Source organism: Pelmatolapia mariae, linkage group LG5 (assembly GCF_036321145.2).
Source record: "Pelmatolapia mariae isolate MD_Pm_ZW linkage group LG5, Pm_UMD_F_2, whole genome shotgun sequence".
Classification (NCBI taxonomy): domain Eukaryota; kingdom Metazoa; phylum Chordata; class Actinopteri; order Cichliformes; family Cichlidae; genus Pelmatolapia; species Pelmatolapia mariae.
The window spans coordinates 38296440-38440618 of NC_086231.1; the positions used below are offsets into that span (position 1 = coordinate 38296440).

The window sequence follows — 144179 nt, forward strand, 5'->3', positions numbered from 1 at the left end:
GGAGTAAAGAAGAGAGGCAGGATTTCACAAGCCCTGTGGGCATGGGGTCAAGATGACATGTGGCAGGCTTTGATTTACATATGAACTCAGAAATATCGGATAAATCAGGAAGATGAAAAGTGGAAAATGGCTCAAAAAGGAGAAAAGGTTCTGGAGAGGGCGTAGACACAACATTTGATCTGAGTTGCTGGTGGATGTTATTGATTTTTGTAGTCCAGAACAGCATCAAGGAGTTGCAGGTTTCAGAGGAATAGAAGTGTGGTGGTAAAGCGTTGGGGGGTTGAATTCGTTTGTTGAGAAGTGAAAACAGAGTCCTTACATTACCCTCATAAGAACTGATAATACCAGAGTAGAAGCTTTGTTTGGCCTTGTTGATGGAGTCTTTATACTGAAGTACATGGTATTTATAGATTTCTGAATCAACCGTTAAACCAGATTTTGTCACGGCGAGTGAGATGAGCCGTGTGGAAATAATAAAGGAGGATCCAATCACAGGCAGTAGTGAAGGTGTGAAGGTGGTTTATTGAACACAAAAATAAAAATGGACCAACGGCAAATGGAGAAAGAACTAAACTATACTGGCAACAACTAACTACTTGAACATGAACCAAAACACGAACCTGAACATGAAGGAAGATAGAAGATGGTATATGATGGTGACAGCAGGGAGAACACATGAAAGGAACATGGTAGATACACAGACGGACCAGCGACTACAATGACAGAAGACACGACTTAAATACACTCAGAGAAACACAGGGAGATTACACACAGGTGGTGGACACAGCTGGGAGTAATTAACGAGACGAGACAAGGGAGGTAAAACTGAACACACTCACATGAGACGCAGACTTTCACAATAAAACAGGAAACAAGAAAACACTACACAAGGACGCAGACTCACCACTGAGAGACAGACTGAATATAACACATGGAACCTAAATGCTAAACATGAGACACAAATCCTGAAATACGAATAAACAGAAACATGGAACTCTAATAATAATAATAATAATAATAATACTCATAGCACCCAAAACCACAACAATCATTCAAAAATAAACCAAACATCAGAACTCAAAATACTGGGTCGAAACTGACCCAGAACCGTGATAGATTTCTTATATTTACGCTCTAGCTGCCGAGCTTTGGCGTTCAAAGCTCGGAGGTCAGAGGTAAACCAGGGAGCAGAGCGAGCGAAGGAAACAGAGTGAGTTTTTACAGGAGCCAGAGAATCAAGGACAGTGCGTAGACAATTATTATAATATAACAACAAATCATCAGGAGTAGAATAGAAGTCCGGAATCTGAACATTGTCCAATCTGGTAGTGAGAATGTCCATATCAATGTTCTTGATGTTGCGGAAGGAGATGAGACGGGTTGGCTTGGTAGAAGCGCAGTAGAGAGTGAGGTTAAATGAAAGGAGGAAGTGGTCAGTAGCAGAAAGATTTGAGGGAGTAAGACCAGAACAGCAGACCAAGTCCAGGGTGTGTCCTTTAGAGTGAGTGGGAAAGTCGATAAATTGTTTAAATCCAAAGCCCTCGAGACAGGAGGAAAAGTCTCTGGTGAGCAGAAGGTCATTATTATCCATATGAATGTTGAAATCTCCCACCAAGATAACATTTGGGGAGAGAGATGAAAGATGGGTTAGTAGATTAGCAAAGTCACTGAGAAAGACAGGGTTTGGGGGGGTGGTATACAGTAGCTATGATGGTGGGAATGGGTCCAGTCAGCTCACATGCAAGGACCTCTAGAGAACTAAAGGTGTCAAAATTTACGAAAGATGATTGCGAGACCACCCCCCCGACCTGAGCAGCGGGGTTTAGAAAAGTAAACAAACCCCAGAGGAGTAGATTCGTTTAGCTGAGAAAAGTCATCAGGTTGTTGCCAGGTTTCAGTTAAGCAGAAAAGGTCAAAGTTACAGTCAGATAGGAGGTCTTGGATGAGAGGTCCTTTATTTGTCAGTGAACGGATGTTTAGAAGACCGAAGTTGAGTGGAGTATTTTCTTTTTTGCTAATCGCAGTGGGCGCTCTGGGCAGGTGGGCTAGAGATTGGTGGTTGACAGCCCGATCAGGGTTCCTGCGAGGGCGGCGAGTAGCAGACCAAAACGATTTAGTTCCATTGGAGTTATGGAAAATCCTGCGGGACCCGTGATGGATGTATCTCCGGCGAGGCTGGAAAGTGATGTCCGGGTGGTAGTGGAGCTCCGCCAGCGACGGGAGCGACAGCTGCCCGAGAAGGCGCAGGAGCTCAGCGGCTGTATAGCGGAGCAGTCCAGCCGTAGGATGGTAGACGAGCATCAGGAGAATCCAGAATAGTGCCGACCAGCTCAGGAACATCTTGGCCCACATCTTCGGTTATGTGGAGGAAAAGGAGCCGAGCCGGCCGGAGCAATGAACAGGTAGGCTAAAATAGCTCAAATAATAATGGATTGGATTTATATAGCGCTTTTCAAGGCACCCAAAGCACTTTACAATGCCACTATTCGTTCACTCTCACATTCACACACTGGTGGAGGCAGCTACAGTTGTACATTCAGCAGCAGCACATTCAGCTGAAATAGCAGATGTTGAGGACAAGCATTGCAAATCAATCCCTGGCAGAGATTGATCTGGTCCTGAGTGTGAATATCCCTGTTCATTCAAATCTGAATCCAAATAATCGAAAATGTACCGGTGAGTAGCGGCAGCCAGGCGCACCAGCGTTCACTCAAGCCGGAAGTAGAATGGGGGGGAGTGCTGGTGGCGCGAGTGCACGCGGACCTAAAACAATAGAGAGCGGCTACATGACTGTGCATGAAACGCGGGTCCGGGAGCGCGCCAGCCGTGTGAGAGAGACGCAGGCTTCTCCGCCATTTGTGACTCCGCCGTGAGGAGAGTTCGGAATCTCCGCCATTTGGGGCATTAGGAGAGTGTCCGATGGTTGAATTCTCCGCCATATGGGGCGTTTGAGAGCTTTCAACAGAGCGCGCTAGCTGTGCGTGTAGACACAAGCAATAGGCCTATTCTGTATGTGTGTGAACGTGCGTGTGTGAGTGAGTGCGGACCAAACGTGGTTTCTGTGTGTGTGGCTGAAAGTTGTTTTGTAATGGGGAATAAACTGAGTAAGTCTGCCTTGAAAGGGGATGAAATACTTTGAAACGTATTCACTGGGCAGCACATAGTATGTAGATCATTGAAGAAAGAAATGAATTTGTGCACAAAGCAGATGGAACAGTGAGTGTGAATGTGCCTATCGTCACTGTGTGTGTGCGCCCCAGAGGAGTGTGAAAGTGTGTGTGAGAATTGTCTCCAACTGGGGAAGAGGTGATTCTGCAGGTCACCAACTACCCCAGTGGACACAAAAGAAAGAAAATAGTTGTGTTGTTGATGAAAACAAGCAACAATAATATGAAGAGTGTTTGGTGTTTCTCAGCCTGAAACAACTACAATCTCACTTTCTGTTTTTAAGAAAGGAGAGTTCAGAACCAGAGAGAGAGAGATGTGTGTTGTTTAAGCAGTGATGAGAATAATGAAAATGTCTCAGTGTGTTACAGGTGAGAAGCAGACCTGGATCAATTTTCCACATGCAGCAGTTGGAGGAAAATTATAGGTTAAACACCATTAGGAAACACTCAGGCCGAGCTTTTGGCTGAATTGTGTTTACAGCTTAACTCCTATGTGTTCCTCATCCTGAAAAGCAAGCTCCACGGAAGCTAACCTCTGCCTGAAGACAAGGAGTGCAGTTCCAGAAGCACAGGCATGAATATCACCAGTTGACAGCAGCCCAAGAGACAACAGCAGAGTCCTGAGCAGAAAAGACCCAGCAAGCAGCAGCAGCAGTGTGCAAATAGCATTAGAGAAGAAGAGAAAACCCATCACCTGACTGAATGGAGATGCGTTTCCAGCAAGCTGCAACTTCACTGTGTGTGAAGAGGACTTTTGAGGAGACTGTCTGAGTGACATTTGCCACGTTTGGAGTGAAATGGCAAGATGAGACAGTGGAAAACACAGGACAAAGCTGAAGAGAACTGACGGCCATTGGACTGCAAAGTGGGAGGAAGCAGGTGAGAACACAGAGGAAGGTTGTTATTTGGTGTGGGAAATGAAATTTGGGTTAGCAATCCTGGGAAAGAGGAAAATGACTGCTTTAAGGGGGAAAATTGAAAAGGAGTCTGGACCACAAAATGAGAAAGGTACACAAAAACACACACAAACAGAAAATGTATTAACCCTACTAACACCTATATACACATACAATGAAACTCATGAAGACCAGACAGCATCTTAAGCATGCGATTCTGTTTGTCATCTTGTCCAAGTCACTAGTAAGATGAAAGTGATACAGAGACTAGTGGACTAATATTATAGTAGGAAAGATGATTGCACATTAGTGTTATTGCACATGTGTGGATGTGTGTGTTTAATCAGTTGAAGTCTTTGTTGTGGAGTCTGACAGCAGTGGGGAGGAAAGACCTGCGAAATCTCTCCGTCCCACACCGTGGGTGCTGCAGCCACTGAAGGAGCTGCTCATTGCTGTCACAGTCTCATGCATGGGGTGGGAGATGTTGTCCAACAGGGATGACAGCTTAGCCACCATTCTCCTGTCACTCACCACCTCCACTGGGTCCAGAGGGCATCCTAGAACAGAGCTGGCCCTTCGGATCAGCCTGTTCAGTCTCTTCCTGTCCCCAGCAGAGATGCTGCCGCCCCAGCAGACCACACCGTAAAAGATGGCTGAGGCCACCACAGAGTCATAGAAGGTCTTCAGGAGTGGGCCCTCCACTCCAAACGACCTGAGTCTCCGCAGCAGGTACAGCCTGCTCTGCCCTTTCCTGTAGAGGGCGTCTGAGTTATGAGTCCAGTCCAGTTTGTTGTTCAGATGAACACCAAGGTGCCTGTAGCTGTCCACAGTCTCAATGTCCATACCTTGGATGTTCAGTGGTTGCAGTGGAGGATGTTTGTGCCTGCGGAAGTCTACCACCAGCTCCTTTGTTTTACTGGCATTGATCTGGAGGTAGTTCAGCTGGCACCAGTCCACAAAGTCCTGAGTCAGTCCTCTGTACTCCTTGTCGTCCCCATCAGTGATGAGGCCGACTATAGCAGAGTCATCAGAGAACTTCTGCAGGAAGCACTGGGTGGAGTTGTGGGAGAAGTCTGCAGTGTAGATGGTGAAGAGGAACGGAGCCAGAACCGTTCCCTGTGGGGCCCCCGTACTGCAGACGACCCTGTCCGACACACAGCCCTGAGTCCTCACATACTGTGGTCGGTCGGTGAGGTAGTCCAAAATCCAGGTAGTGAGGTGATTTGCCCACCTCACATCCCTCCCAGGCAGAGAGTTCAGATGTTTGTGGCCCGAGATGGTTCTGAGGCCTCTCCAGACTTCACCAACGTTATTTTGCTGAAGCTGGTTCTCCATCTTCTGCCTGTAGCTATCCTTCCCATTCCTTATCAGTCCCCTCAGCTCTCTGCACCCTTTTCAACTCCTCTTTGTCTTTGGATTTGAAGGCCCTCCTCTTCTGCTTGAGGACAGCTTTAATTTCCGGGGTAATCCAAGGTTTGTTGTTGGAGAAACACCGTACAGTCCTGGTAGGTACGGTGTTATCCACACAGAAATTAATATAGTCCGTAATGCATGTAGTAAGGCTGTCGATGTCCTCTCCGTGGTCGTCACAGATCACCTCCCACACAGTCGACTCAAAACAATCCTTAAGAGCCTCCTCGCTCTCCTGCGACCATCTCTGTACTGTGCGGGTGGCTGGTGGCTCCCTGCGCACTAAGGGCTCATACACAGGGAGCCACCAGGTTGTGATCAGATCTGCCCAGGGGAGGGAGAGGTGATGAACTGTATGCCTCTTCAGCATTGGCATACAGTAAGTCCAGTGTTTTATTGTCTCTGGTTGGGCAGGTCACATACTGGGTGAAGGTGGGCAGTGTGGAGTCCAGTGAGGCATGATTAAAGTCCCCTGATATTATGAGGAGGGCTCTCGGAGATTGTGTTTGCAGTCTGCTGACCACTGAGTGGAGAGTGTCACAGGCTGCATCCACGTTGGCCGAGGGGGGGACATACGCTGTTATCGCGATAACATGCGAGAATTCCCGGGGCAGGTAGTACGGACGCATGCTAACGGCTAACAGCTCAATGTCTCTGCTGCAGAGTTGTCCTTTTACAGTGATGTGCCCAGGGTTACACCATCTTATGACACTATCTGTAAAGTACAAACACCTGAACAAATCTTGCCCTTTTCAATTTTTTTCCTTATAGAACGAGTTGGAGTTACAATAGCAGGAAGCTCAGACAAAATTACCTCTTGAGTGTTCTTGTTCTGCTGCTGTGGAAGCATCTTTAGCTGGTACAAAACTTATGTCTTTTCCACAGGAACAGCGAAATTTTGTCAAGTTCTCAAACTGGAAGCCACAGAATGGACAATACATCTTAACCTGAAAAACATGAGTTGTATGATTTTAGCAATTTATTTTACATAATGCAAAAAAGCAGTCAAATAAAACATTGTGTTGGTTTCAACAGATGACGGATTTTTAGGCTAACACTTAACATCTAATAGCAAAGACACAGTGTTGGGAAGGTTACTTTTAAAATGTATTCCATTACAGATTACAGATTACATGCACCAACATGTATTTTGTAACGTATTCTGTTACGTTACTCAATGAGAGTAACGTATTCTGAATACTTTGGATTACTTAATATATTATCATGCTGTTTACAACTACATGAATGTACTATTGCTGTGTGATTTGACTCTTCCGGCGCCCCCCGTGTGCGGCAGCCTGTTACAGCAGCTCTGCTCATTCCGAGTTTCTTTCTTTCTTATCTTTTCTTCTCGTAATTTTTCTATAACTAACGTATTAGTAATTAGACTCTGCAACCATGTTCTACCGTTTTGTGCTAGTTCTGGTCGTTTTTCTTAGTTTTTTTCTACTTTTTTCACCCGTGTGTGGGGACCCAGAGCAGGGATCCTTTGTTTACAGTAAGGATCAGCTGTTAGCGCTGCGTCCCACAGCAGTACTGCCGGCGGACAGACCCGACATTCCCAGCGAGCTGAGGAGGAAAAGAAGGGGGGTGCTGGGAAGGAGTGCCGTCGCCCGAGAAGGAGACGTTATCGACCATCTCTTCCTTCTGTAATTATTGGAAATGTACGGTCTTTGGACAATAAATTGGATGAGCTCACGTCGCTAACCTGGTCACAGAGGGAGTACCGGCAATGTAGCATCATGATGCTAACGGAGTCGTGGCTAACACCGCTAACTCCGGACACGAGTGTGACACTACCGGGATTCCAGCTGCTTCGAGCGGACAGGACAAGAGACAGCGGTAAGAGGAAAGGAGGGGGACTGGCAGTGTTTGTGAATGACAGATGGTGTAACCCTGGGCACATCACTGTAAAAGAACAACTCTGCAGCAGAGACATTGAGCTGTTAGCCGTTAGCATGCGTCCGTACTACCTGCCCCGGGAATTCTCGCATGTTATCGCGATAACAGCGTATGTCCCCCCCTCGGCCAACGCGGATGCAGCCTGTGACACTCTCCACTCAGTGGTCAGCAGACTGCAAACACAATCTCCGAGAGCCCTCCTCATAATATCAGGGGACTTTAATCATGCCTCACTGGACTCCACACTGCCCACCTTCACCCAGTATGTGACCTGCCCAACCAGAGACAATAAAACACTGGACTTACTGTATGCCAATGCTGAAGAGGCATACAGTTCATCACCTCTCCCTCCCCTGGGCAGATCTGATCACAACCTGGTGCACCTTGTCCCTGTGTATGAGCCCTTAGTGCGCAGGGAGCCACCAGCCACCCGCACAGTACAGAGATGGTCGCAGGAGAGCGAGGAGGCTCTTAAGGATTGTTTTGAGTCGACTGTGTGGGAGGTGATCTGTGACGACCACGGAGAGGACATCGACAGCCTTACTACATGCATTACGGACTATATTAATTTCTGTGTGGATAACACCGTACCTACCAGGACTGTACGGTGTTTCTCCAACAACAAACCTTGGATTACCCCGGAAATTAAAGCTGTCCCCAAGCAGAAGAGGAGGGCCTTCAAATCCAAAGACAAAGAGGAGTTGAAAAGGGTGCAGAGAGAGTTGAGGGGACTGATAAGGAATGGGAAGGATAGCTACAGGCAGAAGATGGAGAACCAGCTTCAGCAAAATAACGTTGGTGAAGTCTGGAGAGGCCTCAGAACCATCTCGGGCCACAAACATCAGAACTCTCTGCCTGGGAGGGATGTGAGGTGGGCAAATGAACTGAATCATTTCTTCAACAGATTTGATTCAGCCATGAGGCAGTCTCCAACATCGGCTGCAGACTCAACCACCCCCACTGCTGCTGTTCCACCTCTGACACCTCAGACACTTCACACCTCCTCTATTCACCCTGCTCACTCCTCCCCACCCCCAACAACAGCATCCAATACACAATCAACACAAGGCTCCAGCCTGTCTCTCTCAACCACCCAGGTTAGGAGGGAACTGAGGAGGATTAATGGCAAGAAGGCAGCGGGTCCAGATGGCATCAGCTCGAGGGTCGTCAGGTCCTGCGCGGACCAACTGTGTGGTGTGATGGAGCACCTCTTCAACCTGAGCCTGAGGCTGGGAAGAGTCCCACAGCTCTGGAAAACCTCCTGTGTAGTACCAGTGCCAAAGACTTCACGCCCCAAGGACCTCAACAGCTACAGGCCGGTGGCTCTGACATCCCACCTGATGAAGACCCTGGAGCGGCTGGTCCTGGCTCAGCTTCGGCGCCTTGTGAGCTCATCACTGGACCCACTTCAGTTTGCCTACCAGCCTGGCATTGGAGCGGATGATGCCGTCATTCACCTCCTACATCGCTCCCTCGCTCACCTGGAGACCGCTGGGAGCACTGTGAGAATCATGTTCTTTGATTTCTCCAGTGCCTTCAACACTATTCTTCCCTCGGTTCTGAAGGACAAGCTGGAGAACTCTGGAGTGGACCATCACCTCACTACCTGGATTTTGGACTACCTCACCGACCGAACACAGTATGTGAGGACTCAGGGCTGTGTGTCGGACAGGGTCGTCTGCAGTACGGGGGCCCCACAGGGAACGGTTCTGGCTCCGTTCCTCTTCACCATCTACACTGCAGACTTCTCCCACAACTCCACCCAGTGCTTCCTGCAGAAGTTCTCTGATGACTCTGCTATAGTCGGCCTCATCACTGATGGGGACGACAAGGAGTACAGAGGACTGACTCAGGACTTTGTGGACTGGTGCCAGCTGAACTACCTCCAGATCAATGCCAGTAAAACCAAGGAGCTGGTGGTAGACTTCCGCAGGCACAAACATCCTCCACTGCAACCACTGAACATCCAAGGTATGGACATTGAGACTGTGGACAGCTACAGGTACCTTGGTGTTCATCTGAACAACAAACTGGACTGGACTCATAACTCAGACGCCCTCTACAGGAAAGGGCAGAGCAGGCTGTACCTGCTGCGGAGACTCAGGTCGTTTGGAGTGGAGGGCCCACTCCTGAAGACCTTCTATGACTCTGTGGTGGCCTCAGCCATCTTTTATGGTGTGGTCTGCTGGGGTGGCAGCATCTCTGCTGGGGACAGGAAGAGACTGAACAGGCTGATCCGAAGGGCCAGCTCTGTTCTAGGATGCCCTCTGGACCCAGTGGAGGTGGTGAGTGACAGGAGAATGGTGGCTAAGCTGTCATCCCTGCTGGACAACATCTCCCACCCCATGCAGGAGACTGTGACAGCAATGAGCAGCTCCTTCAGTGGGAGACTGCAGCACCCACGGTGTGGGACGGAGAGATTTCGCAGGTCTTTCCTCCCCACTGCTGTCAGACTGCACAACAAAGACTTTAACTGATCATACACACACATCCACACATGTGCAATAACACAAATGTGCAATAATCTTTCTGGCACCGTTGTATTTTTCACTCTGTTGTATATAGCATTTGTATTCTATTTTTATCCTATTGTATATTTTATTCTATTTTATTCTACTGTATATAGTATTCTATTTTTATTCTATTCTGTACAGTTGTGTACTGTATTTATTCTTATTTTATTTTATTTTATTCTAATTGTCCTTCATAACTTTTGCACTGTCCACTTCCTGCTGTGACAAAACAAATTTCCCACGTGTGGGACTAATAAAGGTTATCTTATCTTATCTTATCTTATTACTATTACTGAAGGTTACTCACCATACCAATACCAACTAGATGTTAAAATCTTAATATAAATGAGTAACAGTAGGTGGACATTAGGTAAGGCTGCACTTTTTGCAGCGATCTCGTATAGAAAACTATTCGTATATAAAACAGGTCCGCGGCTCTGAACCGTAGTAAAGGGACCTCTGGCTAATACGTCGGGTTCGTGTCGGGCTCGTAGCTGAAAACTAGCTTTACTTTGTTGTCTGGGTCAACTTTGCTAGCAGAGACAGAGAGAGGCGTTGAAAGGCTGCTCCAACAGAACTTATTGTTTCAGAGGAAAACACGAACACAGTGTACAGTCGAGTCCCGTTTCTGCTCGGTGACAGCTCGTACTTTTCCTTTTTCTCCCTTCCTCGCTCACAGACACATAACGGGTATGGCAGTCCATTCTCCCTGCAGCACGGACTACACTGCCCATCAGGCTACATTCTTTAAGGTGAAGACTGTAACACTCTGCCTATTGCCTTCATATTAAATCATTTTTTAAATAATAATTATTGAAAATATTTCTTCACGTCATTATGCGGGACGCAAGTAGAGCTGACATGGGCCACGAGACTGAGACACAGGCTTTAGAGCCTCTTAATGCGTGTTTTGTTTGGGTTTCCACCGGCGTGGAATTACCAAAGGCATAGCCTAACATATGAAACAGGAAAAGATCGCTGTGTAATCCATTTATTTCATCAAAGTAACAGTATTCTAAATACCACCTTTTTAAACGGTAACTGTAACAGAATACAGTTACTCATATTTTGTATTTTAAATACGTGACGGCGGTACATGTACTCTGTTACTCCCCAACACTGCAAACATATCTGTAGTATTATAAGAATCATGTTACAACACATTTACCTCTCCTCCACTTCTTTGAAGTGTCTCCCAGTTCCTTGGTTTGTGCAACTGGTCCGTCGGGTTATTGTCTCCCCAGAAACATTTCCATTGTGTTTTGTGTGCTTTTGCAGCGTTTTTCTTTTTGCAGGTGTTTTCTGAAGTTGCAGTCCGTTTGGCCTCTCAGGGCTACCATACTTACTTCACTCGAGCACGATATGAATAATTTAATCTACCCTCTCTGCATATCATGTAGTTTCTACACTACATAGCTACACTTAACTTTAAAGCATGACACAAGATGCTTACATAAATCCAAGAGATGGCCAATCCCTTTTTTTTCAGTGTAGCAGTTTCCACCCTGTTGGCAGCAACCCTGGAGGGTGTCATGGTTAACCCAGGCCCAGATCAAACTGGTATGAACGCTGATTCTTGGTGATCTGTATGTTTGATTGGGCAAAGATGTTATGCTGAATGTCCTCGATGCCCTCCTCGTTTATCCAGGCTTAGGACCTGTGCTAGGAGCACGCTGGCTTATGACCCCTGTGTCTGGGTGAAGGCCTTTCTTAGAGCCAAATATGGAGTAATGCTTGGCTTTTATCTGTAGGCAAATAACCTGCCTAATTACATAACCTATCCAGGTGATGATAACCACCAACAACCGCCATTTGAATATGAAATCATCATGGGATGAAGGTGAACAATTAGTAAACCAACACGTTGAATAAACGAACACAAGCTAATATATGCTAATTAAGTTTTTAAGAGCATGTATGATGGGCACACTCTGAGCTATTTGATGGCATTTTTGACAATAACATGTTAAACTGCAGCATAGGTGCATTGTGCTTTTTATGGATTTTTGCATTTCTTACACATTTTGTACACATCTAACGTTTAAATTCAAACAAAAATGTGTTACACATTTAACAAGGAACTGTATGTGTCATGTGTAACACACCCATTCTGTGAGTATAGGTGGGTTATCTGAATCTGCCTTCAGAAGGCCACTCGGGTGGCAGCTCCAGCTCAGGGGTGAAAGCACCGCTCAGATTTCTTAGCAGGCTTTCAGCTGTCCTTAACATCAGAAGTATTGATCGTGCTGCTCTGACCAACACACTGGCTCAGTGAAGTGTTAGGGGAGAGCTCAGTCTGCTTGGGACTTAGCTTTACTGTAAAACATGGAGACTGGTTGATTAGGCTAATCAATGTAGGGTGCCAGTAGCTGTGCTGAGAGTGAGGAAAGGAAAAAACTATACAAAAGGGCTTTTTCTTCTGCTGTACAGGCATAAAATAACATAACATGGCAGACTTATACATATACAGGTAAGCTATCTCAGTATCCCAGGAATGCTATCTATCTGTCTATCTGTCTATCTATCTATCTATCTATCTATCTATCTATCTATCTATCTATCTATCTATCTATCTATCTATCTATCTATCTATCTGTCTATCTATCTATCTATCTATCTGCATCTGACATTGGTTGTGTGCTGTGTGAACCTAATATGTTGTTACTTTATGAGGGATGTACATGTGTTTTTATGAATATCTGGTTGATATTATGTCTCTCTCCACTAAAATGAAGCTATCATGAAAAACACAGACTGTTGATTTCTTTGTAAATGAACACAGTATGTGTTGAATCCAGTGTTGTGAAGTGCTGAGGCCAGCAGCTGGGACCATGAACCCATTGTGAAAGCGTCTGGTGAGGTCATAGACCAAGTGAGCAATCTCTGCAAAGATTTCCACACAATCGGACGTATCTTTGCAACCAGAAGAGTTCAGCCTGTTGGCAGTAGAAATAATACTGGATTAAGGCACCAACATGGCTTTAAATTTCAGACTTAGAACCGTATTTTTTAACCATCTAGCTGTAAAAACATATGACAGCGGTTCTATTGTGGAATGAATAAATATTTTTTCTTATTGACTTGTTATCTATATTACTGCTAATAATTAGCCATTCTGTTTGGACAGCAACTAATAGAAGCTTAAACAATATTACTCATTACATTTTAATAGAAATGTTTAATACATAACTACTAAATGCTAACCTCTTTAAACGTTTGTTGCCAAAAGCCAGATAGAGGGGGTGGTGTCATACATGTGTGTATGCATGACATCACCCCCTGTATCGACATACAGTTCTAGGGCTTGTTCGGGGGCTTCCTTTCTCCCCCTCATCCCCGGGGAAACGGGGTGTGGTGGGAGGATGGGCGCTAACACCTGCCGCCGCTCTGCTTCATTGGTAGGCGGCCTAGCGCCGCAACAAAAGGAAAAGAAAAATGCCGCCTTTGTATCTGACAGATGGCGAAGCTGCGTCAAGCTCACAGACGGAGAGCGCGAATAGTACCGGAAGTAGTTTGAATTTGGCTTCAAAATAAGAGTTTTGGCCAACCGTTTGACGCCATTATTTTTGCTGTACTTGCTTTAAATGCGAGGCTCATAGTGGCTCTAAATCAAATACAGCACGCATGAAGACAAAAGTCAACAGCTTCATTTTGATATTTTTGTTCTAATTTATATATTTCAACAATATATTTCACAAAGTTTGATGAAATATATAAATATGCATATTTTATTTTTGCCTTGTCATCGCCTTGTCTCCACCCTGTGTCCTGTTGTACGTTTGGTGTCACGTTTCACACTAAATTAAAAAATAAAATACATTAACTAATAAATAACGTAGGTCAAACGCACCAGTATTACTGAGGCGCAGCTTTTAACTGTTTAACTGTACGTTTGTGCTTGTCTGAAATATGATATATATATATATATATATATATATATATATATATATATATATATATATATATATATGTATATATATATATATATATATATTTAGTTTATTTATGAGATTTATCAGACAAGACAATATCCCCATTTCCCCAGCGGAGGTGACAATGTTGTTTACTTTTTTTTTTTTTTTTTTAGCTTGAATTCATTAGTATCAAACACAAGGAGTTCAGCTGTTACAACCTGCCTCATTGCTGTGGTTAGTTATAACACAGCTTAGGGTAAGTTGTAACGTATGAGTGAAGACTCAGAAATTGAGACCCCATCACAAAATATGAACCTTAACAACTGTATTGCACATTGACCAGCAATGAAACATTTTCTTCACCTAGACTATAAAGCACTCCCTTCTGGCTTTCACATCATGGCCAACTATTGCTAAAAGAAGAACAGTGGTAATGCTTTTCTTACTGTCTTGGTATGCTGAAAAAATTAGCAGGAGAAGAAAAACATATTCAGCTGTCATGATGCAGGTAGTTGGTGTTAGTAGCACCTGTGCTTATGTACTATTAGATGTCAAATTGACATCAAGTGAAATGATTCTGTTATGAAAAATACGTATTTTATGTTCTTTGGCAGTAAATATGTATGTAATTATTCAAATGAATTTTAATTGAAGTTGTTATCCCAGCTTAGTAGATCAAACCTATCTGCTGTGGGGGACCGGAAGTGTTGCTGCCGTATTTCTGCAGACTTGACAGTAGCGAGAAGTGACCAGAAGGTGATCGAAAGAAAGGCAAGACATCGCGAGGAGGAAGAAATTAGAGCAGGAGTAAGACTGGGAGGGCTGGAGGCTGGCCCATCATCGCAGTACTAACATTTGATAACGTAGAAGAGGAGAGCAGACGGACGGGAGACAGGGAGGACTGAGGACACAGAGCAGCATCACTTCGCCTCCTGCGCACGATCCGCGGCTGCGTCTCAGTGCCAAAGAGAAAGTGTCCGCATCTCGGCGAGGTAAATACAGCGACTCTACTTTCTCTGTAGCACACGAAGCACTGGCAGCAGCACTGACACCACACGTTGACAAAATATGCTTCTGACATTTGATCTGGTGGTGTTCAGACATCTGTCACATGTATTGTTCCTTTACAGTGACTCAAACGCACACGCCTCATAACGCAAACATTTAATGTGGTGTGCGTTAGTTAGCTGCATTTCAACCGGAAATCTCTGTCTGTATAAAATAATGAAGCGTCCTGCATTAACTGAGGGCTGAATCAGATAAGATTTGTTTTTTATTTTCTGTATATGTCAGAGATCATTTTCTTATTGTTGCTGGTTTGGGGTTACATCCATACAGGACACATATTCATATAGTTAATATTCAGTCATTCAGTTTGGGAAAGAGCTTTCATGCGGCTTACCCTCCTGGTTTTTACTGAGCTTCATTGGGGACACTGAAGCAGCTCGATCTTTAGGTTCCAAACAGAGTGAGTAGGGTGGGCAAGAGAGGAGCACAGAAAAACAACCCAGTAATCTCCCAAAATCCCATCCAAGAAAATTGTTGCTCCCAGGTTCTCTAATGATGGTCAGTCATTACATCGCGCTCTTCCCACCACTATAAAGTCATCTGCTAAGAATCTGGATTTTTGAACAGCATTTGAAATTTGAATCTCATGAAACATTACAAAAATCACTTTGCACATATATGTATCAAACCTCCTTAGGCCACCATAGGCTGCTTACACAGCACGCCTATTCTTTCATCTCTTCACCGGCTGCAAGTGAAATTCATTTTAAAATGTAGTTAATAACATGAATCCCTACATGACCGGGCTCCCACATATATAGCAAAGCTACTGAGACCTTCCTCCAGCATTCAGTTCCTCTGATCATCTGCTCTGAGTCTTTTTTAACTGTTTGATGCTCTTGTTTTAAAAAGAGGCAGCCACACTTTGGAATAAGTTTCTTCAGCCAATCAAGTTGGCCGAATCTGTGCTTGATTTTAAAGGCCTGCTGAAAACTTGTTTTATACCTTACCTTAATCTTTCAGCTGTAATTTATGGCTGTAAGTTCACAAACTAAAGTGTCTAAGGAAGTATTTATCTGGTACTCAGTGTCAGGTGTACGCCTGTACAGTGGAGCATGTATGTATATCTTACATGTGTTTTATTACTGTGGCACTTTATACTATGCTGATGTGTAAAAAATATAAATTTATCATCATGTTCTTGTTGTTCATGAAATTACTGTTTATAATAAGATAGCTAACACGGCTATTTCCAAACACCAAACAAATGAATAATTATTAAACACATATTAATAAACAGAGGCCGTCTGAATAATCAGGATGTAGCCATATGAGGTATGTGAGAATGGTAATTATAAATATAAGAAAATAAATGAAAATAATCAGTAATGATTTTGAATGAGAGAAATGCAGTAACATCATGAACAGGAGGTATCAGTCATTATTGTCCATTAGTCCGTTAACTCTTGGACAATAATGAGAGTTTTTTTCAGTCATTCACATTTTCTGTGAATTAACAAAAAGCTTATATTTTACAATTACAGGACAGAACTATTAGAACTGTAAGTTTGCACCTTTATCTTGTAGTTTCATTGGTCAGGTCCATGTGAGATCAGCATGGATGTGATGTTTATGTGTAAAATGAGTTGTTCTTGAAGAAAGGTTCACAGCTGGAGTCCTGAAAGATAAACCATGGCCAAGTAACTACGACCTAAAAATCTTTTCTCTGCTCATCCTGCTGTGTTAGAATGAGGCCTTGATGAAACTGGTCGACTTTGTACTGAGTCTCTGTTTCCACGTTTTTAATTCTTCGGGCACGACCGGGAGACTGTTGTGCTGCAGGCCTGGGCATAAACTCTAACTAATTCAAGACCAGTAGTAGACAAAAGCATTAGCACAGAACTGGTTAGTTGAGAATTTATAGGATTTATGTGATTTGATCTTATGAGTCATATTATTTGGTTTAGATATTTGCTTTGTCCCTGCTAAATTGTTTAAATCCTACCTGCATTTAATCTTTTCCTTTTTAATCCTGTGAACTAGTAAAGATTAAACCTGTGTATGCATATGGCATCTTTTAATGGTTCTTGGTTGTTCTAATTCTTAAAACAGATCTCCAGGACTTATTTTCCTGACCGCTAAAGTATGACCTAGCCATTTTATCAAGTGCAAGGATCAGGGGAGAGCGTGGCTGTTGGTTGCAGCTAACTGTGAGGGCTGCTAGTTGGTCGCATCATGTGAGGATGTTAGGATGTAGTCAGTTACAGCTAGGCTGTCCCGTACAGTTACCCCTGTACAGGACGTCTGCAGCTATTAACCTAACAGAAACTAACACATCTGCAATAAGACTGACCATCCCATGACTGTCGGCGAACTGTGAACTTGCTGACCCTTGTGGTCCACAAATACTTAACGTAGACATAATGTTGCTGTTCTGGGGTCAGTTTGAGGTCAGCTACAGCAAATAAACACTTATAAAATGTATTACGTAGATGTCTTAACTAGTGCTGTCAGCGTTAATCTCGTTAAAATGACGCGGATCGCCCTGTGCATGGGGCTGCACAGGGCTAACACATTAACGAGCTAACCGCACTAACGCATTGACGCCGTGCAGCCCCACGCACCGGGTGATCCTCGCTAACTCCCTTACGGAGATTTGCTGCGTTAATGCGTTTATGGCGTTAACGTCATTTTAACGAGATTAATGCTGACAGCACTAGTCTTAACATTAGTTTTACTAATAATGTATGGATTTCATTTTAAAATGCAGTAAACTGTGAACCACTTGCAACTCTCCTTCGGCGCTCTGCACATCTCTGATAAATCGCTACAGTCATTCTAAGGCCAAATCTAACCCTATCAGACAGTTGGCCCAGATTATCATTAGCATTACAACAGATTCTTTAGACGACCATTTAAATGGGTCCCTGATCCCACACGTAAGGCCAACAACTTCCAAACCCTGCTCAAATATCACCACCTGTGTCTGGCTGTGATTTTACTCTCATCACTTCTTAATGATGAAATAAGAGCTTCCCATCTGTAGATAACCAGCAACCCCATCTCTGCCTGTCTGTTAAAACTGTGTTAGTGAATGCCATTGATTAATAAAATCAATCACAGGCGAATGAAGTCGAGAACGAGGGGATGTAGGAGTTTCCATATTTGACAGTTTGTTTTACTAAAGACAGCCACTGTACTGGTATCTATACACTGCAAAAAACGATTTTCAAGAAAGTAAAAAAACCCTTGTTTATGGACATTTTTTCTTATTTTTTGTCTAAAAAGAAAATATATTCTTAACAAGCAAGTTTTGCACAAGAAAATAAATCTTATTCTAGGAAAATATGTCTAACTTTTCCTTAAAAGGATTTTTCAGCTCATCTTGAGCTTTATTTACCAGTTACAAGGTATGAAAATGGTTTGGTTGAAATTCCAGAATAAAAACAAGATTATTTTTCTCATTTCAAGAGTAAGGCCACTTAAACAGCTGCTCAGTTTAAGAAATGTATTTATTGACACTAAAGTGTAATATAATTGCTGTCAAGTTTGACACAACATGCAGTACATGAACAAAAGCTGGAACTAAAAGCACATGATAAACATGAAATACAGGCCCATTTGAAAAACAGAAACAGCATAACTCATTCACTTTAGGCCGGGTCAAATAGATTAATAGATCAGCATCAGACAAGTATCAGTACACATATCTTCACTATGGCAATGCTACAATCGCATTCAACTGTCAGATTTGATAGAAAAATCAACAACAAAACTGTCCAAAACAATAACCTGATAATACAGTTCATGCATGGAAAGCAGTGTACCTTTTATAAAACATCTGTTGAACTCATGTGTAGTCCAATTACATCACACAGGTAATATTTCATGACTGCATATGTCATATCTTTGTGTGTGAAACTGTAATATGGAGTGAAATCTATAAGATTATCAGCAGATATCAGTTCCGTTGCTTGTGCCATGTTTGGAATCTCTATCTTATATGACATGTAATCTCTGTCATAACAAATGGTATTGTGCTGCTGGAATTCAAAACAGTACAATGATGAATTGATCACATAGATATTTTTCACAAGCCCAAATATAGGTAAACCACTAGAACCAACAGTCGAGGTATCATTGTTGGTCTGGGATAGAACAAGGGGCCTTTGCAAGATATGGGCGCCATCATTGAAGCCAGAGTACAATGTGATATTACTGTCAAAAGTACCAAAATGTTGCTGGCACACACTGTCTGGATCATGCTGTATTGTGTTTTGCTCAATCACTGCATCTTCTCCTGAGTTCAGTCTGGTGTCTACAGCCGCATCCATTGTTGGCTGGCTTGTTGGTTGGTTTTCGACCACTGGATCAGTCCTGTAGGCCCACATGTTACTCAGACTTCTGTTCACCGCTGATGAGGGTTCCCTCCTAGAACTGCAATTGAGATTAATTGATTAGTTAAAGACATTAATTACAAGCTACACTGATAATTTCTAAATAATTCTATTCTGCAATTGATAATTTACTCTAAAATATGTATGTTTTCAGACTGAGTTTAATAAATTGTTACTAATTTAATGCTGATTGATATTTGGCAGCTTAACTGTACTTTAAAAGCTTTAAAAATCCTCAAAAACCTAAACCTGGAAAGCCAAACTAAAGAACACAGGAAACATGGAAAATGTTGCAAAAACCTTACAACCTGGAGCAAGAAGCATGAGACATGAAAACCTGAGGGAGGGAACACAGATGACACAGAGGAGAAAATGCAGACGATCCGACAAAGAACAGAGGGAAGCACACACTAAATATACACACACACACAGGGAAATGAGGAATTGGCACACAGGTACGAAACACAGCTGACACTAATCAGATGAGAAGAGACCAGGGGGAAGCGCAACAGAATACACTGATGCAGGGCATGGGACTATCAAAGTAAAACAGGAATAAACATGAACATCAAACCAGGGACACTCGACTCAAGACAAGGGAGGCACGGAGAACACCTAAACACTGGAAATAATTAACAAATAACCAGGAAACTAACTGAAACAACGAATATTAATAAACACAAACAACCAAGAAGACTCTGGACCATGCCCATCGGTTTATTTAAAACAAAAGTTTAAAAAAATTAAAAATGCTGTTTTCTCTATTAGGAGAAATTAAACACTCAGAAAATTCTTTATAAATAGATAGCATTGTTGTGGATCATAAGGAATTAGCATTAACATAGCTACTGTTAAGCTGTAAAAAGAAGTAGGAATCTAACATGAATACTTTATATGATTATTTACAAAGATATCAAAGTATATAGTCAGTCTCACCTTACAGGTTTTTGTGTCCTAGTTGATCCACTGCATCGTCCATTGCCAAGGTGGTCAGAGTGTGTTCGACGAATGTGATACCAAAATGAATTGTAAACACGATATTCTTTGACACATCCATCTATGCCACAAACTACCCGGAAATCTGGACTATGGCTATGTGCAGAATTAATATGACTCAGTAAGGATTTGAGGGTCAGACCCACAAAAACGAAGCAGATAACACAGCGCCAAATCATTTTGTTTTACTGGTCTGTGAACCGTTTTTCCCATAAAGCCAAGATGACCAGGATTATTCCATTAAGGGGTAGGAATGGCTATCCTAATTCGGTGCCTTATAACAGCTGTAGTAAGTAATAGTACCCACATGTCAGTATTTACTGAATATAATCTAACTAAATAGTCAAATCTTTAAATATATATAATTTTATAGATAAAAAGAGCGAACTAAACCATTTCTGTACACAACCCCATACTCCTGAGTTGGTACAGTCCAGCTTCGCGCCTCAAATTTGGATTGCAGGATTAGTAATATTTTGGGGCCCGGGATACAGTGGTACAGTGTGAAGAAATTAAGGCAAGCTATGGAGAAACTGGACGAAATAACAATTGCCACCCTGAAAGGTATGTGACTGTTTTGTTTTTTCTGTTTTTGTGTTCTGCTATGTTGCATGTTAAGTCGCTAGCATGGCAGGCTATACCCGGTTGTTAGCTTAGCTTGTGCGGTTAGCTTAGTTGTATTAGCATATTTAAATATGTTAGTGCTATTAGTTTCAGTGTCTGTGAATTTATTCAACAAGTGTGCAAAGTGCCATAATTTAATGCCAGTTTTACAGAAATTGTGGGAGTTTCAAATTTCCATTAGTGAAGTTATTTCATTATATACTTTAGCACAGGAAGTAAAAAAAAAGACATTTATATGTATACACGTATATAATTGATGTATCGCAAATATAATACTTTTTCCAGTCAATGGGAGGAAGGTAATTTAGAACCTGTGGAGCAGTCAGGAGGGAAGATAATGGAATAGAGTATTGGTTTTAAATGGTAAATATTAAATTATGTTTCTTATGTATCCTGTGTGTTACCCAAGCAAAGCTGTCAGCTGGCTTGCACATGAGGATAATGCAATGTAGTGATAATTGGATACTCCTATTGCAGAAGCAAATGTTGGAGAAGACCTGCTCTCATCACTTTCACGAGATGACATCAAAGATCTGTTTCCTGGTCCTGAACATTTCCTCAGGCGTTGGGCTCTATGGCTTGCAGTGCACAAATGTGAAGAAGTAAGTTCTGTCCTATCGCTGTGTGACAAAACTGAGAACACACCAGTTTGTTTTATGCAGTTTCAAGTAATTCCACCAATACTCACTTAACAGATAGACAGTAGAATCTTCTTTAGTTTTGATTTAAATCAAGTGGCCTACACATTTATTAAATGTACATATTTTTTATTGTTCAACACTTTACTGATATTTTGTTGTACTTTCTTTCATGTTTAGAGATCTAAAGTTCTTGTGCAATTTTATGTGAAATTAGTCCTATGTACACTGTATTTTAGAACAAGACTGCTGCTGAAAAAACGCTAACAACTACTGGAGATGGTGACTTCTCCAGAGAGGAACCCAGCACTTCTAAGTTTGTGACTATGTCCAACCCAGAGTACATAGTCTTCACAGACAGTGAACTTGAGCAAGCTCGACGTTCCTACTTTGAAAAGAAGCGGCTGGGGACAGAGTGTGCCGAACCTTTGTCAAAGGAACTCTTTTGTCGACTTGTAAGAAACACCATGACAAACATGATTTCGATAGCAAGAGCAGCTGAGGACTCCAGATACCCCAGCAAACATGAGGTTGATGCCATGGCAAAGCGATTGATGGAGTACTACCCAATGCTTAAAGAAACGTGTGGTGAGTGGGTAAGTAGCATTTGCTCAATACCACTCTGTGTTAATCATGAGTGATGTATCTTATCATCTTTTAATTTTTACCGTTTGCACCTGTTAGGAGCATGTTGCTAAAAAGCTAATGAAGAGACTCTCCAATGTCAAAAGTCCAAGGAAGGGCAAAAAACCTCCCGCGAAGAAGCCAAGAAAGGATGGGAATGAAAGTGTTGCAAAAAGTGACAGCAGTGGGGAGTCCAGTGCATCAACTATTATTCTAGATAAATCACCAGTTAGATCCATGGGCACCCCAGTGCACCACCAGGATGGCAGTGATGAAGAATGTAAGTATAATATAATGCACCCTCTTATTACACCCTGAGTGTAAATGTGGTTTGGACGATACTTTTTTTTTTTTCTTAAAAAAGCCTTATAAAGCCTTACTGTGGCAATAAATGATTTACACACCTCTGCTCTGTGTGTTTAGCTGGTTCAGCTGACTTCTTTGACAGCCAAAAAACCCAGGCAAGACACTACAAGAAATATTCTTAAAGTTCAGATCCCCATAACATGTTGATGTTAATAAAACCTACAAAAAAAATTGATCTATTTTAAACTGTAATGCAACTCAAAAATTGTGTTTCTTACGGTCTTGTTCTAATCCTCTTTTTTTCTGTCATGTAGACTTCAGAAGACCCTGAAGGCTACCTGCGTCAGCGACCCCTGGCTTGTCCAGTTCTGCTTGTCTCTGAAGGCAACTGCATGATAGCTGTTGGAACCACACCGGTGAGCACCTTTGACTGGAAGGATCTGCTCTATCTGATGGCATATTACTATGCCCTCCACCTCACATATCCAAAGTGCATTTCCACGCTGCTGTCTGTCTTGCAAACTGAAATACTCAAAGACTCCATCCATGACCGAGATTCAACCCCCTCTTACAGGAAGGCGCTTGGTGAGTGGAAGTCATTCATTGAGTGAGTCTCTCAGATGACAGACATCCATCTGCCTTGTTTATCAGACTCAGTGTTAGTCAGTGAGGTTGTTTTTTTTTCTCTAGAAAAGTTGTTCAAATGTAAAACACATGTTTGTTTGTGTGGTCATTAAACTTGTTCTTCTAAAACGTTATGTAATATAGGATTTGAAATGGTGATTGTTTTAAGCTTCAGCAAAATTTATTTTTGATACCAGCCATGAGTGTGTTATACTGTTATTATTCATGTTAAGAGTATCTGGAATATGCACTTCTTATATTGGCCATGTTACACAGTACCCTGCTGAAATGTAGGTAATTTTAGACATGATTCTCCTGGAACAGACCTCAGTGAGTTACTGACCCATTGCTGTGTCAATAAAAGCGCAAAGACTAAGAGTGCTTTTGCTGTCTTAATTTAAGATGAATTCCCTTATTTTTAGTAGCTTTTTGAAGACATGGTGTCTTATTCTCAGGAATTTCTGCTGATTATTGTTCTCAGAGTCGAAACATAATTCTTATACTTAGCTCAATCAAGAAAGAAACAATTCAGTTTTAAGAAAATTTTTCCTATAGTAAGTTTTTTTTTTATGTGAAAAATCTAAATTAAGGTGTAGAATCTTAAAGTAAGCAAATAATTCTTGAAAACAGCTTGTTCAAGAAAGCATAATACTCATTTTAGGTACAGATTTTCTAAATATCAAAGTGTCTTTCCTTATAATAAGTCACATTTTCTTCAATTAAGCATACATTTTAGATAATTTTGTCTAGTTAAAAGGCATATGGCAGTTAGATTAATTTGCTAGTTTTAAGAATTCTAGTCAAGCAACTTTTGCTTACCCCACTGGCAGATTTTTTTGCTCAAAACAAGAAATTTTGTCAGATTTAAGAATATTTGGCTTGTTTCAAGTATAGCTGTTTTTGCAGTGTAGAGACCAGTTTGTGCTGATATTTGCTGTTTGAAACATTGCATTGCTGTTTTATTTGACTTGCATTATAGTAATAACTATGATGTGACACTGCACCTGTTGGGCACATCCTGCATGATATTTACAGTTTTGCTCTTGAAGTTGGTTGCAAGTAAGGTGCTATGCAAAAAACCTCCTTGTGATTCCTTTGGTTGCTAGCAGATTGCTACAGTTGTCTGTAGTTTTCCATATTTGTCTGCAAATACTTGTAAACAATGGTAAAACTTCAAAAAGCACCATGCACTTATTAAAGCCATAACAAACTGCTTCTTAAAGTTAAAAATCCATCACGGTGGTGAAGCTTTTCTCATGTGTATATTTTCACTCCAGTTTTTGTTTAAAAAATTATATTTAAACTACAAGTTGGAATTTATAAAGTTTTGTTTTGAGCTGGGGAATATTGCTGTGGAATATTGCTACACAGCACTATTCATGTGTCATTCCAATACCAAGTAAATTCATTACTTGGTATTGGTACTTGGTACTTGGCCACAGATGCTCAATAGAATTTAAGTCTGGGGACATGGTTGGCCAGTCAAGTACTTTTACCCTCAGTTTAGCAAGGCGCTGGTCTTTATGGAGGTGTGATTGGGGTTGTTATCATGTTGGAATACTGTCCTGTGGCCCAGTTTCTGAAGGGAGGGGATCATGCTCTGCTTCAGTATGTCACATTCATGGTTCCCTCAATTAACTGTAGCTCCCCAGTGCCAGCAGCAATCATACATCTATTTTCAAAAGACAACCTCTGGATATGACGCTGAGCACATGCACTCAACTTCTTTGGTGGATCAGGTTTGTTCTGAGTGGAACCTGTCCTGTTAAACTGCTGGATGGTCTTGGCCACCGTGCTGCAGCTCAGTTTCAGGGTGTTGGCCATCTTTATGTAGAGTAACAATTCTTTTTTTCAGACTTCTTTGCTATGATGTGCCATGTTAGACATCTAGTGACCAGTATGAGAGCGTGAGAGCAGTAACACCAAATCTAACACACCTGCTCCCCACTCACACCTGAGACCTTGTAACACTGACGTGTCACATGACACCAGAGAGGGAAAATGGCTAACTGGGCACAATTTGACATTTTCACTCAGGGGTGTACTGACTTTTGTTGCCAGTGGTTTAGACATTAATGGCTGTATGTTGAGTTATTTTGAGGTTACATCAAATTTACAGTGTTATACAAGCTGCACACTGACTACTTTACATTGTACCAAAGTGTCACATCTTCAGTGATGTCCCTTGAAAGGATACATTAAAATATTTACAAAAATCTGAGAGGTGTACTCACTCTTATGAGATAGTGTATATACTGATGTGCATATTGACTCCTCCTCTAAAGCTCCCCTCACTCATCTGGGAGGCCTCTTGACTGAGTGCTGAGGAGATGTACTGTATGATTAAACTATATGGAAAGATCATCAGGTAAACAAGCGGGTTCTCATGTAATGCTGCCATCATAATGAGATTGTGACGAATAACACAATTTAGACGCTAAAGTTAGTAATGATATTTGTAGAATTGGGTGCGTCTAAAAAGAGCACCTGTAATTGTTGGAGACATAAGGTCATAAGGTCTCCTCAATACCTACATTTTTTGTTTGAAATGTCTTAAAAACCTCCATAACACAACACTAGAATCAAGCCCATATAGCCATCATCTGCCGTAATCACTCATCCATGTTGTCCAATATTTTCATCACTCAATAAGGCAGAAAACGGTGCCACCACATTTTTGTAATGACACTAAACATGACATGACACTGTACATTCCCGTAGCCGTTGTTTAGGAAGGAGGAGCCAGGGGTTGAACCACCAGCCTTTCGATCAGTAGGTGACCTGCCCTACCTCCTGAGCTACAGCCACCCCACTGTGCTTCCTTTATTGCTTCCTGTAGCATAGAATAAACTGGACCATCTTTTAGGAAAAGTGAGGGAGAAAAAAATGTGTCCCACAATTCATTGCGATGGATATTTATGCAATCACTCATAACATTAACATGATAAGCAATGTTGAACAGATTGTGTAAATGTTAATTGAAGCTAGGGCTGCAATCATTCATACTTTGAATAATTGGATTTTAAAATATTCTCTACACAACTTTTTTTATTTCGATGCTTCTGTAGTGCACGGCTCTGTAGTGTGCAATTTTACCAATGCAAATGCGAACATGAGTGTTTCACCCACATTTGCGACTAATGTCCACACTAATACATTTTTGTTTGAAAACGCATCTTTTTCTCTCCGTTTTGGCCATTTTTGGCCAAGGAAAACTGAGTGTTTTGAAAACACTCTCCAAAGTGGATACATTTGAAAACACCATTTTTGCATCGCAATGTGGACTGCGAAAAACGGAGACTTTTGTTTGACACATTTTAGTCATATGATGCAGTCATGTGACCAATTCAACTAAGATGGCGGACGGCATTGTACAGCAGTTGTTTTGTTTGCTCTCAATTTTGACAGCCCTATTAAAGATTAATATCAGTTTGTACTTGCTCCAGATAGCTCACTCACTTTTGCAGCTTTGCACTCTTGGAACCAGTATCTGTTACACACTGTAAAGCGCAAAGAGGCGGAGCCGTCACTGTGATGGTGAGCTCAGGCTGAGTGAAGGAAAATAAGTTTCTAGCCTCCAAAACAGCAGCACAGTTCTTGTGATCACCATTAAAACTTTACAAAAATCAAAGCACCTGATCGACAAGCTCTGACGTGAAGAAAAGTGAACTTTGTAGCTGCTACATTCACCACCATTTGTTTTACAAAGCCAACAATCTGCAGTAAGCCTCCAGAAGGTGTTTAAAATATGCAGAAGAACTGTTAACTCTGAGAGCAGAATGGTTAAAATATACAGCTTACTGAAGGCTGAGGGCAGCTGTCCTATTTTACATGGACACAGACAGGGGTGAGTCTAAAGGGGGGCATGGGGTGTACTAGACCACATTCATTTTAAGGTTTTCATTCATTCATTCATTTCATTAATTTTTCAGATTAAAAATGAAATTATATAAAATACTATCTCAGTTTCTTTGACATTTGTTAATATAAATATTAAAGCTTTTTTCACAAGCAAATAATAATGTAATTTTTATTTAATTATTTAAACATTTTAGAAAATATTTTCTTAAAAAACTTCTTTAAAAACCTGAAAATCAGTATTAGCATCAGCCCCAGAAGCCAGTACTGGTTAATGTTGTCATCTTGGTTTAATTCTGACGTTGGGAAGAGATTTTATATTGAAATAAAATTTTGTAATGTAGTCAATCTTCAACAGATGCTTTATCCATTTTTATTCACACATGATGGTTTTGTCATGGCCTGAAAAACTTCATGCTGTCCTAAGGTCTAAGCATGTGCATATCAAACATTGTCTGTCTGTGAAGGTTCTCAGTCATCCAGGTCATCGTAGTCTAAGGAGCTTGGAAAGAAAAGCGTCTGGACTAGGGATGGGTACCGGTATCTGAAAAGCAGTGCACATGGTGCTTTATTTTGGTGCTTTTTTTTTTTTTCCGAGATGTCACACACTTTGGATTCTAGCCAATCATTTTACGTTTCCAAGGATAGTTGGGCCCAGGTACGTACGTTCTTTTAGAGCAGAGCTACAGATTAAAAATGCCCAAGGCGAAGCGGTCAAAAGTCTGGCTGTACTTCACAGTGAAAGATGCAAACTCAGCAGCCTGCAACAAGTGCTTTAAGGTGATACTGCGCAAAGGAGGTAACATCTCGAATCTGATGAAACACCTGGCGACGCATAGCATTTTTTTAAAAGCCGAGAAATGCACCGTATTTGATAGCTTGCTGCGAGACCTCACATCGAGCACATCTACTGTGGGTGTGGTGCCTGTTATCGGACCCGGAGTTAGCAACATCCCCCAAGAACCCGAAGAGGAGAGTCCTGGCCCCTAGCCCTGCCAGTGTAGCAGAAATGATGACGGATGATGATGGCAGCAGCAGCCGTTCTTCTCTGCGTGAGCAGCTTCAAGTACAAGTTCAAGTATTTATTTATTGTCATTGTCAAGAACAATGAAATTGTGTTTGGAGCTTCTACAACAAATAATAATAAATACTAAATTCCCCTTAGACCCAAGTGTGACTATTTAACCCAGTGTGACTTCAGTGCAATGAGACGATCCTTAGCAAAAACATGAGAATATGACAGGTAATGTTCATGGGACATTCAGACAAAGACCTGAGAAATATGACAAAGTGCAACAGTGCAACCCGTTCAATTATTGTACTGTGAGATATGATAAATGTCTATTTTTCAGACCAGTTCACTGCTATTAATAAGTTGGATATGGTTATTGTCCGTGAGAGGGGGGGGGCAGAGAGGGGGAAGGGGGGGGGGGCATTGTTCAGGAGCCTCACAGCCTGTGGATACAGGCTGTTGGCCAATCTGGACGTTCTGGCCTGTATGGACCTGTATCTTCTCCCTGAGGGCAGCAGGTGGAAAAGGTGGTGCACAGGGTGATGTTGGTCCCGCAGGATACTGTGCACCCTCCTCAGACAGCGAGTGGGGAAGATGTTGCTAATCTCTGGCAGAATCGTTCCAATAATTCTGCCAGCTTCTTTCACCACCCGCTGGAGTGCTTGCTGGTCGGCCTTGGTGCAGCTGGGGAACCACACTAAAAGTCCGTACGTCAGAACGCTGCTGATGGCACAGTTGTAGAAGTTCAACATCAGAGGTCTGGGAATGTGTGCGCTCCGCAGTCTCCTCAGGTAGTAGAGGCGCTGTTGGGCCTTCCGTACAGCTGAGGTGATGTGGTTGCCCCAGGACAAGTCCTCAGTCACAGTTACCCCCAAGAATTTAAAACTGCTCACCCTCTCCACCGCCTCACTGCCAATGAAGAGAGGCAGGTAGTTGTTGTGACCTTTCCTCTGGAAATCTACAATAATCTCCTTGGTCTTTTTGGTGTTTAAGACCAAGTTATTGTCGCGGCACCATGACTCTAGTTGTTGCACCTCTGTCCTGTAGTTTGTCTCATCGTTGTTGGATATGAGTCCGAGCACTGTGGTGTCGTCGGCAAACTTAACAATGAGATTAGACGCGCAGGAGGAAATACAGTCATGAGTGAAGAGAGTGTATAGCAGAGGGCTCAGAACACACCCCTGAGGGGCACCGGTGTTGACCACAAGGGTGGAAGAGGTGTTCTTACCCACTCTGACGCTCTGTCTACGGTTAGTGAGGAAGTCCACAATCCAGTTGCACAGGGAGGAATTGAGTCCCAGTTGATGGAGTTTGGGACGGAGTTTGTATGGCCGGATGGTATTAAAAGCCGAGCTGTAGTCTACAAAGAGGAGCCGTGCATAGGTGTTCTTGTGCTCCAGGTGCTCCAGTAGTGTGTCCAGCACTGTGGCAATCGCGTCCTCAGTTGACCGGTTCTCCCTGTATGCAAACTGGTGCGGGTCCAGAGGTGGTGGAAGGGCAGCTCTGATGTGTTTAATGACCAGTCTCTCCAGGCATTTGGCGGGAATGGGGGTGAGTGCCACAGGTCTGAAATCGTTCAGACATGTGACATTTGACTGTTTGGGGATGGGAACGATGGTTGCTGCTTTGAAACAGGACGGTACCAGTGAACAGGACAGCGAGGTGTTATATATAGAGGTGAAGACGTCCGCCAGGTCCGCAGCACAGTCCTTTAGCACCCGGCCCAGCACTCCATCTGGTCCGGCCGCCTTCCTGGTGTTAATGCTGCGGAACACCCGCCTCAGCTCATGAGCGCTCAGGACTGGAACAGGGTCGGTTGAGGGGAGTGGGGGCAGGACAGGGTCGGTGTTATCCCTATCAAAACGGGCATAAAAGAGGTTTAGGTCCTCAGCCAGAGTAGGACTGTCGGCTGAGGGTGGTGGTGTTCTCCTCTTGTAGTCCGTAATAGCCCTGATGCCCTCCCAGACCTGTCTTGGGTTTGTGATGTTCTCAAACCTGGCCTCGATGCGCCTCCTGTGCTGCTGCTTGGCAGTCTTGATGCCTCTTCTCAGGTTAGCCCTGGCAGCACTGTATGCCTCCAGGTCCCCGGAATGGAAAGCGTTGTTCCTCGTTCGGATAAGTTGTTGAACTCCGTGTGTCATCCAGGGTGGATTATTAGGGAACACACGGAGTCGTTTCCAGGTTGTTACATTGTCCACACAGAAACAGATGTAGTCCAAGACAGTGGAGGTGTAACTGTCCAATGCGACACGATTGTCAGTGTCCTGTTCCTTGAATACTTCCCAGTCTGTGCGGTAGAAACAGTCCTGGAGCATCGGAATAGCATCCTGCGGCCATGTTCTCATGGTTTTGGTTGTAATCCCAGTGCTCTTGATCTTTGGTGTGTATATTGGGTGTAGCAGAAGAGAGAGATGGTCTGACAGACCCAGGTGGGGATAGGCCTGGCCTCTGTATGCGTTAGCCATGTTGGTGTACACCTGGTCCAAAGTTCTATCTCCTCTGGTAGCACACTTCACATTTCGGTGGAAATTGTGAAGTACAGATTTCAGGTCCGTGTGGTTAAAATCCCCAGCCACAATAAAGACACTGTCCGGGTGTGCTACCAGGCTGTTATTGATGCTGCTGCTCAATTGTGCTAACGCTAACTTAGCATTAGCATCTGGTGGAATGTAAACAGCGCAGATGTAAACGGCAGAAAATTCCCGAGGGAGATAGAATGGACGGCACTTTAACACCAACAGTTCTGCCTCTGTACTGCTTGTTGTTGTTGAAAGTCCGTCGAGTGGCGATCTGCAGTCGTATTTCATCCAGTTTGTAACGAATTGAGCGAGCATTGGAGAGGAATATGGTCGGGAGTGGTGGTTTGAACGGACTAGCCTTTAGCCGTGCCCACAGGCCTCCCCGCCTGCCTCTCTTCTGCCTCCGCTCGCAGCGTCTCCTCCTGCGGCTCGCTGTTACGGGTAGCCCCGGGGGTTGCTTGACGATCTCCGGGGGGATGAGATACTCGGATGTTAGTTGAAGATCTCCACGGCTTAGTTGTAATAGTTGTAGTAGATCATCTCTGTTGTACTGAAGTAAACCCAGACTGTGTGAAATGATACACAGTGCCACCAAAAGTGCAAAAATGTAGGAGCTCCGGGCCGCTGCGTCTGTGCGCGCCGCCATCTCTAATGTTGTTCGTGTGTAATTTACGTTGAGTAGGCTAACCACGTTATTAAATTAATGTATGTAAGGTGAACTAGCAAACACCGTCGTAGTTACATGCAGCTGTCTTCTTGTTTGATGGCAGATACTCCCTTCACCCTGGTCAAAAAGGCTAAAATGACCAAAGAAAAAGTGGAAAACAGCTAAACATGAGAGGTTTTTGGACGAAGTTTGTGTTTTTTCCATTGTTTAAGCACTGCTTCCAGCCAAGAGTGATACCATATATGCCCTATAGCTGCAGAAAAGGCTAACATTGTTATCTTTTTACAAAAAAACAGCTAAACATGAGAGGTTTTTGGACAAAGTTTGTGTTCTCCATACTTTAAGCAGCAGTTCGAGCACCGTTTAAGCACCGGCACCGTTTCAAAAGTACCGGTTTGGCACTGGTATCGGATAAAACCTAAATACAGTGTCTTGCAAAAGTATTCGGCCCCCTTGAACTTTTCCACATTTTGTCACATTACAGCCACAAACATGAATCAATTTTATTGGAATTCCACGTGAAAGACCAATACAAAGTGGTGTACACGTGAGAATTGCAACGAAAATCATACATGATTCCAAACATTTGTTACAAATAAATAACTGCAAAGTGGGGTGTGCGTAATTATTCAGCCCCCTTTGGTCTGAGTGCAGTCAGTTGCCCATAGACATTGCCTGATGAGTGCTAATGACTAAATAGAGTGCACCTGTGTGTAATCTCATGTCAGTACAAATACAGCTGCTCTGTGACGGCCTCAGAGGTTGTCTAAGAGAATATTGGGAGCAACAACACAATGAAGTCCAAAGAACACACCAGACAGGTCAGGGAAAAAGTTATTGAGAAATTGAAAGCAGGCTTAGGCTACAAAAAGATTTCCCAAGCCTTGAACATCCCACGGAGCACTGTTCAAGCCATCATTCAGAAATGGAAGGAGTATGGCACAACTGTAAACCTACCAATAGGGGTGCAACGATACTCGTATCGATATTGAACCGTTCGATACAGTGCTTTCGGTTCGGTACGCATGTGTATCGAACAATACAAAATTTTTAATTTATTTTATCAACTTTTCTTCTGACGATGCTGTCTGTGTTGAGAGCTCAGTGGATCTGCGTTCGACTACTCCGCCTAGGCTGCACTGTCGAGTGCAGATCCACTGAGCGCAGCGCAAGCTAGCAAGACAGAAGCTAAGCTCGTTGCAACATGGCAAATTGAACCTCCCCCACCCTCATTCAGATCTGGCCTTTGGAACTATTTTGGTCTTCATGTGAAGTATGACCCTGAAGGTAAGCGCGTCATGGACAAAAGTAAAACAGTATGTCGGATGTGCCACGCAATGCTCAATTACATGGGTGGGAACTACTGCGTTAGCGCAGTTTGCTCGTTAACGTGTTGACGCCGTCCAGCCCCATGCACGGGGCGATCAGCGGTAACTCGTTAACGGAGATTTGCCGTGTTGTGGCGTTAACGTCATTTCAGATTAACGCTGACAGCACTAGTGGGAACACAATGAATATGACTGCACATTTACTCCGACATCATCCTAGTGCAAAGACAAGTGGAAGCAGACAAAAACAACAAGCACGCATGCTACAGACTTTACCCGAGTCATTTAGACAGCCGTTAGCACATGATTCTCCTTATGGGGACCTGATATGTTTAATATGCTGCTGAGAGTATACCCCAGAAGAAGCGTATAGTATAGCTTTTATTTTGGAAAGAGCCATTTCTCTGTAATAAACTCTCTTTTCCAAAGATGAGGGATTTCTCCATGAGATATTTATTTTTTTATTACTTTGTCGTTTCAGCAACATTAAATTTAAAAACTGTACTTTTGAGTTAAAATATATATTTATAATTTTAATAAATGACAAATTAAAAAAGCATGAACATTTTTTTGTATCGAAAAAATATCGAACCGTGACACCAAAGTATCGAACCGAACCGAACCGTGAATTTTGTGTATCGTTGCACCCCTACCTACCAAGACAAGGCCGTCCACCTAAACTCACAGGCCGAACAAGGAGAGGGCTGATCAGAAATGCAGCCAAGAGGCCCATGGTGACTCTGGACGAGCTGCAGAGATCTACAGCTCAGGTGGGGGAATCTGTCCATAGGACAACTATTAGTCGTGCACTGCACAAAGTTGGCCTTTATGGAAGAGTGGCAAGAAGAAAGCCATTGTTAACAGAAAACCATAAGAAGTCCCGTTTGCAGTTTGCCACAAGCCATGTGGGGGACACAGCAAACATGTGGAAGAAGGTGCTCTGGTCAGATGAGACCAAAATGCAAAACGCTATGTGTGGCGGAAAACTAACACTGCACATCACTCTGAACACACCATCCCCACTGTCAAATATGGTGGTGGCAGCATCATGCTCTGGGGGTGCTTCTCTTCAGCAGGGACAGGGAAGCTGGTCAGAGTTGATGGGAAGATGGATGGAGCCACATACAGGGCAATCTTGGAAGAAAACCTCTTGGAGTCTGCAAAAGACTTGAGACTGGGACGGAGGTTCACCTTTCAGCAGGACAACGACCCTAAACATAAAGCCAGGGCAACAATGGAATGGTTTAAAACAAAACATATCCATGTGTTAGAATGGCCCAGTCAATGTCCAGATCTAAATCCAATCGAGAATCTGTGGCAAGATCTGAAAACTGCTGTTCACGAACGCTGTCCATCTAATCTGACTGAGCTGGAGCTGTTTTGCAAAGAAGAATGGGCAAAGATTTCAGTCTGTAGATGTGCAAAGCTGGTAGAGACATACCCTAAAAGACTGGCAGCTGTAATTGCAGCAAAAGGTGGTTCTACAAAGTATTGACTCAGGGGGCTGAATAATTACGCACACCCCACTTTGCAGTTATTTATTTGTAAAAAATGTTTGGAATCATGTATGATTTTCGTTCCACTTCTCACGTGTACACCACTTTGTATTGGTCTTTCACGTGGAATTCCAATAAAATTGATTCATGTTTGTGGCTGTGATGTGACAAAATGTGGAAAAGTTCAAGGGGGCCGAATACTTTTGCAAGAGACTGTAATACCCATCCCTAGTCTGGACTTCTTTAAGTTGCTTGAAGACGTTTCACCATCCGAGAAGCTTCTTCAGTTCTAAGGTCACATGGTGGAGAGTCCCAGATTTAAACCCCGTGGGAGTAACCCCCCAAAGAGGGACAATGGACCCCCTAATGATCCTCTACCTACTCACATGAGCCAAGGTGTGAAAACGGGTGTGGGTCACAATCAGCCAGGGTTTCGGGTGAGCTCATTGTGAAACCTGGCCCCATCCTATCATGTGATTTCCTGAGGTCAGATGGCCCAGGGTGTGAGTGGACGTTAAGGCGTCTGGGAAGGGATCTCAAAACTGGATTATAGATGGCAGAGAGTTGGTGTCGTAAACCACCGCCTCTGTTCAAAGATGGTCGCTAACAATGGACATAAATGGCTTCTTTCACTCCTCTTTCAAACCATCTCTCTTCTCTGTCCAGCATGTGAACATTGGCATCCTCGAAAGAGTGACCTTTGACCTTTAGATGCAGATGGACTACTGAGTCTTATCCCGTGGAGGTGGCTCTTCTATGTTGTGCCATACACTTGTGAAGTGGCTGTTTGGTCTCTCCAATGTAGAGGTCTGGGCATTCCTCGCTGCACTGTACAGCATACACCACGTTGTTAAGTCTGTGTTTTGGAGTTTTGTCTTTCGGGTGAACCAGTTTCTGTCTGAGTGTGCTGCTGGGTCTGAAGTACACTGGGATGTCGTGCTTGGAGAAAACTCTCCTGAGTTTCTCTGATACACCGGCTACATAGGGGATGACAATGTTGTTGCGTCTGTCTTTCTTATCCTCCCTCGCTGGTGTCTGATCTTCTTTTCTGTGCCTCTTTGCTGACTTTATAAACACCCAGTTAGGATAACCGCATGTTTTGAGTGCTTCCTTTACGTGTGTGTGTTCCTTCTTTTTTCCCTCAGGCTTAGAGGGAACATGTTCTGCCCGGTGGTGTAGGGTCCTGATTACTCCAAGTTTGTGTTCCAGAGGGTGATGGGAGTCAAAAAGGAGGTACTAGTCCGTGTGTGTGGGCTTCCGGTAAACTTCGATGTTGAGGTTGCCATTCTCTTCAATGTGCACAGCGCAGTCCAGGAAAGGCAAACAGTTATCCTTCGTGTCTTCCCTGGTGAACTTGATGTTTTTATCCACGGCGTTAATGTGCGCAGTGAAGGATTCCACTTCTTGTGTCTTGATTTTGACCCAGGTGTCGTCTACATATCTGTACCAGTGGCTGGGTACTCTTTCTTTGAAAGAGCCAAGAGCCTTTCTTGCCACTTCCTCCATGTAAAGGTTGGCTACAATAGGTGACACGGGGGAGCCCATGGCACAGCCATGTTTGTGTCTGTAGAAACCTTCGTTGTATTTGAAATAATTAGAGGTGAGGCAGAGGTCTAACAGTGTGCAGGTCTGATCGGGTGTGAAGTTGGTCCTGTCTTCCAAGGAGCTGTCTTCTTGTAGTCGTTTTCTGACGGTCTCCACTGCCTCCGTGGTGGGTATGCAAGTGAAGAGAGAGACTACATCAAAGGACACCATGGTTTCATCTGGATCCAGGGTAAGTTTCTGGACCTTGTCGGTGAAGTCGGTGGAGTTCTTGATGTGGTGTGGGCTGTTCCCCACAAGTGTTGCTAGGATGGTAGCAAGGTGTTTTGAAATGTTATAAGTGGCTGAGTTTATGCTACTGACTATGGGTCTGAGTGGGATACCTTCCTTGTGGATCTTAGGAAGTCCGTAAATGCAGGGTATAGCATCCCCTGGATAAAGGCGGTGATATGTAAGGCGGTCAATGATTCTGTCCTTTTCAAGGTGTTGAAGGCAAGCTGTAACTTTCTTTCCTTTTTTCTTTTTGTAGCTGCTTGTGGCATCGCGCTTTAAGGCTTCGTAGGTATTGTTGTCACTGAGGAGAGTAGTGATCTTTGTGTGGCAATCTGTTGTGTTTAGGACCACGGTGCACCTTCCTTTGTCAGCTGGTAATATAGTGATGTTGTGGTCTTTGCTCAGGGAAGCGACGGCCTTCTTTTCTTGTATTGTGAGATTAGACGGAGGGACTTTTGCACTGGAGAGGGTGGCTGAGACTTTCACCCTGATTTGCTCTGCTTCTGTCTGTGATAATTTATTAATCCGTATGGTGGTTTCTGTGGCTGTGATGAGGTCCACTATGGGCAACTGTTGTGGAGAAATGGCAAAATTGAGTCCTTTGGCTAATACTTTCTTTTCAGGTTCAGTGAGATTCCGGTCTGAAAAGTTCTTTACCCATTTCTCCTGACTGTCCTCAGGTGTGTGTTCTTCTCTGAGTTGTGTGGGTTCAGACTGAGGAGTGTGGGTTTTTGAAAGCAAGGTGTGAAATTTCCTGCGTTGTCTTTCTTTTTCTTTAGAGTGTTGGGCCCGCTGGGCCTTGTCCACAAACTTGTAAACCTCTTCTAAGATAGGAGAGGGTAGAAGGGTTTTCGGTTCCTGCAGAGTCTGGCTAATCTTGCTCTGGAGGGCATCTATAGTGAAATGGACCTGTCTTATCCTTTCACTTAGCAGCTGATTTTGTGCTCTCTGAAGAATCAAATCTGCTCTGTATCCCCTGACAGTGGATCCAAGGCGCAGGCTTTTAGGAACAACTCTGCTTTGTCTGCATCTCAGGTTAAAATGAAGATGGTTCCTATAATCCGCTAGTTTCCTTGATTCCTTTTCATACTCCCACACCAGGTGAAGGGTGTTCCTGCCAAAATGTACGGCAATATGTCTGTGAACGTTCTCAGTCATCATAGTCTAAGGAGCTTTCAAAGAAAAGCGTCTGGACTTCTTTAAGTTGCTTGAAGACGTTTCACCATCCGAGAAGCTTCTTCAGTTCTAAGATCACATGGTGGAGAGTCCCAGATTTAAACCCCATGGGAGTAACCCCCCAAAGAGGGACAAAAGGACCCCCTGATGATCCTCTACCTAATCACACGAGCCAAGATATGAAACACACACACAGCCAGGGTTTCGGGTGAGCTCATTGTACAGGCATCAACAAAAACTTTGGGGACTATTTATAAAATGAAGATGAACATCGTGTTGAATTCAGTAAGATCTGAAACTGTCAAGTTGACCTAAGGTTGTAAGAGTAGCATTAGCCTTGGTTTCCTGGAGGGCTGTCTTCAGTATCCAAACAAATCCAGTCCACTTCCAATTCCATACCTGGGGCATTCTCCAATCTTCCCCCTTTGTACTGGATCACAGTTATTAACTACGCACTGCCTTCTTCCATTTCATGTTGATATTTGAACTTTCCACAATGTTGCACCATGATTGTTTTCTTTCTGCATAACAGTTACCATGGTAGTTACTCTAGAGTGCTGAATAACTGCTTGACCTGCCTGTTGGACTAAAATTATGCTTCATTTTATGCTTTGTTTTCTGGTTAGTCCGCATAGGATAAATTTTGTGTCCCTTTAAAGGCTTTAATGCATTCATCCATTTATTCATCTGTCCAGAACCACCTCAACTTTTGAGTAGTGGCTCTACTCTGAGCCCCTCCCAGATGGCCAGACTCCTCACCTTATCTCTAAGGGAGAGGCCAGCCACCTTTTAGAGAAAGCTCATTTCTGTCGCTTGTATCCGCGATCTTGTTCTTCCGATTACTATCCACATCTCTTAACCATAGGTAAGGGGACGTAGATCGACCGGTAAATTGAAAGCTTTGCTTCTGCACTCAGCTCTCTCTTCACCGTGTGTGGAGGTGACCCTACGTATATCTGGGCCGTACCTCTCAACCTCACACACTAACTCAGGCTCCTATCCCTCCAGAGAGGTTACATTCCATGTCCCAGTCGCTAGTCTTTGTAGCCGGGGATCGGTCCACCAGGGCCTCTGCTCCTGGCTGCTGCCCGACACACATTGCACCTGACCCTGACGGCGCCTATAGGAGGACGGGCCCATAGCCCTTTTTAGACTGTGCCTGACTAGGCCCCATGTACTAAGGCCCACCAGACGCTTGCCCTCGGGCACCCACCCCAGGCCTGGCTCAAAGGCAGAGCCCTGGTAACCCCGGGCAGAATAAACTGTTCGTCATAGGGGTACTAAACAGAATAAGTAAGCTTAAAAAGATGTGCTTTAAGACTGGTTTTAAAGATGGGTAGAGAGTCAGAATGTGGTGTGACAGAGTTCCAAAGATGAATCAGAATCAGAAGAATCAGAAAGGCTTTTGTTTCCAAATGTTGAGCAGGTTTACAACATTAGGAAATTGCTGCAGTACTTAGTGCAAAACATACTGTAAGACAACACTTAAATTAAATTAAATTAAAAGTGCTAAGCAGATAGATATATACATGAATGCAGGTGATGATCAGTGCAGAAATGCAACAGATGCAGAGAACACAGTATAGGGTCATGTGTTTGTGGTGGGAACAGTCATATGGTTATTGTTCATGAGTCCAACAGCAGAGGGGAAGAAACTGTTCTTATGGTGAGAGGTTCTGGTGCGGATGGACCGGAGCCTCCTGCCTGAGGGGAGCTGGTCAAACAGACTGTGTCCAGGGTGAGAAGGGTCAGCTGTGATCCGAGCTGCACGCCCCAGTGTCCGGGAGGTGTACAGGTCCTGCAGAGATGGGAGTCTGCAGCCAATCACCTTCTCAGCAGAGCGCACAACACGCTGCAGTCTCTGTTTGTCCCTGATGGTGGCTCCAGCGTACCACACGGTGATGGAGGAGGTGAGGATGGACTCGATGATTGCAGTGTAGAATTGCATCATGGTCCGTGTTGGCAGGTTGAATTTCTTCAGCTGCCTCAAGAAGTACATCCTCTGCTGGGCTTTCTTTATGACGGAGGTGATACACACCTACTGGCACCAGGGAGTCCAGCAGTTCACTTAAACAAAAGGCTCTTACACTCAAACAGATATAGGTGTGTTTACTATACCATATATCAGAAAGAGAAGATACAACCTCTCTCATGACCCTAGGAGGTGTGTGATCTATGCCAGAACACTCTGAAAGAGGAGTGAACATACTCCCCTCTTCACAGTACACAGGGTTGTTGCAGACTTCCTAGGATGAGACATCCTTTCAATCTACAAACAATTATATACTTCTAAGCATATATGAGTACATATTTCTAAGCATAAATGACAATCAACAATATAAACCTAACATTTCCACCCTGTTTGACATTTATGCTAGAAAGTTCCCAGTTACGAACACCTTATGTTTGACAGTTTCAGTGCAGGCATTTTTATACTCAGCATCTGTTAATCACCCCAAATTACTGTAGAAGTACACAGTTGACAAATGTGTTAGCAGTTATCTTGTTCCTCATTGATCCCATATGATGGTAAACTGCAAACACAGGAATTAACATTTTCAAAATCATTCCAGCTTTGCGGTGCTTCTCCTCCAGGTGTGTAAATCACACATCTCTCTGCAGAGTGGTTTGAGTTCTGCAGGGCTTCATAAATGTCTCTTCCAGTTGTTGATCCATCATTGTTCATATGGCCAGAGTCCAAATGTATGCAGACATGGGTATACAAACATACTAGTTGGTTTTGTTGTTTGTCAATGTGGCTTTCAGCTGTCTTCAAAGCTGCAGGCCTCGTCAGCACTCCTGTTTCATGGCCTCTCTCACCCCTTCTGACTTCAGGCATTCTTCCTATGGGGGTGTACTTTTGATTCCTCGATTGTCCTTTCATCTCTGCAGAACATCTTTTTTTGGAAAGGGTATTGAATCCGGTTCAACATTTCAGCAGTCTTGTAGAAGTGGTCATGATGCAAATGACAACAACAATGACACAAAGGAAGACCCTTTTCAGAGTGTCAACGTATGCATAGCACAGTGACACAGCATTAGGTGATGTTCATAGGAAATTGCTGTCATCACCACCATAGCTTCTGGATTCTGTGCTTCTCACAGAATCCTGATGCCATCCTTGAACTCCCTCTGCGCTGTCGATTGGAGCTTGGCACGCTCCCCTCATCCTTCAGATGCCCGTCTGTTGTCCACAATCTCCTCTTGATGACCTCTGGAAAGCCTCGTGGCACAGCTCTCATTCCAACGCAGCTTTATGGTCATTGCTGTGGTTCTGAAATCGTCTCATGATGACTAGTAGGGCCCCAAACAGCACGACCTTCGACCTCAACCACTGCCTGGGCTGTCAGCTATGCCTGGAATGGTCCCTACTTCTCACTGGGCCCTGAAGATTTCTGATCAGCACCCAGTTTCAATCTCAGTCAGGAGATTCCAACCTTTGGGATGATTTCTTCCAGCAATACTCTGGCTGCTGCAGCCTTATCTTCTTACTAGAAGGAAAAACTGTACATAACCCGTTAATCCCTCCTTTTGACACATGGACACTCACATGAGTCAACTCATCAACACTAGGACAATAACAAAAGAAAAAGATTAGTTAGATCATTTCCCAGGCAACATCAGGGCTTCTTCTCTGGAGTAGCTCCACTCCGGACCTGCAACCCTGTAATAAAAGATGTCATTGTGTTTTGCACGTTAAGTCCGTTTAACTCCTACTCTGCCTGGAGCCTGCATCCACACCATCATCGCCTGGAAAACAAGATCTGTAAGTTAAATCAAACTTCACACTTGCAAGCAATTGTAGATCATAAGAGTAATAAAGTATTCAGCAACACAGAGACAAGTATCATGTGCAGGTTTTCTCAAATCATTAAACCACTACTATTGCCATAATGTGCCCCAAATTTATTTATTATTTATTCCACATTACTGTAATCAGTGACTTTCCTTAAGTAATGTCACTCACTCATTTTATCACTATGAGCTCAACAGTAGTCAGATAATGGGCCCAACCTTAAAAAATGTCCTCTAATCACTGCACTTCTGCTGTAACATCACTTGTCTGTCTGTGCTGAATCCTTCACAAGCACTCTTAGAGGGAAACAAACATTAGCAAAACATATGAAGCATCCTGGAGGTCAGTCCTGGATCAACAGAGTCCAGAGGTGCTGCAAAAAGGTCATAAACTTAACCATCCACAGCAGTGAAAAGGAGTGACACTGGTTTCAACACAGTATGTGTCTCACATTGCATACACATTCTCACAGTAATATTCACATTTTCTCAACAACACAGTGTAATAGCATAACCAACGTATAACCTGTAAACACAGTTTCCTTCACACACAAACCCAATAATCCTGTGAAAAAACATTAACCAGTGGTGTGTCCTGCTGTAAATCACACGATCAAATCACATGATTAACCCTCTGCTGTAGAAAAAGTAATGTAAATGTTAGCGCTGCACTACGGTGGCCCCTAGAGACAAAGCACGTACAAACTCCAAAACACTTGCAAACTCCAAAACACTTGCAAACTCCAAAACTCCAAAGCACTTGCACACTCCAAAACACTTGCAAACTCCAAAACACTTGCAAACTCCAAAGCACTTGCAAACTCCAAAACACTTGCAAACTCCAAAGCACTTGCAAACTCCAAAGCACTTGCAAACTTCAAAACACTTGCAAACTCCAAAGCACTTGCAAACTCCAAAACATTTGTCTAAGGAGCTTGGAAAGAAAAGCGTCTGGACTTCTTAAAGTTGCTTGAAGACGTTTCACCTCTCATCCGAGAAGCTTCTTCAGTTCTAAGGTCAAATGGCCGAGAGTCCCAGATTTAAACCCAGTGGGAGTATCCCCCCAAAGAGGGACAAAGGACCCCCTGGTGATCCTCTAATCACATGAGCCAAGGTGTGAAAGCGGGTGTGGGACCTAATCAGCCAGGGTTTCGGGTGAGCTCATTGTTAAACCTGGCCCAAAACATTTGCAAACTCCAAAGCACTTGCAAACTCCAAAGCACTTGCAAACTCCAAAGCACTTGCAAACTCCAAAACACTTGCAAACCCCAAAACACAATGGAAGTGCTCCAGGACGCTAGGGGCAGTGTTGAGCTTTTGTTACCTAGTAACTACACAAGCCATGAAGTACCAATGACCGGATTTGGGCTGTAGGCCGCATTTTAAGGCCGATTACGTCACAGCGACACGACGAAGGCTGTCCCAATTCAAAGGCTGCTCCAAATGCGCCCTCAAATGCGTCCTTAATTTCCCTGAATTTTAAGGATGGGTCGGTGTAGCCTTCATGGCCCAACATACCCCAGATTTCATAGCGCGGCGGTGGTGTGGATAATTTTGCCGAAAAATGGCGGAAGCGGAGCGGCCGAAGAGTAAACTTTCAGAAGTAAGTACTGAATATTATGTCACTTATTTATGCGCAAATGTTTTTATAATGAAGAACATTAAAACATTACTGTTGGACACATGTCGGGAAAGTTATGTGACATTAGCTTGGTTTTAAAGCCTTTACTTAAAAATATTCGCCATTCAATGGTCGACCTTAGTCTTACAGAGATGTGATGATTTCATGGATAATTAAAGTCAGTCATATATCCACAAACACAACAAGCTGAAAGTCAGTGATGCTGCTCGGTTTGCAGTCCTGAATATCACGGCACAAGCAGGATTCACTGCACTGTTAATGTCAGCTATGTTTTATTGTTGCCTCTGTTTGGTGGTGTCGAGCCAAACGGACTTTAACGTGTCTTTGAACGAGCTGACGGTTCACTCGTTAAGCTGAAAGAAAGTTGCTTTAATCACAGGAGTCACACATGTGTCCACTGGACCATCTGGGAACTCTTCTTGTTTAGCACTCGTAATAACACAAACGCTAAATCTTCCTTCTCTGTGTTGTTTTGTAGCAGTGTATACACCTGAGACTGTCACCTGTCTGTCTGTCCTGCACTCTCTCTCTGTTTCTTTCTCTCTGATTGTAGAATAAAAGTATGAACATGTGTTTATAAGTTACACTTGTGTTTGAATCCTGCAGCTTATCACACATTTGATTTCCTTGTGTGACAACTGCAAGTGTCCAGAGTGAGGACAGACTGAGGGACCCACTGCTGCACATCATTTGTGAGGCTTTGCACCCCTGATGATCCACCAGGGCGAACTCAGCCGTGTGTGAGGAAGAGGAGGAGGAAGAGCCAGCAGCAGCTGACAGATGGAGAGAATAGACAGACTGTTCCCTGTTTGTGAAGGACTGGTAGAAAAGTTTAACATAACTAATGTCTGTCCTGAATCAGTCTTATTAGGTAATGTTCAAATAATGTTATCATCCCAGTGTTTTCAGTGTGGGAGAAAGTACTCAGGGCCTTCAAGTTACACACTATGAAAGGCAGCAACAAGTTTAATGTTCAGAAACCTAAAGTATGTATCAGCAGCAGAATGGAGCTAAAAATAAATGTTTGTTTCAGTTCTATGAAGCTTTGAGTATTTTGGATTAGTAGCACTGCTGTGTTTGTTGCATCATATTGCTGTAATTGTTTGTATGCTTTATATATTCTGAGGTAAGTTGATCTATAGTGTTACATCATATTCTATAAGGATGTTATGTGTTTGTAGACTTTCTGCCCAGTTTGACCCATTTAGCAGAAGTCAGCCTGTTTAAGGCTCTGATATCTATTCTGTATGACTTAAAGCAGTAATGACATGGTCTGATTTTGTCACCCAATAAAGGAATATTTCATATATCAGTCTACTCTTCATTTTATCAGAAACACAGCTCGTACATTTTATTTTTATAAATATATGTAAGCAATGAGCCAAATTTAGTAATGCCAACATACTGAAGGAACAACATTTGTCTCTTATATATGATACACCTATGTATATATATATATATATATATATATATATATATATATATATGTATGTATATGCACTGTCAAAGATACTTGTCTTTGAGTGAAGATTTAAGGTGATAAGACATATAAATAACTGCAACTTGAATCTGTAAGCTCAGTATTTAACACAGAGTTCATGTTAACTGCCGTAATAACTAATAATGATTAATATAATAACTATAATGTTGGCCATATAATATTTACATTACCAAAGTGATATGACTTTAGTCTCATGAACAACATTAGCAAATTGTTATTTACTAACTAATCATAAATGACTGTTCAGTACAGAAATGAAGCCCAAAAATCATGTTTTACTGTCCTGTGGTCTCAGCCTCAGATACTTATCAAATCACACAAAGCTCTTGTAGAAACAAAAAAACAAATGAACAAAATGTGTTCTCTTTCATTTCTGTCAAACCAAGTTGTATGACACGTTTCCAGCGGTTAGTATCATGGTTGCTAGGCAACCTGGGAAGCACGTCGGTCATTGGTACTTTATGGCTTGCGTAGTTACTAGGTAACAAAAGCTCAACACTGCCCCTAGCGTCCTGGAGCACTTCCGTTGTGTTTTGGGGTTTGTAAGTGTTTTGGAGTTTGCAAGTGTTTTGGAGTTTGCAAGTGCTTTGGAGTTTGCAAGTGTTTTGGAGTTTGCAAGTGCTTTGGAGTTTGCAAGGGCTTTGGAGTTTGCAAGTGTTTTGAAGTTTGCAAGTGCTTTGGAGTTTGCAAGTGTTTTGGATTTTGCAAGTGCTTTGGAGTTTGCAAGTGCTTTGGAGTTTGCAAGTGCTTTGGAGTTTGCAAGTGCTTTGGAGTTTGCAAGTGTTTTGGATTTTGCAAGTGCTTTGGAGTTTGCAAGTGTTTTGGAGTTTGCAAGTGTTTTGGAGTTTGTACGTGCTTTGTCTCTAGGGGCCACCGTACTGCACAGGTGTATACACACTTTCTCACAGTGACCTCTGCATTGTGAGCAATACAAAGTCATGAATAACACACCGCTGATAAATTCACAGACACAGAAAGTGGCAATTAAAAGGTTAGGTCGGCACGGCCCAACGCTCATGCAACCTAGGATGTTGCTGCATCTTTCTGCTCCCGTAAAAACAGAGAAACACACTTAGATACATCCACCCTTTTGTCATGTCCGGGTGGAGGTGCAACCTCACATGTTGATGTTAAGTCAGTCAAGTCAGTCAGCTTCCGTCAGTCCAGTCAAGTCCCCATTTTTTCATTCATTGCTGATAGTAGAATCTCTCGTCGCATTAAGCTTCTCACCATCAGCAATAGGGCTTTGGAGCGTGATGTCACGGGAGCGGGGCCACGCCCCCTCCCGCCATGACAGTAGGCCAAGGAAAGCACACGGAAGCGTCAGCTATGGTTCGTACGTGCTGTGTTGCAACGTTAGATCACACGATAGGGAAGGCAAGAAGCTGGAAAATTGGCTCTCTTTTCATCGTTTCCCCTCCTGGAGGCAACGGGAGGGATCTCATGTATCCGATATTACTAAACGAAGACGTCAGGCTTGGATTGCAGCGGTCAGACAAGCGGATATCGAGTTCTCTCCCATCCCCAATTTTTTGTTGGTTTGCTCGCGGCATTTTCTTTCCGGTGAGTTCTAAATAAATTCATATCTCTCTTAATAGGCTTTTAGTGTTATTTTGAATGCGCTGAGGTCATAGATAATTAGATAAAACATCCTAATGTGTGACGCTGCAGAACCACGTCATGTTGACGGAGTAGCGTATTATTTGGCATTATTGCAGGCAAACCAGCATATGAAATATGAAACAGAAAAGAAAAGTATGTTTATTTTTTTATTCAAGATCTGTTCACATGTACTTAGCAAGTACATACACATGAAATGCAAACTATTTACATGGCAACGCACAGCTGGCAACCTCTGGCTGTATCTTGGTCATATGGTCAACGTACTCACAACGTGGAGGCTTAAAAACGGCCAAATCTTGTACCCAACCGTTTGTGAATTAGATGTGCGCCTCCAGGGATTTATAATTCCGAAAATGATTCGCCGTGTATGCGCTGACTCCACAGACAAGGTACGCGACGATATCGGGATAGGACAACGGCGGTAGGCTGTCTGGGTTTCTGCTCCACTGCCTTTTTTCATACGGGTCCACATTACCGATGCACGCTATTTTTTTCCATGTACCGTTTCTTGGCGTCTGGGCGCAGTCGGTCGCGATACAGCCCTTTGTCTTTTGCGTTGATTTTAAGCGTGGTTCTGGCAGTCCTGTTTCCAACACAGTGTGTTTGTTTTGATTTGTGGCCTTCTGACATGGCGCCGCGATCCCACAATGCACTGCGGCGTGACGTAAACTCCAAAGCCCTATATGATGTCATTTCAAAAAGAAAAAGAATTTAGATCGGATTACCTCGCTGAATCCTTTTAGACAGGGACTCACTTTCTGATTGTCCCAAACAGGTGGCTTTCTCCAGAACCCATTTTAATGTGGAAAAGCTCACTTGCAATGGTTTTCCCAACGTGTCGTATAGCGCTTTCGTTCTAATCGTGCAGATCTGCTCAAATGACAAAGATTATCAAACAAAACTATCAGTGCACTATGAAAGTAACAAAATAAAACGGAAAAAGGGCCTTGTTAAGTCATGACACATGTTTATCGTCTCAGGAGGGTAAATCATACCAAACCTAATTGGCAGGTTCAACTTTGCAACAAAAGACAAATCATATGCCAGATTAATCCCACAACATTCATCCATCAGCCACACACCTCACAATGTAACTCGATCGTGAGTTACATTGTGAGGCTCAAGAGTTGGCAGTTCATCTTGTAATCAGAAGGTTGCCGGTTCGAGCCCCGGCTCCAACAGTCTCAGTCGTTGTGTCCTTGGGCAAGACACTTCACCCGTTGCCTACTGGTGGTGGTCAGAGGGCCTGGTGGCACCAGTGTCCGGCAGCCTCACCTCTGTCAGTGCGCCCCAGGGCGGCTGTGGCTACAATGTAGCTGCCATCACCAGTGTGTGAATGTGTGTGTGACTGAATGTAGTGTAAAGCACTTTGGGGTCCTTAGGGACTAAGTAAAGCGCTATACAAATACAGGCCATTTACCATTCAGTTTTACTACAGCAAAAGAGACAAAAAAAAGGGGAAAAATAGAAATTGGATGAATAATGAGGTGATAAAATAAATACATTCAAACATTTTTTTAAATTAAATGAATAAATAAATAACTGTTATAAAATGTAAATAAAAGCCAAATGCACATATAGCCTTATAATCTGTGAGTGAATCTGAAAGTTGCTTCAGCAGTAAACCTTTTTCATTGGCAGAAGCAGAAGTCACTCTTTATATTTGAGACAACAAACAGTCACAACAGGTAACTCCATTTTTATGTTCACCTGAGACACGATCAGATCCAGTCTGGGTGGAAATGTGTCTAAATTTAGAGATGTTGCACAAATGGAAGAAAGCAGTCTTACATATTTGTTTGCACTGAAGGACATATCCTGGTCAAAAATGACTCCAAGGTTCCTCACAGTGTTACTGGAGGCCAAGGTAATGCCATCCAGAGTAAGAATCTGGTTAGATACCATATTTCTAAGATTTTCAGGGCCGAGTACAATAACCTCAGTTTGATCTGAATTAAGAAGCAGAAAGTTAGCGGCCATCCAGGTCTTTATGTCTTTAAGACATTCTTGCTATTTTAAAGATTAGACTTAAGCTTTCCTTTTTACTAAAGCATATAGTTACTTCCGGTTGCGCCGTAAGATGGCTGCACCGACGAGAGCTCCCAGTCATCGCAGCAAAAATGTTATTATTTATTTTATACTGCTTTCTATTTCTGTGCGCACAGCGCGATCATACACTCGGTATGACAGGCAAACGCTTTTGGAGCTACGTTCGTCAGCCAGTTCGGACTTTACAGCGGGTTTCGACTCCGTGGACGCTCTGCTGCCTGGGATCCTTTGTTTACTTGCGCGACGTCGAGGGAAAACAAAGAGGGGGAAACGCGCCGGAGTTTTGTGCCGAACGCGACAGAGAAACAGCAAGCCACCTCTCCCCAGCATCCTGCTCGCGAATCTCCAGTCTCTTGACAACAAACTTGACGAGCTGCGTGCACGGATTAAACACCAACAAGACATCAGGAACTGCTGCGTTCTGGCCTTCACAGAGACATGGCTGGAGCCCAGCGTCCCCGACTGCGCCATCACGCCGGATGGATTCACTGTTTACCGGGGAGATCGAACGAAGGACTCAGGCAAGAAAAGGGGAGGAGGGGTGTGCTTTATGGTTAACTCTTTGTGGGCTAGAGATGTGTGTATCTTAAAAACTTACTGCTCTCAGAGCCTCGAGCTACTGACCATTAAAGTCAGGCCTTTTTACCTCCCGAGGGAGTTCAGTTCAGTTCTCCTTTCAGCTGTTTACATTCCCCCACATGCTGATAAAGCTATGGCTATGGACGAACTGTATGACATCATTACTGGACTCGAGAAAACCCACCTCTTTACCCTGGCCTTTGACACCGCGTGAGATGTTGGTTTTTATTTTTATTTCAGTTGTTTTTAGGTGATTCGATGCTGTTTTATCTTGTTTTTATTTTGGCTGTTTTAATTTTATTTATTATGTGTTTTATTTATTTATCTTTGCTGTTTTCTGTTATTTTATTGTTTTAATGTATTTTCCGTACAGCACTTTGTTCCTGTGCTGGGTATTTTAAAGTGCTTTATAAATAAAACTGGATTGGATTGGATCGAGAACAAAAATCCAGAAGCTGCCTTTATTGTGCTGGGAGACTTCAACAGAGCCAACATGAAGAAGGTTCTCCCCAAATACTATCAGCACATCTCCTTCCCCACAAGAGGTGATCAAACACTGGACCACTGTTACACTCCATTCAAAGAGTGCTACAAACCCCTCCCCTGCCCAGCTTTTGGTAAGGCAGACCATTGTTCCATTCTGCTGCTGCCTGCATACAGACAAAGACTAAAACAGGAAAAACCAGCTTCCAGGGTCATCTACAAATGGGACAGTGAGGCTGAGGAGGTCCTACAGGACTGCGTTGAGACAACTGACTGGCAGATATTTGTGGATGCAGCTGATGGCAACGTCAATGAACTCACAGACTCTGTCATTGGATATATTGGAAAGTGCATGGATGATACCATCACAAAAACCACTGTCCGCACATATCCAAATCAGAAACCCTGGGTAAATAAAGACGTTTGTGCCAAGCTAAAAGTGCGGACCTCTGCCTTTAACTCCGGGGATGCTGATCCATATAAAGCAGCCAGGTATGACCTCCAAAAGTCCATAAAAAAGGCCAGAAAGGACTACAGGGACAAAATGGAGTCCAGCTACCACAGCTTTGACACCAGGCGACTGTGGAATGGACTGCGCTGCATCACTGACTACAAGAAGGACAACACTGTCAGTGTTCAGCCCACTGCATCTCTCGCAGACGAGCTTAACAACTTCTATGCTCGTTTTGACGCAGACAACAAAGAGCAGATCCTCTACCCTCAGGAGGACAGTGAGGCTGTAACTTTAACTCTGAAAACAGAAGCTGTGAGATGGACTTTTAAAAAGGTCAATCCTCACAAAGCTCCAGGACCGGACGGCATCCCAGGCCGGCTACTCAGAGTGTGTGCAGACGAGCTGGCAGAGGTGTTCACCAACATCTTCAACCTCTCCCTGAGGCAGTCAGTGGTCCCCACGTCCCTCAAAGCATCCACCATCATTCCTGTTCCCAAAAAATCAGTGGTCTCCTGTCTGAATGACTACCGTCCTGTTGCACTGACATCCGTCATCATGAAGTGCCTGCAGCCGCTGGTCAAAGGTCACATCTGCTCCTCCCTCCCTGACACACTGGACCCTCTTCAGTTTGCCTATCGGACAAACAGAGCCACAGAGGATGCCATCGCCCTGGCAACGCACACCACCCTCACTCACCTGGAGAAAGGGAATACATATGCAAGGATGCTCTTCATCGACTACAGCTCGGCATTTAACACCATCATCCCCTCAAAACTTGCCACGAAGCTCGTCGACCTTGGGCTGGGAACACCAATCTGCAGATGGATTCTAAACTTCCTCACAAACAGGCCCCAGGTGGTGAGAGTTGGTAAGCACACCTCCTCATCACTCATCCTAAACACAGGTACGCCACATGGTTGTGTGCTTAGCCCCCTCCTTTATTCCCTGTTCACACACGACTGTGTTGCTAAACACGAGTCCAACATCATCATCAAGTTTGCGGATGACACAACCATCATAGGCCTCATCACAGACAACGATGAGACGGCCTACAGAGAGGAGGTGATGGCACTGTACGAGTGGTGTCTGGAAAATAACCTGACTCTCAACATCAGCAAAACTAGAGAAATGATAGTGGACTACCGGAAACGACCAGTCAGTGAACACCAGCCCATCCACATCAATGGTGTCAAGGTCGAAAGGGTCAGCAGCTTCAAATTCCTTGGAGTCAACATCACCGAGGACTTCTCCTGGACCCTTCACACAGACACTGCTATCAGGAAAGCTCGCCAGCGGCTTTATTTCCTGAGGAGGCTGAGGAAGTTTGGCATGAACGCCAACATCACCTCAAACTTCTACAGGTGTGCAATCGAGAGCTTGCTGACGAGCTGCATTACAGTTTGGTACGGAAGCTGCTCTGCCAGCAGCCGTAAATCACTCCAGAGGGTGGTGAAGGCAGCAGAGCACATCACTGGCATGAGGCTTCCTGCCATTCAGGACATTTATCTTCAGCGGTGCCTCCGTAAATCACACAGCATCATCAAGGACCACAGCCACCCAGCACATCAGCTGTTCTCCTTGTTACCATCTGGCAGACGTTACAGGAGTCTGTCTGCTCGGACTACAAGACTTAAAAACAGTTTTTACCACCAAGCCATACGACACCTCAACCACAACACTTAAACACACACAGCACAGTCCACAGGACGCACTCAGAAGCTACCTGCAGCTTCACAAGTACTCTGTTTAATCTGCACTGGTCACTCCACTTTATTGATATTTATATTGAAAAAGTGCAATACTGTAATAATTTACTACCACTAAAAAACTTTGTACTGTTCAGTTTGTACTGCTGCTCATTCCTGTGCAATATCCCATCTGCCCCCCCCCCCCCCCCCGGTCATATTCCTTTTCAAGATTTCCTTTATTTAATCACTAGTGTACATATATTTATATATACATATATATTTAGTCATCTTTTGTCTTTTACTACGTCTCTCTAATATTTTACTCTTACTATTTTTGTATTTATTTTTATTTTATTTTGTTTTATTTTGTTTTTTTCTTCTACTGTACCATGCTGTTGAGTGACTGTCTTCTGCTCGTCAAACACATTTCATTGCAATGTTGACCCTGTGCTAACTTGCATATGACAAATAAAACTGAAACTGAGTTAGGGCTCGATCAGGTGGTCCTGATTCCACCTTTAGTTATACTGCAATAGCTGTAGGCTGCTGGGGGACTCCCATGATGCACTGAGCATCTCTCACCCCTTTTCAACCACCATGTGTCCAGATACTACTCTCCACTTAGTTATTATTAATCTCTGGGACAGTATGTCCTGTCTCCGTCCCCTCAACCCCAACCAGTCACAGCAGATGGCCCCGCCCCTCCCTGAGCCTGGTTCTGCCAGGTTTTTTCCTGTTAAAAAGGAGTTTTTCCTTCCCACTGTCGCCAAGGTTCTTCTCTGTTTCTCTGTATTACTTTAGGGTCATTACTTTACAATAATAAGTGACTGTTTTTTATTTGGCGCTATATATATAAAATTGAATTGAAATGAGTTGATTATGGAAAAACTGTTATTTTTACAGAACAACACTCTAGTTCAGCTCAGGCAGGTAGTTCCTCCCAATCACGCCCCTCCACGTTTTGCTGCCATTGTCCATGTGAGCATTGAAGTCTCCAAGCAGGACAGCAGAGCTACCATATGGAGCACCCTCGAGCACACCACCCAGTGACTCCAAGCTGTGCACTCTGTAGTGTCATTTGGCACATAAACACAAACAATAGTTCGGACCAAATCCTTAACCCAAAGACACGGGAACACAACTTGTCCGTCTACTACCAAAACCCCCAGTGTATAGGCACTGAGAGGATACCATGATACCTACCCCTGCTTGCTGCCTCTCACCGAGGGGAACTCGAGACAGAAACAGCCCCTCGCCATGATACTGGCTCTAGAACCTGAGCTGTGCTTTGAGGTCAGCCCAACTAAATTTAGTCAGTATTTCTTATTAACTCACGCGCTGGGTCAAGCTCCTAACCCAACAGAAAGGTGGGACTAAACATGGCACTCTGCACTATTGCCATTTTGGCAATTTGGGCTCATCTGTTCCAAGGACATTGTGCCAGTATAGTGGTTTGTTCAGATGCAACCTTTCAAACTTATGCCATGCTGCCATTTTACTTTTGGAGATAAGCTGCTCCCTCCTGCAAACCTTTCCAAACAAGCTATACTTGTTTAGTATTTTTTTATTCTGACAAAGTTTAAAATTTAACATGGCAACTGTAGAGTCTTACTTGGCTAAGATGTAGTTGTTTGGATTTTGTAGTGTTTCTGAGCAATGCACAGCATGACCTTGGGATACATTTGCTGGGACATCCACTCCTGGGAAGATGGACTGCTGATGGGAAGCTCTCTTGAATTTTTGACACTGATGAATAATCCTGCTGACTATGAACGATGGACTTCAAATTGTTTGGTCTTGTAACAGTGCCATTAAGCTCACCGCATTGCTTGTGTCGCCAGCTGAATTTGACATCACATCATGTGTTGCATTAACCACATTGATGGGGAGCAACAGTTGATCACTCTGATATGCAGTTGCAGCACTTGTTTCTTCCTCACTGATAAAACTAAGAAAAAAACACACTATGCCAGATTGTCCAGAAAATGGAAAGGTTTAATGGACACCATAACGAGATAATCTCCTAACAATCTAAGAAAGATCTTGATCCGTAATTGTGAAATCGGCTGCTTGTTACAAGCTGAAGACAAGTCTCTTGATACTCACTGAAAGCAGCTTTCATTTAGACCCTTGGGTTGTTTTTCTAAGTCTAAAATATCAAAAGAAATTAATAAAAAAATGACCTTTTTGTTTTGGTTGTGATGTAACATTCCCAAAGCAAAGGGATACACACACTGCACTTTTAGTCCAGCAGAGACGTAGACAGTAATTTTATAGTGTGGGCTCAGGACAAATCCATACACATGCATAAGACATGATCTGAGGACAAAACACAGTTAAACTCACAGAAATTTGAGCTGACTGCAAAAGAATCCTCACATATTTTTTCAAAAGGGCAACTTTAATCCAAAGTCCTTAACAGGGCGATCAATGGAATCGGCCATGTACTGTAATAACTTGAACGAGAATCTCCTTCCCTCACCCAGAAAACTGAAGATTAGTCAAATATCAACCAAAAATGTATCAAGTGACTATCAGTCAAGTCCTCCTAATGAGTTCTCCTTACTGAAGTGAATGTTGTTTTAGTGTTGGATGAAGGGATCAAACATATGGCTGTTACCTGGGAGACTGAAGTTTCTGTTCTTTGCCAAACCAAGTTAAACAACGCTACCTGGTTAGAAGAAGAAGCATTTTCTCATCTGCCTTCACACGTGTATTCAATTCAGTTGTGTTTATATATCACCAGCCCACAATAACAGTTGTGTCAAGCTGCTTTGTATTGTGAGGTTAAGACCCTACAATATCAACTCGAGTAATGTCCCATTTCCATCCCATAGGCTTTAATGTGATGTTGGCCCACCCTTTGCAGCTATAATTCAATTCAATTCAATTCAATTTTATTTATATAGCGCCAAATCACAACAAAAGTCGCCTCAAGGCGCTTTATATTGTACAGTAGATAGCACAATATTAAATACAGAGAAAAACCCAACAATCATATCATATGACCCCCTATGAGCAAGCACTTTGGCGACAGTGGGAAGGAAAAACTCCCTTTTAACAGGAAGAAACCTCCGGCAGAACCAGGCTCAGGGAGAGGCGGGGCCATCTGCTGCGACCGGTTGGGGTGAAAGAAGGAAAACAGGATAAAGACATGCTGTGGAAGAGAGACAGAGATTAATAACAGATATGATTCGATGCAGAGAGGTCTATTAACACATAGTGAGTGAGAAGGTGAAAAGGAAAAACTCGATGCATCATGGGAATCCCCGGCAGCCTACATCTATTGCAGCATAACTAAGGGAGGATTCAGGGTCACCTGGTCCAGCCCTAACTATATGCTTTAGCAAAAAGGAAAGCTTTAAGCCTAATCTTGAAAGTAGAGATAGTGTCTGTCTCCCGAATCCAAACTGGAAGCTGGTTCCACAGAAGAGGGGCCTGAAAACTGAAGGCTCTCCCTCCCATTCTACTTTTAAATACCCTAGGGACAACAAGTAGGCCTGCAGAGCGAGAGCGAAGTGCTCTAATAGGGTGATATGGTACTACAAGGTCATTAAGATAAGATGGGGCCTGATTATTTAAGACCTTGTAAGTGAGGAGCAGGATTTTGAATTCAATTCTGGATTTAACAGGAAGCCAATGAAGGGAAGCCAAAACAGGAGAAATATGCTCTCTCTTCCTAGTCCCTGTCAGGACTCTTGCTGCAGCATTTTGGATTAGCTGAAGACTTTTCAGCGAGTTTTTAGGACATCCTGATAATAAAGAATTACAGTAGTCCAGCCTGGAAGTAATGAAGGCATGAACTAGTTTTTCAGCATCACTCTGAGACAGGATATTTCTAATTTTAGAGATGTTGCGCAAATGGAAGAAAGCAGTCTTACATATTTGTTTAATATGTGCCTTGAAGGACATGTCCTTCAAGGCACATCTTCAAACCTTGTTAAACCTTGTTAAGATGTTAACCATCTTAACATCTTCAAACCTTCTAGAAAGGCGTTACACAATGTTTGGAGTATATTTATGGGAATTTCTGATTTTTTCACAACTGCGTTTGTGTGGTTAGACACTAATGTTGGACACGGAGGCCAAAGTTTCACTATCAGGTTGTGGTCAGGTCAGGGTTCTTTAACACCAAACTCACACATCTGTGTCTTTATGGACCTTGCGTTGTGCACTGATGCGCAGTCATGTTGGAAGAAGAAAGGGCTATCCCCAAACTGTTCCCACAAAGTTGGGACCATAATATTGTACAAAATGTATTAGTATGCTGAAGCGTTAAGAGTTCCCTTCACTGGAACTAAGGGTTCAAACTCAGCTCCTGAAAAATAATCCAACACTACAGGTCCCCATCCACGGCCATGCACGGCCATGAAAACGGTGTTGGTCTTTCAGTGTGCTTGGTTTATATGAATGGAGTGTACGGTCTAGTTTCATCTGATCTATGTTTGATCCTTAAGATCAGACTTCAAGTTTTACCTAGTCACCTATTTTGAAATGGATGCCATTGGTGTATCTACTGGTAGGCTAACAGGTAGAATTGGCAACCACAGGTATTATTTTATGTCTTTTATCTGTAGAGTTTTCAATTTCTCTGTGTGTCTGCATCGGATCTCCTCAAGATATTAAGACATCCTGTGACAGTCCAAAGGTGAACTTGTGAGGTTAATTTGTGACTGTAAAGAGACCTGAATGGTTTTCTGTCTCTATATCTTGGCCCTGTGATGGACTGGTGACCTGTCCAGAGCGTACCCTGCTTTTCGCCTCGTAACAGCTGGGATATCCCCCCCCGACTGTCAAGAAAATGGATGGAATTTCCTGTTGGTGCTTTCATTAAAGCAGTCTTGTTATCTTTTTAGCATAAATTGTATACCTACATGTCCTGTCTGAATGGTTTTCCTTCTGCTTCAGATCTGTTTACGGTCCAAATGTGGCTCTTGGTCTGTCTCCTGACCCTCAGCTCAGTGGCCCTGATGACTGCTGTTGGTAAGTTCCACTTTTCAAGATTTTAAATATTTTATCTAGTCTAGGTAACAGAAACGTCTTTTGGGGGTTCCACTTACTATTTCCTAATTAAATACACACAAAAAAAGAATCTTTTATTAGAGATTTTATCATTTGTGAGCACAGAAAAAAGTAAAGCTGCCTTTAATTTGTAAATGGGAGACGCCCCCTAGGGTGGCGGACAATGACCGAGCTAAGATCCTGTGGGACTTCCTGATACAGATGGAATGGTGATGGCTAACCAACCGGACATAGCGGTGGGAGACAAGCAGAGGAAGACGGCCGTAGTGATAGATGTAGTGATACCAAATGACAGCAACATCAGGAAGAGAAGCTGGAGAATGTTTTAGATGTTATATATATATCTATATCTATTCTGGAGGGTGAAGGTAACAGTGGTCCCAGTGGTAATTGGAGCACTCGGTGCGGTGACTCCCAAACTAGGCGAGTGGCTCCAGCAGATCCCGGGAACAGCATTGTGTATATATATATATATATATATATATATATATATATATATATATATATATACATACATGTATATATACATATATATATATATATATATATATATATATATATATATATATATATACATACATGTATATATATATATATATATATATATATGCATGCAACAAACATAAAAGTGTTTATATTATATTATGTTATCATTGTTATTTTGGTTCCAGGTGGAGATGTGTGTGTGGCAGGTCATGACAGCGGGCCAGTGTTTGAAGAACAGCCGAGCAGTTTAATTTACCCTGAAGGCCTGACTGAAGGCAAAGTGACCCTGAGCTGTCAGGCCAGAGCAAATCCAGCTGCTGCTTATAGGTGAGTCTTACACACTCATTTCCGGTGGAGCCCACATTTTATAAAATGAGTTGGTCTTCACACTTTGTTTTAGGGTACTTACTTTGATTCCTATATTAAATTGCTGTCTTATTTTGGTTTAGAATGGGGTGAATAATCTTTTGATCCCCTGGTGAATTTGTACAGTGGGGAAAATAAGTACTGAACACGTCACCAATTTTCTAAGTAAATATATTTCTAAAAGTGCTTTTGATATGACATTCTCATCAGATATCAGTAACAACACATCCAGTCCACACGTGTAAAGAAATCAAGCCACGGATGTCCATGCAGTGCCTTGTGACCTCCAAACATGGTTCATATTATTGCATTCAAAAACTTGATCTTGAAGTTTTGGTCTCATCTAACCAGACTCTAGTCAACCAACATTTCACAGGCTTGTCTAAATGTTGTTCAGCAAACTTTAAACACACTTCAACATGCTTTTTCTTTCAGCAATGTAGTCTGGAGTGGTGAGTGTGCATATGGCACTTAAGTGCATTACTTATTGTTTTCTTTAAAACAGTTGTACCTGCTGATTCCTGTAGCTCTCCACAGGTTGTCTTTGGCTCTGGGACAACCCTTGTAAAAATTCTTTTCACTCTTCTTTTTGCAGGGAGCACCTGGTCATGGCCAGTTTATGTCAAAATGATGTTCTTTCCATTTGTGGACTAACCACTGCCATCAGTATGTTTTGCAACAATAAGGTTGCAAAGACCTTGTGAGAGCTCATTGGTTTTACCCATCACAAGCTGTTTATTGTGTGCATTGATAATGAGACACCTTTTTATAGGCCGTCAGTTTGGACTGAACTAGCTGATATTAATTTGTACCAGTTGTAACAGTAATGTGTCTCTAAACTCTTAGATCAAAATGTGCTTCACCCACATTTGATGCAAAAGAGCTCACTGCTTTGGACCAGTAGGTTCGGCTGCGTACAGGAGAGGCAAACTGAATGAGACTCAGGCAACTGTGAGTTTTGTAAACGCTGGCTTGTGTATTTTTACTCATTCAGAAAACAAAAGAAAGAAAATTAATAACAAACATACAAAAACTTTTCAAATGAAAGTATCCCTTTTTGGTACCAGTATTTTTCTTCAGCGACAACCCTGTGGTACAATCACAGTAATCACTTAAAAAAAAACCTTACCTGGGTGCATCCTTCTAAGTGTATAATCAGAGTTCAAGTTCAAGATAAACCACAATTTCAATGAGCAAAATCCAAATAGCAACGTTCATCTGCAACTTCATAGACTTTGTTAGCTGATTGCAACAACCATTGAGTTGGAAAAATAGATCCAACCGCCCACACCCACTTCTCTTCCTGTTCGTGGGGATGTATAGAGTCTGTGAAAAGTCCTTAAAATAAACCGTCCAAGGGGGTTTGTGTGAAGAAGGGGAACAGTAATATCAAAGTGGCGTGCTTTTTTGTTGCAGCTGGCCTACCACACTCTGCCGTGCAGCACAGAACAAAGTCAGTTGGTCCGTCAACGGGGTTGGCTCGCCATCGATTACAGGATCCGTTGCAATGCATCGATAGGAAGGACACAAAGGAAAAACCTGACCTGTCAACGACAGTGTCATAGGACATTAAGTTCCCATATAATCACAGATCACAATTTGCTATCACCTAAGATGTACTGTTTGTAACGTTACCCATGTTACAAATTGAAAATAAACAGTAAAACACAGAATAATCTGTGCAACAGTTTCAAATGCTTTTTTTTTCAATAAGCAAAAGAAAGTTTTCCGTAAAACATTGTAAACAATTTCCTAATAAATACTAGAACATTTTGCTTACAATGAACTCATGAAAAGTGCAGATAAACCATGAACAATTAAAACACTTTGCTCACCGATCTCAAAAAAGAATGGCGCAGGAGCACCAGATGGTGCAGGAACAATGAAATGGCGTTGTCTAATTCCCGACCTTCCTCGACCAAACAATGTAAAAGGAACCAAACTAGTTACTCGTCTTACCAGTACACATGCAATAAAACAATTTTTCATAAGCAGCAAGTGCTAACTCTTCCGTTTATATCACTTTTTCCCGTACCTTGTTTCAGTGAATCTCCATCTCTTTTTCCTCGCTAGCGTAGTCATGGGGGATTCGTGAGAGAGGAGGACAAGCCTGTGCTCTCTCAGCCGGAGATGGCGTGCGGGGCACTGCACCACGTTGCAGCAGCTCATTGGCTAAGAGCAACCCACGTTTACTTCAGAACTCCTAACTCTTTCACTGCTGAACCTATGGCTTATTCACTATAAATCGAGTATAACTGCTAAGATTAATAGGGTTTTTTTACGTTTTGGTACATTTTATCCAAGCCATACTTAAATATGGGTTACACAAGTGTCGGGATTGACTGATCATGCTGAATCTGTGATTTTGGATTCATCCTACCATGCAAATGGACTTGGACACAGTAGCCGATCTCTTACAGAACCTATGATATCTTCGGGTGGATTGGCCCGCTGAGGCCAGACTCAGACTCTGAATTTCAGTTATTAGTTTTAATACATTTAATATGTTTTCGAGTGTTAAGTCATTTCAGCCTCATTTTGACTCTAATATTTACATTTTCTCCAAGATCCAGTTGTTAGACACATTTTTGTGTTTCTGTCCTTTTATAATGATAACTGAGCGACTGGAAAATTGCAAAATAGCCAACTAATGTAAAGCTGCCTGTGACAAAGTGGGCGAGAACACCACTTGTTTATATTCTTAGTTAACATTCTTGTATTGATTTAGCCATATCTCATATGTATTCTGTAATAGGCAAGCATTAGTGATGGCCCGCTTGAAGCTGACGCTGCGGCGCGTGTGTCAAAATGAAGCACTGTGTGGAGGCTTGATTCTTTTAGCCAGAGTCACGTGATCAGTAACGTCCGAAGCTTCATTTAGAACGTAACTGATTCAGTGGTTTATAGGGAAGTGAATCATTCGCGGGATTTGTGGAGTGTTTTGATGGTGACAGATAGCAAACCACTGATTATTCTATTGAAAGATATGGAGCCAGCGAGGAAGAGAGGAGGTTCTGTCGTGTGGGAGTATTTTGGGTTGATTTTGGTCAGTTTTGGTTGGGTTTTCCAGCTTTGTGTTCTTGTTGTTTGTTTTTGTTTAGTGCGTGTTTATTTGATCTGAAAACGTGAAAAACTTAACATGTTAAAAATCTGCTTTTCATAATATAAATATCATTATATAACTTTAGAAACACATCCATTTGACTCTTTTCATTTAACGTAATAAAAATATATTTTATTTTAAAAATAATCTTAAACTGTTATTCTACAAAATGTGCAGCAATTTAATTTGTTTATTTTTTCTGGCTGATAGTCTGTGGGACCCAGGAAGACCGTATACCTGCATCTCTACAGAGTCTGTGCACTCCAGCCTCTTCTGTTCTGTGTGAGAGGATTTTCTTTAAAGGAGAAATTATCTCAGCCATCGCACGAAGGAACAAATTCTCTTTTTAAATAAAAATTAAAAAGGGTTACCTTAAATGGATCATGTTTTTAATTTACAAGTACATATGCATTATCTCTTTCCAGTTCACAATCAATCCTACCCCAGAGGTCAAAAATATGTATAAGAAAATTGGCCTAATATAATATTATTTATAAACATACCTGTCCAGCTGTCCAGTGATTAATTGCATAAGTACATGGAGGCAGGACCTCACAGCAGAAGCATACTCCTTAATGTGTTGTACATTATTATATGTATTTTCACTTATTGTATTAACCAACATCAAGAAGTCAGAAGTAAAGAAAGACCACACCATGGTGCATGTTTAAACAAGGGAAGTTTATTGATCACAGTTATTTATTAAATAAATAAACAAAAAAAACATGTTCAAAGCAACACAACGGCGGCCCAGTGTCAAACAGAACTCCACTCTGCAGCGTACGCAGTCATAATGAAGCAGCTCCTTTTATTTTGTAGATTCAAGCTGCTCTTCATATATTTGGCCACCAGATGTCACCAGAGAGGACTGTGTTGAAAAGCTTCGAGTAATGAACCGTGTTTCAATACATGTTTCAATACTTCAGAAAGCTTCATTTGGCCATCACTAGCAAACATTTGCCATCCCGAGTTTGGTTATGTTTTCCACTTTTACAGATTATATAATGTAACATCTTGGTTTAAATTGATTCTGACAAGTTTGTTACGTTAACATGTTTTTTGTTTTTTTTCATTTCAACTGTTAATTGGTTTAGTTTGAACTCACCTTACCTACCTGTGTTCCAGGAAAAAAAGGAGGAAATGTAGTTTTACTTCCTGTATTTATAGCTTCCTGGTTAATCTGAGGTCACAGGTGAAGAGAATCTTTGTAATTTAATAAAGCTGATTTTAGACTGTGTTTATAGAGAAATGGATTTGTAGTAATGTGTATTGTGTCTGAGTCTAGAAATGTTTGTCTTACCTTTCTAATGGAATAGTCCAGGGTGAGATTGTTTGGTTAAGTGGACTATTTAAGCAGATGAACGCAGGTGTTTGGGGGAAAAGAACCAGGTCAGTGTAGCTGTGTAGATTTTGACCTTAATTTCCATTGAGTTAAGTTCAGTTATGTTTATTTGAACTGAGTTAACTATGGAGTTGAGTTTCTTATTCATTCTTGTAAATATTGTTTGGTCACAAAATGGTGAATAAATCACTCGCTACACTGGACAGCATCTGTCTCCTGCCATTCTTTAGCTGCTAAGGTCAAGTCCTTCTGGAAATGTATCTGCTGCTTTATGAGTGAGGACATCGATGGGAGAGTCAGTCAGCAGGATGGGAGGAGTTAGAGAGAAACTTAGGGTTTGTTTGAGAAAACCTGGCCGTGAGTATGTTAGTATCACAGACCCCAGTGACTGACTCAGAGTTGAAGTGAACTTCTTTTCTGCAACAGGAAGCCAGAGTTCCACCATCTCAGGTGTTAGCTAAACCTGCCCAGCCATATCTGTGACTGACTGTGCTCCACACAGCTAATCTGTGAGAGCTAGAATTTTTTTTAACTCAGTTACATCCAAATCAGTTTGGATCTTTAAAGTCAAATGTTTCTTTTTCACTCCATTAAAATGAAACTACCATAAAATTTGAAAGACTTTTCATTTTTTATACTACAGGATAAAAAAAGCCTGAATCAAATGATTATTTCCCTGCCATTTATCCTGCAGGTGGCTTGTGAATGGGACTGCGGTTCCACTGAATTTGGACCGATACACCCTGGTGGCTGGTACCCTGGTGATCAGCGGCCCCGACCCCATCCGGGATACAGGCTCTTACCAGTGTCTAGCTATCAACCGTTGTGGCACCATCATTAGCAGAGCAGCCAACCTCAAGTTTGGTTGTAAGTAATAAAGACCTTTCAGTCATTTTCCTTGTTTGAGCTGCCTGCTTTAAAAACATGGCAGAAAAGGCACCAGACAAAAACACAAGTTTACATTCTTTCTCTGCTTCTGGATCAGAGCTCACTGGTTTTAGGACTTTTCTCTGTTTTTTGTTTTCAGCATTTATTACTTATTTGTCTGCATTTGCTTGTTCTTCAGACCTCCATGACTTCCCTCCAGATGGCAGAAGTCCTCAAACAATAAATGAAGGTCAAGGAACGTTCTTGGCCTGCCAACCTCCTCCACATTACCCAGGTACCTCTCTGTTTCATTGTTCTGGGAAATGATAATTTATTATATATATTCTTAGAGAGCCACAGAATAGTCCTGTGTGTGGCTGGAACATTAGTTTTTACTTTTGCATAATTTTCCTTGACTAAGAAAAAAGAGTCCTGCTGCAGCTAGCCACTTCACCACTAGTGCCCAGGGCCAAAAGGTGATTAACAGGTCAGAGGGGCAGAATATGAAAGTAAATATGAAATGAAATCTCTCACTGATACATTGTGACTGTTATGATTGTGACTTTTTATAGTGAAATCTGAGCACTGACAGAATGAAATGACTAAAGTAATTGACGTCGATTCTTTTCTTCTCTAGCGCTGTCTTACCGCTGGTTTCTCAACGATTTTCCTAACTTCATCAGGAAGGATGATGGGCGCTGGTTTGTGTCACAGGTCACTGGGAATCTTTACCTGGCTAAAGCTGAACCTAATGACACAGCAAACTACTTCTGCTTCACAACGATCAACATGGAAGTTAGCACAAAGAGCACGTTCAGCAAGGCCAACCAGCTCACGGTAGTCCCTGATGGTATGAAAGACCTACAGCTGCATCACTTGTCTCTTAGCATCCACATGTTGTTCTGCTGTCTGTAGTTGGGCATAAATTAATATAAAAACATAGGATAACAGGGTGTTATTGTTCACTGACAGCCCAGTGCAACGTCCACTTTTAAGTTGTGGCATTAGCTTGCCTGTTATAAATTTACTAAAGGCTGAAGCAAAGTCGATTCAGAGACAGCTGCTGACTTTCTCCTTCTCATTAGTAACCCTACTGCTCAGCCCATGGAATACTGGCCCAAGCCTTCTACTAAGGATCTCATTTAGACTGAAAGAATTTGGAATTTTACAACACTAAAAAGAGGTTATGGCACAGAAAGCAAATTAAGTGATAATCTAATCTAAGAAGATTTGCTTTTTCATTCCAGCCAATCCCAGGAAGTCAGCTCCAACCATTAAAGTGCGCTTCCTAGCAGATACCTATGCCCTGGCTGGACACACCGCCCAGTTAGAGTGCTTTGCTTATGGAAAGTAAGTGTCCATCACAGAAATTGCTGTGTGATGCTTCTTTACTTTTTGCATAATGTGTCTTATATTATGATGCTGTTCAGCTGTAGTAATACATGTCCAGGCATTTTTACATCCTCATACCTCAAACTTGTAATTATCACTCTCTGATCTCTGCACTGCGTTTTATTGACCTCTTACTTCCATCTCTCAACTCTCGCTTTGCTTTTCATCCTAAAGTCCAGCTCCAAAAGTGCGGTGGAGGAAGGTGGATGGTTTAATGCCATCCAAGGCAGGCCCCACTGTGGAGGGTCCCACCCTGACCCTTCCTGAACTCTCCTTTGACGATGAGGGCATTTATGAGTGTGAAGCCTACAACTCAGAAGGAAGGGACACGTACCAGGGACGCATTAATGTCCAAGGTGACTAAAGGGTCTTCATTGTGCAGCAAAGCATGTGTCATTTCATTTTTAATGCACTCGTGTTCATTTTATAGCTCATGTGTATTTGTTTTTTCTTGACTTTCTTCTCGTCCAGCTCAACCAGAGTGGTTGCAGGTGATGACTGACTCAGAGGTGGAGATTAGCTCAGATCTTCAGTGGAGTTGTGTGGCTGCTGGAAAACCTCGACCCTCTGTACGCTGGCTACGCAATGGACAGCCACTTAGTACACAGGTAACACAACAAACACACACACACACGCCTGACCATAAAACTTCTGAAGAAGGCATTTGGCATGACCATGTGGGCAGCTACAGTTATCCTTTGGACTTGAAAGTCGATTTTGAAGCAGAGAGATGTTTCTTTGATGACAAGCTCTCAGCCCATCGTGATGATACTGGGGGCATTCCAGTAGTTCCAGCTGGTGGCAGCCTCAACCCTTGGTGTTTCCTGTGTTGTTCCTTAACATCCTAACAAATTTCCTCTCATGGGTGGGTGACAGATTGGATTTTCAATCAGATCAATTTAAATTTTTAGTTTTTATTTATATAGCACATCATCACAACAACAGTTACCTCACCTACAGTACCCTACAATAGGGTAATGTCAGAAACGTAGTGGGGACGGAGCTGGACTCCCCTAGGGTGGTGTCTGAGAGGCGGATGTTGTCCAAGATAAAGACAATGCTGGACAATACCTCCCACCCACTCCATGACATGCTGGCCAGTCACAGGAGCACACTCAGTGGGAGACTGAGATTACCCATGATGCACCACTGAACGACACAGGAAATCATGCCTGCCCGTGGATATCTCTGTACAACTCCTCCATCTAATACAGCGGTCCCCAACCGTTTTTGCGCCACGGACCGGTTTATGCCCGACAATATTTTCATGGACCGGCCTTTAAGGTGTCGCGGATAAATACAACAAAATAAAAAAAGTACCGGTACCGAAAAAAAGAAGATTTATTCATAACACACGTGAAAAGACCCAGGAAAACCGAGTTAACAATAAAAACGATAACAAAATAACGCTAAAAACCGATAAAAACCCTGAAAACCATACATTTCACACCCGAGCCTCAACTCTCGTGGCCCGGTACCAAACGACTCACGGACCGGTACCGGTCCGAGGCCCGGGGGTTGGGGACCGCTGATCTAATAGACTGTAAACACTGTAATAGTTACACCTTTTTGCACATGCTCTTTTCTTACTCGCTAATGTTGCTCTCAACTTTCTTGATATTTATCTATAATCACCTCTGTCAGTCACTGATATTTATTATTGAGTGATTTGTATATATTGTGCTATTTCTTAAATTTGTAAATCTGTAAGATATTGTAACATATTGTTAAATAGTTTGTTGTCTGTTTTTGTTACTGTACAGGAGCAACTGTAACCCACATTATTTCCTTAGGGATTAATAAAGAATTCTGATTCTGAATACAACAGCAAATCAGAATAACTTGTATTTATGTCCAATTTCTAGAGCTGATCTCAAAATCTGCAGTTGTTCGGAAATGGCTTCATTAACCTTCTGGAATGGTATTCTGAAATTCCAAGACCTTAGAGCTATTGTAAATTTGACCTATTTTGTATACTCTTAGATATACTCTGTGGTCTTTGATCAAAGCATGTTGTTGATCTGTAGTCATTTGCATATTAATGATCATAAACTGACCTCACAGCCCATTGTTCATTCAGTGGTGCTGGTTTCAGTCATTGTGCAAATGTGCTGTTTACAAGGTTGGAAACCTGCAGTCAGCTGAGACTGAAGAAGTCACCTGGATGATGATGAAATGTTTCTCCTGCTGAAAACGTCCATGTGAACAGAATCAACCTTCTTGGGGGTTTATTAAATGATTTATTGAATGATCTTTATATGGCCTCTGAGACACTGGATTTATTTCTATGCTTCTATGGTATTAAAGGAACTGCGCCGAAGTGCTTCATATCTGATAGATTCTACTTTGTGCATGTAAGTGGACAAATTGGAGCTGCTAGCCCTGTGACAGGCTCCAGCCCCCGTCACCACCCTGGATTGGATAGGTGGAAGGGAATGGATGAATGAACACAAGCAGTGACTACATATACATTACTGGAGTAAAACTGAACAGTGAGGTCTCATAGGACCTCGTACTTCATGTGAGGCAGAACTTGTCTTTGTTGTTAGTCCTGTGGAACTTTATGTCATGCTTTGCTACTGTAAGATAGAAGCAAAACATGACAGAGGTTATTTTACTACTATTTCTTTGTCTTTTGCATGGTGTTTATGGAGAGGGCTATGAGCACATTGTGGCATAACTTTCAAAAGTTCCTTATTTATTAGGGACTTCATCTTGATTCCAACCATGGATACTGTCTCTTAAAAGCAGTGAAAAAAGGAGCCAAAGCATAATCAGACAAATAAGGAAAGCTGTGCTTCAGTTAATGATTCGACCTAAGAACACCTTGGTGTATGAATGTGGCTTTTGTCCTTTAATAGTTTAATTGTTACTTTAGTTATTTCTGCAAACAATGAACTGAATAATGCAGTACTGTACAGCATGCTTTGTTACACATGTCACAGATCTGTTTGTGCTTTCTGTAACTTTATCTCTTCTTTACCTTCTTCGGACCTCAAGGATCGTGTGGAGGTGAATGGAGTTCATCTTAGAATCATCAACCTGGCTCTGGAGGATTCTGGCATGTACCAATGTGTGGCTGAAAACAAGCATGGCACCATCTACTCGACTGCTGAGCTCAGGGTCCAAGGTAGATAGAGACTTTTCATTCTCAAGTCAAGCCAAGTAGTCAAGTTTTTATTATCAACCCAACAATATACACTCAAGTATATAGTTGGATGAAATATCGTCCTCCTATATCAAAGGTGCAAACTGTAAAATGAAAGAAATTCAAATACATACGTACAACTATACAGAAACAAGATAAACTACCAATAAGTACAACAGATTAGTTGCACTTGAGTTTAGAAGTGCTTGTGTGATTGGGTGAATGAGGCATGTTGTATAGAGCGCTTTGAGAGTAGAAAAGCGCTATATGAGAATCAGTCCATTTAGCATTTACCAATTAGTGATGGGAATTCCGGCTCTTTTTAGAGAACCGGCTCATTTGGCTCCCAGCCGGCTCTTCAGGTTGTTTTGTTGCTTTAATTAATTTATTATCAACAACAATATAAAATTATGCACAAAAGGAATTACTAATGTAAAAAAAAACGTGGTTTTATTTATATATGTTTATATATAAATATATGCGGTGGCCCTTAGAGACAAAGCACGTACAAACTCCAAAACACATTTCTAGAGTTAACTGAACTTCCAAAACAGAGCTACCTAGATCACTTAAATTACACAATTGAAAGCATATGTGTATTGTTTGTGTATTTATACACAAGCACTCATATATATTCAAGTAATTAAAAAAAAATGTTCATTTACCTGTTACTACCACACACCAAGGGCGTTTATCAATATGCGTACTTGTGCGTACTTGCGTTCTCGTGTACTCGTGATACGTCATCAGTCGGAGACCAAGTACTGTTCCAATTCAAAGTACGCATCACGCCGAGAACGCGAAAAAGTCCCGGATGTGTTCTCGATCCGCCCGTTTTATCGAGCATGCATCGGTGTAGACTTGGGACAGCTATATATCCCAGAATGCATTTCGTCCAAAACTCAACAGCGGACTCCCGGCACATCGGTTCCAACCCCCCCACCCCCACCCCCCTCAAACCGCTCGCGGACTTCTCACTACTCAGGTTAAAGAAACCCCAGCAGCTGTCTATAGTATTGAGTGTCCACTAGAATAGAAATAAAAGCGTTCTAACATCTCACCTGCTTGTTTTTATTAAGGTATGTACACGTATGTACATGTACACTATTTTTATTAATAGAGGTTTCACTACTGAGGTTAACAATGATATATAAGTCACTTAGATCACTTCTAAATGTTAATGTTTGGTTTATTTCAGTGTTTTATTTGTTCCTGAGTAAACCGGTTTGGCTGTGATTAAAGTTAAGCTTCATAACATGTTACTCACAGTTAAATTAGGAGGGGACGGCAGTAAAAACTCCGGACCTGTGACATCATCACGTACGCTGGTGTTCCGACTGTACAAATCACGAGTCCGTGCTCGCGTACTTGAGAATTGAGAAACGTCCCACGAGTCCGTGCTCGCGTTCTCGGCGGGTACGTACTCCCGTGCGTTCTCGGCGGGTACGTACTCACCGAGAACGCGAGTACGTACTCGCGTACTTGGGCATTGATAAACGGCCCACATCTGGTCGTTGGTACTTCCTGGCTTGTGTAGCCACTAGGTAACAAAAGCTCAACACTGCCCCCTAGCATCCTGGAGCACTTCTGTTGTGTTTTGGAGGTTTCACATGCTTTGTACGTGCTTTGTCTCTAGGGGCCACCGTAAGTATACTTTTATTTATTCACTCCACATAAAATGTAATAAATAAATCATATAATACAAAAACAACTATTTACATTTCAACTTTTAACTATTTACATTTTCAGCCTTTTCCTTTTAAACTAATTTAAAGTGAAACAACACAAAACACTGCAAACCACAACACAATAAAAATACAAATTAAAATATGCAAAACAAAAGGAAGATGCACAGAGGACAGTGAGAGGAGAGTGTTATGTAGTCCAAAGAAGTGTGTGTGGAGAAGAGAGTCCAGTGTGGAGGGGGGCAGCATGGAGCCGGACTGCTTGGGGGAAAAGCTATTGCACAATCTCGCCGACCTGCTCCTGATGCTGCAGAGTCGTCTTCTGGATGGGGGAGAAGTAAAAAGTTGGAGGGAATGGTGATGCGGGTCAGATATGATGGTAGTGGCTTTATGAATGCAGCATGAGGTATAAATGTCCAGTAGACTGGGTAGAGAGCTGCCAACGATGTGCTCCACACAATCCTCTGGAGGGCTCTGCGGTCGAACACAGTGCCTGTGCTCAGTGTGATGGATCTTGTATGTCCAACCTGAGATCCATTGATCGGTTTGTGTGGTATGTGAACTGTAGTGGGTCCAGTTTTGTCTCATGGTGGTGTTTTTAAAGCACTGTGGCACAACAGCTTGGCTCAGGGAGATGTTGAAGATGTCCGCTGGTCGGCACAGGCTCTGAGCACACGTCCAGGTATATTGTCTGGTCCAGTAACTTTTTGTGGGTTGACCCTAGCAAGTGTCCTTCTCACTGACTGTCACTGTCTCAGCATTCTCACTTATGTCTATGTGATAGACATAGATACCTGTTTCTTTAGTTACTGGCCTAGGAATAGGACTCTTGTTACTTCAGTCTATTCTATTTTTACCTGTAAAAAGGTGTATTGATAATTCCTACAGACAACATAATAAAAGCATGCCATTACGTGTAAAAAAAACCTATTAATTTTTCTTTGGATTAAAACAAACAGCAGATACAATTGACAGCAATGCACCACTCTCTTTTGTTCCCCTATCCTTGTGTGTCTCTTCCTTTCAGTTCAGGCTCCAGATTTCCGGTTGAATCCAGTAAGGAAGCTTATTCCAGCAGCTAGAGGGGGACAGGTGATGATTGATTGTCGCCCTCGAGCTGCCCCGAAGCCCAGTCTGTTCTGGAGTCGTGGAACAGAGTTGCTCACCAACAGCAGCAGGTATTCCCCTAGCTAAGCCTGTGTTACAGTTCATACTACAGTGTAAACAGCATGTATGGTCAACTACCATGGTCAGTAAAGTCGATCCTAGCACTGATTTTTTTGTGCACCCTCATGTGGTATCTCAGGCCAAAGTGTGATGCACACAGATCCTGCAAAAGAACATTGGCTGCTTTGTCTTTCATTTTTGTAAGCTTCTATTCCATGAATAGTACAAGAACAACTGAAAGCAGTTTCACAGCTAGCTGAGGCCTGTTCCCATGTTATTCTATGATAAATGACACAGATAAAATATCTGTTGTTCCAAGCACTGAACTCATTGATTTGTATATTATTATTTTTAATGGAACTTTCAACACGAGGTCCAGAGAGATGTTGTTGCAAGTAAAGGAGTCTATCATACCAGTCAGAGTAGCCAAGTATATATAACCTATACTTAAAAAACAATATATAGACAGAGACAGTTTTGTTAATTTTAAGTTTTTGGAGATGGTAGACAATATACAAAATTGGCTGTAATAACATAACAATTAATATAGTACCTTTGTTAAATACCTTGAATTCAAATTTAAAGTGTGCACTTATCGTATTTTCCACATTATAAGGATTATATATATAAAATCCTTTAATTTTCTCAAAAATCGACAGCGCACCTTATGTATGAATTCTGGTTGTGCTTACTGACCTCAAACTGATTTCATGTCGTACACGGCGCTCAAAAATCTGTCAAAAATGTTTTAGTATGACTTTGCTAAGCTACGAAGCCGCACCGCTTGATGGATTGTTGGAGCATTACAGCTACCGTAGTCAGGAGCCTCGCGGAGTGATCTGGGTCCCAGACTCTGTCTGCTTCAGGTCCCAGAGTCAAACGAACACTGCGGCATTACTGAGAGTGAAAAACTGTCTAAATTCTTCCATCTTTAATAAAATGATCAGCGTTGCTGCTTTACCAGGTGTAACTATGAAGTTTAACATCCAGGCATCCATGAAAACAGGATTTATTACATTTCACAGAGTTAGAAGTTAGCAGGAAGTTAGCTCGCTAGCTTCCACCTAAACATGATACAGCATGTTCTGACTGAGAGATTTCTGAAAGAATTCAAACGTACAGCTCTGCTATCACTTCCAACATAAATGAAGACAGAAAACTAAACAGCAGTGACGTTTGTAGGGTTACTGAAGTTGGGCTAGCTGGTATATAATGATGTGCTACATGATCGCTAGCTACACAGCTATGTTAGCATAACATAAACACAGTGAAGCTGGAGGATGAACGCTAACACTTTTCCACTCGATAAAAGTTAACGTGAGGGTTCCCGATGGTTAGAGACAAATGCAATCACATGGCAGGATGCTGTAAACGGACCAAACTTCAGTCAGGAGAACAACTGAGATAATCCATCCACAATACAGGTTAGTCATTAATATACTGCAACAACATGGGAATAGAGCAGCTGTGATAGAATACAGCATTAATGAATCAATGGTACAGAAGTGGAGGAAGCAAGAAGAATGAGTTGAATAAAGTTTGACTTATCTGACTGTTTTGTTTGCTTAATGCGCCTTATAATCAGGTGCACATTATGTATGAAAACAGACCCGTTCACCGACAGTCCACCTTATAATCCGGTGCGCCTTATGGTCCAAAAAGTACGGTAGATTACGTATTGATTGTTTGATTTCAAATTCACTTTAGTGGTGTACAATTATACACCTAATGATATATGTAAGTTTGTCATTCTTTCAAAAATGGTGTGAATTCAAAGTTGTTTGGCTACAATAATAGCAGACAAACTTTAAATCCTAGAGCTCAAGCTTTGGAATAAGTCTGTGTAGATTCTCAGTCATCCAGGTCGTAGTAGTTTAAGGAGCTTGGAAAGAAACCGACTGGATTCATCCAAGACGCTTCTTTAGATCTAAAACCAGTCCCAGGGATTGAAGCCCTAGTGGGGGTTGTCCCTTAAGAGTGTTGTTGACCTGTTTTAATCATGTGCCTCATTACATGAGCCAAGGTGTGAAAAAAGGCGTGGGTCATTATACTCTAATCTAATTCCCAAAGAATGTACTCCTTATTGGCGAGTACAAAACTAGAACTCGACATCTCAGTGAGGTCAAATATCAGCTCTCTGATGTTTATATGTATTGCACAACAGCACTTGCCAAAAAGCATTCAACTTCAGCATATGGAACAATGTATGTGCCTCCCATGAAGAAGAAAAACACTCAAAATAAACCAATGTTAACATATAAACCAATGTTTACATATTATTATATGGTGTTATTTTTCTGCCTCTATTCTGAGCGCACGGAAATAATTTTTTGCAAATACAAACGTTGCATTTTGGGGAGAAAATTAATTTGAGCAAAGAAAAGTTTAATTTGAGCGTAGGGCAGGGCAGTATGGCCAAAAATATTTATCACGATATATATTTGGAAATTTGCGATAACGATATATTTGACGTGAGACAAAATACTTTACAACTTTATTGGTGCCAAAAAAAAACCATCAATGTATTTTCACTGAAACAGGCAGCTGTTTTTTTTTAAGTATAAATATAAAAATGTAACAGTGCAAATGCAAATTCCTCACTGACCGTTTAACCAAAAGGCATTTCCAGTGGAAACTGGCCGACATATCCTCAGCATAACCATGTATAATATCTACAAAACTTAAAAGAGGTTATACACACACAATACGGTAATATTATGTTGAAGCACAGTACGTATCACTCCGCGAGGCTCCTGCCTACGATAGCCGTAATGCCCCCACAATCCATCAAGCGGTGCGGCTTCGTAGCTTAGCAAAGTCGTACTGAAACATTTGACATTCGAGCGCCGTGTAGCACATAAAATCGTTTGGAGGTCAGTAAACACAACCAGAGTTCATACATAAGCAGTGTTGGGGAGTAACGGAATACATGTACCGCCGTTACGTATTTAGAATACAAAATATGAGTAACTGTATTCCGTTACAGTTACCGTTTAAAAAGGTGGTATTCAGAATACAGTTACTTTGTTGAAATAAATGGATTACACGGCGGTACTTTCCTGTTTCATATTGTCGCGGGTCAGGACTGTTTGGGTTTGTTTGACAGCTACGCTCTGTTGTTCCAGGCGGCAGCGTTACGGTTGCCATGGTTACAGGGTGACGCTCTCTCTCTCTGCGTGTTTCCTGGGTGAGAGAGCGCTTTTTTGTTGTTGTTGTTGTGCTAAGCTAAAAGGCAGAATGCTACAGGCATGGCCCTAAAGAATGTAGCCTCATGGGCAGTGTAGTCCGTGCTGCAGGGAGAATGGACTACCATACACGTTATGTGTCTGTGAGCGAGGGAGGGAGAGAAAGGAAAAGTCCGAGCTGTCACGGAGCAAAAACGGGAGCTGGAAGCATGTAAATATAATAATAACCACTGCAGCCAAGAAGAGTGCCTGACGAGCCCAGCTGTAAGTAAGCTATTAAGACTCAACTGTACACTGTGTTCGTGTTTTCCTCCGGAAAAAATAAGTTCCGTTGGAGCAGCCTTTCAACGCCTCTCTCTGTCTCTCGCTAGCAAAGTTGACCCAGACAACAAAGTAAAGCTAGTTTTCAGCTACGAGCCCGACACGAACCCGACGTATTAGCCAGAGGTCCCTTTACTACGGTTCGGAGCCGCGGAGCTTCAGTAACAGTAATAAATCACAGCAATAGTACATTCACGTAGTTGTAAACAGCATGATAATATATTAAGTAATCCAAAGTATTCAGAATACGTTACCCTCATTGAGTAACGTAACGGAATACGTTACAGAATACATTTTGGGGCATGTATTCAGTATTCTGTAATGGAATACATTTTAAAAGTAACCTTCCCAACACTGTACATAAGGCGCACGGGATTATAAGGGGCACTGTCGATTTTCAGAAAAATCAAAGGATTGATTTTAAGTGTGCCGTATTTTCCAAAAAACACGGTAATAACGACGGCCCGCTAGCATGCTCTACCAAAAATAGTGCTTTGGTGTGTATCTGATGGACGAAAGCTAAACCAGTTCCACACCACTGAAGTTGCAGCGTTTTTACAAACCAGTTCTGGTTCATCCGTTTCATTTAACGATCTGCTTTTGCCCTTCTCATTCTCCGTCGCCACCATGCTTTATCCGCCATGTGCGTATGAAAACAAAGGCACTGCGCATGCGCGTGTTACCCATATTCTATCGCCATATTTCATTTTCTTATCATTGCCTAACGTTATACCAGTATTACTGTGAACGGTATGATATGGCCCAGCCCTATTTGAGCGAATAAAACTGACTTCTTCAGTCTGGATTTAAGAAATGTATTTCAGTGTTTGTCTATTATCCACATACACACACAATAACAGTCCATCTCGATCAGTTGTTAGCATTTGCTCTTGCTCAGATCTCTGCTCTGTGTGCTCACAGACATCTACAGACCTGCTCTCAGTGTGTCGCTCTCACCATCTCTGCTCCGTGCACGCTCAACTCTCTGTGCACCATTAGAAATGTGCCACAAACCCAACCAATCACAGGCTGGGATGCAAAAATTTTGATTAGCTGTTTTGGCCTCCAATCAGCGCGCTAACTACTAGCTAAATTCAGTGGAGTGGTTTGGGTTAAACTACATTAAAACCAACAATGTTCCTTAAAAATTATATATTTTAAAATAAAATAATTAAAGATAATAACCAAAAATGGGTTTTAATCTAGTTTCAACCAAAACCACTCCACTGGATTTAGCTACATTTGGGACAGCGTGCTAACTTTTATATACAGTCTCACTCTATTAGTGTTAAAAAGATCATGCATATATAAACACATATATGGTGTTCTCAACAACAGTGCTCCATCTGGTGGGAGATAGTTGCATAACATTTAGGACGGAGTCATTTACTGGCACTGGGCATCAATTTTAACAGTCAGATTAAAAGACTGGTAAGTCTCGTACCGACTGTTGTGTGAGGTGACTTAAGTAGGTCACATGGTACGGTGGGAGAAGGGCTCACAGTGGTTTCAACTGAAACCTCTGGTGGAAATGACACCTTGGCTCATGTGATGAGGTAAATGATAAATAGTATCGACTAAAGGGTCAACCCCTCTAGAGTTTAAATACCTAGGACTCTTAAACATTTGGTTTTAGAACTGAACACACCTCTTAGACGAGAAAAGAAATGTCTTCACGAACCTTTAAGAAGTCCAGTCGCTGTCTTTCTTTCTTTCTTTCTTTCTTTCTTTCTTTCTTTCTTTCTTTCTTTCTTTCTAAGCTCCGTAGACAACTTGGAATAAGTTAAGTTTTCCATGTACAAACACATACACTACTTGTATGAGCGATATAATGTTCAGGTTCTGTCAATAATGTATGAACGGTGATTATGTTTACATTTTACAATGTATTAGATTACATTAAGGGTTATATTGTACTGTGTCTTTTCTCAGAATCACAGTAACTCCAGATGGCATCTTGTGGATTTATAACATCAGCAGAGCAGATGAAGGAAAGTACACCTGCTTTGCTGAAAACTACCTGGGCAAAGCCAACAGCACTGGACACCTGTCTGTGAGAGGTACACAACTCAAACAACTCAGCCATAAGTAACAAACAACCTCATGCCACATGTCAGTGAGCTGAAACCTTTGTTCCTATTGCTAGTCGCTATAATCATCTCAAAGTCGAGATAAGCTTAACTGTGCACTTTGGATTGCTTGTGTTCTCTTCTGACAACACTACACGTCCATGAATTGTTTTTTATTATTTCATTGAAATGTTGTTATGTTTGAGTGTCTAAGCGTCAAAATATGAAGCGCATTCTCGTAAATTAATAGAACTAAGTGGTCCTGAACTTTCGACTGTATCAAGCAAGAATGAGACAATATATAACATTCACACTCTGATGAATGCAAAAGGAGTAACTCAGGGTTCTCTGTCTTAATCAAACTTAGTTTTGGCATGGAGACTGGAGCAGCCACAGATTAACCCACCAATTCAAAAAAGTGTCCGTAAACTGGAGACTGCTGGAACACCAGTGTCACTGTAATGAAAGGATATGAGTCCTCTAGTCCCACAGTGGTTGATTATCTTGTGTTCAGTACTGTGGCTCCTCCGAAAAAGAAAGCCTCCAATCAGAATTATTTGACCTGGTGACCTCAAATGCACACCTTAAGGCAGATAGCTGTTAACATGTTTGTTTATCCACCCTGACGAATCACCAGTAAAACACTTCTCCTTTTGATTACTATTTATTAAAGCATTGAATAATTAAAAAGTATCATGTACATTGAACTGGTCTGTTTAGAAAACCACAGGCTGTAAAACAATCAGTCTTCCCAAAAGAGAGTGACCCCCTGGCACTTCACAGAGTTTTACATGAGAATGTGCATCTGTCTATCTAACTGGTTAAATCTGGTGGGGAGAAGCTGCTGGTTTTGCTGGCACCGAGGTGAGCGATGTCAGGCACCAGTTATCGTGTCTACATCTGCCCCACACATTCTTACATTTTTACTGATATTTCTGCAGGTTTCTACATAATTATTCAATCAGTAAAAGACTTTTAATTATATTAATCCCAAATAATAATCAAACCCAACATTACCCCTCCAGATAAGCTGGAGAGGAAATGGTGTCTCATTTATTTAGAAGTTCTTCATTTATCCTGGAAAAAACGAGTTTGTTTCTCTATTAAAAAAACGCCCTCTGTAAGGCCAGGACATGTTGCACCACTGACTGAAGAAAACAAGAACAAGCCCAGGTTACTTTCAGCACTGCAGCCAGGCTGACAGTCAGGTTTGGCCCAGCAGTGCTCTTTCTTTAACCTTAACTAGCAATGACTGTATGAATTTCTTCACAAATAAAATTTAAAGCATTAAAGAAAAAATACAGCTCATAGATGTCTCATTACCTACAGCTACTATTGATATTTATTCACTCTTTCTCTGTTTGATCTTACTGAAGGAAATCACTTCCTCCAAACCATCAACGAGTCTACAACACTGCTCAACAAAGTCCTTAATTGATTAATGCATCAATCTTAAATATGATTTATCTCTATTAATGGGCAACGTAACACAGGCCTTTAAGGTGGAAGTAATTAAACTATTACTTAAAAAGTCATCACTTGGCCCAGTGTCTTAGCTAATTGTAGGCCAATCTGCATTCTTTTATTTATCTCAAAAATCCTTGAAAGACTAGTTGTCAAGCAGCTAGCTAAACATCTGCTGAGGAATGTTTTATTTGAAGAGATTCAGTCAGGCTTCAGAGCTCATCACAGCACAGAAACAGTCTTAGTCCCATTAATCTAATAGATCCAGTTTGTTCATGTAAATGGAGAGTCCTCTTCACACGCTGAGGTTAATTATGGAGTTCCACAGGGTTCAGTGCTAGGACCAATTCTGTTTACATTATAAACAGAACTGATGCCCTGGGCAGTATCATCAGAAGGCACCAAGATGGCAGCAGCATGTCTCCCTGTTGAATGTCTGCTTTGAATTTGTGAGGTATTTTTTTTGTTTTTCACGATTTTAAATGGATTTTAGTTTTCTCCAACAAGCTTTTTAAGAGTATTTTAAACTATTCTGTAAATTATTGGAAAGTGGCCTATTTATTGGGACCTCTGCTACTACCAGAAGCCCCGAAACGTCTACCTTAATTGACTTGATTTTGACAAATGTTCCTCATAAATTTTCATCCTTGGGTGTTTTTTGTAACGACTTAAGTGACCACTGTGTTGTTGCTGCTATTAGAAATACTAAGGTGCCCAAGTCACAACATGGTATTATTTTTAAAATAACTCTTAAACATTTTAATGAACAAGCATTTTATCAGGATTTGTCAAACTATGACTGGAAGAAAATAGGATTGATCCCTGATGTAGAACTAGCGTGGGCATTCTTTAGGGATGGGTTTATGCAAATTGTGAACGAACATGCTCCATTAAGGAGATGTAGGATAAAAGGTCGTGAAAACGCCTGGTTCTCCTCAGAGCTGGCAGATATCATTCATGAGCGTAACCTGGCTTGGGCCAAAGCTAGGAAAACAGGCTCTCCCACTGATTGGCTTCTTTTCAGACAACTAAGAAACAAATGTACTTCCTCTATTAAGAAAGCTAAATCAGAATATTATCTGTCTGTCACCACTGAGAACCTAAATAATCCGCAGAAGTTCTGGAAAATCATTATTAAGTCTCTTTCAGTTAGTAAAAGCTCCCATGCTCTACCCACTTATGTTTTTAAAGATTCTGTTCCTGTTTATGATAGGAAGGAGATTATGCATTGCTTTAACAAGCACTTTATATCTTCTGACTCTTTGTTTGACTCTCTGAACCCAGTCTCTGTAAAATCCTGCACAAACCTTCCGGTGTACGCTGGTCAGCCATTTAACTTTGTTCCTTTCTCTGTACAGGAAGTCCATGAATGATAGGTTTGCTAGCACAGACCTATTGCTGGAACGCCAAGACAATTCTACTACAACAGCAAAAGCATTGGACACCAGGCTGAACTGTTTGAGTAATCTCGTGCACGAGGGAGAGAACCGCGATGAGCGCTCTTCCTGACGCTCGAACCCCAGTCGCTCTCAGTTAGCTCCCCCGTAGCACCGCTCTTTATTGAGGTTACATGAATATGTATAGGTTCATTAACATATGACGTCTTACACAGGCATACATGCGAACAAAGAGTACCGTCTGTGCATATGTGTAGGTGTGTGTGTGTGTGTGTGTGTGTGTGTGTGTGTGTGGGGTCAAGATGTGACCCTGTGAAGACTCCCCAAAGCTGGTGCCAGGAGTCCAGCGGTCCACCTAAACAAAAGGCTCTTATACTTAACCAGATACAGAGTAGGTGTCCTCCTATACCATAAATCAGTAAGAGAAGGTACGACCTCTCTCATGACCTTAGGATGTGTGTGTATATGCCAGAACACTCTGGAAGGCACACAGAGCCTTTGCGGACTACTAAGGATCAGACCTCCTATCAATATGCAATAGATTATATAACTCTAAGCATATATGAGTGTATGTTTCTAAGCATAAATGACAATCCAACAATATAAACCTAACAACGAAGCTCTTAAAGTATTAGATCATTGAAAATCTTCAGGACCAGATTTAATAGATTCTTACTTTGTGAAACTGGCAGCTGATTTTGTGGCATCTCACAACACTTTTCAACCTCACACTGGATATGAATGTAATTCCCTCAGTATGGAAGTCAGCTTTTGTTGTTCCTCTATTTAAAGGGGGCGACCCAGCAGCGTTAACTAATTACAGACCAATATGTAATCTATCTGTGCTGACCAAAGTTCTTAAAGCTCTTGTGTGAGCAGTTAAAGGAGCACTTGATAAGAAACAACACTGTGCATCCCTTTGTATTGATTTATCAAAAGCATTTGACACTGTTGATTATTGTATTTTAAAACTTAGACTCTTCCAGTCAGGACTCTCTGAGAGAGCAGTGGCATGGTTCTCAAATTACCTCAGTAATAGGTCTCAGTGCATTAAATCTGACGGTCTATGTTCTGACTTTGTTACAGTGCCACAGGATTCTGTATTAGGTCCCCTTCTATTTATCATTTACATAAACAATCTTGGTCTAAATGTGCCAGATGCAAACTTGCACTTCTATGCTGATGACACAGTTATTTACAGCTGTGGTTCAACTCTTGTCCAAGCCATTGACTCCTTGCAGAAAGCCTTTTTTGCTGTCCAGCACTCATCACTTCAGCTTAAACTTGTTCTCAATGCAGACAAAAGCTCATGTTGTTTTCTAAATCAAGGAATTGGGCCCAAACAATGGTTCACACGTATAAATATCTGGGAATCTTGATTGATGAATCGCTCACCTTCAAACCACATGTAGAGAATCTTGTGAAAAATCTGAAGTTAAAACTGCGATTTTATTTTCAAAATAAGTTGTGTGTTAATACAAAGAAGCGGCTAGTTGCTGCAACATTTTTGCCTGTGCTGGATTATGGAGATATTCTATATATGAATGCTTCTGCTCAGTGTCTTCGAATGGTTTATACTGTGTATCGTGCTTCACTGAGGTTCATCACTAACTGTAAATCTCAGACTCCCCACTGTGAGTTATACTCTCAGGTAGGATGGCCTGCTTTGCTAAGTCAGAGGAACTTCCACCTATACAGTTTTATATATAAGGCAATACTTGGGTTGCAGCCTTCTTATATATGTTCTCTGCTTGCAGTGAAACATGCTGGTCGATATTCTCGTCGTCCGCATGGTTACTTGTTGCTTTCTGTTCCATTTGCCCGAACTGAATTTGGTAAAAGAGCTTTTGTCCATTTAGCACCCTCGGCTTGGAACAAACTGCAGAACGAATGGAAAATGACTGAATTCATTTCATTAAGTGCTTTTAAATCTGAACTACGAATCCTTGAGCCCAAGTCCATAACATGCAACTGTTTCAATTAGATTGATTGTCATTTTAACTGATTTTTAATTTTTATTTGAATGTTATTGAATTTTATTGAATTTTATTTTATTTTATTTATTTATTTATTTTTTTCATTTATTTTTCCATGTGTGTTGTTGCTGCCTGTGTTTAATGGAGTAATTTCTGTACTGTGAGACACTTGTTGCTGCCTATCTTGGCCAGGTCTCCTTTGAAAAAGAGGTTTTAATCTCAATGGGATCTTCCTGGTTAAATAAAGGTTAAATAAAAATAAAATACGTTTTCACTGCTATGCTGATGACACCCAGCTCTATCTGTCCATGAAGTCAGGTAACACACACCAATTAGTTAAACTGCAGGAATGTCTTAAAGACATAAAGACCTGGATGGCCACTAACTTTCAAATGCAGACACAGGCAGGCAGGCAGAGAAAAAGGCGAGGAAGAAAACTCACATACACAATAATTAGCAACATGAGACAAACAAAGGCTTCTCAAAAAAGCTCAAGAAATCTAAAATCCCCGAATCTAAAAAGAAATAACAAACACAAAACATTGGGTCCAAAACTCTAAGAACCGCACCCTAAAAAGACACTTCCTCTGGATTGCATTACCTTGGCTTTTTCTCAGTTGGGATCTGACAGATAACCAGCCCAAATAACACAGACATATCACAACATTTTAAAGCTACCCCAAAAAGTGGGATAAACGTTTCATCACTCATCCAAGTGACTTCATGCATGAACAGAATCCACTCTTTGGGATTTGCTTACCTGGATTACCTGTATCAGCATATTTTAAAGCTACATTTCTTTTGCTGTATGGATTTAGGAGCGCCATCATGTTGGATTACTTGCTCTAGAGGTTGGTAGGAGCTGTGCTTTGAACTGTATGTTTCCTCCATTCATTTACTTGGTACTAAAATAAGCTGACTGTGTGGAAATACTGGGACCTGGTGTGATCGCTCCCATAAAGCTAGGTCCTGATTGGCCGTCCCTTGTGAGAATGTCTTGCATCCTTTTATCCTTAAGCATTTGAATGGTACACAAGAACATCTATGAATACATTTTCCAAACTGTCAGACTTGTTTATTTTTTATTTTGGTATCTTCAGACATTTGGACAAGGTCTTGCTAATCAGAACTATTTACCCCCTCACAGATGCCACCAAGATCACGCTGGCCCCTTCTAATGCCGACATAAATCAGGGCGAGAATGTGACGCTCCAGTGCCATGCCTCCCATGATGCAGCTATGGATCTTACCTTCACATGGTCTCTAAATGGTGTCCTTTTGGACCTGGAGAACTCTGCTGGGCCTTACCATCGGGTGGAGGGGGTGAGTCCTATAATGTTTGTGCTGAAAAGAAGGTTCTTGCGAAGATACTGCAGCTTGCCTACCAATCGGATGATGGTCGATCGATCTCCAGCTCCTCCTGTCTCTGTGTCAAAGTATTCCTGAGCAAAATACTGAAGCATGAGTGTGTATGCTAGGATGTATGTGACTTGTAGTAGAAAGAACTCTGAGTATTTAAATGGAGTGCTATATTAATACCAGTGCAGGTTTGAAAGCCTGCAGAAAATTCTAGTGGCTGATTTGGTAACTTCTATCATTCACTCTTGAGACTGTGATATTTAACTTTTAGCTTCATCAAGGTTTCAAGACACTATCTCTACTTTTAAGATTAGGCTTCAAACTTTCCTCTTTGCTAAAGCATATAGTTAGGGCTGGACCAGGTGACCCTGAATCCTCCCTTAGTTATGCTGCAATAGACGTAGGCTGCCGGGGGATTCCCATGATGCACTGGGTGTTTCTTCTTCACTCACTATGTGTTAAACCTCTCTGCACTGAATCATACCTGTTATTAATCTCTGTCTCTCTTCCACAGCATGTCTTTATCCTGTCTTCCTTCTCTCACCCCAACCAATCACAGCAGATGGCCCCGCCCCTCCCTGAGCCTGGTTCTGCTGGAGGTTTCTTCCTGTTAAAAGGGAGTTTTTCCTTCCCACTGTCACCAAAGTGCTTGCTCATAGGGGGTCATATGATTGTTGGGTTTTTCTCTGTATGTATTATTGTACGATCTACTGTACAATATAAAGCGCCTTGAGGCGACTGCTGTTGTGACTTGGCGCTGTATAAATAAAACTGAATTGAATTGAGTTGAACTTAAACAGCACAGGAAATAGCAGCACCAATTTCAGTTTTGAGTTTTTATTGGTGCTCAGCACTGTGCCATGGCGAGTAGCACTGTTACCTCACAGAATGAAGGTCCTAGGTTCAAAGCCACCATCTGGCTGGAGTTCGCATGTTCTTCCCGTGTTTGTGTAGGTCCTCCTTTTGGTAGCTAGCTTCTTCCCACAGTCTGAAGACATGCCATTAGTAGTTAGGTAATTGGTGAGTCTAAATTTCCCATGAGTGTGATTGGTTGTGTGACAAACTGGTCACCTGTTAGCTACCTGTCCTCAGTGAGGAGAGCTTTAAAAGCAGAGCCAAAGGCGATTGGTAAAATCAGATTTAAACCATTCCAGTGCAGTCCCTCTGATGCCCACTAAGTCCTACAGCCAGGAGATAAGGACACCATAATATATGATATCAAAAGCAGAACCGAGGTCTAAAAGTACTAAAACAGGAGATTTCCCTGAGTTAGTAATAGTTAAGAGGTCATTTCAAAATTTTAATTGCAGTGATGTGCTTTCCATCTTGATGCATGCTCAGTCATCCATGTAACAAAGAGTTGATTCTGTTCATCAGGGCGTAGCGTTTTCACTCATCCAGGTGACTTCTTCAGTCTCAGCTGACTGCAGGTTTCCAACCTTATAAACAGGACATTTGCATAATGACTGAAACCAGCCCACTGACGAACAATGGGCTGGGAGGTCAATTTCACGATCAGTCATATGCAGACGGTGAGTTTTCCTTCAGTAATGGGGGACATTGATGATGTACTGTAAACCAGTGCGTATGGATCAGCTTGACACATCCACAGAAGCACAAACTGGGTGTCATCAGATGCAGCGCCCAGTGAAGCAGAAGAATATCACATCAAGGAGGCTCTGAGTAAATGTAGTTATCCCAGCTGGGAGGGCACCAAAAGAAAGCTCCAGGTGGTCCAGGAGAGAAGGACAACTGCTGCCTAAGAGAAAACCCTTAGTGATCCCTTGTAGCCCCTTTTCCAGTAGTACATACTCAGATTGCTTGAGTGACATTTTTTGAGGGCTATATCCTCCCCTTGGCAAAGATCCAATTTAGGATAGGCTTTCAGTTAGAACCTGCAAGCTTCTATTTCTGTTCATAATGTTCCATGGCCACATTTCAAAGCTCATCACTAAAGAAATATATAGGTAGGAAATGTGTGCCTTTGGTGTTTTCAGCTCCTCTTTTCCACAAATGGACCGCTGGCCAGCAGTCCATCCTGTTTCTGTGTTTTCTCTTTTTCTACGTATGGTTTCTGCTTTTCCTGTTCCTAAGACACTCAAGTCTTAAAGTCAGGGTAAGTCAACATAAAGCTGGCATTCAAGATAATGTTATCAAAGTCTCTTCTGTTTTAAGTCACATTTGTGCTCCTGTTAACAAGTGCTTCATCCTCTGAGCTGCATCAGCCTCCATCTCTTTATGCTGTCCATTCACCATCCTGGTCTCCAGAGGCCCTACAACCTTCTCGCAGGCCCTCCTCTCTCTCTAGCCTTTCTGCAGACTCTCATACTTGCCTCCCTCCTGATCTATGCCAGCCTTCCAGCCTGGTCTCAGGCTCTCACACTCGCCTCTCTGCTGGCCCGCTTTGGCCTTCCACCTTGAATGCAGGATCTCACACTCGCTTGCTTATCATGGAAACACAAAGACTTTAGATGCAACTGAAAAACCTATTAAACCTTCCTGCTGAGAGATTTTCCAGGTGATGCTATTTCTGAGAATTGATTGGTCAGTAGGCGGGCACACATGTTAGGGTAAATGAATCCAGATAAAAGAAAGAGATCCACTTGTTTCTCCAATTAAATGCTAGCAAACATTGCATGTAGCTTCAGTATTTGTATGTGGGATAAAGTCTAAATAAATAGGTTACACACACAGATCTATTCTTGTTAGAGGGATGCAGTGAATGTTAGTTTGAGCTTTGAATTATTTGTGGATAATCATAATAAAAAAGACACGGTCAGCTGTAATTGACACTTTTATTCTCGTGTGGATGAGAGAGAGTGGGCCTTCAGCAGGGCGCTGCTACGCTGGTCCGCCCCAAGGCGCCAAGAACAAAAGGCTCCACCATCTGTTTAACCCGATACACGGTGCCCGGATGTCTCCAACTGTCTCACGACCGTGTGCAATAAAGACATATGTGATATAATCAATAAATAGGTATTTCCATCACACAGATGTGCAGTGACCCAGTCTGTTCAGTCTTTGGTTCACAGCTCGGCAGCTTGTCTGAAACAAGTGTGACAGAAAACTGCTGCTCCATGAAAATGTAGTTTCACCTGAATTTATTTTGTAAAGAAACCAAAATTCCTATACCCTGAAAGAAACTGACCTGCTATAGGCAATCTAGTTTATTTTAATTCATTAATGAATATAACGGTGGCATAATTCACAGTATCTGAGCACAGGCCAGGAAGTTATATGCTTTTAAATGAGATTAATGTCTATTTCACGTCCCTGCTCCTTATATTTAACTGTTTCATGAACGTTGATGTAATAAGATGTTGCTATAAAGGTCTAGCTTAAAACTGGCTGCAGTGTCTTGGCTAGCTATTGTCAGGGCTAAGGATATGCTGCATACCTAGCTGTTGTTTAGCATGTTTAAGTTCCAGTTTCATTGAAGCTTTTGAATGCACATGACCCGAGCACTGAACAAATAGCATATTTTCCTCATAATAATTATGTTCTTTGTATTAAACCTCCAGTATCGATATCACTTATCCAGTCGATTCCTTATCGGGTCGCTTTCACTCAGCTTTCACTCTGGGTTCTTGGTCTGTGCAGATGCTTGCAAAGAACTGAAGTTGTGTTATCAGCATATGCAGTTATTTCGGTCCTGGATGCTTTTCCACGTTTGCACAATAAAAATAAATGTCCATGTCCACGCTCTGGACTGCGTCACTGTTTTTCTCCTCTGACACCCGAACTGAAATCAGCTGACCAGAACTCATAAGTGGGAATTGGACTACTGGGAACCAGTTTTCTTCAAGAATCGGTTCTTGATTCCCCAATTATACTCAGAATGACTGAACTCCATTTTGACTCATTTCATTTGTTCTCTTTCTCTCTCTGTGCATGCGTGTGTGTGTGTGTGTGTGTGTGCATCCTTTCAGAAGGAAAACACTGGTGACCTGCTGATTGTGAGGGCTCAGCTGAGCCAGGCGGGGACATACGTGTGCACAGCTCAGACTGTGGTGGACAGCGCCTCAGCCTCAGCTAAGCTGGTGGTTCGAGGTAAAACATGTCCCAGCTGTCCTCTGATGTCATACTCTCACTACTCTGCATTTACATAATAAGGCCTGTTTTTGTTTTGCTATATAAAGCACTTTGAGGTGACTGTTGTTGTGATTTGTATAAATAAAGCTGAATTGAACTGAACATAGATTATAATGTTTGTGAGCATGTGTTTTAGATCACACTCAGACTATTGCCGAGCATTACCTGTGAGGGTCCCGTCTATGTACTGGTGTGATGTTTAGTTTGGGTTGTTCAGTGTTTAAGCTAACACTGCATGGGAAGACAGCTTCAGGGCAAAGAGACTCATATGATAGCTTTCTGTTTTAATGAAAGCAAATGTCATTAAACTCACTTACATGGTTTTTAAAAAAGATAAAGTTGTAGTTGTCACACTCATGTTTTTCAAAGACAGCACTTTATTCTATGCACTTAAGTGTTTGGGACTTCAGAGTTTGTGTTTATTATAGGCAACTCAAAGGTTTGGAAAGCTGCTGGACAAGAATAATCACAGAACAACGATAAGATAGGCAGTCACACAAAAGCAAAAAAATATAATAGGAGGTGGATTTGTAAAGGAGAAAAGGGATCACAGGTTTTACTGGGAGTGAGGAGTAGCCCAGCCTATACAGCTGTAAGAAGTCTGGAGTTAGCACAGTGCCTCCTAGTGTTAAAGTAATGATTTGGCATCTACGTAGGAGTAGGCAGACATCTGACATTTTGTGAAGTGTGTTATGGTAAACCAACCTTTACTACTTTACTTTGTCGATGTGGAGATTGTGTCATATGTTTAAACTTGTCTCTGGTTGAACAGGACCCCCGGGACCTCCTGGAGGTTTGTTGGTGAAGAATGTGGCTGAGACATCAGTGGAACTCAGGTGGAGCCGTGGTTACGATAACCACAGTCCTATCGGCAAATATGTCATCATGGGCCGCTCTCCTCTGTCGTCTGAGTGGAGGAAGATGAGGACAGGTGTGTGTGTCTTTAACCACACACCTGAACAAAAGGAGTATTCTGTACTTATGTTGTGCTTCTAGTAATAACAAAAACCACAGTAATAACACTACCAATAATACAATGATAACAAAAATGCAGCAAAATGATTTCATGGCTAAAACAAAGAAATCGAGTTGAATTGATATTCTCACTGAGTTTTTATCGACTGTTCTAAGAAGTCAGGGACAGACTGATGTTGGTGTTCTCAGCTTTTTCATCACATTCCTGCTCAGAGACTCAGTCAGTCAGTAGTACACACTCCAGCCTCTCCAACATTATTAGAAATAACTCTGTTTTCTCTTCTGCATTTATCACGATCTGTGTGATAAACGCAGTATGATTCAACAGCAAGGACACCTCCAGCAGAGCCCGGCTGAGGGCAGACTCACACTGTGAATAATGCTAAAGCTGAAACTCAGACTGATGTGTAAACATACAGGAGGGATAAAGAAGTGAAGATGGTGGCGATTCAAACATGTTGCTGTCCGTCTGCATGTCAGATCCTTTCTGTTGACTTTTTTAACACCTGCACGTTTCTGATTGAAGCGCACACATAAAACCTACATCTGTACAGCATTAGTATCAGTATACTTACACACTCATCGGGTCGGGTCATTGGTTGTTATTAAAATGAACTGGGTGTGTCTGTGTTCATACATTAGCACAGTATTGGTCAGTAAAACTTTCCTATCAGTGTTTTTGATTGTTTTCCTTGAAATAAACGTATGCTTCCTCGCTGTGCACCAGATCCAGTGAACATTGAAGGAAATGCAGAGTCAGCTCGTGTGACAGGACTGATTCCCTGGACGGATTATGAATTCCAGGTTATCGCCAGCAACATCTTGGGCAGTGGAGAGCCTAGCATGCCTTCCCACATCATTCGGACACTGCAAGCAGGTAAGTTGCACATTTGAGGTAGTTTAGACAGCTGTTCATGAACCAGATGTTTACATCAGAACCAGTGAGGGTCATCTGCCACTTTTTTAATGCTATTACTGGTTTGGACCCCCTTTTGCCTTCGGAGCTGCCTTAGTTCTTTCTGGCACAGGTTCACCACGGTTCCTTTGGCCCGTACTGATATCGTAGCATCTTGCAGTTGATTTGTCAGCTCCACATCCGTGATACAAATCTCCTGTCACAACCCAGAGGACCTCTGTTGGACTGAGATCTGGTGTTACATCATTTGTGTGAAATGAACGCACCCCACGTACTTTTCCTTTCCATCACTCTGACGTCGGGGCAGTCAGCTTTTCAGCTGCTTCTCCACTCCACACTCTGCGGTCCACTCCAGCCCCAGCGTCACTGAAAAAAGGGAGAATTCCCCCCCCACACACAGTTTGATAGGACCCAAGACAGAGAGCTAAATTCAAAGACACCCTGGAAGTCAAAGTGAAAAAATGACGTGGAAAGCCAAAATGTCATCTAACTCAAAATGATAGTAGTTTATATGGCTTCCATGTGCTGTATGTATCCCAACATCCAGACATATTCCAAATGACTGATGGTGTCCTGATCATCTGCTCCCAGGTCTGGACCATCACTGAGCTCAGGCTGGAAACTCTTAGGTACAGAAACATGTGCAAAAGAGGTTCTGTTGGGTTGAGGTGTGGTGAGCTTGGAGGCAAGTTAATTGTATCAATTCCTCCATCATCCAGGAAGTGCCTGCAAGCTCACATCCTCATGCACCAGGAGGAACCAGCGTAGGGTCTGACAGTAGGTCCAAGGATTTAGCTAAGACCTGATGGCAGTGCCGTTGCCTAGGTTGCACTGTAGAGGTCTGTGCATCCTCCTCCCCGGACCATCAAACCGCTCACGTTATACAATGTCACAGGCAGTAAAATACGCCCGTGTACAGCACCAGTTATTCATTTCATTAACACCGACGCATATGAAACTGATTAACAACCCACTCTCCTACTTAACGGGAAGTTTAATTGATTTGATGCTATACTCTGATTAAGAAGTGCTCTATTTTTTCTGAGAGTATACAAATACAACAAAAGATTTGGTGTGTGGGTGCACTGTCTCTTGAAAGCAGTATTTTCCAGTTTATACTATGGTACATTGATCCACACTTGTGGTTCATATTGTGTAAGTCATCTTGTGTCTTTGTCCTTTTGGTCCTCAGCTCCCACTGTGGCCCCAAGTGGACTGGGAGGTGGAGGAGGAGACCGTGATGAGCTCATTGTTACATGGACGGTGAGTGGAAAGGCCAAATTGGTTTCCTCTATTTTCCAAACAGAGCTGAATTTAGGTTTGTATGTTTTCAAAGTTTTTCATTCATTCATTAACAAATAGTCATTTTCTTTTAGTTTCATTCAAGTAAAATTGAATCTAGTATCAGTTTAGTTGTTACTGTTGAAAATGTTTAGTTTCATTTTAGTGTTATGGGCCAGATTATTGTCAGGTATTCCAGTACAAACAGATACTGTGATTTTAGAGGCAGTGTTAATGAGACTGGGGTGTTAATTGTCCACTCTTGGGCCAGACGCAAAACAGTGGTGGTACAGAAAGTCAGATTAATCCCAGTGGATCTGCTTCTGTTCAAAAAGCTGAGGATCATTTATTTGCACACTTATTTGTTTTGGTTTCATGTCGTTGGAATGAAGTGGAGATGAGTAAAACCAGGAGTGGATTGATTTGTATTCCTCATGAATGAACTGAAGTACAAGTTAAATTAGATTTTTGGATTCTTTCCCACTTTATTTTGATAGTTATAATACGTAACTACCAAAATAAAGTAGGAAAAAGTATAAGACACATACAGAGATTAAATTAGACAGAAAGACAGAAACACGAGCAGTTAACCATGATCAGTACTGGAGATACTGTGATATCACTGTGATCATGATGGTGTTACTGGGACAGCTGGGGCTCAGACTTGGTGTGTGAGAACGTCTGAATTTGTCCTCCAGCCCATGGCCAGAGAATACCAGAACGGTGACGGCTTCGGGTACATCTTGGCATTCAGAAAGAAGGACACATCATCATGGACAGAGGTGCGAGTTCCCCGTGTAGAGTCCTCTCGATATGTTTACTACAACAGCAGTCTGGCAGCGTACACTCCTTTTGAAGTGAAGATCAAAGCTTATAACCGCAAAGGAGAAGGCCCGTTTAGCCAGGTTGCTGTGGTTCACTCTGCAGAGGAAGGTGAGTAACGCTGACGTTCAGCTGATTCCAGCTGACAGTATTATTGTGGCAGATGTCATTCCCAGTGTCCGTCCTCACTGCTATTTTAAATGGCTGCTCTAATTGCATCACTGCTTTGCACAAGCCCAGAAGTAGTTTGTGGTGGATATCGGATATTTACTGCTGTTCACACTTAAGATAACCTTTATTAGTTTAGCTAGATTAGTTTAGCTAGATTAACGGGATGGTGTTGTGTTTAGTATGTTGCTTTGTTTTTTTTTTGCTTGTTTTCTCTTCTTTTTCTCTCAACAGGTGATCCAGGAGATTTTTTTTTCTTTTTCTCTTTGTCTTTGTAAGTGCCCTTTCTCACTGTCCCTCTTCCCTTCTGTTTTTCTTTTCCTTCCTCTCTTTCCTATCCCCCAGTCATGTCTGTCCCATCTGTAACAACTGAAAATAAAATAAATAATAACAACAAAGGTTGATCAAATGGACCAATACGGCAATGCCATGATGATCCATTTGGCAAAATAAATCCATTTGGTATCCTTGTTGGTCTTCAGACAACAATTCTGACGGCTAAAGAACCAAATGGGACAGACAAAAAAAAAAAAAAAAAAAAAAGGATATCGGATATCGACTGTGGTTTATTGTAAATGTTGAACTCACTCAGTGAAAAGCCTCTGAGCTCACCTGTACAGCACGGTTCCTGTTTCCAGTTTAATCTGCTTCTATCATGAAACCAGTCCACCATCCCACCACATCCCAGATAGGTTTGAACACTGTTCAGATACTGTGTGACATTCAGTCAACAGCACGTTGGTATTGTGAATGTACTGGTTTCTACTCTACCAGAGCACTCTGAAGTGAAAATCCAGTTAACAGCAGCAGCATCTTGGCATGTTGGACTTAAAACACACACGAGTTAGTTAGGGAGATGAAATACACCAGGTGATTACTCAGATAGGTAAAATAACACAGAGACAAGACTGATTTCCACAGGAGACGCAGAGGACAAGAAACAGAAGGAACCTGATATCAAGAAAGCATCCATCCATCCTCCTCCACTTATCCTCATGTCTGAGTTTGTGAAGCAGAAATACAGAAACGCAGACACGCTAACTCGAGTGTACAAAGCTTGAACTGAAATCACCTCATTAATGCAAAGAGAGGAATCACTGGGTCCAGTAGAATGACAGAGTCTTTGCTAGTTACAGCCTCTGATAGCTGTTCATGGCTGACTGACGTCTAGCCTAAAGAGGTCTTAAACTGTGGGAGTGCACCCATGTCTCTTTAACTTAGGACAGCTGCAAAGACTTTCTCATTATTACTGCAGTCTTGTTGCCACTTCCAGCCCTCCACCTGCCTCTGTTTACAGATCTCACTCAGTGTTTCTGAATAAACTCTACATACTAGAAGTCACACCTGAATGTTTAATGAGGACATTAGCTGAATTTTAATGCATTGCGTCTGTGAAGGTTCTCAGTCATCCAGGTCATTGTAGTCAAAGGAGCTTGTAAAGAAAAGCGTCTGGACTTCTTTAAGTTGCTTGAAGACGTTTCACCTCTCATCCGAGAATGCATTGCATAAAAATGTAATCACAACTATATAAGCTCAATTGGTTCTATATGTCATTAGCAAGTTTACACATCTGTGTACTTAATTAAGACAAGACACAGTGGTGTGTACAGTCAGTTCCTATTTCACTTGCAGGTCCATAATTAGAGAAATGAGACAACATTTCAGATCCAATGCACAATGGAAGGCAGTGAAAGCACGGGGCAGGGATCAGTAGTATGAGGAGTTTCCAGTGTTTCTGAAGATCATAAGAAGATTTCTAATGTAACTCCACCTGCAGTCTTTTCTGTAACCACTAGAGGGCAGCCATAGTTTTAGAAAGGTTCACAGTCAGTTCACTTACAACTTGACTGATGGTAGCAGTCCATGTAAATAAGATTAAAATAATGAAAACCCTGATATATACCCAATGGGCTGGTTAATCAAGCACAGTAAGAAAATGGTCAGCAAAGCTGCAGCAGAAAAATGGACAACACTGTAAGATTATATAATTATATGAGACAGTGCACATACTGCACATTCCTAACCTTTTAAACTCTGACTGACTCCTCACAGAGCCAACTGTGGGGCCTTCCAGCATCAATGCCACGGCACTGTCCGCCTTTGAGATCCAGGTTTCCTGGGAGCCTGTGCAGCAGCTCAGCGCCAATGGCATCCTGAGAGGATACGAGGTGACGAGCTCAGTCACTTTATCCCTGTAAAGCAGCATAGCCTGTAACTATCAAAAATATGTGGACAATCGAGAAAACATTTCGTGCAGTCACAAAAAGCTAGTCTCTTAGGTGATAACTGTGTGTATGAGAGACGCACGGCCTAAATAACCAAAGTAAGGAAGGAACACGTTTCAGTAAATAATGTTCTGAATATAACAGATGCAGGAAAATATCAAAGGAAACTCATATTTTGCTACATTTAGCTAAATAACCTGACATTTGACACACAGATAGCTGGAGCAGTAGCACAATGCATGCATACTCACAGTATGTGTGCTCATTAAAGAGTGAATGTTTATGACTGAGAGCCACAGTTACTGAGTGAGCTCATCCACAGGGTGCAGCCATGTATCATCAATTTATATCAAAGTATGAGCTTAAAAACAGCAGGAAAATATATGTGGACGAAATGCAGAGAGTCTGTCTGATGGTTTTGACTTGTATCATTTTAACCTTGTGTTATTTCAGACTTTGTCATGTGCTGTGGACAGCATGTGTGTCTGAAAGTGGAGGCTGTGGTGTCTGAATACTGTTCACATGGAGTTTATAAGATAACATTAATAATAATATTAATAATATTAATAATAATACCTTTGAAAAAACCCGAGGACGCTTTAAAAAAGAGTATAAATATATAAAGTATATAAGCTGAAGAAAGACATTTAGAGAGTGAAAGATCTGTAGTGATGTGTCATTATGTGCGTTAACAGATCCGGTACTGGCGGCAGCACGAAAGAGAAGCAGCAGCGGACCGAGTGAGGACAGCAGGCCTGGAGCCGACAGCCAGGGTGTCCGCACTTCGACCCAGCACTCGATACCACGTCGCTGTTCTGGCGTACAACAGCGCCGGCACAGGACCGCCCTCGCCACGCACCACCGTCACCACCAGGAAACCACGTACGGGTGCAGCGCTCTCTGTTAGAAAGATGAGCATGGACAGCGCAGAGCACGTAACATAAAGCAAAGACAAATGCCACTCACAGAGAAGTCTGCTCTCGCAGCGCTGCACTTCTGCTTTTCAGTTTGAAAGCTCACACAAACCTTTCAGACGATGTGTGTTTAAATGATGCAGACTTTAAATGTAAAATCCAACTGGCTGCTCTTTCGTTGATATTTGCTCTTCATGATAATACATCTCACATAATGAGAATATCATGAACACATTTATTTCTTGTAATTTAATCATAAATGTAATATTTTATATCTTCCATATTCGTTACATGTAAGTGACTCATTTCAGGACTTATTTTTAATGACAGCTCATTAAAATCTGAACTCTATCAGATTAATACAATATTTCTGTCCTGGAGGCGAGCTGGCTGACGCTCCAGCACAGTGACACCCGGCAGGGAAACCATCCTGCTTTACTTCTACTGACTGAGTGAGGCTGGAAAGTTGTGAACCACGTGTTTTTATAGGAGAGTTAACTCTGCTTAAATATAATCTAGCTACAGTTAGAGCAAGCAGATTTGAAGCTTTAATCACTTCAGATACAAATGTTCCCTTTGGAAGCTACATTCATGAAGCATCAGTAAAGTTGTCGCTCAGATGCATCCAGCAGTCTGTGTAGGCCTCTCAGCTGGAAGGACTGTAAGTGTTCTTCTAATCTCTGTCTGGTGTGACTTTGTTATATAGCGACTGGGTCAATACCCCCACAGTAATACATATGAAAATGGCTGCTGTTATTCAGGATGCATTTCTACTGAAAAGTATTAACTTGATTCTTTTGAAATGTGTTTTTTCCTTCTCAGCTCCCAATCGTCCTCCAGGCGGCGTGTCATGGAAGGCTCACGGCTCGCGGGTCACGGTGAGATGGGACCAAGTGACAGCCATGCACAACGAGTCAGCCATACTGGGCTACAAAGTGAGTACTGAATCTAAATAAGACAGCGTAAGATTTATGTTATTTATCCCACATGTGGAAATTTGCAGAGGAGAAATAATCCGAGTGTTTACTAGGCAAGCGCGCTGCATAGTCTTAATGCATAAGAGCTGAGCCGGGCTGTTACAGAAGTAAGCTGCTGCCTGTCCAGTGATGCAGATGGTGGTCAAGATTAGCTGTGATACACTTTCACTACCCTGTACCAGCAGCGTCACACCTGCAAGTGTTTCCAGCGTGCAGCCAATCACAGAGCCAGCCTTCCTGACCAGTCTATTTGGTCTTATTCAGTCCTAAGCACTCTCTGTGCACGCATGCTGAAACATCATCAGTTTCTCACATTTTGGAGTTTCACCTGGAAAATCTTAAATGATTGTGACCCTGAGAACATTGTTATGTTCTACTAGAAAAACCGGGTGTCCTAATATTCATATGGAGTACACTTTGATACCTGTCACCCACCTGCATGTTTGGGAATTTAACAATAATAAAAGAATTGTAGTGGGATTGGAATCACTCAGCAGGATGCTATGGGCTACACTGGCTGCTTGACCAAGTGCAGAAAAGACCATCAGTCTGAGCATGTCTCCAACGTGGCCAAAGAATATTTGATCTATTTGAGGACTTAAACTACAGCTTTTGTTCATTTTTAATGGTCCAAAGTGTTCTGTCACGCCGCTGTATGGGCAGGAGGTGGTTAATATGTTTTATACATTTTAATCTGTATTTATGGTCGTAACTTAAAGCCATTTGCATGTAACATAGTTTACAGTACTTGCAACTTAAAAGAAAGTTGCAAGACTTTGTAACACTCGATCATAAGAAAAGAGCAAGCCTGCGATCAGAGCTTACCTCAGCTGGACAGTTAGCAGTGCTGTGATTTGGACTTGGGAATATAAAAATGTTATCCTGGGGGAAAAATCCTTCTTTTTCATCCAGCATTCAGTGACTCGAGGATTTTCATGTTTATGCTTCTGAGCACATACAGGTGTCTTGGATTAACTGCTTTCTTTTTGATGCAGCACTAATGCTCGGTAAGGTTCATCGTGAAACAGGTCACCTCGTCCTGGAATTATGTGAACCAATAAACTGGCTGTAAAACAAAGTCAAAGATCTTGTTTATAAGCCTGGTATCATGTTATAATTACCCAAAGATAACTTTTATAGTTCAAGCTGATTTTATCAAACCAACAGATAAACTCTGTAAAAAGACTTTGTTCTGTTTGCCAGGTTCTGTACAAGCACGAGGACCAGGCAGCTTTGAAGTTTCTGGACAAGACGAAGACATCAGTGAGCCTGCCGCTGCCCAAAGACAACGGTTACATTGTGTTGGAGATCTGGTCATGGGGCGAGGGCGGGGACGGGCCAGCACACGAGATTATCGTGTCCCGGGAATCAGGTGACAAATCAGGAAACACAAACCAGATATTTCTCTGGTTTAATAGTTGATTAGTTAAAAAATAATGAAAGGAAAGCACTTTTTACTACCTGGCTGTGTTACATCAGGTCAGATTTGCTTCTTCTATCAGCAGCATTTCTATAAACATGAGCGACGTGGTTTCCCAACACTTGCCTCTGCTGTAGCATTGTCTCCACGCAGTCTAAAGATTGGTTTCTAAACTGTACAGACTCTGTTAGCTATGACAAAGTCTGCTCTAGTCTTCTTGAGGGTAACCGGCCACATGGATTTTGTGCCCCGGTATTTCCATTCATGGAGACATTTCTTGATTTCAGAGCCTCTCAGTGATACATTTACCTCCTCAAAGACTTGCTTTAGCTGTCACTTCAGTCCTCTGTGGTCTTTCAGGCCTTTTCATGCTGCTCTGCTGGCCAGTGCTTTGCTTTTTTTAAGGTTGAGGTTGATTTGGAAAGTTTTTGTAGCTTTTTGAGCCTCGTGATGGGGTCCTTCGCTTATATTTAAAATGACAGTGAAAAGTTGTAAATTAAAAACTGTCATGAAAAATGAGCAGGCCTCACCTACACATGAATCTGGTTATTGGTCAGCTGTCCAGTTCATTTGAAGCCTGTTAACTTTGGGGACTGTGTATAAAAATATGTTTACCATTACAGCTGACTGTCCACTCTCAGGGACCAGTGAAAAGCCTTTATACAAACTATATTCACCATTTTACATGTTTACAGCACTTTTATTCCATGCACGTACGCTCTTATCAATAAATAGTTATAGAGAAGAAAAGCGACCCTGTTAGAGACTGGAGCCTGTCATTTATCCAAGGCCATGTTATCTCAGAGATATGGTTTGATAAGGATATTTATAATGTTGATCATAAACATTTATGGCTTTAAATGTTCGCAGTTTAGTGCATGCTGGTTATAAATGAAGGTCAAGACAGGAGATGATTTTATTTTTGTACGTTTCTTTTTGTTGTCTTCTAACCTTCCATAGCTGTGATAGTAATGCTGTTTCAAGTCAGTACCATGTTCACATGTAGAGAAACTGTACGCTGAGCTGTTCCACGTGCTCTCTGTCTTGTAGGGACTGGTATGATGGTGCAGAAGGATGCCTCCTCCACACTGTCCTGTCCCCATGCCCACCTCCTCTCAGGCTGGGCTCTGCTCATTTTTGCGGTGGTGTCAGGCCTGTGATCTCGGCCAGTCGGAACTTTTTCTTATGGGTGGCTTGAAACTAATGCTCTCCTTTATGGATCACTGGGTGTGGGTCCAGGGATGGGAAACATGGGGATTCACTTTTAATAATGACAAGGATCTTTTTAAAATGTCTGAAGGAGATATTATGTTTGTGCACTGCTCTCAGTATAAACCATGCCTTATTGGGACATCTGTGGCTGACAGGCCACATTAATGTGTCCTTGAAACTGTAGTTGGCAGGACTTCAGGTGTAAATGTAATAATAGAGTCAACGTGGTGGAGGTCTGCGTGTTCACACTGAGGGCTTACTGAGTCTTTTGGGTTACAGGTGATGTTAGAGCTGTAACTGCATTCACAGCATGCATTTTTCACTTTGCATTTACAAACTGAATGTGTGATGAAACACCAGAGAGGCTAAAGTCAAACGTTCTGCTAAAACTGCCAGGTGCCAATTAGAGACAGACTCCAACTCTTTCATCTGCGTCTCATGTTTGAAATCACAAAGTGCTTCTCTTGTTGCTCACAGTGTGAACACAGAATAAAACCGAGGCTCTAAAGAACTGCTAACTGTTGTTTCCAGCTTTTGCTACTGTCTCTGTGCTTGTTTCACGTGTCTAGATGATTATTATACTGTTTGATGTCTTATTTCATTTCAGGGAAATTTGATTGTATTTAATTCTTTGTTGATGTTTTTTTGTTTTGTTTTTTGCTTCTTTGAATCATTTTGACAGGAATGTAAAAATACTTGTGTTTAGTGCAGCAGGGATAGATGACTGAGAGAGAGGAAAGTCCGATCACCAAAGTTATCAACAGTGTTGTAAACTGTCCTCATTGTAACCCCGCTATCAACTCTTATGTAACAATTCTGCTTCACCACATTTTACAGGAAACATGTGGCCGCTGTCATTCTTGCAGTATATTTGTATCTACAGCTCGAGAGTTAAGATCAAACATCAAGTGCTAAAAAACTGCGTCTTTGTCAATGTTTTTTTATTATTTTGTTGTTGATATACTCAGAACTTTTGATTTGGTTTGAATGGTAGATGATGCTCTGGTCTAAGATTTTGGAATGACAGGAATCCATTGTTTTGGTTTTCTACCCGCAAAACACTGCAGTGCTTCAAACTGAGTTTTTACTGGACGAGGTTCTCTTGTTATTTTACATCTGTACCAAACGTTATTGCTAATGCATGCAGCGCTTAATATGCTGTTCATTGTTAATACAGTTTGTTCCTAAGTCAGTAAGTGAGAAGTCACGCTGGTGGATGTTTTAATGTCTTTTATATTCCTGTGTTACATCAGTCACACTGTCTAATGTTGAATTGTCGCCATCACTTTTCCCTAATCCCAACCATATATTGTAGTATTGTAGGGTTAGGATAAGTGTTCTAACATAATTTTCTTGTAATATCCCCAAATAATCTGCTCAGAATAATCATGGAAATGGTTCTGTTGTCCTTACATAGGATAATAATCAGTACATGACTGATAGCTGTGCATGACAGACACTGAAGATATACAATATAAAAGGCTTAACAAGAGAAACTGATGCTAATGAGAGGAGGCTGGGGAAGCTTCAGACAGGAAGAGAATGTTAGTGCCATCAGACACCAGCAAAGAGAAAAGCAAGCTAGTGACGAAGCTTGGTGGTCGTCAAAAGGTTAGAAAGGAGGATTAATTAACTATGGAATAAAAACGGATAAAAAATAAAAGACTCAATATGGTGGACTGAATAAACTTCCATACGAAATACTCATGCAGATATGTGCAAGCCATGCTGAATGTACCGCCTTGCTAAAGCAGTGTTGGGGTTATGGATGAGCCTCGCCATCCAGGCCCAGCCAATAAGTCACTGAGCCCCCTCAGCTGAAATCTGAAAATACACTTCTACTACAAGTTACACAGATTAATATAATTTGGAAATGAAAACCTAAACACCCTAATGCTGATAAGCTATTGCAGCACAACTACAGATCAATATTTGATGGAGCAGCTTTGGAGCAGTCATGATACCCAGCATGACTGAGGAGGACGCTGAGCAGGAGGGCTGCAGGTCAGACTTTTGGGAAATAACGTCTCTTTGAACCTGAAGGTTATTAGTGCAGATAGTTTGAACCCTGACTGAAAAAGCAAAACAAATGGGAAAGTGCTGGGCATATACTGACTGCTCCCAGTTAACTGTCCACTTCTGCATCCAGGGAGAAACGTTTGTCCTGGTGCTTTGCCTGTACAACCTAAGAAGATATTATCACTGCACTTTTAGATTTAGGCTAGATTTCCTCAAGAGTGAACTATGAGCGAATGGTTGCAAATATACATGCTGTTTTTGTTTTGGGGGTTTTTTGGTGAATAAAATGACTTGAGATGACCCCCCCCCCAACATATGGTCTACTGCCCAAGGTGAGAAATATCTCCTCACCTTCTGCATGCAGTGTTGAGATGCAGTTGATGGAAGATAAACTTGAATGTTAGTATTTATGCTGTGAGCGCTTCTTGGCTTGCTTAAGGAAGCTGTGGAAGCAGTGGATCGCCATCTCTGTGTCAATCGAAGAAGATTGCAAAGCATTTAAGGCTATAAATATATTTTTTTAACCTATCAGAAGAAGGTCACTTAAGCTTTTTTCCCCCCCATTCAGCCAAAGGGGAGAACAAGAGGTGCAGACATGTACGAAAGGCTCTGAAAAGACTTTTCTTTTGCATCAGTCAGTGAAAACAGAGGCCAGCTCAAAGAGACAGCGCTCCCAAGGTGGGAAGCTGACTGAAAGATTAAATCCAATCCAAGATTGCCCAAACAATTAATCCACTGCTTCCCTCCAGATTAACTGAAGAAATAGAAAATCACTCACCCCAGAAGAATAACCTCCAAACTATACAAAGTAATTTCCAACACTGATGTATCTACCGTGCTACCAATACTCAAATGGGAAAATGACCTGGAGTACTCCCAATAACATTTTCTCCATGACCAAAAATGCAAACGTACACAGTATAAAACAATTCACAGCACACGCCTTACACAAAGGATAATGTTTAAAATGGGTTTAGGGAGCACAGACACTTGTTCACGGTGCACTTCAGGGAGCTCGGACGATTACTTCACCAATGTGGCGTGTATATAATCATCAGTAGTCACTAGTGATCACTCAATTTTCCCTTTTTAATATAAATAACATGTTTAATGTCTGCAGGATGAAAATTAGATTTTTTTTTATTAGAAATTTTAATTCTACCGAACAATCAGGCTGGGTGTGATGCCCCAAAATATATTATTAGCAGTGCTGTCAATAGATTAAAAAACAACAACTAATTAATCTCACAATTTTCTGTAATTAATCTCAATTAATCACAATTACTTGATCAATAGCCTGGTTGCAATTACATTTTTTTCAACTTTATATTTAAGCTTATTACTGAGATGTATGCAACATAATGAAGTAAATGCAGAATAAACACAAAGAATGTTAAATGCTTAAATTCAAAGAGAATTTGGATAGTTTTCTTCAGTCTTTTAGCACAGGTTCTCTCCTGTGAAATACAACTTTTTAAAAACCTATATACTAATAGGTAAGTATACATATATATTAATATTGGTGCTGTCAAACAATTAAATTAAATTATTGAACTGAATGGAGTTAAGTTGGTCAAAAAGCTGGTCCATTGGCACAGACCTAGTTGTGGCATGAAGCTTGATACAGCTGAAATCAAGAGATGTAAACTTCTGTCAGATGTTTAACTCAAGCCGTAAATAATACTGGTGCTACTAATTAATTTTTCACTGGTGTTTATTGGCCCAAAATAACTGGACCAACATGTGAGCACGGATAATGATAACACCTAGCTACAGCTATCTACGCACAGACAGAAAAAGATTTTTTTCAAATGTTTGTGTCTTTGTTAGCCACACTCGACATAAGTGAGGTGATGAAGCAAATACGAAAAAATGAATCGTCACAGAGTCATTAGGTTTAAGTATAAAACAAAAACGTCACTAAATGTTTTGGTTGTCCACACGAATCATATACTGAAACACACCAAGATCAAGTTTCAGAACCAAACAGTGTAAAAGAAATGTTTCCTGTCCTACGTTACTGACCATCTGCGAAGCCTTCGCTTTGGAAAAGAGGCTGAGAGCGACATGGGTGTGACACACAGACTGTTAAGCTATACCTCTTTAAATATGAGGAACATCGCCCTCTAGTGGCTGTAGTAATTTTTGATGAGACCAAAGAAATAGATGTAAAGTATTGCAAGAAGTTTAAGGTGGATGGATGGGTCAGCAAAACACTGAATTTTGGACCTAAGTCTCCAATGTTAGGTCCAGTAAGAGCAATATCTTTTTTGTCCTGGTTGTGGAACACTGGACCAGGTCCTTATCCTCTTGAGAGTGTGTGAGAGTGCATGGGACCAACCTTTGACCAACCTGTCTACTTGTGTTCTGTATACTTTGATTTGGTTTTTTCAGTTCAGTTTTATTTATATAGCGTCAAATCACAACAACAGTCGCCTCAAGGCGCTTTATATTGTAAGGTAGACCCTACAATATAGTGTCTGTCTCCTGAATCCAAACTGGAAGCTGGTTCCACAGAAGAGGGGCCTGAAAACTGAAGGCTCTGCCTCCCATTCTACTTTTAAATACTCTAGGAACAACAAGTAAGCCTGCAGTGTGAGAGCGAAGTGCTCTAATAGGGTGATATGGTACTACAAGGTCATTAAGATAAGATGGGGCCTGATTATTTAAGACCTTGTATGTGAGGAGCAGGATTTTGAATTCTGGATTTAACAGGAAGCCAATGAAGGGAAGCCAATAGAGGAGAAATCTGCTCTCTCTTTCTAGTCCCTGTCAGGACTCTTGCTGCAGCATTTTGGATTAACTGAAAAGACAACTTGATTATAATGAATTACAATAGTCCAGCTTAAATATTAAGAAATGCAACCAGTGCAAATCCAGTCAATTTTTTAGTATCACTCTGGGTTTGTTTTTTTGTTTTTTTTATTTTACAGTTATATTTCACACATGCAAGAAAGCAGTCCTTGTTTAATATGCTCATTAAAGAAATTATACTGGTCAAAAATGACTCCAAGATTTCTCTAGTTTACCTTCTGTTAGTACATGAAGTATGGATTGACTCTCTGTTTAAAATGTCCAGTTCCTGATGCTGTGAGTTTTACCAGTAGGCAGTGCAGAGCTTGGATGGAGCTGCTGGGTGAGGAGACTCGCCAAGTTCTAACTGCCTCTGATGTCCACCCCTCGTATGTCTGAGGAACCCTCGTCTTCACAGGATCGGGGCTGTTTGCCATGTTTGCACACATTCTCCACTGGTACAGATGACACAGAAGCACACACACACACACACACATACAATCACCATAAATGGTCAGAAGGTCAGGTATTAGAACTATTTCATTACTCAAACTGCAGTTCACCTTCATCATATTAATTAAACTTATACTTAGATTTTATCTTTGATTAAGAATAAAGATGATTTACTATTAGCAAACGCATATACAGATAAACTTAGAAACACCGTGTTTCTAAGATTTTTAGGGCAGAGTACAATAACCTCAGTATTGTCCCAAACAAAGCAGGAAATTAGAGATCATCCAGATTTGTATGTCTTTCAGACATTCCTGAAGTTTAACTAACTGGTGAGTAGTATTGGTCAAGTTACTTGAAAACAGTAATTAGTTACTTATTACTGATTTCTTCTTCAAGAAAGTAATCCTGTTACATTACTGATTACTTATTTTCAAAACTAATTGGTTACTTTATTATTTAGTTATTTTTAAAAACATGATACACAACCTAAATATGTAATAAAGCAACAGACCTTTCAGCCCAATTCTATTTCTTTCTGCATAATCCATCATATAAAATTGAATCAAATAAAAAAGGCTCTTTTAAAAACTTGTTTTATTAGTTTTAATCTTTTAACTTTATAAGATAAGATAAGATAAGATAAACCTTTAGTAGTCCCAGTAAAAGCAGTAAAAATGAAGAAAAAAAGAAAAAACAATAGACTAGAATAAGATAAGATAGAATAACATGCTATTCAAAATGAATAAAATACTTTGCTCTATTGGGAAAATTGCACTTGGTACTGTTGCACATCAGGGAGACAGGGTGAAAGTTATCATTGTGTTTTGGATGTGTGTGTGTGTCTGTTTGCGCGTGCCTGTGGTCATCTGCAGAGACCATGTTGTAGAGTCTGACAGCAGTATGAAGGAAAGACCTGTGGAGTCTCTCAGTCCCACATGTTGGGTGCCGCAGCCACTGCTGCTCAGTGCTGTCAGAGTCTCCTGCATGGGGTGGGAGATGTTGTCCAACAGGGATGACAGCTTAGCCACCATTCTCCTGTCACTCACCACCTCCACTGGGTCCAGAGGGCATCCTAGAACAGAGCTGGCCCTCTGGATCAGCCTGTTCAGTCTCTTCCTGTCCCCAGGAGAGATGCTGCCGCCCCAGCAGACCACACCATAAAAGATGGCTGAGGCCACCACAGAGTCATAGAAGGTCTTCAGGAGTGGGCCCTTCACTCCAAAAGACCTGAGTCTCCACAGCAGGTACAGCCTGCTCTGCCCTTTCCTGTAGAGGGCGTCTGAATTATGAGTCCAGTCCAGTTTGTTGTTCAGATGAACACCAACGTACCTGTAGCTGTCCACAGCCTCAATGTCCATACCTTGGATGTTCAGTGGTTGCAGTGGAGGATGTTTGTGCCTGTGGAAGTCTACCACCAGCTCCTTGGTTTTACTGGTGTTGATCTGGAGGTAGTTCTGCTGGCACCAGTCCACAAAGCCATGGGTCAGTTCTCTGTACTCCTTGTCGTCCCCGAGTCATCAGAGAATGCACATTGCATCAAGCAAAAATTAAATTAAATTATATGCAACATTCTCTGTATGGAAGAAATTTGTTTAACATTTAAACCTATTTTCTGCACATTCCAGCACATAAAAAATTCAATTCTTGTGTTTACTCTTTCAAATAGATGCAAGTAAAACACAATAAATAAAATCAAAGATTCAGCAGCACTAAGTCCTGTCACTCTTAAATCTATTGTCACCTGTTTAGCAGGAGTGGGGCGGGTGGAGGTTTGCCCGGTGCTGCAGCGGTCATGTCAGTGGGGGAACCAGAGGCCTGTGTGGTCCACCCAACCCCACCGCAGAGGAAACTACACCCACCTCATCACTCAATCATCTACCACACTACGTAAGACAATTGACACCCAGGTTGAGTTCATTCTCCACCTCTCCTGTGCCGCTCCCCCACCTGCAGAGACCTCCTGCAAGGATCTGACAAACTCCACGCCGGTTGAAAAGACCCCCATTTCTGCCAGCGCATCAAAGGCCCCCCACACCAGACAGGGCCCCCGTGCATGCACCCACCCACAACCCTGGCGACACACCAGACAGGGCCCGAGCCCCCAGGACCCAGCCAGAGCCCCAGCCCGGAGGTGGAGCACTCCCAGAACCCCAGAACCCCAAGCCCCCACGCCCGCCCCAGACCACCCAGGGGCAGCTAGGCCACTGTGCCAGTGACCCATGTCTGCCAACGCAAACCCACCCCAGCCCTGCTGCACGCAGCCACCAGGAAAACACCACCTACGAGTTACCAGAGCCCCCACCAGAACATGACCATGGGCCCCAGGCGGTCCTCTCCAGAGGAAATGTCCCTAGGGATTCCCCAGATGCCCCAAGCCTGCACCTAACCCCACACCAGCGATAATAGCGAAGCCATGACAAAACCACGACCTCCCACCCCCACTAGGTGATGGAGCCAATCAAAGGAGCCCAGAGGGATTGATCTAATGTGGTGGCAGAGGCTGTATCAAGAATAATGTGATCTATCAGATGGTTTTTATATTGGTTAGAATTAAGAATATTTTTATTTTTCCAGTTCATGAGGACTGTTTTCTTGGCGATGCATAGGGCCGTAAAAACAATGTGGGCTGTGTTCATTTCTGTAGTGACCTCCTCCAAGTTGCCCAACAAGCATACTAAAGGGGAAGTTGGAATGTTACATTTCAGACACTTTGATAACTCTTCACATATCTCGCGCCAAAACTTCTGAACTGGTGGACAAAACCAAAGAGCGTGGCTGTAATTGTCCGGTGTATTGACTTGACAGTGTGAGCAGTTGGAAGACGTAAAGCCCATCTTGAACATCCAATGACCTGTATAGTGCACTCTATGCAGTATTTTGTATTGTATCAATTGCAGACTGGGATTTCTAATCAACTGAAGGGTTTTTAAGCATATCTGAGACCAAAGGTTTTGGTCTAAGCTGATCGATAAATCCGCTTCCCATTTTGCAATAGGAAAGGACATTGATTCATCTATTTTAGAGTGTTCTGTATATTTTAGACAATAATTTGGGGGTTTTAAGAGTAAGAAATTGAACCACACTTGGTGGCGTTTGTAATTCAAATTGACCCGGTTTAAATCTCTTTTTTACTATGGATTTAATTTGTTGATATTCTAAAAATCTTTTCTTTGTTGATCTCATATTGTATAACTAGTCTGTCAAACGAAATAAAGTCTGTTCTTTCTAATATATGTTCCAAATATTTAATTCCTTTACAACTCCAGTCTGGGAAGTTAATCATATCATTGTTCTGTAGTATGTCAGGGTTATTCCAGATAGGTGTATGTTTGCATGGGATTAATGAAGACATTGTTACAAACTCCCACCATGCTGTCAGAGAAGAGCTGATGTTGATGCTTTAAAGCATTCATGTCGTTTGATGTTTGAGCTGATAAATGGTCTGAAATCTCTAGATTATTGCATAGTGCCTGTTCTACATATAGCCAAGGTTAGTCTAACAGAGCGTGTTTGAACCATCCTGAGATGAACTGAAGCCTGTTGGCTAAGAAGTAGTGCTGAAAGTTAGGTAGCTCTAGTCCTCCTTTATCCTTGGTCCTCTGATACACTGAGTTTATCTTTCCAAAGGAATTTAGACATATATGAATCCAGAGATCTGAACCAGTCTGGTGACGGTTTGTTCGGGATCATTGAAAATAAATAATTGATTTTTGGTAAGACCATCATTTTTATAGCGGCGACCCTTCCCATGAGTGATATGGATAGCGATTTCCATCTAGCCAGATCGCCTTCTGCTTTCTTTAAAGCACGGCAGCTCTTCCTATGACAGCTGGGATAGGCCCCAGTGCCCCCCACGACCCTGAAAAGGATAAGCGGAAGCGAATGGATGGATGGGATGTGGTTTAATTTAGTTAAATCTGCAAGCTTAGGAGAGACATTAATACCTAAATATTGAGTATTCCCAGATTGCAGTCGGGTAGAAGAAGACTTACGGAAGGAGCAATTAATCCGAAGAATTGTAGACTTTGACAGGTTAATATTTTTAACCAGTTTATGAGTTTCCAAGCCAAATTTGTGTCAAGTTCCAAATAAAAATTTCTAGTTAACTCTGTCAAATGCTTTTTCTGCATCAAGAGATAATATTTTGGTTTCAGTGTTTTTTCTGTATGAATAGTCTATTAAATAATCTACATGTATTTGTTGATGAGTGCCTGCTTTTATGAAACCAGTTTGGTCAGGATGAATTAAAAGGGGGGTTATCTCCTCTAATCTCTTTGAGAGAACTTTGCAGATTATTTTGAGGTCTGCATTAATAAGGGATATTGGACGATAGCTTGAGGGATACAGAGTCTTTCCATGGTTTTAGCAAGAGACTGATGTTGGCAGAATTCATATTTGGTGATAGTCTGCTATTTTCCTTGAATTCCTGCAACATCCTGTGGGATACTGCTGCCAGAATTGTCCAGAATTATTTGTAAAATTCTGCTGGAAAGCTGTCTGGACCTGGAGCCTTATTATTGAGCATACTTATCAGAGCTTCCTGGAGTTCACCTGGTGTCAGTGGGGACTCCAGTGCCATTACTTGACTGTGTAGTCATTTTGGAAGAGTTATGTTGTCAAGAAACTGATCAATTTCATTTTTAGATGGGTTTATTTGTGGTGAATATAAAGTTTCATAGAAATCCCTAAAAATGTTGTTCATTCTTTCAGGGTAATATATTGTGTCACTGTTGGTCTCTGTTTTAAATTAAATCAGCTTTCAGCTTTAATTCAAAGGATTTAAAATAGTGCTGCATTAACTTACAGCCATTCTATACACGGTCCCACATTTTTAGAAACGTGCCCAGTACTAAACTAATATAATTATATAAGGCTATAAGAGTTTTTAAATACTTGGCTTTGCAGTCTGACTTTAATCTACAACCAATGAACATTCTGCACAGACCACATCATTACAGTTTATCTCAACCTAACAGCTGGGATAGGTTTCAGCACCCAGACAAACCTGAAGTGGTTAATCAGAAGAAAATATATGGCTGGATAATTTGCTGTTATTAATTAATAGATACAGTACTGATTATGCTTATCATTGCAATGTCAGCTATTGATCTGATTGCTCATTTCCAAGTCAAATTATTGATTGGGTTTACCATGTCTTACCTGGAAGGGGGGTTATTAGGCACGTCACCGAGACTCCCACCATCCTGAATCTTTATCACTTGCACTTTGATACTTTCTATTAGTCATGAATGAGTAAGATATAAATCTGTCCAACTCCATCAAGCTCTGAAGTCTCCTCCAGTGTGCCTTGCAGGAAGGTAATGAGATCGATGAGTTTAGTCGGGTTCTGATTTGTGTTGTACACAGCTAGTATTTTGCTGCAACTGGGAACATTGTTTGTACATTGTAGTGCACATACTAGTAGCTACAGATAAGCCTCAAATTAAGGATTCAGTGAGTTTTTAGATTTTTTGTCGTGTATGTTTTAACAATCTGTAAAATTTCACTCAGGTAATGTTCATCTGACTAATTAAGGAGCAATTGTAGTTGAAGCTCTGATTTTGTGACTCGTGTAGGATAAACTATCTAATGACACTGATTTATAATTACTCAGAAGCTCAGTTCTACAGAAGGACACCAGGGGAGTCTCCAGACATCAACATGGCAAAACTCCTCATAGGTAAATAACGTTCATTCATTCTTCCATTAATTTTTCCTTGTTAATTTATTGAGCGGTAGAGCATCGGCATTATAATACTGAATTTATCATTATTATTATTTTAATTACTCTGCATAATATTTTTTCTATCCTTCTATCTTGGATAAAGATTACGTGTATTTACTAGAGATCTGCCAACGCAGATCTCTAGTAGAGATCCTTCAATCTTGGCTCAGGTCAAGATTGAAGGATTTATGGTGTTTCTCAACAATGATGCCATGGTGGCAGATGGCTGCATAGCATTTAAAACACATCAATTTACCAGCACCGGGCATCAGCTAAAATGTTAACAATTATATCTAACAACTAGTACATCTGGTACCAGCAGTAACAAAAGTGACGATTAGTCATCTTGTTGCCTACACGTGCCTGGTCATCACCTGTTATTTTTTCACATTTTCTTTTTTCCTTTTTTCAGCTCTGGGCATTCTGTGTGTTATACACATTTGTAAGTACCTGCGTTCACTGACCGAGTCTTGCCACCATGATCAAAGTTTCAGAACAAACCCAACGAGTCTTTGCTCTGTCTGCCCTTAGGTTCAGCCAATAAGCTGGTGTGCCAAATGACCAACTGGGCCCAGTACAGACCAAGTGCTGGCAAATTCACACCAGATAACATCGATCCCTTCCTGTGCACCCATGTCATCTATGCTCTGGCCACCATTAACAGCGTCAACCAGATCATCCCCGTTGAGCAGAATGATGAGGAGCTGTACGGGAGCCTGAACAGCCTAAAGAATGTGTGAGTTCAGTCGTGCTATGCACCAGTATTAACCACAATTTAATATTAGCCTGCAACCACTTTTAAGCCAAAAACTATATTTCAGTGTTTCCATCACAGCTTCTTTCAGTAGCTTTTAGAAGGACATTTAAATAAGAAGGATGAGTAACCTTGAATTCTGTCACAATATTTGTAATTATTTAGAAATAATTAAGATCTCTCCACGTTGGTTGAGTGTGGAGTAATTGAAAAAAAAAAAAAAGAGAGAGAGAAAAAAAAAAAAAAAGAAATAATTAAGATCACAATGATCACAGCAATCTGACTGGAAGTAAGGTGTTCCTTAATTATTTAAGGTTATGTCTTTGTGTCTCCTACTCCCTGCTAACAGCAACCCTGCACTGAAGACTCTGCTGACTGTTGGAGGAACAGTTAATGGAGTGAGCCCGTGAGTTTGACCTTCACCAGTTCTCAGGTCTCATATCTACCTCTATCACTTTCATGTAGATGAGATGTCATGCTTTATTTTTCCCTGCATCCCACCAGATTCATTGCTATGGTTTCCACTTCTGAGAATCGTGCACTCTTTATCAAGTCTGCCATCAATTTCCTGCACGCCCATAACTTTGACGGGATAAACCTGGACTGGGAATATCCTGGACACAATGGTAGCCCAGAAGGGGACAAGGAGAAGTTCACTCTATTGGTCACGGTAAACACAGCTCACATTGGCCTTAAATTTTAAATGCAATGCTGAAGCTAGACTACATTGTGGCATGATGGTTAGCGCTGTTAGCTGTGACAGTAGGTGTGAGTATGAGTGTGAATGGTCGCCTGTGTCTCTGTGTTAGCCCTGTGAAAAACTGGCGAGCTACGAAGAGTGTAACCTGCCTCTCACCCTGTAGCAGCAGGACCCTGAACTGAATAAGCAGAAGAAAATGAATGGATGCTGAATATCGTTGGGGAGTGTTTTCTCTAACATTGAATTCTTTTGGTTGGGTTAATTTCAAAAAGTTACTTTGTGTTGAATTTTTGTTGATCACTGCGTTGCAAAATGTTGTTGATAAAATGAAATAATTCTTGTAAAACAGAACAGCCAATATTGCTTTCAATCTCCATGGCCTCATAAGTTAAACCTCACAAATATTAAATTAAAATAAGGTCCTGTGTGTCTTCGACCTTGAAATAACACTGCACTGGAAATCTTGTATTACATTCTGTACCCTGTGGAACAGACTGATGAAAGGATGAATGTACCCTGCCCTGTTTTCTTTCATTTTGCCTCTGTCACCATTCTTTTTCCTGACAGTTTACAATATACATTACTTTACTTATACATTACTGTATTTATGGAACTACTGACACCTTTTCCTCACAAAAACCAAAAAACCCTTTATCATAACAGTGTATTGCTTTGAGAATAATCATTCTTCATTGTTGTAATCAGAATTTTCTCTGACTGGCTCTGCGTTGCTTTTGCCCTTGCCCCTATAGGAGCTTGTAAAAGCATTCGAGGCTGATGCCGTAGAAAACAAGAGAACTCAGCTGCTTCTATCGGCCAATGTTGCTGCAATTCCTCAGACCGTTGATAGATCATATGAGGTCGCCAAGATTGCACCGTAAGCTTGATTTCAGCATTTGTACATATTTTCAGGAAAGTAAGGTATCCCCCAAAAAATTTTCACCATTACTGAACTTGATAGTATTAGCATTACCGAATTACTTATTAGTATTAATTATTAGTGTTCCTTATTTCAAATGACACAGAGCCCAATTTTACATGTACTGTGTCTTTCACAAATGAACAAATGTATTGAACAAAAATTTCTAACCCAACAGACACTTTGACTTTATCAACATCATGACCTATGACTACCATGGTCACTGGGATCCAGTAACTGGACACAACAGCCCACTGTATGAGAGCGCTGTGGACTCTGGCGTACAACTTGATTACAACATAGTAAGAACCACACTATCACATCTACAACTGTCTTCTAGGTTGTTGAAAAGAACACAATGAAAGAATGAACAGGGAGTGATTTGTGAAAAATACCAGAGAGAGCCCCCCCCCCCCCCCAATAACAGGGGGCAACTGTCCTGTATACTATGAAGCCTGTTAGACCATATTATTACTATAATGTAACATTTAGAGAACATGTATATGAATTTCAACTAAACTGTTTTAGAACTTAAAAATAACCACAAGAATATTGAAACCCCTTTAATTAAATTAATATGCTCAATGTTCCTTGTTTTCTTCTTCAGATAAAGGTTATCCAATCAAATGTAACATAACAAAAAGTTTAACACAAGCTTTATGCAATATTCTTCTCCCTGTTTTGTAGGACTCTTCTATAGCCCACTGGGTATCTCTGGGAGCACCATCTGAAAAGCTGCTGCTAGGTTTCCCTACTTATGGAAGGACCTTCCGTCTTAGCAGTGGGGCAAATGGCCTGGGAGCACCAGCCAATGGGCCCGCAGATGCTGGACCCTACACTCGCACTGCAGGTTTCTGGGCCTTCTATGAGGTACAACAACACATTCATAAAAAGCTCAAGTTTGTTTGTGCTGTAAGTCACCTATTACTCTGTGATTGGTGGCTGTAGCTCAGGAGGTAGAGCAGGTCATCTACTAATTGGAAGCTTGGTGGTTTGATCCCTGGCTGGTTCAGTATCCTCAGGCAAGGTATTGAAGCCCAGGTTGCTCTCTGATGTGTTCATCAAAGTGTGAATGTTAGATAGAAAGCTAAAGGTGTGGAAAAAGCGCTTGTATGAATGCATGTTTTATAAATCCCTGTGAGTGCTCAAGTAGAGTAGAAAAGCCCTATGCAAGAACCTCTTCACCTACCATTAATCCACTTAAGAAGGAAAATGTCAGTCCAAAAGCCTGTGTTGTTTCTGGTTTACCAGATCTGTGACTTCACTAATACTGCTAATCTTGGATGGATCTCTGAGCAAGAGGTTCCATATGCCACCTATGGGAGTTCCTGGTTGGGCTATGATGACCAGCGCAGCTATTCTTCCAAGGTAAACAGTTTTGATATGCCTCAAATAAGACAAGTTCTTGTATTTGTTCTGTTCTATTGAATTGTACCCACTTTTATCATAATCAGTTTTGTTGGCTGTCCTGCAGGTCCAGTGGCTGACTGCCCACAATTTGGGAGGTGCTCATGTGTGGACTATGGATATGGATGACTTCAGTGGATCTTTCTGCTCAGCTGGAGCTTATCCTCTCATCAACCACCTCAGGATTTCAATGGGTAAGTGGTGTAATTCAGCTAACTCAGCATTTATAAAATACAATACAATACAATGCAACTTTATTTATATAGCAGATGTAAAACCAAAGGTACACCAAAGTGCTTCATAACAAGGTTAAAACATAACAGATAACAGGGTACAAATAAACTAACAAGTGAGAAATCCTAGTTAAGCAATTAATACAGATAAAATAGGAAATAAAACAGCTCAGCGTAATCTAGAGGATAAAATCACTGAGAATTCGTAAATATAAGGTGGTATTAGGGGGTCCAAGAGTATCAGCAAATTGGCCCCGGGGAATATGGTTATCAAACTACACTATTTCTGTTTTCTTCTCATTTAATATAAGAAAGTTATCAGAGAGCCAGTCTTTGACCTCTCTCAAGCACTCTAGCAGACAGTGTACTCGCAACGAAACGTCATCAGACAGCCGAAAGTAAATTTGAATATGGTCAGCATAAAAGTGAAAGGAGATATTATACTTCTCAAAGATAGAGCCTCGGGGCAGCACATACAATGAAAACAACATAGGACCCAACACAGATCCCTGGGGCACACCACAGTAGAGGGAAGCAACAGAGGAAAAGCAGCCGTGACTGAGTAGGACCTATCCGATAGATATGATCTAAACCAGTTAAGGGCACTACCCCTTATGCCTACTGTATGTTCAAGCCTCATTAGGAGGATATTATGGTCCACCATAACAAAGGCAGATGTCAAGTCCAATAAAACTAAGACCGTAGAGCACCCTGAGTCAGCAAATAAAAGAAGGTCATTAAGGATTCTCAGCAGACAGAAATAAAAGAATAAAAATAAAAGTTTAGTCACTTTCTACATATAACCTTTTTTTCATTGTCCTGTGATACAGGCTTTGGTCCAAAGCCTACCACTACACCACGCCCTACCACAACTAAGGATCCTGCTGCTGACTTCTGCTTTGGCCGTCCTGATGGGTTGTATGAAAACACAGCTGACAAAACCACCTACTTCCAGTGCTTCCAAGGAAACACCTACCTGCACCATTGCCAGCCTGGTCTCATCTACTGGGACTCCTGCAAGTGCTGCAACTGGCCCTGAGCCACAGAAGCATGAATTAGAGAACAAAAGTTCAACAATACAGAACACAGTCAATTATGGTTCAGTAAAATCTTGTCACAACTTAAACTGATAAACATCACTGTCCTGAGTTAGAGCAGAAACAGAAAGTAAACCAACAAGATATTACTTTTTGCATTTGACTCAATGTTTTCTTGACAAAAATAAACAAAATCAATTCATAACGTGTTCCAGTGATTGGCTTGAATATTTGTCTTTGATGTGCTTTAGAGAAAAAATAGACAAAAGCAAAAAAACTCATATACATGATTAAATATTTTTAAAACTGTGCCTTACTACATTATATGTAATTCAGCTGCTCTAATTTTAAGTGACAATTATTGCTATGTTTTCATTTTGTGAACCGATTACACTTTAATTGAATGAAATGGGGCAGCCCGCTTGTGTGGTTGTGTGGTAGTGAGCACCGATGCCTCACAGCAAGTAGCTCTTTGATTTAAATACAGACTGGGGTTAGGGTTACATATGGTGGGTAAAATAAGTATTGAAGATGTCACCAATTTTCTAAGTAGATATATTTCTAAAGGTGTTACTGACATGACATTCTCATCAGATGTTGCTACAACCCATCAAATCCACACATGCAAAGGAATCAAACCACAGATATATAAATGTATGTGTAATAACAACAAATGACACAGGGAAAAAGTGTTGAACACATGAACAAAAGGGAGGTGCAAAAAGGCCTGGAAAGACATTACGGCTGAAATCTATCAATATTTAGAAAGCAATCCTGACACTTAGTCCAAATTAATATTAGCTGGTTTAGTTTCAAATGATGGCCTATCAAAATGTTTCTTATTATGGTGTCACACAAAAAACCCTGCACACAATGGGTAAACCCAATGAACTCATGCAAGACCTCCACAACATACTGATGGCATTGGTTACAGAAGAATTTAGGATATGTCTGTGAAATACTGGGATAATAATCTGGACATATGCCATAATACCCACCATGTCTGGAGGTCAAAAGGCAATGAATATCACCGCAAAAATACCATACCAATAGTGAAGTTTGGAGGTGGGAACATCATGGTTTGGGGTTATATTCCAGCATATGGCACTGGCACACTTCAATTAACTGAAAGAAAGATAAATGAAAAAATGTACAGAGACATTCTTGATAAAAATCCACTGTCATCCATCAGGATGATGAAGATGACATTGAGAGTTAACGTTTCAGAAAAACCCATGATCGCAAACACACAGCTAAGGAAACTCTCAACTGATTTCAGAGAAAGAAAATAAAGTTGCCCATATGACCAGGCAATCACCTGATCTTAATTGGATGGGTTGTTATCGACATCTGATGAGGATTTCATGTGCGTAGCACCTCTAGAAATATATTTACTTAGAAAATTGATGAGGTGTTTAATGCTATATTTTACCTGCTGAAACTCAATCAGGCATAATCTACAGCACCTGACTCTGTGCAAACAACAGTGAGGCAAATCAAGCCAATATCTTCCTAAATTACAGACTCTGCATGCATTGTTGGGCCAAACACGAACGCACTACTTCCAAAGGTTGCGCATGTGCCTTCACACGCACAAGAACTTGAGTGACATCTCATTCTTAATCCATCTGGATTAATTTGATGTTGGCCCCTTTTTTGCAACTATAACATCTTTATAGATTTTTCTTTGTGCACTGGTGTGCAGTCATAGGACAAGAAGGGGCCATCCACAAATTGTTCCCACAAAGCTGGGAGCATGAAATTGTCCAGGGGGTTTCTTCCATTGGAACTAAAGGGCACTCTTATGACCACCCACCAAAACCAGACTTTTCCATCAGATGGCCACATGAAGTGCAATTCGACCATAATATCCTATTAGAGCGATTAGAGCACGCTGTAGGTATTACAGGTACTGCACTGCAGTGGTTTGTATCATATCTATCTAATAAACTCCAATTTGTTCATGTAAATGGAGAGTCCTCTTCACACACTGAGGTCAATTATGGTGTTCCACAGGGTTCAGTGCTAGGACCAATTCTGTTTACATTATACATGCTTCCCTTAGGCAGTATCATTAGAAGACATAGCATACATTTTCACTGCTATGCTGATGACACCCAGCTCTATCTGTCCATGAAGCCAGATAACACACACCAATTAGTTAAACTGCAGGAATGTCTTAAAGACATAAAGACCTGGATGGCCGCTAACTTTCTGCTTCTTAATTCAGATCAAACTGAGGTTATTGTACTCGGCCCTGAAAATCTTAGAAATATGGTATCTAACCAGATTCTTACTCTGGATGGCATTACCTTGGCCTCCAGTAACACTGTGAGGAACCTTGGAGTCATTTTTGACCAGGACATGTCCTTCAACGCACATATTAAACAAATATGTAAGACTGCTTCCTTCCATTTGTGCAACATCTCTAAAGTTAAAAATATCCTGTCTCAGAGTGACGCTGAAAAACTAGTTCATGCATTTATTACTTCCAGGCTGGACTACTGTAATTCATTATTATCAGGAAGTCCTAAAAACTCCCTGAAAAGCCTTCAGTTAATCCAAAATGCTGCAGCAAGAGTCCTGACAGGGACTAGAAAGAGAGAGCAGATTTCTCCTGTATTCCCTTCATTGGCTTCCTGTTAAATCCAGAATCCAGAATCACCCTATTAGAGCACTTTGCTCTCGCACTGCAGGCTTACTTGTTGTTCCTCGAGCAGTGGTTCTCAAACTTTTCACAATGAGTACCACCTCATAAAATATATGGCTCTTGAAGTACCACCCTTATGACTGATATTAAAGTACAGTAGTATAGGCCTATTTAACAACACATACAGTTTACACGAGATAATTTTATTTCTTATATGAATGTTATTTATTTTAACTGTCATAAACAGGATGTGACAAGTGCTAATAATAACAGCTGTACTGCATTAAAACATTCACAGCAGGTGGGATATCCAATCTTTAAGCAACCTTATGAATCCTGCTTCTGGGACCAAACTACTTTGTACTCTGTAAGGCTGCTGTGTTTTTAACATGTTTTAATGCTTTGTTTTTTGTTCTAATCTGAACAAGCCCCTAAAACAGTCAGTGATCACTGTTGGCCTCGCTTGGCTTTTATCATCACTATTCATTTTAAAGCCTTTTTTAAAAACCTTACAATGTAACTACAGCCCAGCCCGTGCAGCAGTATATTAATGACTAACCTTATGTTGCAATCGTTCTCCTGACTGAAGTTTGGTCTGTTAACAGCATCCTGCCATGTAGGACCATCTAACCATCAGGAACCCTCATCAAGTGGAAAAAAGTTAGCGTTCATTCTCCAGCTTCACTGTGTTTATATTATGCTAACATAGCTATGTAGCTAGCCACCACGCAGCACATCATTATATACCAGCTAGCCCAACTTCAGTAACCCTACAAACGTCACTGCTGTTTAGTTTTCTTTCTTCATTTATGTCAGAAGTGATAGCAGAGCTGTCCGTTTGAATTTTGCTGTGGTGGTTAAGCTGCCGGATTTTTGGCTTCATGACCCTCCTTAATGGTTTGTGCAGGTTGAAGCTCAGTTTGCTCTTCGTGGTGTTTCAGCCGACGACATGAAATACCATTATGTGGTGGCCTTGCTGGATCCGCTGTCCACCCGCCATGTGATTACGCTCCTCCGGGATCCCCCCACCCAAGGGAAATACACCGCTCTCAATACACCGCTGCTGTGGCGCTACTCACTCTCTGACGCAGAGTCGGCCGTGAAACTCCTCTCTCTCTCTCTGGCCTGGGTGATGGTACCGCTCTCGAGCTCATGGAGAGCATGCTGCCCTTGCTAGGAACGGATGACAGCGGATTCCTCTTCACTCAAGTGTTCCTCCGACAGGTGCCGGTTCGAGCTGGCCTTGCCAATTCCCCGCTGCTGGCCGCAAAGGATTACCGCCCACTCGCAGAAGAAGCGGATCGCATTCTCCTGGCTACCAGGAGCTTCGGCATCCAGGCGATAGTTCCCGACTCACTGACGGCATCTTCCACACCCCCACCAATTCTCCCGGGGGCCTCTGACTCATTCATGGTGGCTCCGGCCACAGAAGAACCTCGGGAACTCTTGTGTCATCTTTGCATACCTCCACAATGGTATATTATTTCTTTTTTTTTTTTTTAATTGAGATTTCCCGCTCACCAACAGAGACAGCCCAAGTTCCACTAATGGTACACATACCACAGTTTGACAACCACTGTCCTAGAGTATTTAAAAGTAGAATGGGAGGCAGAGCCTTCAGTTTTCAGGCCCCTCTTCTGTTGAACCAGCTTCCAGTTTGGATTCAGGAGACAGACACTATCTCTACTTTTAAGATTAGGCTTCAAACTTTCCTTTTTGCTAAAGCATATAGTTAGGGCTGGACCAGGTGACCCTGAATCCTCCCTTAGTTATGCTGCAACAGGTGTAGACTGCTGGGGGATTCCCATGATGCATTGAGTTTTTCCTTTTCAGTCACCTTTCTCACTCACTATGTGTTAATAGACCTCTCTGCATTGAATCATACCTGTTATTAACCTCTGTCTCTCTTCCACAGCATGTCTTTATCCTGTCTTCCTTCTCTCACCCCAACCGATCGCAGCAGATGGCCCCGCCCCTCCCTGAGCCTGGTTCTGTCTGAGGTTTCTTCCTGTTAAAAGGGAGTTTTTCCTTCCCACTGTCGCCAAAGTGCTCATAGGGGGGTCTTATGATTGTTGGGTTTTTCTCTGTATGTATTATTGTGGGATCTACCTTGAGGAGACTGTTGATTTGGCGCTGTATATATAAAACTGAATTGAATTTGTCACTCCAGGGAAACCATCTCCACTGCTCTAGATACCAGCGGCAATATGTTTTACACCACTACATCCGACACTTTGCATTCCTAATTGGCAACGTAAGGATTTGATGGTGTTGCTTGACCACTGAAGCTCATTACATGAAGCTCTGCACACACTGTTCTGATCTATCTATATTATTGTAGGGTCTACCTTACAATATAAAGCGCCTTGAGATGACTGTTGTTGTGATTTGCCGTTATATAAATAAAATTGAATTGAATTGAATCTAAAGGGCACATCAAATTTGGAACTGCGTGGCAAGTGACTATGCAGAAAGCTGATTTTTTAGAAGCAGTCTCCACGATCACTTCCATGATCTCTCATCATAAATTTAATGATTTGAACGGGTAAATGGACTGGTTCTTATTTAGCTCTACTCTATCTCTAACACTTTTTTGTCTACGCTGTTTCTAAGTGCTTACTGTCTAACATTCACACACATTCACACTCCGATGGATGCATCGGAGAGCAACATGGGGTTAGTATCTTGCCCAAAGTTATTTGGCATGCAGACTAGAGAAGACTGGGATCAAGCCACCAACCGTCTGGTTAGTAGGTGACCTGCTCTACCACCTGAGCTAGAGCCACCCCCCAGGTGAGTTTTCACTCACGCAGCCAATGGGTAAGTGAAAACTTTTGAAAATATTGTTTAGTAGCAGCACAAGCAGCTTGGAATGTTGACATGAGGATTTTTTCCAGACCACAAGTCTCTGGTTCAAAAACCCTGGGCTTTATACATAATTGGGAAACTTGGGAAAGACTCAAGATTCAAGATTCAAAGTGTTTCTGTACAATGAAATTCTTTCTCCACTGTCCACACACAGATGCCAGTTAATATGTACAATAGACAAAATGCAAATAGCATGAATAAATAAATGGAGATAAAAAAGAAAAAATTTGAAGTATTAAATAGATTTATGTGCAAAAGAGCTATAGCTTAATATGCTGGTTGATATGTGAGATGACCTGATGTCTAAAAATTATTGCTACTGTTAAAAATAGGTCAGCTGTTCAAGAGTCTGATAGCAGTGGGGAAGAAGGAGTTGTTGAGTCTGGATGCACTGGATTTCACACTTTGAACCTCCGCCCCGATGGTAGAAGTGTGAACAGTCCATGTTGGGGGTATGTGGGGTCTTTGAGGATGGAGCCAGCTCTCCTATGGACTCTTCGATGGTAGATGCTCTGCAGAGAGGGCAGCGGGGTCTTGGTGATCTTCTCTGCAGTTGTTATCACTCTCTGCAGGCGTTTGCGGTCCATAGCAGTAGTGCTGCTGTACCATGTAGTGATGCAGCTGGTCAGGGTGCTCTCCACAATGCAGCTGTAGAACCTGCTGAGGATCTTAGCCAACATACCAAATAAAAATTTTGTTAGTAGACACGGCATCTATCCCACTTTGGATGGAGCAAATCTTATTTCTACAAATCTGACCAAATTCACTAAACCCCCCAAATCATAGTTACTCAGAATGGGGACAAGGAAGGAGAATTACAGGGTTATATGCAGCTGGTTACAGGATCATTATGTTAGTTTAGATGAATCACCAAACCAAGTCATACTAACTGTCAGAATCTTCAAAGGGGGTGTGCCATCAACCAAAGAGCCTGACATAGCTTTAATTCATTTGAAAGCCTAACACTTAGCCTTATCCACCTTAATTGAAAAACTCAAAAATCAGTATTATTTGTTATCTATTGTCCACTTGGCCCTTACTCAGAGTTTCTCTCTGATTTCTCAGACTTTATCTAAATTAGTGCTCAGTTCAGATAAAATAATTATTGCAGATGATTCTGAAAATGAAAGCCTCAATACAGCAGACTTGTCTTAAAATGTAAAACACCCCACCCACCACTTTAATCACACTTTAGATCTTGTTCTGTAATGTGGCATAGAAACTGAATATTTAATAGCATTCCCTGAAAACCATGTTTTGTCTGATAATTTCTTAATAACATTTACATTTACAATAATAAATTACACAGCAGTGGGCAATACATTTCATTACAGTAGATGTCTTTGTGAAAGTGCTGTAACTAAGTTTAAAGATATAATTCCTCCACTGTTATCTTCTTCATTCCCATATGCCAACACAGTGCAGAACAGCTACATAAACTCTACACCTACAGGTAAATGATTTTGTTAATAGTTTTACATGCACCCTGCATATCACTCTGGATACTGTAGCTCAAATAATAAGTACTTTACTCCGTGGTATAACTCTCACCTCATGCAGACAACCCAGAAGATCTTCATTTAGTCTGGAAAAAGAGCTTAATACTCTTTAAAAAAGACTTTCTTAAAGCTGGGCATCTTACTATTCATCACCGATGCAATAAGAACAACCCCAGGTTCCTCTTCACCGCTTGTAACAGAATTACAGAACCCAAGAAACAAACAAACGAAAAAACCTGTTCTTTGTAACATGTGAATAGTTGGAGTCACCTGGTGGATAAATAATGCAACTGCACTGCTATGGTTCCTCACCACGTCACAGTACTTGCCTCAGCAAAGGTAAATAATCCCAAGCTGGAGGTGGGTGCTGTGGGCACTGTTGTAATCAGTTTCTGTATGTTTGATAGTGAAAATATTCTCTCTGTATTTATGGTTAATATATATTTTATTATAAACACTGTAGCATGTAACCTGAAAGTTACAATCATCTTGGTGCACAAATAGTAACTTTATTAATGAGTAGCCATTTTGGTTTGCATGCTAAGCTAGTACAGTCCCACTCAGAAGTTTAGGATCACTTGAAAAATTGCAAAAATCATATTTTGCATGGTTGGATCTTAACAATGTTCTTAGCAGAGCTTCAACAGGCAACAAGAAGAAATGGGAGTATCAGGGAGCTGGGTCTGTGACCAGAGGAGATTTGGGTCAGCTTGCTAAGGCTCTGCCCCAGGGAATCGCTTGCATCCAGGTCTCCGCCATGGACAAGTCGCACACTCTCACCGCCGGATCTCCAGTCGCTTGCCTCATTTTTGGCGAGGACATTGTCAGACAATGAGGAGTCTACTGCCATGTCACCTCCAGCCCCTGCGGCGTCAGCTCCCCTCGCACCCACTTCCAGGAGGAAGCGGTGTCCACACCACAAGCACTCTCCGCTGCGGTCGGAACCCCAGACTTCTCAAATCAAATCAAATCACTTTTATTGTCACATCACATGTGCAGGTACACTGGTACAGTACATGAGAGTGAAATTCTTGTGTGCGGGCTTCACAAGCAACAGAGTTGTGCAAAAAATACAGTAACGTAAACAAGCAAATATAAGAATGGCTAAATCTGAGAGTAATAAATATATGTACAATGTATAAGAGTATATGCATTACTGGATGTGTATACTAAATATGTTTTTCTACGCGTGTGTGTGTGTGTGTGTGTGTGTGTGTGTGTGTGTGTATACATATTTTACAAATGAAATAGAGTAAACAATAAAATAAATATATGAAATATACAGAAGTTGGTAGTTGACATGTGCAAAACAGTGGCATTAATGTACAGTATGGAGTGCATGATGTTGAAGTTCCAGTAGTGAGGGTGAGGTGTCTATGACGTGTTCAGCAGTCTGATGGCCTGATGGAAAAAGCTGTCTCTCAGTCTGCTGGTACGGGACCGGATGCTGCAGAACCTCCTTCCTGATGGAAGTAGTCTGAAGAGTTTATGGCTGGGGTGACTGGAGTCCTTGATGATTCTCCGGAGCGACCAGCAGTGGTAAGTCAAAGAGATTGTTGCTTTACTCCCTCAGAGCCAGGGAACATTAAGACTGTTTATTCGGAAAGAAGGCTAACTCTGGGACTATGGACTTGAAACAGTCGGTTAGGTTTGTGTTTTCTCAAGTTTGTGTTTTTCTGTTCCTGTGTTCAATGAACTAAAGACTGAGAATAAAGACTCTGAACTCATGTTTGTTGTGAAAAATGAAAAATACATATTCAGGTTATGGAAGGTTAGGCTCTGAAGGTAACCCTCACGCATTACATGACTGCAGAGCTAACATTTGTCTGCCATAGACAATTCCTTTCTGACTCAAAGCCAAGTTGTGAACTCCAAGAGGTTTTCTTCCAAGATTGCCCTGTATGTGGCTCCATCCATCTTCCCATCAACTCTGACCAGCTTCCCTGTCCCTGCTGAAGAGAAGCACCCCCAGAGCATGATGCTGCCACCACCATATTTGACAGTGGGGATGGTGTGTTCAGAGTGATGTGCAGTGTTAGTTTTCCGCCACACATAGCGTTTTGCATTTTGGTCTCATCTGACCAGAGCACCTTCTTCCACATGTTTGCTGTGTCCCCCACATGGCTTGTGGCAAACTGCAAACGGGACTTCTTATGGTTTTCTGTTAACAATGGCTTTCTTCTTGCCACTCTTCCATAAAGGCCAACTTTGTGCAGTGCACGACTAATAGTTGTCCTATGGACAGATTCCCCCACCTGAGCTGTAGATCTCTGCAGCTCGTCCAGAGTCACCATGGGCCTCTTGGCCGCATTTCTGATCAGCGCTCTCCTTGTTCGGCCTGTGAGTTTAGGTGGACGGTCTTGTCTTGGTAGGTTTACAGTTGTACCATACTCCTTCCATTTCTGAATGATGGCTTGAACAGTGCTCCGTGGGATGTTCAAGGCTTGGGAAATCTTTTTGTAGCCTAAGCCTGCTTTAAATTTCTCAATAACTTTATCCCTGACCTGTCTGGTGTGTTCTTTGGACTTCATGGTGTTGTTGCTCCCAATATTCTCTTACACACAGGTGCACTCTATTTAGTCATTAGCACTCATCAGGCAATGTCTATGGGCAACTGACTGCACTCAGACCAAAGGGGGCTGAATAATTACGCACACCACACTTTGCAGTTATTTTTTTGTAAAAAATGTTTGGAATCATGTATGATTTTCGTTCCACTTCTCACGTGTACACCACTTTGTATTGGTCTTTCACGTGGAATTCCAATAAAATTGATTCATGTTTGTGGCTGTAATGTGACAAAATGTGGGAAAGTTCAAGGGGGCCGAATACTTTTGCAAGCCACTGTATGTTACCCACTACCGGGGGCCTAGAAACTGTTTGCATGGGACATGCTAGCTGTAAGGCTCAGCTGAACCCTGTGGGACTGAAACCCAGGCCAGGTTGGCTCCAGAGGCTCAGTTGGAGGACTCAGTTTGCTCTGCATCCCCAGAGGAGCTTGTTTCGGTTGCCACTGGGGTTGAAAGGGGGGCAGAACAGAACAGAACCCAGCCAGCAGTCTCCTGTGCCAGCTGGAGGCTCAGGAGAGCCGGTGCAGCATCCTGTCTCGTCAGCTGGAGGCTCAGGGGAGTCCATCCAGCATCCTCTCACGCTGCCGCCAGCTCAACCACCCGCTCAACCACCTGCGGCAGCATTGCCGCCAACGGCTTAATCAACTGCGACTTCCACGCCGTCACCTGCATCTGCAATGCTGCCTTCAGCTCCACCACCTGCAGCTGCCGCCACTGTCAGGGTCTCTAATCTTCTGTTTTGTGCTGTATTACCTATTCTGCTGTTGTCTGCTGATGAGATTACAGCTACCTACGTTTATGATCGACACACCTTATTTCGGATCAAATCAGCAATGGTGTCGATGGATGAAAACGGGAAACACTTTGGAGGCTTCCCTCCACCATTTGGGCGATCAGCAGTTGCCCGTAAACCAGAGCCGTCATTCCCCAACAAAAAGTTGTCGGAGGAAGCGAGGAAGGAGAGCGGCCATCCAAGTGAGATTATGGAAATACAGGAGTACCGTTGATTTAGCGTCCTGCTCGGGGGTCCCGGCATTGGATGTTTTAGCTAAAACGGACCTTCAACTGAATGCATGGCTTCTCTGCACGGGTTTCGTCAGGACGCCATGCTTGATACCAGTTTTCCCAGACTATGTGAGTAACTGTTTCATTGTCAAGCTTATGATAAATGGTAAGAAATCCCAGCGAGTGTGCAAGGCAAACCTGCGCCAAGCCCCTCAGGATTCAACCAAAGATGTTTCAGCCTCGCCGATTAAGATGACCCTATTAAACTGCCGTTCAATCTCAAATAAGGCATTTGTCCTCAATGATCTTTTTATTAGGAATAACTTGGTGTCAGGGTCCTGGGTCTGAGCGACCCAGAGTCCTTGAGCAGTTATGAATTATATGTGCTATATGTGATACTGTGCTACTGCTCTGTGTCCACATTTGTATGTATGCAGGTGTGTGTGTGTGTGTGTGTGTGTGTGTGTGTGTGTGTGTGTGTGTGTGTGTGTGTGCAGCTGCTTTCTGTAGCACCTTCAGGCCTGGTGGGTGAAGACCATTGCCACACACCTGCTGCTGATCAGGCTCGTCAGCGGAGCTATTTAGGAGAGTGATGGAGCTAGAAACACCTTTTTCTGTCATCTGGTGAAGACCCCTTCTTTTAACTCATTTGAGTTTCAGATGATGAGGATTAATAGGACTAATCCCTTCTATGTGATCTTAGTCTTTACACCAGGAGGACTAGCTAGGGGTTTCTTAGTGGAGTTGGGGGACTTTCTATTCTCCACCATTAAGCTGGAAAGAATCCTTCTGCTGGGGGATTTTGATTTCCATGTTGATGACAGTTCATGCCACGCTGCTTCTGATTTTCTTACTCTGTTACACTCTTTTAATTTTACCCAACATGTGACTGGGCCAACACACAGCGGTGACCACATCTTGGATCTGATTCTGTCACTCGGTCTGGATATTGGACCAGTTTGTCATGAGGACATTTTTATTAGTGATCATAAATATCTTTTATTTAATCTCTCCTTTATCTGTGACGCTCTGCACTCTGTTCATGTGAAACATTCACGATTAATTACTGACTCTGTGGTGGAAGAATGTGTGGAGTTGTTTGATAATAATCTACCTGTCACTGATGATATACAGGGTGGGCCATTTATATGGATACACCGTAATAACATGGGAATGGTTGGTGATATTAAAGTCCTGTTTGTGGCACATTAGTATATGTGAGGGGGCAAACTCCTCAAGATGGGTGGTGACCATGGTGGCCATTTAGAAGTCGGCCATCTTGGATACAACTTTTGTTTTTTCAATAGGAAGAGGGCCATGTGACACATCAAACTTATTGGTAATGTCACAAGAAAAACAATGGTGTGCTTGGTTTCAACGTAACTTTATTCTTTCATGAGTTATTTACAAGTTTCTGACCACTTATAAAATGTGTTCAATGTGCTGCCCATTGTGTTGGATTGTCAATGCAACCCTCTTCTCCCACTCTTCACACACTGATAGCAACACCGCAGGAGAAATGCCAGCACAGGCATCCAGTATCCGTAGTTTCAGGTGCTGCACATCTCGTATCTTCACACCATATACAATTGCCTTCAGATGACCCCAAAGATAAAAGTCTAAGGGGGTCAGATCGGGAGACCTTGGGGGCTATACAACTGGCCCACGACGACCAATCCACTTTCCAGGAAACTGTTCATCTAGGAATGCTCGGACCTGGCACCCATAATGTGGTGGTGCACCATCTTGCTGGAAAAACTCAGGGAATGTGCCAGCTCCAGTGCATAAAGAGGGAAACACATCATCATGTAGCAATTTCAAATATCCAGTGGCCTTGAGGTTTCCATTGATGAAGAATGGACCCACTATCGTTGTACCCCATATACCACACCAAACCATCACTATTGTTGTTCCAACAGTCTTGGAGGGATCCATCCAATGTGGGTTAGTGTCAGACCAATAGCAGTGGTTTTGTTTTATAACTTCACCATTCACATAAAAGTTTGCCTCATCACTGAACAAAATCTTCTGTGTGAACTGAGGATCCTGTTCCAATTTTTGTTTTGCCCATTCTGCAAATTCTGTGCGCCGATCTGGGTCATCCTCGTTGAGATGCTGCAGTAGCTGGAGTTTGTAAGGGTGCCATTTGTGAGTAGCTAATATCCGCCGAAGGGATGTTCGACTAATGCCACTCTCCAGTGACATGCAGCGAGTGCTACGCTGTGGGCTCTTGCTGAATGAAGCTAGGATAGCCACTGATGTTTCTTCATTAGTGACAGTTTTCTTGCGTCCACATTTTGGCAAATCCAACACTGAACCAGTTTCACGAAACTTAGCAAGCAGTTTGCTAACTGTAGCATGGGAGATGGGTGGTCTCGTAGGGTGTCTTGCATTGAAATCTGCTGCAATGACCCGGTTACTGCGTTCACCAGATATCAACACAATTTCGATCCGCTCCTCACGTGTTAACCTCTTCGACATGTCAATGGCTGTGAACAAAGAGAAACTTGTAAATAACTCATGAAAGAATAAAGTTACGTTGAAACCAAGCACACCATTGTTTTTCTTGTGACATTACCAATAAGTTTGATGTGTCACATGGCCCTCTTCCTATTGAAAAAAACAAAAGTTGTATCCAAGATGGCCGACTTCTAAATGGCCACCATGGTCACCACCCATCTTGAGGAGTTTGCCCCCTCACATATACTAATGTGCCACAAACAGGACTTTAATATCACCAACCATTCCCATTTTATTACGGTGTATCCATATAAATGGCCCAGCCTGTACTTTGAATTAATTTGTGATGTGTAACTACAGCTCTCATGTCTTTGCTGTGGATATTCATGCTCACCCGGGAATGAATGCTAATAGCTTTGAATTCAGTTCAAACAAAAGTTGCCTCAAGTCACTGTACTTCTATAATAATAGAGCGATCTATTATTGTAGGGTTTGTTTGGTAAATTCCAGTGACATAGTAAAAGCTGATTACAGTTATCATTGCGATATCAGTTACTTATCTAATTGGGTCAAATTCTTAACTGGGCTTGGCAGGTCTTACTAGAAGGGGGTGGGGGTGGGGGGTTATTAGGCACACCAGTAGACTCCCACCACTCTGAGCTCTTATCAGCTGCACTTTGACACCTTCTATTAGTCATTAGGATGATATAAATCTGACCAACTCAAACAAGCTCTCAAATCTGCTTCAGTTCTTCTTGTCGAACGGTAATGAGATCATCATTGTTTTTGTCTGGGATGGTTTGGTTGCTTGTAGTGCATTTTATAGTAGCTACATGTAAGCCTAAATTAAAGATAAATTAGTTATTAGGTTTTTTATTATGTATGTTTTAATATTTAATTGTGACAAGTGCATCAGAGTTTAATCTAACTTTTGTCTGTTTGTAAAACGCAGTCTGTAAAATTTTGCTCAAGTGAATCTTAGCTGGTTAAATAACAAAAAATTGCTTCTGTGACAGCACTTAATGTCTGATTTTGTTACTTGTGTGCCAGTGAATGAAACTGATTCACTCATTTGGAAGCTCACTTTTACGAAAGGAAACCCGTGGAACCTCCTGAAAGCAACATGGGGAAACTCCTCATAGGTAAATGCCAAATTTCATTAAATACTTCTTTCATTCATTCATTTATTCATCCATTTATACAATAGTCGTCCTTTGTTTATTTATTCAGAAGTAGAGCATAAGGAGAAGTAAGTAGTTTGAGAGGTACAGGTTAAATATGGTTTGGCTGAAACAGGTCCTGACTGTTTTATGTGCTGAACAGTTCAGAGTATGACCCCGGTGTCCTAGCTGAGGACTTCATTTTCCTGCTCAGGACAATAACATAGAGACTGAGGAGTGTGACTCGGAGCGCAGTATTCCAACAGTATCCTATTATTAGACTGGAGGCAGCTGATAAAGTATTACAAGATAAGTTTAGTTTGGGTCTGGCCAGCCATAACATAATTTTGGGAGGGGTTTGGTGGCAGGGCCCCTGGGGTGGATGAGTTTCTCAAGGTGGGAAATTGAGACGCGTATTGGTCTGGCATTGGCAGTGGTTCATGTTTGTTGTGAGGCAGAGGCAGATGGGCATGAAAGCGATGCTGTTCATTTTACTGGTCAGGCTACATTCCTATTCTCAACTCTGTCCGTGAGTAAAACTGCCTCAAAGAAAGAGTTAAAAATGCGATATAAATAGACTTCCTCCATTGGGTGTCTGACCTCACCCTTGGAGATAGGGTGTGGACCTTGGAGGCCCTTCAGGAGGGGCTCAGAGTAGAGTCCCTAGTCCCCCACATGAAAATGAGCAAATTGAAGTTATTTAGGCGTCTGATTAGGATGCCTATTTGGTGTCTCCTAGGTGAGGTGTTCCAGGAATCTAAGCTTCAGGACAGACCCCGGGTATGCTGGAGAGATTAAATCTGTCAGCTCCCTTGACAATGCCTCGGTGTTCCCACATAGAGCTGGAGCAAGCGACAGGGAAGGGAGAGGTCCTGGCATCTCAGCTTGTACTGCTACTTGTACTGCAATCTTGACATGATCAGGCAGCAGAAAATGGATGGATGGAATTTGTGACATGATCTTCTGTATTCTATGTTGTCTCTAAGTTTTATAGTTTCTAGGTAACCTGATTTACTTTTTTTCCGTCTCTTTCTCAGCTCTGGGCATTCTATTCATTCTACATAATGGTAAGTATTTGTATTTAGTGATCGAGTCATCTCATCACCTTGATGCTTACAGAAAAAACTCAATGTGTCTTCCTTCAGTTTCATCTAGTAAGTTGGTGTGTCATATGACCAACTGGGCCCAGTACAGACCAAGTGCTGGCAAATTCACTCCAGACAACATCGATCCCTTCCTGTGCACCCATGTCATCTACGCTCTGGCCACCATTAACAGCTTCAACCAGATCAGCCCCGTTGAGTGGAATGATCAGCAGCTGTACAGCAGCCTCAACAGCCTCAAGAATGTGTGAGTTTACTCAGTCATAGAGAGTCAGACTGGGCACCAATGTTAGTTTAGACAACTACGAGAGTCATAGTAAAAAGAAAGTAGACCCACTTTAAATCAATGTATGTAACCTGGTATTTATCAGGTGTTAAAATAAGGTAAAGACAAACTGAGATAATCTACAAAACATGACCTTTCACAATGTCTTTTTTTCTTTAACAGAAATAAATCCAAAATTCAGTAGCAGTGTGTGAAAAACTGCCAGCAATCAATGTGATAAAGTAATTTAAAAAAAATCCTGTCTAGATGTGTAAGTCCCACCAATTCACCCCAGGGTATTGCTCAGAGAAACTTCAAAAACATCAAGAGCTACATTTCAGACTCTTTGGTTACAATGTTAAAGTTTATAACAGCAATATTAGAAAAAGACAAACAGACAAATATGAGTGCAAGGACATACAGATGGTTGATGTTACAGAAGAGATAGGCTGAGTTGGAGGCAGGTGAGTAATCGAAAATCAAAAGTATGGTTGTTTGGTTGGGTGGGGAGAAATAAGAACGCCTCTTCTCTGTAAAACAAAAAGGGAAGCATGACTTAGCTCAGCAAAACAGCATCTGAACAAACCACAACTTCTTGATCATTGTTCTCTGAACAGACAAGACCAAACTGCAAATGTTTGGCCAAAATGCATGGCGCCACGTTTGACAAAAGCATGTTAGCGTATTAGTACAAAGACCAAGCACAGTCGTGCTTGACAGTTGGTATGAGGTAGAGGGGTGATAATCTGGGCTTGTTTTGCAGCCACAGATTCTGGTCATTGTGTCAACCATGAACTCCACTGTATAACATTATACAGTCAATTATGAGGCTGTTGATTAGCTAAAGCTTGGTCAAAGCACAAGCACGAAGGCAAGTCTACAACAGAATGGTTGAATGGTGCTCCATCAGCTTTTCAAAGATTAGACATCAACCTGATTACAGTTTTGTGCAGGACCTTAACCTGTTGAACCCTGATGCCCCTGGTACCGGGAGCAGAGAGGGAACATTTGGTTTCATGGGATGTGCCACCAGGTCTGTTGTTTAAATGTAGACATGTATGGTATCCACAGAAACATTACAATCTAAGGTAAAACCTCACAAACCGTTTCTATGATCACCACCAACTGCTATTTAATACCTAAGAACTTTCTACTTTCATAGATGGTACCATTTGTACCAAATTGCAAAATACTAGATATATATCTAATTAAACCTCTGTAACATTGCTCTGTTTCACTTCAGTAGCATTGATCTTTCTGCAGGTAATGTCCATATTTTGATTCTTTTTGGTGAGAGTTAATCAGTTCATTTTAGGTAAATGTACTAATTCTTCTGTGGTGCTTTTCTACTCTCCCAGAGCGCTCAAAGCGCTTTTTGGGGATGTCATCTTCAAGCAGGAGCCTCAGAATAGCCCTGGAATTCAAAAGGTTAAGAAAGCTGTGCGTAAACACTCGCATTGATGCAAAGTTGCAAAGAAATAGTGAATAAGAGCCAAAATTAGTCCACAATAATGTGAGAGACTGATGACATCATGCAGTTATTGCTAAAAGTAGTTTTACAAGCTATTAAATCCTGGGGTGCACCTAGTTTTCACACATCACTTCTGCACTTTGGCTCAGATTTTTTGTGTTTTATATGATGATATGGTGTAATATGTGATGTGTTGTTGTTAATCTCATGTTGTATTTATCCAATTTTAACACCTGTTAAGAGAAGATTTTTTATTATTTCCTAATATGTCAAACCTTAGAAGAAACAGAAGTGCATTTTTTTTCACCATGACTGTATCTGTGATCTCTAATCCCATCCCAACATTTTTTCATTATTTAGAAATAATTAGAATGAAAGTAAATAACTTATAATAAACAAAGGAGTCTTTCCAGGATCTTAAACTACACATGATTTTGGATGAAGAAAATCAAGCAAAGGTCATACCGGCGACAAATTAGAACCCTCGACCCAGAAACATCAAGCCTCAGTGCCACTTTTTGACAGATTTTCTTTTCATTTGCATCAGTATGAGGTCAGCACTTTGATTATGGCAAAAGTTAAGTTACAATCTGAGTTAGCTATTAAGTGGTGCTAAGAATTCAAAAGGATGCCAGAGAAAAAGTTCGCAACAAAAAGCTTGGATTACAGTAGGATCTATATGTAGAAAGCAAGTAATTGAGCTGGACATACTGGCAATATGACAGAATGTGTGCATCAGTGTGTTAAAGCAGCATCTGTATTTATCAGGTATTTGCACCGAATGGAGCAAAAAACAGATATTCCCATTCAATTTTATCTAAATGGAGCCACCACAATATTTATCATTATCATGGTGTACCATCTAAATACATCAGAAAACCTCTATAATTATCACCCAGTCCTACTGCAACCAGCCAGGGCTTCCAACCTGCTTCTGCCCTTTTCGGTGGATTGTTCAGGATTCTGTAATGTGCAGAATCCTTTTTCAGATCTCATTAAAATGTTCAGCAAAACATTTAATAAAATTATAGCTAAGAATATTATATATATTTAACTGTATGGCATAAGCCATTATTAATTCTCCAGGCAACCCATGGCTGTGAAATACACAGTCATCGGGAGTATAAATGGGGATAAAGTGTTCTTGAATTATTTAAGGTCCTGTCTTTTCCCTGCCTCTCTATTACCAGCAACCCTGCTTTGAAGACTCTGCTGTCTGTTGGAGGAACGGTCAATGGAGTCAGCCCGTGAGTTCCATCTACACCAGTTCTCATATTTTCGTATCTATTTCAAAAACCTTCCTTTATTACGGTTCTTTTTCCCTGCACCGCACCAGATTCATTGCTATGGTTGCCAGACCTGAGAGTCGTGCAGCCTTCATCAGTTCTGTTATAAGTTTCCTTCACACCCATAATTTTGATGGGATAAACCTGGACTGGGAATATCCTGGACACAATGGCAGCCCAGTGGGGGACAAAGAGAAATTTACTCTATTGGTCACGGTAAACACAGCTCACATTGCCCTTAAATTTTCAATACAATACTAATGTATTATAATGGTGTATTATTTTTGTATTGTAATGTTTATCCTTCTTAAATGTTATTATGTTTTCTGTTATTAACTAGTGCATTGCAATTTTATTACCAGAAAAGTCAGCCAATCCTGTTAAAATAGAACAGTCTATATACCTTTATGTAGGGACCATATAGTAAACCTCACAAAGACATTAAATAAAATGTGGCCCAGGCCATACTGCATGTCTTGTTTCTTTTAATGCAGTAGACTAGCACAGTGCGGATACATTAAAATCTACCAATACACGATCATATTACAGTATTTGGTCTGTTTGTGCTACTGATTTACCTAATTGCATTGAAAAAAACAACAAAAAGGTTAGATACGGTTTATTTGAATTGATGTTGTTTATATAAACAAATATGGAAAAACAGTATGTGCATTTACAGCAAAATGTATCTAAGTGTTTCATTTTGTCAGGCAGGTTCTATTTAAGTGATTTCTTGATTCAACTCTGTTGTTAATGATGCCAGGGTGTGACCGGTGAAACTAACTGGATCTAAGTTGCTTTAGTTTGGTGTGTCTATAGGAGCTGGCCAAAGCCTTTGAGGATGATGCAAAAGACAGCGGGAGGAGTCAGCTGCTGCTGTCGGCCAGTGTTGCTGGAATCCGTCAGACCATTGACAGAGCATATGAAGTTAACAAGATTGCACCGTAAGTTTAAGCATGTATGCATATTTTCAACAAAGTAACACCAATCCATAAAGTAGATGTCTTGTACTGAAATAGATATATCACTATTACTCATTTCAAATGACACAAAGCCCCATTTTACATTTACTGTTCAATAAAAACCCAACAGACACTTTGACTTCATCAACATCATGACCTATGACTTCCATGGACACTGGGAGGCAGTAACTGGACACAACAGCCCTCTTTACAGTAGCTCTGCGGACCCTGGTTCACAAATTCATTACAATATAGTAAGAAACACACCAACACATCGACATCTTTCACTGTGTTCATGTGAATGAATAATGATGAATACTGATTTCATAATAACTGTTAAAAAAATATTCATTTTTACATTTCAAATTAAAAAAAGGATTTTTCATACTGATGAGAAAAAATTGGAAAGTAACAACATTTTGTAGTACTAGTGCTAGACAGTCTCACAGAAACACAAAGTAGCACAGTAATACACAACTGAATGGCCACATGTTTTTTGTGTGGTTTTTTTTTTCCATATTTGTCACCTGTTTCGGATTATAAGAACAAATATTATAATTATACAAAGATAATCAGAGTAAATACAAGATGTAGTTTTAAAATGATGATTTCATTCATTCAGAGAAAAAAGCTATCCAAACCTACCTGAAAAAAGTAATTGCTCTCTAAACCTAACACCTGGTTGTGCAGCCAAAACTGCACTCAAGCATTTGCAGTAACTAGAAATAACTCTTTCACCTGGAGGCCCAGGTCAGCCTACTCTTTAAAGAATTGTTGTAATTCAGCCACATTTGTGGGTCATTTGGATTTAAGGCCTGACTTTGATTAGGCCACTAAAAACCTTTTGTTTGTTTGGGTTTTTTTTTTGTTTTGTTTGTTTTCAGATAGATATGATTTGAATTACTGTGTCACAGTTCCTTATGTATGTTCTAATCTCTTAGTAAAATATTGTGGTCGGTGCTACCGATTGCTGCACTGAGGTCCAACTAGAACTAGAACTAGATTAGATTAATGATTAAGGAAAGAGGAATTCTGGAGCAAGTTGGATGAAGTGGTGGAGTATGCCCCCTGGGGGGAGAAAGTGGCGATTGGAGCTTCAGTTGAAATGTAGGTGAAGGGGACAAGGTGATGAGCAGGTGTTGGGTAGGTATGATGTTAAGGAGAGAAATGTAGAAGGACAGATGGCAGTCAGTCTTGCGAAAAGGATGTAAATGGCTGTAGGGAACATGTATAACAAGAGGAGGGAGGAACATAAGGTGGCATATGAGTGGAGGAAGGTGTATAAAGGTGGACTGCATCTTATACAGAAGTTACAGAAAGAGATAGGACACTGCAAAGTGGTGTCCTATCTGCCTTAGCCAGGCAGAATTAGATAGCGTTCTATAAGATGACTTTGGGATGAAGAGGAAATAAGTGAAGGTAGTGCCAAGGATTAAATTGTGGAAGTTGGAGAACCGAGTTCATAGAAGAGTGGTAAGGGTGGTAAGGAAGAGACTGGGGAAGTACAGGTGCAGTGCTTGTGGAAACTGCTACGAAGGTGTTTCGTGGACAGAATCAAGACAAATATATATATAAAGAAATCTGTATGTCTTACAGCTTCTCTGTCTAACTGATCTCCAAAGGAGATTCAGAGAAACAGGTAAAGCTGGTAAAGAAATAAACTAATAAATTCTGAAGAATTTGGTACAGATTTACAGTTGAAATGAAGTTTCCTTTCCTTTGTTGTAGAACTCCTCTGTATTCTATTGGATAGCCCTGGGAGCACCATCTGGAAAGCTGCTGCTAGGTTTCCCTACTTATGGAAGAACCTACCGTCTTAGCAGTGGTGCTACTGGCCTAGGAGCACCAGCTAATGGCCCTGCAGACCCTGGACCCTACACTCAAACTGCTGGATTCTGGGCCTTCTATGAGGTACAAAAGGTTCTTAAAAAGCTCGGATTGGTGTATGCTAAAAGTCATCTATTGCTCGAAATATCTATTATTACCCATGACTAACATCTGTGGGCAATTATATACAGCTATAGAGTATCACTATCACAAATTCACTGTTATCTGATGTAGGTCTATGTTTCTTTCTTATCAGATCTGTGACTTCATTAATACTGCTAGTGTTGGATGGATCTCTGAACAAGAGGTTCCATATGCCACCTATGGGAGTTCCTGGTTGGGCTATGATGACAAGCGCAGCTATTCTTCCAAGGTAAAGAATTTCTGTGCTAAAACAAGAAAAGCTATGCTTTTTATTCATTTTTGTTGTGCTCTATTGAATTGTACCTGTAATTATTATAAGAGTTCTTGCTTCCTTATATTGCTGTCCTGTAGGTTCAATGGATGACTGCCAACAACTTGGGAGGCGCCCATGTGTGGACTCTGGATATGGATGACTTCAGCGGATCCTTCTGCTCAGCTGGCGCATATCCTCTTATCAACCACCTCAGAATGTTGATGGGTAATTACTGTAAATTAGCTTCACTAACTTAGATTTGATTTAAAAAAATCTCTTGCTGTGTACAACTTTTATTTTTTTTATGTCTCATTGTGCAGGCTTTACGCCAAAGCCCACCACCACGCCACGCCCTACCACCACTAGGGACCCAAGTGCTGACTTCTGCCGTGGCCGTCCTGATGGTTTATATGAAAACCCAGCCGACAAAACCACCTTCTTCCAGTGCTTCCAGGGAAACACCTACCTGCACCGCTGCCAGCCTGGCCTCATCTACTGGGACTCCTGCAAGTGCTGCAACTGGCCCTGAGCCACAGCAACATAAACTACATAATAAATGTTTAAGGCAATCGGTTAAGTTTCAGTAAAATCTTTTCACAGCTCATGCTAAAACATCCTGGGTTTTAGCAGGAACAGAATATACAGTGGCGTGAAAAATTGCTCACTTCCTGATTTCTATTTTTTTTTTTTTGTATGTTTGTCACACTTAAATGTCTCAGATCGCTGAACAAATGTTCAAAATGTTCAACATTTTGAGGATGTTTATTATTATTAGGGGGGGGGAATACAAACTGTTACGGGTTCGAAATTGAGGACGAGAGTAAAACAATGATGGTCCAGAAGAGGTCGGTCAAACAATTGATTTTAATGAATGCACGCAGCGTGGAGAGGTGTAAACTGCAAAACATCAGTTGTACATCTCTGCCCAAAATACACTCTAGATTGCTTTTATAACACCAGGGTATTATGACGCCCCCTCATGCGTTTACAGTCACATAATTTGCATGTACAGAACATTCATGTATTTTAAGAGATAACTGCAAACACAGAAGTTCCTCTGGCATCCATCCAAATATGGTGATGATCTCAGGCCTTTGAGGTCCCCATGGACTTGTCCCCCTTGTGTCACCTGTAACTATAAGCTTTTAAGATGATAGATTTAACTCAACGATTTAAAGTGGTTATAACTGCACCTGTAATAAACATGTTAATATTTGATTATGATAACCCCTGTAATACAAATTATAACATAATGCCACCAGCTTCAATAAATGCTTTGATGAAATGATAATTAATGTAATGATAAGGATGCTGGTTATATACAGTTCAGCAGTAAACTAATTTCTTTAATTCTACAATTCCCTCTCTTGATGTCTCTCCAGAGACATCACCACACCATTTCCTTGTGTCACTCCTCGACCCACTCTGTCACCTCTACATCCATTAATGGCATCATGGGCCCCGAAACCACCATTCCCAGGTCCACTGCCTTCGCTCTGACCCTCTCTAGCCGTCCTCTGACTCAGCAAATCAGAAAACCACCTCATGTCCTCCAGGTGGTCCAGTAATAAAACACCAGCTCCCACTTGAAAACACTTCATGCTTAAGTGGTCTCTGCTCCTTTTCTGGGTCCCTCTCTAGTGGAAATCTTCTCCTGTAAGGGATAAAAAACAAACAGCCTTTCTCTGCTACACCTTACTAACCTACTTTGTTCATCTAATGTTCCTTTAATTATTCAAAGTTGGTTCACAATATCATGTTCTGGGCTCTATCCATTATATTAACTTTACTTAATCTCAATACTCTTTATGTGTGTGAGCAACGCTTTTAGTTCTATTTAAAAACACCCCGGGTAAAATATACACCATCCCTATGTCAGCCTAAATGTCCGCTAGAAAACACACTTCAAAATTTTCTATCATCATTTACGCCTCTTTTTGCTTCAAGCATATACATAACATGCAAAAGTTACTGTTAATACCCGTTAGACAAGTTTCTATTATCTACAACATTTTGTTTCACCCGGCTCACCCTCACACATTTCCTGTTCACTTATTGCATATTTATCTTTAACACCTTTTACCTCAGTAGTTGCTAAGCAGAAACAAAGCACCATGTGTTCCACCTTTACCCTGTAAAATAAATCCATTTCATGTTTGTGTCTGTAAGCATGTTTTGCATTCATTCATTACACTCCACGCCATTCCTGCAAGTTAGGAGCTGTATATTTAAAAGCTACATAAAGTCCAGGCCTTCGGCCTGGCCTATATTTAAATCATGTGTGTTTGTAAGCGTGCATGCAATTAACCTACTATGTTCTCATCTTCCCTCAACATGTATCACCTGGACACTCTCACCAGTGAAGCTTAAAACCCTTTTGGACGGAACATCAACTCTAAACAAGCACAGTTATGCTTTGTGTATGAAATCAACTCAACCTGAAAATAGAGAAATCACTGTTATCACAAACATATTCAATACTATTAAAATAATACTGTACAACATGTTATTAATACAGTCATCATAAGGCAGATTATATGATAGCAATAAAAATCTCTAAATCCCCAATCCCAACAGGTCCTGCTTTTAAATCTTCCCTGGCTCTCCCTTCAAGTTCTGCTGTCTTAGTACAATAATTAGGTCCTCCTAATCCCATTAAATCTGCCATATTGATTCCTTCATGTGTAAGTGTCAGATTTCGAGCATCTAAAACTTTACTCAGTCTCTGTTGTGCTAATGATGTCATAGTGAACGCCTGCAAGTTCACATAAGCCACCACACTATGTTAGTCAGAACTTTTAGTGAGTATTCTCTCCCTACATGTGCTGTTTCCTATATTATTTTGGCCACCCCTGCTGCATGCTGTGCGCATTTAGGGTGCCTTGCTTCTGTTGGACTCAACCTTATGTTAACCTACATAAGTACCTGTCTTAAGAGCGACCTCTGCACAGCTCAGACGCCAGTTGCAAGAGCTCTCTAACATTAGAATCATCAGCTGTGACTTATATAGTGTTATTTCGGTACTTTATACTTCACACATTTTGAATGTTGTTTATATGGGGAGTTCCTCTTTTTGTGTCTATATCTATTAATATGCCTTGTGCACTAAAACTTCCTGTTTTTCAGTCTGGCTGAGCACTTGTTTGTGAGTAAAAGGTGGCCTTGCTCTACAAGCCAGCCTTCATTATTAAAGTACATAAAACAAGATAATGAGCAGATTCATATTAAAAATATAGCTTTTATTCCTAGCACCAGTCCCCGTTTTTTTTCATTTCTCCCCTGAGAAATGAACTAATTCCTAGTTTATGACATTTAAGTTTACTTCAATACATTCCCATTTAATTTTATTTATATAGCGCCAAATCACAACAAAAATTGCCTCAAGGTGCTTCATATATACAGAGAAAAACCCAACAATCTTGTGACCCCCTATTTGAGCAAGCACTTTGGTAACAGTGTGAAGGAAAAACTCCCTTTTAACAGGAAGAAACCTCCAGCAGAACCATGCTCAGGTACGGGCAGCCATCTGCTGCGACCGCTTGGCGTCAGCTAACAGAGACTTTTGAAGAGAAATACTTAATATTTAATAATCCACATTTCACTATTTTATTCTTCGGTTCAAATTTTTATTCTGTATTGTTCTTTATTTGTTATTATTTATGTTTAGATTGTTTATTGCTAGTCTTGGTTTGTTGTTGTCTGTTTGGGAGCTGACATAGTCTCTATGGATAAGCGTCTTTTGGTGGGGTAGCATCAGGAGAGAAGCTCCAGAGAGGCATCTTCCATGTTAAACACTAAAATATAACAAAAGAGATCTCCTCAACGTGTTGTATATTTTTAATATTTCCTTATTATTTTGTCATAAAATAAATCAACCAAATAACTTAAGCTGTGTGACAGCACCTTGCGTTTACGCCGGGCTGTGAACTGCCCTGAAGCTACACCCCCTTTTACCCCATTTAATTTCTCAATCTTACTTTAAACTATTCCTGACCTTCTCCTTCTCTCATCTGATCATCTCAAGTACGTCCTGTACCAAATTTGCTTCCTCTTTTCAAGTCCCACATTTAATTACAAGCTCTAATACACTCAGAGCTGAGGTTCCCCTTTCCTAAGTCTGTATGTTCTACAAGAGAGCAAGTCGGTAAACAAGTTTATCATCACAAAGGTTATTAGGTAAAGGTCACGTAGACATTTGCTTAGTAACCCTAAAAGAGCACATTTCATGTAGCTAATCGCATATATTAAGACCCCCCTTTTTGTGACACATCTCATGTGTTACAAACTCAAAATCCTTCACTCAGGTTAGGGAATTAAAAGAAAAGTTAATCATATCATATTAGGTATAGTTGCTCCGGGCCTTCAAACCTGTGTTTAAGGAATGAAATCAAATTAATCATCATGTCAAAATCCCTTCTTGGCTCCATCCACAGCCTGCATCCTTGAAACGTCCTAGAAACAAAAGCCTGTGTGTTAACCAGAACTTCACATTTCATACTCAGTTTCTCCCACTTATGATCCAACCTGTGTTATAAAAGAAAACTTAAAACAGAACAGTTATCAGTCATGTGTCCAACCTTAGTCCAGTCTTTTGTCAGTGTCCAGTCGGTCCAACCTATGGTCTGCCTGGTCCGTCCATTCACCCACACATTCACTCACACGCATTAACATCGGGTATTGGTAGACTTCCGCACGAATAATCAGATTTTCCACTTTCAGCAAACTCAGTGTATTTATATAATCATTTATTTTCTTTTTACTCGTTTCTTGGAAAATAGTTCTTTATACTTTTGGACTGGATTGGCTCGCTGCAATCCTCTTAGACAGGGACCCACAATCTGACCCATTGTAATTCGGAAAAGGTCACCTTACTTTTTATTTTCCTGAGACTATTGTCGGCGCCGTTATTCATTGTTGTCTTTTGCAGGCCTGCTTAGAACAAAAATGAGGAAAAAAGAGAGCTGAGTATTAGCTCATCAAAGTACAAAACAAAATCACCTGACAGGTTTTTTCTTTATAAGTGCACTGTTACAAAACCCCTTAAACATGTCCATGTTTATTAAAACTCCCTCTTTAAAAATAAAACAACAACCTCAAAAATCTTCAACAATCTTAAATTTCACCCATAGAACACACCCAAAACGTAAAAAGCTACACCGTTTCGTACACAATATCCCCCTTTAAGCACTTTACCAAACTCACATTCAACCTAACATATAAACACGTTATAACAATGTGTCAACACTAATTTATAAACCTCTTAATCAACTTTGCTTCCTTTCCTCAAGGCCTCAATCACACACACACAGCAAGCTCCTCTGTCATCACTCACATTAGCTCTCCAACTAATTTTCATACTCAGTCACAAGATAAATACATGTTTAAACCTTATCACATTATTCAATTATTTTCATTTTCTTTCTATACTAATCACTTGCTTTTATCAATCAGTGCAACAGCGCTCCTAAGTCACCCTTTTAAAACTGCTTTAATACTTTTCTTGTGTTTTTTCCATCTTTTTAAATCTTTCCACCAATTTTATTAACCATTCACACCATTCTCTCACTCATACAAGCAGCAAGCAGATCTTCATTGCATATGCTTATGTTCTTAGCCAGGTTTATTCAATGTCTCTATGCATTAAACTTCATGAGCTTGTCTTTGTAGAGTTAATGCATTTTCTGTTTGTGTGTGTTATTTATGCATCTATGGCTTCGCAGTCTTTCAGACACTTTCCCATTCTCCAGTTAAAGAGTCAGTTTTCTCCATCCCCCAAGCACTAACCCAAATTTTACTTCCCCACCTTAAATCACAGCCCTCCTGATCTTCCGCCACCAGTTAGGGCTTGCTGTCAGGTTCCTGGACACTGTAAACAATTCAACCAGAAACTTGCCTTAACATATCCATCCATGTTAACCTGTAATTTCTTCAGACTCCTACATCTGGAGAATTGGTCCGGGTCTGCTTTACTCCTGAAAATAACAAACTAAAACATTTTCATTATTATCACTAAACAACCCACTAAACGACCCATTTCTCTTTTTCTAGTCAAAAATACCAATTATGTCATGTATGTAAGCATGTTTTTCCTTGCGTTATGTGGTCATGTAAATGCAGTGTAAGCTGTTTTCTTCATTGCATGCCAGGTGGTCATCTTAATTGAGTGTAAGCAGTTTCTTCATTGCATGAGTGTAAGCTGCTTCTTCATTGCATCCTTATGTATTCATTGCATTTTCATGTATTCATATTTAATTTATGCATCTTTTCACTGAGCTCTACATTCAAACTATCTCGCTTCTGATTCGTTTCGAAAATAATCTCACATGTAACAGTTTGTATATGTGTGTTTTCTATTCATTAATATAATTGTCAGTTATTTTGATTATCTTTACCTTTTGTATTGTTTACCTCTTTGTTGTGATGTGGTGGACATCCCTAAAACCTCAAGAGTCCAGCGTTCAACTTCAACCCAATCATATCCTATATGCTCGCAGTCAAACTTGTCCTGGTTCACCTGACCTTGGTCCCTCTCTTCCCACTGTCCTGTTCGGCCTTCAAAGCAAACACAGTCTGTTTCTTCTCTGTCTTGATCTTTCTGTCGTCTTCTTTTACGTTAAGTTCCAGTCTGGCAAAATACCACATTCAGTTCCTTCGCCTCAGTGCCCCCCAGTCATTTGACACTGTTCTTGACCAGCCTCCAGTTCCCCCTGCATATTTTATCATGGGGTTTCCTCCATTCTGCTTCTGGAGTCGTCAGTCAATCTTATTTTCATTTACTCTCTTGTTCTTCTCCAGCCATCTTTCAGTCTTCTCTTTCCAGCATGGCAAACATGAAACTCAGTGCCCAATGCTTTTCCACAGTTCTTTATCCCACTGTTCAACTGCCCAGCCTGTAATTCACAGTACATGTTGCATACATGCTGCTGCTGGCGTCGTCAGTGTTAATAGTTCGGTTCCTTTTGTCTGCTGTTGATCCACGATGTTCTGTCGGTCTTCATCAGGAGATTAGCTGGCCTTTGAGCTTCTTCTCAGAGTCAAGGACAAAGTGCCAGGTGAAGCTATAATTTTAAGCCAAAGAGTGGCCTGTTTTTCCCAATTGTGTTAATCTATGCTTTTGCTGCTGTGCTCAAGGGTTCCAGGTTTAGAGACGTTCACCTGTATTAACACACTAAAGCATATAATTAGTATCATATTCATTGTTTATCTTAAAACCTCCCTTTTGCTTCATCTGCCCACAGTTAACTCTCTCTCTCGACTCTGGGTGCACACTTGTCACCGTGAGCTTCCCTTTTATGGGCATGCATTTCCTGTCCCAGACACACACACGGTTTCCTGTTTCTACAGCTTCTGCAGAGACTTTTTTTCTTTAATTTCACAGTCTACAAATAATCAGTAATTCTACTAAATCTTTATTTAAAAGCAATATGCCTTCATTTCACTCACACACATTTTAATAGCGCTCTTTCACACATCAGGACAACTAACACTTCTCCACACACATCACCATTCTTTAGGTCAGTTTTGTAGCATCAGTCACACAATCATTTCTTGAGTGGGTGTACTAAGTGCATATACTTATGTGTTTTCAATCAGCGTCAGTGGGATTTAGATTTCTATCCTGCCTACAGTATAATTCCAGGGCCCGAAATATAACAATACTACTACATGCAAAATGTAATAATGCTTCTTCTGATCGCCTTATTACTGAAGTTACTAAAAAGCCGTAATAAGTATCTGAAACCACAGCGTGACATCGACAGGTTACGTCATAAACATCCCCTGTCCATGTATATTCAACTACACAATACCCTGAATCCAACATGTGTATTTACACAAACTGTTATAAAATGTTAGTCAAAAAACACGGTGTGATTACAAAGAGTCAATAAAACACAAATCCTATTACTTTCAACAAGTATTACGTCGTTCAAGGACGTGTTAAAGCAAAACCCATACTCCAATTCTACATGTATCATAAGGTAGTCATCGTATCTAACAACCGTAATGCCAACAAAGTAGAAATAAAAGCAATTCTTCCCTTAAAACACCAATTCAAGTCGTCCTTAACCCAGGCTCTGCAGTCAGTCATTAGCCACTCATTAGTAAACAGGAAATGTCACTCTAAATAAGTCACAGGCATCTCATTTACATAGACACAGACACACTCTCAAAATAACCAGCCTGCTGCAGTGCCCGTGGCAGACAGAGTGTATATACAAACATAGAAATTATAAGTAGAAATTATAACACAGAGACGTCTGATAAAAGAAATAATATTTACAAGGCCTTAAAGTGCATAACCTACAGAATTTAGACAAAATTTTAAGTTAACCCTCCAAGGGACAAACTCCAAGTTTTTGATCGTCAATGACAGTCTCAGTTCCAAACTGTATCTGCTCTAATCCCTAAATATCCTACAGAATTTAGACAAAATTTAAATTAACCCTCCAAGGGACAAACTCCAAGTTTTTGATCGTCAATGACAGTCTCAGTTCCAAACTGTATCTGCTCTAATCCCTAAATATCCTACAGAATTTAGACAAAATTTTAATTAACCCTCCAAGGGATAAACTCCAAGTTTTTTATTGTCAATAACCCAGTATCAGGTCCAACCTGTGTCTGGTCTAATTGCTAAAGTTCCTAAGTCAATTTAAAAGCGTCCAACGCCCAAGGTCCAACCTTTGCTACCCAAAAAAGCGCAAGTACCGTTCCAAACGGTAAAGTGGTCCAACCACTAGCTTATCTCAGGATGCCCTGTACCCCACGGTCAAGCCAAACCGAGCTAACCCTATTCGCCGATAGGTCAACAATGTGCGTCCACATCGAGGAGGGATCGCAACGTCCGGGCTATGCGCTTCTTAGAACATCCCACAGTTCCGTTCTACATAAATTTAATTATGTTTTTAAAGACATCCTATGAAACCACCAAACCGACTTTATTGATGTCCAAGTCCAGCTTTATATTCAATTATGACTGTATTACCATACACAGTTTCCAAATTACCTATAATCCTAAATTCAGTAGTCCAACTACTTTAAATTCTCTTTCGTTAGCAGTCCAACTGCATTTAAATCCTCATAGCAGTCCAACTGCTTTTCCTTTAATCAGTACTGTCACTTAACCTTACATTATCATTACTTCAACTTCAATTCTCATGAGATTTTCACCAAAATCAAAACAGACCTTTACCAGTAATTTTCAGTGAGTAGACTTTCAATTTTGTCAGAACCAATTCAGCACTGTTTGGAAATAATTCAACAGGTAGTGCCTTACCTTTGAATAAGCCGGCTTATGTCCACTCACTTCGACCACTGACTCGTGTCTGCCTGTTTGAGCACCTCGGACCCTCTCGGTCTCAACCTCCAACTCTCTCCCTCTCTCAACCCTCGGCCAATGCACCAAATGTTACGGGTTCGAAATTGAGGACGAGAGTAAAACAATGATGGTCCAGAAGAGGTCGGTCAAACAATTGATTTTAATGAATGCACGCAGCGTGGAGAGGTGTAAACTGCAAAACATCAGTTGTACATCTCTGCCCAAAATACACTCTAGATTGCTTTTATAACACCAGGGTATTATGACGCCCCCTCATGCGTTTACAGTCACATAATTTGCATGTACAGAACATTCATGTATTTTAAGAGATAACTGCAAACACAGAAGTTCCTCTGGCATCCATCCAAATATGGTGATGATCTCAGGCCTTTGAGGTCCCCATGGACTTGTCCCCCTTGTGTCACCTGTAACTATAAGCTTTTAAGATGATAGATTTAACTCAACGATTTAAAGTGGTTATAACTGCACCTGTAATAAACATGTTAATATTTGATTATGATAACCCCTGTAATACAAATTATAACATAATGCCACCAGCTTCAATAAATGCTTTGATGAAATGATAATTAATGTAATGATAAGGATGCTGGTTATATACAGTTCAGCAGTAAACTAATTTCTTTAATTCTACAAAACCTACATGACCCTGTTTGAAAAAGTGATGCACCCCCTCTCGATTGCAGTTGCTGCTGCTAAAAGGGTGGCCCAGTCAGTTATTAGGTTTAGGCAGCAATCGCTTTTTGTTGTTCACTTGGTTGGCTGTTGTAAAGGGGTTTCACTTGACCATGGAAATGATTCTGTGACCATCCACCACTGTTATCTTCTGTGGACGTCCAGGTCTTTTTGTGTTGCGCTTTCCTTCTTTCTCAGGATGTAACAAACATTTTTCCAGGATGTATTATCAAACTGTTTTTGCCACTTCTAATATTGTAGCAATTTGTCAAATGTTTTTTTTTTCCTGTTTTAAGGATGGCTTGTTTCAGCTACATGTAGAGCTCCTTTTGTCTGTTTACAGAAAACCTTCCAAATGCAAGCACCACACCTCATATCAACTCCAGGACTTTATCTGCTTAACTGATAAAGGCTATTTCATGGGCAGGTTTGGGCAATTCCTTCATTATGTCATTGAGTCAACTGTCCATTTACTTGTGGTATCAGGCAAGCCCCAGATGCAGGTGATGTAAAGATGCCTCTGAGACAAATCAGTGCATAACAGAAGGG

General features: G+C 41.6%; 3 protein-coding genes across 3 annotated transcripts; all 3 read left to right on the plus strand.

Annotated features, from left to right (window-relative positions):
- Positions 1-14547: 14547 nt before the first annotated feature.
- Positions 14548-101034, plus strand: cntn2 (contactin 2). The gene is made up of 23 exons (XM_063474966.1): positions 14548-14794; positions 55613-55687; positions 56398-56539; positions 61718-61890; positions 62090-62185; positions 62528-62740; positions 63138-63240; positions 63457-63638; positions 63754-63890; positions 66283-66412; positions 69143-69293; positions 74721-74848; positions 80842-81017; positions 84983-85103; positions 85918-86076; positions 86848-86997; positions 88229-88299; positions 89016-89250; positions 91360-91475; positions 92228-92414; positions 93269-93381; positions 94627-94795; positions 95894-101034. The coding sequence occupies exons 2-23, from the start codon at positions 55630-55632 to the stop codon at positions 96001-96003; spliced, it is 3120 nt and encodes a 1039-aa protein (XP_063331036.1). The 5' UTR covers positions 14548-14794; positions 55613-55629; the 3' UTR covers positions 96004-101034.
- On the plus strand, positions 98025-112101 carry LOC134628266 (acidic mammalian chitinase-like). Its single transcript, XM_063475033.2, has 12 exons — positions 98025-98059; positions 103076-103210; positions 103348-103669; positions 107537-107784; positions 108152-108208; positions 108307-108472; positions 109255-109379; positions 109600-109723; positions 110109-110291; positions 110673-110789; positions 110896-111022; positions 111892-112101. Exons 1-12 carry the CDS (start codon positions 98025-98027, stop codon positions 112098-112100), a joined length of 1848 nt encoding a protein of 615 aa, XP_063331103.2. The 3' UTR covers position 112101.
- Positions 112102-127439: 15338 nt separating this feature from the next.
- chia.1 (chitinase, acidic.1) lies at positions 127440-134150 on the plus strand. The gene is made up of 9 exons (XM_063473249.1): positions 127440-127660; positions 130340-130396; positions 130486-130651; positions 131255-131379; positions 131528-131651; positions 133126-133308; positions 133481-133597; positions 133720-133846; positions 133942-134150. The coding sequence occupies exons 1-9, from the start codon at positions 127440-127442 to the stop codon at positions 134148-134150; spliced, it is 1329 nt and encodes a 442-aa protein (XP_063329319.1).
- The last annotated feature ends 10029 nt before the right edge of the window (positions 134151-144179 follow it).

Bases quoted from the DNA above. Each gene is read 5' to 3' on its own strand.
- LOC134628266 (XM_063475033.2), top strand. From the start codon at position 98,025: ATGACTGAGGAGGACGCTGAGCAGGAGGGCTGCAG. The intron at 103,211-103,347 runs GTAAGACAATTG...AGCGCATCAAAG, and splicing joins TCAATCATCTACCACACTAC to GCCCCCCACACCAGACAGGG. The intron at 103,670-107,536 runs GTCCCTAGGGAT...CCATGATCAAAG, and splicing joins CGGTCCTCTCCAGAGGAAAT to TTTCAGAACAAACCCAACGA.
- cntn2 (XM_063474966.1), top strand. From the start codon at position 55,630: ATGTGGCTCTTGGTCTGTCTCCTGACCCTCAGCTCAGTGGCCCTGATG. The intron at 66,413-69,142 runs GTAGATAGAGAC...TCTTCCTTTCAG, and splicing joins TGCTGAGCTCAGGGTCCAAG to TTCAGGCTCCAGATTTCCGG. The intron at 86,998-88,228 runs GTAAGTTGCACA...TTTGGTCCTCAG, and splicing joins CATTCGGACACTGCAAGCAG to CTCCCACTGTGGCCCCAAGT.
- chia.1 (XM_063473249.1), top strand. From the start codon at position 127,440: ATGTGTCTTCCTTCAGTTTCATCTAGTAAGTTGGTGTGTCATATGACC. The intron at 127,661-130,339 runs GTGAGTTTACTC...CTCTATTACCAG, and splicing joins CTCAACAGCCTCAAGAATGT to CAACCCTGCTTTGAAGACTC. The intron at 133,309-133,480 runs GTACAAAAGGTT...CTTTCTTATCAG, and splicing joins GATTCTGGGCCTTCTATGAG to ATCTGTGACTTCATTAATAC.